A 108703-nucleotide genomic window follows, 5' to 3' on the forward strand; every position below is an offset into this window, starting at 1 on the left:
ACTAAGGACTGGCACAGCATTTGGGGAGTCGATCCTGGATGACACCCCCCGACACGCGACCATCGTCACAAGGGAGTTCAGTGAACTCTTGCGTATAGGACAGATGGAGTTCAAGTCTCTGTGGGAGGTGAGAAGCTCAGTTTGCTGTCGCGTCTTCCTCTTCTCGTGGGGGGGGGTGGGGGGTGTTCATCTGTGGTTGTCCTGCAGGAGCCATGCCTCTTAATCACTCACCTAGCACACACTCACTGTAAATATTTTTCTCACTAGTCACATCTGCGCACACATACATATCCTGCTCCTCTAGTAGACTTTTCCTGACATTTTTCGTGTCTCCTACCAGAAGCCTGCAAGTTGTGTGCTAACACTGACTGCTCATTTTAACTGTTCGTAACTCCCCTCACCGTGTCTAAGGTCCCAGTTCCAGCTGAAGAATAGCAGCCCCAAAGCATAATGTTGCTTTCTTGTAGGTATGGTGTTCTTTAGTGATGAGTAGTGTTGTGTTTGCGCCAAACATACCTTTTGGAATTATGGCTAAAAAAAAATCAACCTTGTTGCTGTTTTTTTTTAAAATAATTTAAAAAAGGTTTTGACCCTAACAAAAAAGAAATGATTATTTCAAAAAATCGTGGGATTTGAACAGGGTGTGTAGAATTTGTATAGCCACTGTACTGGGGGAACACTGTACTTTTCTTTTTTTAGGGCACATTATATCGATTGGAATAGATTTTGGTCCTTAATGACTTCGCATTTGTAGTTCCTATGGATTACTATTTAATGTTGACACACAGCATATACCACAAATGTTTTATTTTTGGACCCACTGAGTTTTCCAAGTGATACAATATATATTTTTTTGTAGATTTGAAATGATGAAAGTGTGAGCAAAGCATCCTTGTTCAAGCCAAAAGTGTGGGTGGTTTATAAAGCAGTTTGTTGACGCCATAATTCAGCCCTTTTACTGTTGTTAACGTTCAAGATTGAGGCTCTGACCACTAGGTGGAAGTAGTGAGCTTTTAGAGAAACAAATCACTTTTGTGTGTCAGATGTTTGTGTGCATAATTCTCAACCAAAACTAGACAGTTAATTCTTCTCTCACAAAACGGGTAGCATGTCATAGGTGAGTGTATACTTTAAATAGTGTGAAGTGTCTGTTGATTCTCTTAGTTGGTTCTTCTGTTCTGAGTAGGTTTCCTGAGTGAGACAGCCCATTTCCTCTGGGACCGAAGGGCATTGGAGCTGTTAAATTAAAGGCTGTGTGTATTTGTGTATGTGATGTGTTGATGAGTCTCGCGTGGAAATAAAGGGCTTCACATCACCTCTGCCACCAGCCAAGCAAGGTTTGTTTCACATGAACATACTTTATACCTGATCATTGTTTTCACATGCTGAGATCTGAGCATGCTAAGATGAAGCTTGGCAAATATTGAGGAACTGCTTTATTTAGAAGTTGTTGCCATGCTTACAATTTAGGCAAGCAATATTCTGTATGCCAGGCTTGACGTCATGCTTATTTTTGTTTGAAACAGAAGTCATTTGAGCCAACAATATTCGCTTTTTTAATTTTTTTTTTTATCTGTTTGCCCTTAACTTCCACAATGAGTCTTGGCCAAAAACCATGACAACCATTTACAGCTTTAGTTTGATTTCGTCTTGTTAGATTTCACACGACTGAAGCGTTACCAACTGGAACTCTGCATAATTTACTTGTTTACAGATCATCATTTGGCTCAGTGTGGGGAGGTTTTTCTGAATAATTCTCTGGCACTTGGTCTTATTAACTCTTTCCAGTCTCACCACAAAAACTAAGAAGTTCTTTTTGTGCCTGATGCTATCAAACTTGAGATGATGCCCACCAGTTCTGATGAAGAACTCCCTCCCAACCCACTCCCTAGGGTGGTTTGCTGGCAGTTATAGCCATTTCATTTACAGATGCCTTAAAGTGTGGCATTATTTTGGTGAACAGAGATATGATAAAAATAAACTAAAAGTAATCAGTAATACTTTTCACACTGCAGTGTAATCCCTTGTATAGCTTCACATTGTCCCACTCTAATTATTACCAGCCACAGCATTAGATACACACGCAAAATCAGTTCTCGGGCATTAAATAGATTGCAAGTGAACTGTTCTGGTTGTCTTAGAAGATGTTTCGCCTTTCATCCGAGCATACGTCTTCAGTTCATGCAACAAAGCTTAGTTAGGACGGACTAGCCTGAAATTTGAAGTTACGATCAAGCTTCAGATACACTGCCTCACGAGTCAAACGATTCTTTAAAAAATTGAGCAATTGAGGTACTGTAATGCCCTCCGCTATCTCGTTTGCATGGATTTCTACTATGCAAAAAAAAGAAATGTTTATATTATTGCTTGAAACCCTCCGATTAAATCACCCTCAATTCATAGTTAATTTTCATAATTCCCATGGAAAGTTTCCAATTTGGAATATTTCCAATATTCCCTAGTGTAACTTCTCATGGAAATGTACCAGAAGTTTCCACCCCATTGCAAACCTAACTGTATTTTTATTATTGTAGGTGTAGTTTGCAGTGGTGTAGCACTGTATTGCATCATGCTGTGAGCTGTTTCCAAAGTTTTGGTTACTTTAATTAGTTACATTTTGGAAATAGCGCTCCAATGTAGTGCAGTTCTACAACACTGCACACTGCAACCACAATAATGATTTTTTATTTATTTTTTATTTTTTTTATAAACAATACCCCTCTGACAGCATTACCTTTTGTAAAGGCTGGTTTGTTTTGTGGAACTCTTGTATTGGATCTCATTAAATTGTCAGAAATAGAATATTTGTGGTCGACTCTATGCCAGAGAAACCACTGCATTGCACTCAAACCTGTGCATTTTTTGTGTACAGCTTTGCAGGTTACAATTGTAAATGCACATTTGCAAAAGCTTATTTTGTTTTCCTGACTCATGCATATTGGACGCATGTTAAGTGCTACTGAACAATTTTAATGTTTGGATTTGTTGCGTTGATGACTGCTTTTACCGCAGTGACAAAGGTTTTTATGCACTTTGGCTTGTGACAGAAGTGCGACTCTTGTCCACTGTGACTGGGCGTGATTGGTCACGTGACCTTTTATCCAACAGAACAAATAGAAGCTGAGCAGTGCGTGCATCAGTTTGCTTCCGACTTTGCTGCTTGCTGCTAAAGTGATTACAACAGGAAAGCCTGGCTTGTAAAGAAGCACGTAGCTGGGCGTAGGAAAATTTGATATTTTTCTTTAAATGTCACGGAATACTCGGCATTACGCATGATTTCAGTGTGTCAGCACATCTTACAGCTGTATACGTTGCTCGTGTGTTTATGCTTCGGGCGTGACTGAGAGAGTGGGTGGAGGATATTGTGTTATATGTCACTGCCATTGGTCCATATATAAGCAGCCAGAAGGGAAAGCTGATGAACAGGAAATGGCAGGGACACAGTGTGCCCTCTCATATCTAAGGATTGAGTGGCTGGTGGGTTTAGGGGTGTAAGAAGTTTGTCACATCCCAGGCCACAGTCCCTCGGAGTGGATGCGGAAAGAACGTGAAGATTATATCTGCATTATTTCCTTATCTCTACGCACTGAGTTGTTACATCATCAAACGACCAAAACTAAGGAAATGACCATCATTACCTTCAAATAATACAAATAGATCAGAAAAAGATCATTTGTACCACACCCACAACAAGACAAACACTTTTAGAGTTGTCTGAAAGTCTGCCACATGAAAAGAATAAATAAATTGAGGCTTGCATTTTGAGAATTTGGGCTGTGTGCTGAGTTGAACCAGTACACAATCTTTGCCATGCTGATGTTCACCATTCTAAAGCAGCCTTGACTTAAAATTGTGCCTGTTCAATCGAAGCCTTGATCCATCAAAATCAGGATCAAATCCAAAATGAAAAGTGATTGTCTGTCTTGTAGTTTTACTGATGCTGGGGCTGCACTGGCAAGTAGGGAGTCTTGCTTTTGAAACCCCCCCCCCAAAAAAACAGAATTGGAACCCCCTTAAAAGGTTCCCATTTGCCTATAGATACTATTGGACGGTGGCAAAGCACCACATGAAACTCCAACATAGTTCCTTGGCACTAAGATGCCACAAGATGGCACCAAAGCACTATATGAAGCCCGTCAACTCACTTAACATAGTTTCTTGGCACCAAGATGACACCAGATGGCACCAAATCAGTACAGTGGTACTTAGAGATACGTCTGTCTTGACTTACAATTTGACTGAGATGTGACCCATCACTTGGCCGATTCTTTCTTTCTTTCTTTCTTTCTTTCTTTTTGTCTTGAGATATGAGCAAAATTTGATATGCTAGTGCGCTCTAGACCCTCACTGTTAGATTGCGGCAGCAAATCCGGCCACCATCAATTCACACTGATTTCCTTGCAGTGCAAGGACAATATCAGTTTCGCAAATACCAACCACCAATAAGACAAACAGAAGAAGAAAAAGATGGGAGGACAATACATTAGTTAGAGTCATGTTTCGTACTCACATTGTCTGTGTTTGTAGGTTAAATGGCGACCAACTGTTATTACTGTGTCTTTAGTATAATACTGTTGGATGTGATTTTTCTTGGCTGGAAAACAATTGTATTTCCCTTGTTTTTAGTAGGGAAAGATGATATGAGGTACACGTGTTTTGAGATACGAGCGTGGTCACGGAACTAATTAAACGTGTATCTCAAGACACCACTGTAAAAAAACAGTTTTACAGTGAATAATGGCCGATAGGTTCCAAAACAAAAAATTGCAAGTGTTGAGCGAAAATGTGCTGTATACACAGCAATTCGTCCTTAGTTCCCCTAGAGGGTTGCGGTAGCTGTCATCCACGGTCATATTGGTAGGTTTTTGTTCCTGGTCAGCACCTTTTTGGATGGAATTTCTTAACAGCAGTTAGCAGTTTGCAAGACCTTTACTGATGTTGAATCAAATAAAATCACTTTATTCATAAAGCACTTTTCATACAATGACATGCAACTCAAAGTGCTTTACATAGTTCAAATCAATCTCCCCTTCCCACTCATTCACTCAGACACATACAGACGCAGGTAAAAATGAAAATGATAATAATTTAATAATGTAATGACCTACGGCTGACCTATGTAGAAGGAATTTGAACACATCATGTCCATGACAACATAATGTGCAATGCCAATTCTCAAACATCCTTGGAAAAACAAGGATCCGTTCTATTTTGAATCATATTTTAACCAAGGTGAGGGAGAAGAGAGCAAGCGAGGGAGAGAGAGAGAGAGAGAGCGAGAGATAGGGAGAGGGATGGGGAGAATGTGTTAAGTCATCACCTAGCAACCGCTGCTCAGAAGGAGTCTACTCGGCTGTTCTCTGAGAATGACAGAGCGAGCTCACTTTGCTCTCTGAGCAACAGAGGTGCCTGATCCTGTTGGACCATGTTGGATGTCACCTATAATCCATAACTACTGTGTCTTGGATTAAGAGGGCGTGTAGGACTTTCCAGTCAATAACAGCACAAAGATAGGTACAGGCAGGTGAGCAACTTTTTTTAATTACTCAAGACTTTTTAAAGTGTAAAAAATTATATTTATACGTGTGTGAATCTTTTGTTTCTAGATTCCCATGGCATGACATTGCCTCAGTGTCTATGTTGAGCATTTTAGCAAAGCGGGAAACTGGGGGTTCCATTCACAGTATTCAGTTCTTCAATCTGAGCCTGTGGATGGGACAAATTTGCACTATGTGAGTTATGCCGTCCGCCCTGGTAGATTATTCCAAATCTAATAGTGCAGCCATGCACGGTGGTGCTCACACTGCAACAATGTGTTCAAACATGAAGACATTGGGGCAGCCTTAAATAAACAGAACAATGCATTGACTTTGCAGCGTAAAGTATGTATCTGCATCAGTTGGACATTCCAAGTTTTACTTAAGGGACTTATTGGGGTAAAATTGATTTAGACACTGTTCATAGATTACAGTCAAGTCATTGTGTTTGAGCAAAAAAACAAGTAAACAGCTGACTTTATTTTGGTGAATATGTTCAAAATATGTTTTTCTCAGAAGAGATTGAAGTGTGGTATGGATGCCTAGGCACAATATACTGTATTTGTATCTATTTTTCTATTTCGAAAACACATTGTCTAAAAAAAACCCTGTAAATAACTGTAAAAATATGAACATACACCACCAGAAAACCGTGTTTACATATATCATATTTGTATGAATAAATGCTGTTTTGTGTGATAAACCAACATACTCTGTTAGAAACACTTTCAGTATGATGCAGTACACACCATATATAAAAAAAAACAAAAAAAAAAACAACATTGTTAAGTCAACATCTCTCAGACAGTATCAATCAAAGCTGCCGATACGAGTGTCATGTATTTAATCATAATTGTAATGGAAAGCTATGCTGTGTGTTGTGACATGCCAGTAATTTGTTTGTGCCATAAAGCGGGTAAGTTTTCTTTTTATTACTGCAGACAAACGGCGACTTTCTGTCAATCAGTAATGTCGTCAAGTGGCAGGTGACATATTGGCAAGCTAATTGGCTGCACAATACAGGGGTGTTTTATGGTGTGCATTGTCATAAATAAATCAAGAAAACATGACAGGCAGTTCTCTATATCTTCATAAACGCACATTTTCTGGAAGGATCATTTTGTCTTTCATTTTGGCACATTTCACAGCAATATGATTTAAGCATAGTCTCTGGTCTTCTGTATTCTTTATATTGCTGGTCTGTCTGGTATACTCGGTCAGGGCTCGGTGCTATGACCAGTCTCAGGGGCAGGTGCATATCAGCCTATGGACTCATGCTAGTGATTTAAAGAAGTGGCTCCGCATTGTGTTTCGCTGTGCTAGCTAGCTATTGCCTTGGTAATTGCCAAGCAGTGGGGAAAGCAGGGAGGATTATGACTGGTAGAGTGGGAATCTCAATTATAAGACAAATGTGACTATAATTTTAAGATGATTGACTGGTGCACATTAATTCTCAGTAAAGCAAATGTCAAATGAATCTAAAATGTTCCTCAGTTGAGTCCAGGCCACATAATCTTAACTTGGCTCCAACTAGGTCCCAAAGTACTACACATGCCTGATTTTCTTTAATTACAAATAATGAGATAATAAAGAAATGTAAAAAAAAAAATAAAAAAAAAAAAAAAAAATTGATTGGTTCTTCCTCACTAATGATCTGGTAATTACTTTTTCAAATTGACTCCTGCAAACAAACTACAACATAAACAGAACCTACTTTATGCACGGAATAATAGCTGCTTTCAATGAATTTCTGAATTAATTACACTTGGCACATTCAAAAGAGTAACTATGCAACATTAATGTACAGATATCAGAGAATGGCACCCTTCAGTTGACCTGGATGCTGTCAAAGTAGGTCTTCATGGATGTTAATGCACTGGATGACGCAGATGTTATTATTAAGAATGGGAGATGAGTGCTTTTTGCGCAACTGACAAATGGCTGTAATCCTCCTTCAAACTAACAAACCCCCAAGGTGGAAAGATTTGAACTCTCAGGGAGGGCGGCTGTATTGGATCAGTGGGTTGAGTTCATTTGTTCATGCGTTGTTCAGTTTTAGTGCACCTCCCTAATCTTAAATCCCTTAATTGTCAGCAAAGACAAACTGGCTTGTCGAAGTGACTGTGCCGTCTTCATTTCCGTTCTATGTGCAATTATTGATTACATTTTAATAATTAAATATATACTGTGATTGCATATGGAACCTTTAACAGCAGATATTTAGTTTATCATCCAATGCCTTCAACCTTATAGGTTGAATGAAATGCTTAATTTGTATATTATAATTATTAATTATTATTAATACTTTTTTATTAATACTGTATGCAGCTTTGGCGGCACGGTGGACGACTGGTTAGCACATCTACCTCACAGTTCTGAGGACCGGGGGTTCAATCCCCGGCCCCGCCTGTGTGGAGTTTGCATGTTCTCCCTGTGGCTGCGTGGGTTTTCTCCGGGCACTCCGGTTTCCTCCCACATCCCAAAAACATGCGTGGTAGGTTGATTGAAGACTCTAAATTGCCCATAGGTGTGAATGATTGTTTGTTTATATGTGCCCTGCGATCGGCTGGCGAACAGTTCAGGGTGTACCCTGCCTCTCGCCCAATGATAGCTGGGATAGGCATGCCCGCAACCCTTAGCGAGGATAAGCGGTACAGAAAATGGATGGACTGATGTATGTATGCAGCCACAACACGTGATTTATGGCTTGTCCAATCAATGAGAGGCATTCAATCATTTTAAATGATGTAAAATCTTATTTCTTTGCCTGCCTTTTACATCAATTTAATCACTAAACCAAGTTTAACAATTACTTCATAATTCATTCTGGTTAATTTTAAGCTGAATTAGTCATGTTGTTTGTATCTCAGGCAGAATACTGACTCTTAAGTTGAAATTTTCATTTGCAGCTCATTTTTATGGCTCATTAACTGTTGTTGGACTCACTGAGGTCGTGCACGGGTTCAACACGATGCTCATTGCATAACATCTGTGATGACTGCAGGGAACAATGATGTGTAAGACTCAGTGCATTTGTACCGTCATGCTCTGATGACTCTCCGCATCGCGAATACCATTAAAGGGCTACGCGCTCACTGAGAGGCCTAATCTAACGATTGCGTAACAAGATGAAAGGAGGACTTGAAAGTGAGTTTCCATAGTGGACCTTTCTCAGGAGATAGGTGGACGTTAAGGATTAACATTGAATTGATGTTTAGGGTTGGAAATGTTACAACGTATATACTTTGTAATATTGTCGCTGCTGGGTGGAAACATCCTATGTCTAAATATAATATGGTCAATTTTATATTTCTTCACAAATTGATATTAATGGTCAGTCCCCATGTACAAATTATTACACAACCTAAAGTGTCGAAAGTAGCTCAGCTCAACTTTCTCAGACAATTCAACTGGGAATTCTGAGAAGTGTCCTATAAATCCACCTCTTCTTGACTCCGCCGGGGGTATTACGTCGCCTTGAAATTAACAAAAATGAATGAAAATAGGTTGGATACATTTGAATAGGCCTGTTTTGTTAAAAATCGATTGCCATAATACTTTTTAGCTGAAGGAAGCCTGTGAGCCGTGAAGCTACAGTCACTTTGCGTGCAGATTAATTCTTTTCTATTACATTGTCGAGTCGTCTTACTGTCTTTTCATCTTATTATTGATACACTTTTGACTCGTTGACCTTTGAAATAGAGTTTGGTAAGATGACATAACCACAGTCATTGGGTGTTACGTTTTAAAGCCTTTTCTCTTGTTGGGAGGCACGGCGTGATCGCAGACGTTAATGGGCATGGCCGGTGGTGGCGACGTGTGCCATGAGAGATCATCAGAGGTGCAGTGGGAAATAATCCAAGTTCACATCTGAAAATTATGCTGCATCGCAGGCCTTGCGGGTTGGGGTGGGGCGTCTGGCTCTCCTGGGGGTGGAGGGGAGGTGGGGTTGCAGTGCGTGTGGGGCGGTGGGTGGGTTAGAGGGGTTGGCTGGGGGGGGGTGGCATTGGGTCCCTGCGGCCCCCACTGGGTGGCCGGTTGTCGGGGCGCCTCGGTGGGGCCAGCGGGCCGCCCTGGGTCCCTCGGTGTGGGACGTGTCCCGCTCTCGGGTGGACCCCTGGGCCTGATCCCGCCTCTCGATTGATTGGGTGGGGTCTTCAGCCGCCACGGTGCGGCCGGAGCAATTACAGGACACTTCTGTCAGTCTTTGTGCATTAAATCGCTTGTGTATCCCCTGACTTATACTCTCATCCTGTAGACTTTTATAATTCACATAATTAATGCCACCACAATTCAGTTGTACAGCCGGGTTCACGACCCTTGTCCTACATGCTTCTTTTCCTGTCCTTGTCCTGTCCTTCCCTCACAGGGTGTAGCACTACGGCCCCATGCAACACTCATATTTAATGTTTCATTGTTGTCAATAATGTAATGATTTACTTCTCTCATCCTGTTTACAATTAGTGCTTTGTCTTTTGTCTTTGTCTCTCTCTCCCTTCTAAAAACGTTTTTCTGTTCGACTGATCAAGTCTGATTCTCAATAAACCTCAATTATAATACCACAGCGGAAGCTTAAAAACTCCACTTTGACACAGTAAAACTGTTCCGGCATAAAAGGGATACAGATTTTCCGTTCGGCTTGACCTAACAGCCGAACAGGACAAAAAAAAAAAAGGAAAATTATGATTCATGATTCATACACTACAATTAATGTAGATTTTTATTTCATCTGTCTATTCCAGCAACATGCAGTAACAGACAGAACAATTAAATGCTCTTTAATTAGGTGACATAAGATAGATAATTAGCTTAAATTTGTGGTGTTGTGTGTTGTGGTGTGAGAGTTTTCTAATATAAAATATGTGCCTTGGATCAATAAAGTTTGGAAAAATTCTGGTCTAAAGGGCAACACACACTATCTACCTATGATTTTTTTATTTTTTTATTTTTTTTGGGGGTGACAACATTGCTTTTGTGGGTTTTCTTTTTTTTTCTTGCTTTTGGTCTTCTCCAAAAATGGGCAGGTATTTTATGTTTTAGATAAGTCATGGGACTTTTATTTTGCAATCATTTTTTTGACACACATTAGCATGAGTTTGAATGCGGTTGTCCCAGCACACATTAAAAGTCATTCATTGCCAGCCTTCCCAGTTAACATGGATATTTGACTTCTAAAGCCGTCAATACCAGTGAAAGTGTATTTAAGATTTAGTAGCCAATAACATTCACAACAATGACTGGTTGGATTGTGCAATTTTAGATCACATCTGATGTTGTAAAAATGTCTTTCTAATGAATAGTTTTTTCTATCATCAACATCATGCACACAAACGTTTTAATGTATTTGTACTTTTGAAAGAGGAACTGGAAATTAAGATGATGAAGGCCAGATTGCTAAAACGGTCATACCCGTAAATGGAACAAATGCGGTACTATGAGGACTATTATGCTATACAATTAGTAGAGAAAGAAAAGCATAAAACGTGATATTTGTCTTAAATTATTGTATAGTACTTTAAAGAAAAAAAGTTGCTTCTACCAAGATATTACACAGCTGTGACCTTGAGCGGCCACAATTTCAAGTGAGACAGTCCATTTTTGTCATGATTGAATCAACTGTTTGACTGCTTAGTTTTGCTGTTTTGATGTATTTATTTTTATAGAAGTATCATCAGTGCATGGCCGGAGTCCTCGTTCCCCCCTATGGTGTGACGGAGGCTGGTGCTGACAGTGAGTAACGGCATTGTTGTTGTCTCTCTTCTCATCACTTTATTCATCACTTTGTCACGGTATTTGTTGAACCTCACGCTGAGGTTTAGTTCATCTGATCTCCTTGAAACGTTGAAATAAATTTTTTAATATCTCGAAGATCTCCAAAACAGGAATTGGCCTTTAACTATGACAGCATTGTGATATTTCGCACACGCAATAACAATAAAAAACTGTGCATAACCAGACCACCTGTCTGCCAGATCTCCTCTATCTACAGTCGGCTACTGGCATTCTGATAAAAGTTGATTCTTTTCTTAAAGCTTTCCTGGTGTAAGTTAACTTAATATTGACTGAGCTTTGCTCAAACAAAGCTCTTGTAGTTGCTTTGTGGTCATGTTCAATAAAAGTAATGAATAGCTGTTATTTCCCCAGGCACATTTTGCATTTTTAGTTTTCTTGCAATATTAAGCTCTCAATGTGGAAATACTTTGTTCATGAGTTAGATTTAGTTTCTAAATGCGTTGTTTATTTTAAAGCCAGCTAACACTGTTACAATAGAATAGAAAGACAGAAAAAAATAAAAATACAGGCACATGTTGATTTGTGTTTTTATTTTGGATAACCTTTGCATCCGATATTTGGAAGAAAGTGTTTTCTTTTCCATGACCCATAAAAAGAGCAAATATTTGCAACATGTTGTCTTTGACTTCATGAAGAACCAAAGTTATTAGGCTAATATTAAAATGTTGTAATTTAGTATACGTTAATATTATGTCACGTTGCGTGTCCCTGTAGGAACCCCACTTTCTACGCTGCACAGTAGAGTACTTCACAGTATGCACTATGCATGAATACATTAAGAAATCCTACAAGAGTCACGCAGTTGGAGGCTGCTGCTCGCTCCTGCACTTCAAGTTCTGTACAATTTTTCTTGTATGTGTGTAAATTAAATATGTTTTCATCTAGAAGCACAGTCGCTGAACTTTTACACAACTTTGAGGATGCCATCATTGATCAATTGACTTGAGTCACACATTCAGTAATACTCAAGCCTTTGCTCATATTCTGTCTAATAATATATTCTTAGCAGTAATTTTGTTGGCTCAAGCAGCGAAAATGCGAGTGAAGCTCCACAAAAGGTTTGGAATTGCCTACAGGTATAGATGCCACAAGATGGTGGCAAAGCACTACTTTCGTCTAAATTAAATCCCTCGATAGCTGGGATAGGCTCCAGCGCTCCCGCGACCCTTGTGACGATAAGCGGCTCAGAAAATGGATGGATAGATTCACGTTGACATAATTCCTTGGCATCAAGATGCCACCAAAATCCATCAGCTATTAAACCAATAACGCACGATAAGTTAAAAAAAGATCAATGAATAGGTGAATTTGCGAATGCTGACCCGAGAACAATAAAATGACTTGACTTCGTTTATTATTGGCTCCATATGTTCACGTTTTGTTAATTTAACACTAAAATATTTTGTTGTTTGTGTTGGAATATCAAAATGCACCCTGTTGAACATTTGAATTAACATCAAAATACTTCATAAAGTCAAGCCTCAAATTGGGATGTTATTTCATGATTGATATATGTATATTCTACCTCCATTTTCTAAACGTATCTATTGCTCTTCCATACAGGAATGGCGGAGAAAGAGAACCTAAGTAACAACTTGTTTGTGTCTCCCTACGAACATCAAAATAAGGTAATTTCTCCTTTCTCTCTTTTGCTACGGAGCATAGTTAGAAGGTAGTGCTTATCTGCTCGGCTTTCATAACTCATCACCTGACAAAACAACATCCTTTACAGTTACAAACATCTCCACCAGAAATAGAAATGTGCCTAGACTGTGGTGTTTGTTTAAAGTTGGTTTAAATATAAACATGATTGCTGTCAAGTCCTGCATCCTGTCCCACCTTTCTGTTGTTCTCCTTTCCTGGCTGCCTGACATAGCATTACGCTCCAGCTGATTGATAGTCTTGCAAATAAAATAGTTCTAGACTACTATGGCGACATGATTATTGAGAAAGAGGAAACTGAAATATTTAGCTGTCACATATAGTCTTAGAGTTACTTCAGTTTATAAACTTATAAACGAAGTAAAGTCGAATAAACGAGGAACCACAAGCTTCTCTGGTTACAAAATTGCATATGAATAAGCAATGACCATCCTTGCACATTAATGCATAGGTATCAGTGCTCACTGAAGCATGCAGAATGGACATGAAATATCAAAGCCCAGAGGCAAAACACATGCCTGATGAAAAATTTACAAAAAAACGGCATCCTCATTGTGGAGAAACACGGGTAATACAGCGAGCCGTATTATAATCGACATATTTTAGTGACAGTTGTTAATTTGCTTAACTGTATTTTGCAGAAGTCATTAATTGACAGCCCAGCGAATGCCCATAGTATACGCATCTCCCAGGTACGAAACCAAACCACCTGATGGGGTGATCCATGACTACTGAATGAAACATACGGTACTGGACTTGTTTCAAACTATGATTTTACACTTTTGAGTTCAGGTGCCGTCTGAAAAGGTCTTGCACGCAGGGAAGATTCTCCGGAACGCCATCCTCTCCAGAGCGCCTCATATGATCCGAGATAGAAAATATCATCTGAAAACATACAGGTGAATTGAACACATTATTTGAGCATGAACCTGACAGTATCTGTGTTTCTAGTAGTTAGCACTTCTGCCCTCACAACTCTCTGAGGTTCTTGGTTTGAATCTCTGCTGCGGTCCTTTACTTGCGGCCAAAAATCTGCGAGACGAGGGCTGAATGGTGGCAGTAAACTCAACTCATTTCATAACAAACAGACAGTGAATAAGAAAGTGAAAAAGAGGCTTCAAGCTGTTTAATATCACTCCCAGTTGAAGATTACTGTCACGCTGAACATAAAACAAAGAGAATTACACTTTGTGTATTTAAAACAACCTCATAGCTTAGCGTTAGTAAAGTCCGTTTCGCTTGATGCTTAGAAACAATGCAAAACTTGATTGAAAGGCTAACGAATAGTGTCTGTGCTGCAGCGTTATAATAAGTAACAGTTATTTGAACGCAAACGGTGGAGCAACACACGTAGACAGATATTTCAAAACCCAAATGCATATACTCGTTTTACTTTCCGAAAAATGACAAATATTACTGAATCAGTTGTGTTACTGTTCTTTGTGTGTGTCTGTCTGTATTACTACCCCCTGGTGGCCAAGTTGCGCACGTCAGAAGGAACAGCGCTTTGTCCATTGAATTTAAGCAAAAAATGTTGCAAAAACTGTTTTTTTTTTTTTACATTATCTTTAATTGTTATGACTGTATATTTGTATGAAGTACAATATTATAGAGTACTATTTTCCTTCATTTTTGTTGGATTTTTTGTGGGGGGGGGATGCTGGGAATGGCATTTCCATTCATTTCAATGGGAAAAGATGATTTGAGATGACTGTTTTGAGTCACGAACTTGGTGAGTGAATTAAAACTCATACATCAATGTACCACTCTATACAATAAAATGACTGTAAAAACGGTGACTTGCGAAAAATTTATATAGCCAGGGTACGACCGATGAACTGTGATATCGTGGGGAGACGCTGCACTTGACATGGTGGTTTGTAGTTAGGTTATTACAGTTCCTTGCAAGGTCTCACATAGCCTTGGTGTGTTTTACCAGGCAATGTTGCGTGGGAACGGAGATGGTCGACTGGCAGATGCAGCACAGTTCCTTTGTGCACTCTCGCCTTCAAGCTGTGGCCATGTGGCAGGTGCTTCTGGAGGAAGGTGTTCTCTGCCATGGTGAGACTCTGTGTGATGCCCGAATCGAACCGCGTCGTCCTCTTAGCACAGTATATTAAGTGTCTCATCATTGTATTTTCATTAAATGTGACCCAGTGGACCAAGAGCCGAACTTCCAGGACAAGTACTTTTTCTACCGCTTCCTGGACGACGAAGTGGAGGAGCCCTCTTTACCCGGCGAGGAGGAGAGGTTGGAGAGGCAAGAGGATCTGCAGGACACTTTGCTGCTCCTCTCGCAGATGGGGCCCGATGCCTACATGAGGATGATTCTCAGAAAACGGTTAGGCTCCCAGGAAATTCATTTGAGTTCATCTGTGTGACGTAATAATAATAATAATAATTATTATTATTATTAATTATTATTATTATTATCCTGTGAGTCACTGTTGGTGAAGTGGTACATTCGCCTGACTTTGGTGCAGGCAGCGTGGGTTCAGTTCCCACTCAGTGACCGTGTGAATGTGAGTCTGAATGGTTGTCTGTCTCTGTATGTGCCCTGCGACTGACTGGCGACAAGTTCAGGGGGTAGTCTGCTTTTCGCCCCAAGTAAGATGAGATAGACTCCAGCGCCCCGTGACCCCGAAATGGACAAGCGGTATAGAGAATGGATGGATGGATGGATGGATAATCTTGTGACATATTCTCTATTCACAGTCCATCTGAGAGAACAGAAGATGATTTAGAAATAATTTATGAGGAACTGCTCCACATCAAGGCTTTAGCGCACCTTTCCACCACTGTGAGTAGACTTCTTCTCCAGTATTAACACTCTACTTTTCATTGTGCAATAAAATGAATTACCGCAGCAGCAGCATTAGAAACAACTACTCAATGTAATGAGGTCCAATACGAGAACTGTACCGCTAATCCTGACTTTACAAAGATAATCATGCTTCAGTTCAATTGTGGCTGTTTTCACGTGCAGTAAAATAAATAAATCAATAAAAATCAAAATCAGAAGACCCAAAAACTAATTATTACAATTACTGCTCAGTGTGATGTAGAGCAGTTTTATACAACTGCAAATGTAAAAAAAAAAAAAAAAAAGAAATGTTACAGACAGTATACAGAGGACCCCCTCATACTTGTGGTTTGGCACCCACGGATTCAGCTAGTTGCATATTTTCTTTCAATTTGCTAAATGTTTTTTTTTTTTTTTTTTTTCAAATTTTATTTTATTTTGTTTTTCTTTTTTGGTGGGGAGCCAGTGCTTATTGGCAGTTCATCCCCACTTATTCAAGAATATTTGGAGTTAAAAAAAGAATTTATATATATATTTTTTTGTATATATAGAACTCAAAGAATTGTAGAACTCAAAGAATAAGTATAATTCAAAAATAAACAATAAAGAATAAAAACAAAATGAAACTTAATTTGACAGTTGCGAAATGAAACTTAATTTTTCAGTTGCAGGATTGTGCAAAAACTAAAATTTTAAAGAATGTCACTCACTTTTTTCACAGTGCTATATCCATGCCACCAAGTAAATACTAAGTAAATATTCATATTTCTCCTACCCATACAGGTCAAGAGAGAACTGATGGGGGTGCTCATATTTGAGTCTCATGCCAAAGCAGGAACAGTGTGTAAGTAATATGATAGAATGAATGGTACTGTTCACTACTAGTTCTAAATAGCTGACCTAGATAAATAATTCCTGAAATTCCTTTCTCCCCCCCCCCCCACCTCCATCAATCTCTCAGTGTTTAGCCAAGGTGAAGAGGGTACATCATGGTACATTATCTTAAAGGGCTCAGTGAACGTGGTCATCTATGGAAAAGTCAGTTTTGGAGAAAATCATCAGTGCTGTTCTGTTGTTGCTGTTGGCTGACTGATGGCTTTATCTTGCCCTGCAGGGTGTTGTCTGCACACTGCATGAAGGAGATGACTTTGGGAAGCTAGCTCTTGTCAATGATGCCCCCCGTGCTGCCTCCATTGTCCTGAAAGAGGACAACTGTCACTTCCTGAGAGTGGACAAGGAGGACTTCAACAGGATTTTGAGAGTTTGTTTCTTTTGGACACACTCCACTAGCTCCTCCCGCACTCCCTTGTACTGATAAGCATTAGTGCCCTCTGTTGGCAAAAACATTGTTCATGTAAATTGACCTTTTGTCAACAGTGATTTCCCTTTACTCAGGATTATAAGAGTACAAACTATTTTATGTATTTTATTTGTATGTATTTTATGCAGTACCTAACTACACGCCATTAGTAGCGAGCAGTAGTGTCAATATCTGAATGTTTGATTCCCAGCGTAACAACTTTTTTTTCAGTTAAGAATACTGTACAAGTACATAGTGCAGTAATACAAACTAATGTATTTATACAAGTGCATAACTTGTGCTTTTTCTTCGCAGGACGTGGAGGCCAACACGGTGCGCCTTAAGGAGCACGGTCAGGACGTCCTGGTTTTAGAGAAGAGTCTCAGTAGTAGTCGATCCTCCAGCCATGGAGCCGCAGCCTCGCATTACAAGTAAATATGAACCTTTTACTCATTATTATTTGTCAATATAAGGAGAGCATTTCAGGGTACTCTAACTATTCCATATTGCTGCTACTTTTTTACATTTAAAATATCCCTGACTCATCCGCTACTTGAATGTATAAAATAATTCCACTGCGCCATACTATTTGCACTGCATGATTTAGTCTGTTTGTAGTATAGTTTTTATAGTGATTATTTATTTTTCGATTCTATTTTAAAGCTTGATAATAGAAACTTGGAATTGGACCCCAATTTTGTTGTATCTGCAACATACATGGCAACAAAGACATTCTATTCTATTCTATTCTATTCTAGAATGGTGCTTTACATGATACATGATATACAGTAATTCTCTGAAATGCAACACAACAGAACTTCCAGATTAAAAGCAGTTTTGAGCTGGTTGCCAGTGTTCTGCATACAAAGAAACTTGTAGGAGCAGACAAACCATTACAAATCCAATACATCCAGATTGGGAAACAGATAAAGCTTATTAAAAATATATGTGTTTCCCAAATATAACCTGCTGTCACACTAAAGACTGGATATGATTACGTTCTTACTATGACACAACAGTTTGAAGATTTTTAGTTCAAGATTGTGACCAAATGTGACAACGAATGTGTACCGACTTGACCTCAGCTCACTCGACCTTTTCATATCAGACCAATGAAAATTAATAGGGTCTTGTTTTGACAATCCTCTATTTGTGACATGAACTGAAACCATTGGAATCTGAAACCTTGCATGCCCTGCTTCTAATAAAAGTGTGCAAACTAGGTATTTGTCAGACACAGAGCAATCAGTCATCATCACTGTGGTCATTAAACTATTTGGAGCGTGTTTTTTTTTTTATTTATTATTATTATTTTTTTGTAGTGTGTGAAGATAAAAGCAAAATAGCACAATACTCAAAGCCCAGAGTAATTCTGTGCGCGATGCCAAAATGAAGCGTTCAAGTGACTTGCTCAGGGTCACCCTTTAATCAACTCCTCTCCACAAATTCAAGAGTGTAGAGGACATAACCCAGCACAGGCAAACCCCTCTTATGTTGTTATGATCGATTAATGACCATAACCGAAGCTGTTGGTGTTGTCTTCTACATCAGCTGAACGTCTTGTGCCACTTACCCCAAGCACTATTTCATCTCCAACAGTTCAAGATGTGTGTGATTGTCACCTGGCTGAAGCAGATGCTTGTTCAAAGTAAAACAAATCAGTGGCAAAGCCAATAGCATAAAATCTATTATGCATTTAAAGCTGCTGTTTGATTACCTTTTTCATGTGTTGCTCCAGGTACAAGGTAATGTCGGGGACTCCAGAGAAAATATTGGAGCACCTACTTGAGATGATGCGAATGGATTCTCAATTTTCAGAGTCAGGTAAAGTCTGTCCAATGGTGTGTTAGTACAACCCCAATGCCAATGAAGTTGGGATGTTGTGTTAAACATAAATAAAAACAGAAGCAATGATTTGCAAGTCATGTTCAACCTATATTTAATTGAATACACTACAAAGACAAAATATTTAATGTTCAAACTGATAAACTTTATTGCTTTTAGCAAATCATCATTAACATAGAATTTTATGGCTACAAAACGTTCTAAAAAAGCTGGGACAGGTGGGAAAAAAGACTGAGAAAGTTGAGGAATGCTCATCAAACACCTGTTTGGAACATCCCACAGGTGAACAGACTAATTGGGAACAGGTGGGTGCCATGATTGGGTATAAAAGGAGTTTCCCTGAATTGCTCACTCATTCACAAGCAAAGATGGGGCGAGGTTCACCTCTTTGTGAACAAGTGCGTGAGAAAATAATCATACAGTTTAAGGACAATGTTCCTCAACGTACAATTACAAGGAATTTAGGGATTTCATCATCTACGGTCCATAATATCGTCAAAAGGTTGAGAGACTGCAGAAATCACTGCATGTAAGCGGCAAGGCCGAAAACCAACATTAAAAAAATATATATATTTTAAAGTTAAGTAAGGCTGTTTCACATGCAAAAAGGAAAAAGGGTGCACTTGCTCACCGTGGAAGTTGACAGAAAGCAAAGCAAGTAGGAATATGTGAAAAAAAGGTGGGTCTAGAATGCTAACTTCAGTCCCACCTGCTCAAGCTGGTGGGTCACTGCCCATAGGTCAAAATCAACCCTCATTATGTCGGTAAAGTATGTTTTTTTCTTACTGCATGTATCATTTTGGCTTGTTTGTAGGAATTTGTTATTGGCCACACGTCATTATTTCTCTTAAACCTGTATTTGATCTGCTCTTTTTTTCATATTTATTTACGACAGATGCAGCCTTAGATGATTTTGTGCTCATGCACTGTGTTTTCATGCCCAACATTCAACTTTGTCCAGTCTTGATGGCTCAATATCCTTTCCGCACTCCTGGAGTGTGTTTAAGATAGATCATCTTCTAGATCCCCAACTTCTCTGCTGAGCTTATCCTTGACCGCCGCCCACCTACCATGCCCAGGCCTCACAGGGCTCTGAACAGGAGAAGCTGGACTATACACTCAACAATAAGCGCCGTGTGATCCGCCTGGTCATACAGTGGACCGCCTTGCATGGAGATCATCTGCAAGAGGAAGATATCTCTGTGGTCTTCCTGGAGGTCAGCTAAGGGTCCATCTAAGCAATGCTATTTCATTTTAATATGCCGGAATACAGTGGTTAAAAGGTCTACACACCCCTGTTCAAATATAAAACCGAAGAAAAAATCATTTCAAAACCTTTTCCACTATTAATGTGACCTATACCCTGTCCAACTCAATTGAATTTTTCGTATCTTTTCAAGAAGGAACTAAAAATAAGTATAATATGGTCGAACAAGTGTGCACACCCTTTTATAAATGGGATGTGGCTTTTCTGTCCATGACCTATGCTTTGAATATTGTTGACAGAAAAGTTACATTTTTGTGTTGGGTTAACTTAATGCATTCAGAATTTATGTATAGAATTAGTGAAAGACACCATATATAAAACAATTGTATGCCTTCAAGAGTAAACATAAATAAATAAACTGTGAGATGACATTGGCTGAGGCTCTGCATTTGATTTATGTTTTTTTTTTTACATTTATATTTGTTTATTATCAAATAGGTCCCACAAATCAATTTACCTTTCTTTTTTTTAACTATACAATTATTGCAGTGGACTGCTTTTATTCACTTTTGCTTGATCACTGTTCACTTTTTGTCGTCATATGCATTGATGTTTGTCTTTTGCAGGACTTTCTTGTGGCTGTATCTAATGACTCTAAAGCACTTCCACCACTCAGTGAGCAACTACCAGAGCTGGAAAAAATTGTAAAGTACAAGTATGTTTTATCATCATAAAACATACCTTTCATTTTATGGTTGTAGGACTTTATCAAAAGTGTCTAATCAAAGCAAATTTGGATTCCGTTGATTTCTTACACCTTCTCCCCCCCCCCCACACACACATTTCAGCACAGATGATGCCAGAACCTCACACAGAAAGGTACATCTCCAAAGTCTTTATTCTGATTCTGATCATACTTTACTGATATGCTCTATTTTGCTTTAATTTGTTTAACATTCACAGCACAAAGTCCTACTGGAGCAGTTCAATAGGGGAGATGACAAACTGCAAAAGTGTCTGCCTGTTAAGAGCAACGATGAAAGTGAGTCTCCACACAGGCATGATTCTGTTCACAGTGCAAGGTCTGGTCCATGGATCCACTAGTCATTTTAAATGAATAAAATAGGAGAAATATCAGACAGTCTCTGAAGTCACAAATGTAGTATAGGGATTGAAATAATTAGTCGACGAGTCGAATTTACTACTTCACATCGATATTTAAAGATTGAAGTCGACGAACCTAAATGGCCAATCGCGTATTTTTGGCATCTCGTCTGAGGAGTTTCGACTCGCCCATCTGCTGCCATCGCCGGACTATAATGCTCTGACGAGCAGCAAACTGTCCGGCCAACAAGGCGACAGTCTTCATACATCTGCCTGAGAGTAGCGGTTAACCTCGCTAGCTTTGGCTATTCCGATTGCCGCTAGTCTTAAAATATTCATAATAGTGGGACCACAGGAGGAACGATGGAGCATACATGGAACAATGCGACTGTAGTGTACTGTACTGTGCTTCATCTTGTTTTGCAAAATTTAGACATATATAAACAGTATTTGCACATTCTGAATGTCTTTAACAATAGTACACGTATGTAGCGTATCTTATAAGTACACACTCCATTCTCTGATTTAATTTACAATAGTGAGAATGTAATATAAAATCTTATGCATCTCAATCGCAAATGGCTGCATTGATTTAATAAGAAATCAAAATGCAATTTGCTTCTGCCCTTGACTGTGTTTACTCTTTTGTCCTCAGTTCTTTTCAAAGTCTTTTGTTATGACCACACCTACATCACAATCCGCGCTCCAGTTTCTGCCTCGGTCAGAGAGGTCCTGGATGCTGTGGCTGACAAGATGGGCTCAGTAGAAGATCTTCTACTTGTCGGTCTCAACTCAGCAGGAGGTGAGAATATTCAGCATATACATATAATGTATGTGTGTGTGTGTATATGTACACATTAAAAAAACATGTCACTGTTTCTAATGTGTTGTGTTTTTTTGAGCAGATAAAGTCGTGTTCAAACCCACTGATGTGTCCGTGTTCTCCACTCTCACCGTCAATGGACGTCTCTTTGCCTGCTATAAGGATCAGCTGGATTCTTTGGTGTGTTTTCAAATGATTCCGCTCTGTTTTGTTGTTATTCGATTTTGACATCACACTGAAAAGATTCTTTTAATTTTTAAATTTAGACCCCCGTACCTGAGCAGGAGGGTCCATCTGCAGGCTCATTGGCGAGTTTTGAGTGGATGAGCACCAAGGGTGTTGCTTACCATTTGACACTATATGACTGGGAGCTTTTCAACTGTGTTCATGAGGTTTGTTGAGAGAGAAAATTATTTAACACTTCTCTTAAATCTGTGTAAAGAACTGAATGAATCCCTTTAGCTTTTGCTGGGGAAGCTAATGAATTGATGAATGTGTTCCACTGCCTACATGGCAATTCACCTATTTGCTGATTTTTAACCTATGCTCCATTACTCACAGAAATAAAATCACAGATTATCTGTTTTGGTGCTCTTTCTGAAATACCCTAAAATGCTACAAGATGGTGCCAAAGCCTTGTCTAGCAGAAAGGTAGTACTTTGGTATCATTTTGTGGCATCTTGATGCCAAGGAACTACACTGAAGTGGACGAGCATCTATAAGACAGGCCAAAGCCCTGTTTTATAGCAAGAAAGTCATTTGTACTTGTCTTTTGTGTCATGACAGCTTGAACTGATCTACCACATCTTTGGGAGGGAAAATGTCAAGAAAAGCACTGTGAACCTGGACCTGTTCCTGAAGAGGTTCAATGAAATTCAGTTTTGGGTGATCACAGAGGTCTGCCTGTGCCCCCAGCTCAGCAAGAGGGTGCAGCTTCTCAAAAAATTCATAAAGATCGCATCCCAGTAAGAACATTCACTTCCAGGTCTCTCACTTATTGAATTGTGTTTGTTTACCTTTTTTTCTTGTGTGCCAAAAGCTGCAAGGAGCACAGGAACTTGAATGCTTTCTTCGCTATTGTCATGGGGCTGAGTAATCCAGCGGTGAGCAGACTGAATCAGACCTGGGAGGTTGGTACTTGTCGGCTTGTCTCACTCTTTTCGTGTCATCGCTCATATCCTAATGACGCAGTGACCACAATCTCCCTTCTGTGTTCCCAGAAACTTCCCAGCAAATTCAAGAAGTTATATGGAGAATTTGAAAACCTGATGGTAAAGTGAGGGAGTCCAGTCATTTCCTCTAGCTAGCTAAGGGGAAATGTAATTGTCACAGCAGTAATAGTCAGACATGTACACTTGCATTAGTAATATAGAAACAACCAAGAAAATAAAAACAAAATACAATAGAATAGAATTTTAGAAATCTAATTGTCGTCCAAATAAGAAAAAAAGAAGAAGTTTAAGATGTTGTATGTTGGTATGTGTTAAATAGAGTATTTGTTTTCTAATTAGTAAAAAGCAGGAAGTATGTTTTTGATAGTGATAGACAGTAATGATGAATTATAATACAGTACAATGTTGCACCTCGATTTATGTATGAGCTGCCCCAACGTTGCTTGGTGCCGTCGGCTGATTTTATTTATTTTTTGCCTTGACTTGCAAGCAATGACTTGAGTTACGACTCAAACATACTTCAGACCCTCCACCTATCCAGTGAATTGAAACAATTGGCGCAATTAAGGTGGACCCTCTTAGTGGAACCTTGTTTCACTAACAAATCAGTATACAAATACTGCTTGGGTTCCTGACATCCACCCGAAATGCTCACTTATGCTTTCTTTCACACAGTGTTGTCATCTGCTTATTTATTTATTTATTTATTTATTTATTTATTTGCTGTAAATTAGTATGGCTCCTAAGAATAGAAAACTGCAAGTGATTGTGCTATGAAGAAGTTTTAAGTTTTTGGAAAGTAACCTCCGATGATGAAAGACATGGCCTGCCTGCTTAAGACATTGACATACATTAAAAGAAATTACGCATAAATGTTCAAATCATAGTCACTTTCTAAAGTCACATCTGAACAATAAGTGAAATCTGAGAGATATGAATATTGATAACGCTGTTTAACAGTGTTTAGTTTGTATGTTAATATGCATTATATAGATTGTGCAGATGTTGTTATGGATCCGTTTTAACACAGCGACTCTTTGGACAGGACCCATCCAGGAACCATCGAGTGTACCGACTGATGGTTGCCAAACTAGCACCTCCCATCATCCCTTTCATGCCGCTGCTGATCAAAGGTCAGCACGTGTTGTTGTCACAGCAGTTCAACTTGTTTGGACTCGAACTCTGCTTTTTCCTCTTCCTCTAGATATGACATTCACTCAAGAGGGCAACAAGACGTTTATTGAAAATTTGGTCAATTTTGAGAAAATGGTAAGGTTTTAGCTGATTATTTTCAATGTAATTTTTGTTGATTATAGTTATTAATTTGTACATTTCTTCACCTAGCGGATGATAGCAAATACAGTGAAGATCGTGAGATATTGTAGGAGCCAGACGTTCAGTAAGTCATACAGCTAAATTTGTACAATTTAATAAGAATCCTGCATTAGAGCTGTATCAGAATTATTACCTTTACAAAAATAATGACAAATCCATGATTGTGGACAAGCATAATGTCCTGTGTCTCACTGGCCATGCTTCAATCTACTGTATATACGTAATCTCAAAGTCGTTCAAATAAACAAAGTTCAAATAGACAGCGGCCAAGTGTTTTGTTTATTTAATTATGCCATGACTGTATGTTTATACAAGAGGAAGTACAATATTATAGAGTGCTATTTTGATGATTAAAAACACATTACAAAAAATATTTTTGGTGGGAGGCTGGAACGGATTAATTGCTTTTCTTTCCATTAATTTCAGTTGTTTTGAGGTATGAGGGTGGTCATGGGACAAATTAAACTCATCTCAAGCAACCACTGTATATTATTATACATGGCTTTGACCTGAGCACAAAAATTTCTTATTAGCTTGTGTAGATGTACCGTATTATTTCTGCAATGTGTATATCAGTGGACAAGAACATTTACTTTTCTTTTTTTATTGCCACGTTTCATTCTTTTCACTGTTTTCCCTACAGGTCCAGTGTCACCACTGGTTAAGAAGAAACATCCTGATGTTTGGCACTATGTGCGTCACTTGAGTGTGATCGACAACCAAAGAACGCTGACCCAGCTCTCTCATGAGCTAGAACCTCGCAGATCTTGATACCAATGAGTAAAAGCCGCCTAACGTGCAGCATCACTACTCGTACTGCTTTAACTCCAACACAGACAATAACTTGGAGGACATGATTACAGTTAATGTGGTGCTGTTTCCAAAAATTGAGGTTTTTATTGCTGTAACTTTGCACCACAGCAACAGGTAAAATTGTTCATAGAAACGATGAATTCAGGAAAGCAGGTAAACATTTCTCTGGGACCTTATATTGTTATGTCATATTTCAGGTATAAACAGTATATGACGTGTTAAATGTCTCAGTAGTCTTGATATGATCTTTTTGTATCAAACATTATTTATAAATATTTGTGAGATTGTTTTGTGCTGTAAATTATACATAAATATTTTTGTCATTAGCATGCAGAGGAATTTGTTTGACTCGTTTTTTTCTGGAAGCCGCCTACTTCTTTAACATTAATGGAAAAACCATCTCAATCACATGATCTAAATATCTGTATCTAAATATTTCTGTATTCCCCCCCCCCCCCCCCATTAATATACTGAACAACACATTTCAGTCTTAGTCATATTACTTTTGTCATTCTTAACACCTTTGAAGTACTTGACTTTCTCTGACCAATCAGATTGTGCAGATGTCATTACTACAGAGGCTCTATCTATCTATCTATCTATCTATCTATCTATCTATCTATCTATCTATCTATCTATCTATCTATCTCTCTATCTATCTCTCTATCATGGCATAAAAGTTTTTTTCAAACGGAAATTTCAGTGGAACATGACAATATGCTAGCTGCGTTAGTGTAGGTTAGGTCTAAAATGTCGACTTGCGTACATATTAACGTTAGGTCAGCACGGTTGGAACGGAACTCCGTCGTAAAGCGAGGACAGTCTGAACTTCCATGAAAGCAGGAAGACGTCATTGCTGCTTACGCCCAGTAGAGGACGCTGTTGTCATGACAATTCAGGGTCCAAAGAGACCAGTCCTAGTCCTTCATCTTAAATCAAGAAGTTGTGTAACTAGTAAAACCACCGTAGGTAGAGCATGGGAAAATATGAAAAGGCGAGTATAACCGAGTTTCCGGGAACACTTTGGAGTTTTTCATTTTCAGTTTGTGTTCCCTGAACGACGATCTGCTTGACGCCGCTCCAGAAAGTTGATGTATGCGGTACGTATGTCGAATGAACATTTGTGGACGCTATTGCTTCGTTTTTGCGTGGCTATATGGTCCGACGGCGTCCTCGTTTACGTTAGTTTGCTACTATGAGCTCTCGATCAAAGCCTGTTGTTTACGTTGTGCTACGGATTTGCACAGTGTCACGTTTGCGGTTCCTACTACGACCACTACTGCTATTACACTCTTATTTACACTTTGTATGAGCATGTCCCTCAATTTGATGCATAGGTTTAAGTTTTATTTTCAAAGCCTCCTTTTCGTCACCATAGTACACTGGTTCTTACTTTGCTGTCCAAGTACCACCGTCATGACCAACAGTACCGTACAAGAACTAGGTTTATCCCTAAAAAGTATATTATATTATGATTGTAAGCCACTGTAACATAATGCATTTTGAACATTCGCACTGTGCTTAAATAAAGTCAAACGAACTAAATAGATGTTTACAAAGAGTTCTTAAAGATTAAATGCAAGCATTTAACTTAAAGACCCTAGGCTGTAAGATGAATTCAGAGATTTGTTTCTATATACATTATCCAGCACGTTTGGAGATAATTGCTGAAAACGTACAAAAACTGAGAAGTATGTAGTTCTGAATCGTGAAAAACTGTTTTTCCCCATTTCAGTTTTCCTGATTTTCTGGGTGTGGCTAAAATGGCACCCAGTGACGCATTTCGGCATAAATCCCACCTCTCACACAATATGAGAACTTGACCGCTTTCGTTCAAACCAATGGTTATCCATTTATTGTCACGTGACAGGGACTTAAAAAGTTAAATACGACTGAAGTGTACAGTGATTCTTTCGAGTGCCACAAGAGTCAGAACTGTCTTGAGGGTGTTGGCTTCATCGAGTTGCTGGAAGTAATCCTTCAGAGATTTTTGGTTCCGATGACCCCGTTCATGATTACTACTTGAATTCCGTTGGCACATATGATGACCTACTGCATCCATAAGTTCTTCTGGATGGAGCACACTAAAGTCTTTGTCTGTGACCTTTTGAAACAACGACCCCATTGGTGTCATGTAGGTTGATCGGACCATGCCAAGAAAATATCAAGTTACTAGGCAGGATGAATCTAAGCAGTAAGCTTGTTCATGCCAAATGTTCACTCCCCAATCCAAATGAGTCAGCAGAAATCAAGTCATCAACTACCAAATCCAGTTATACATGTATCCTCAATTTCCCCTTTTCAGCTGGCATGAATGGGCTAAATATGGTAACCTAATTATGAACGCCTCTCGGTATGACGCGGTCCAATTGTGCACCACTGCGAACTACAACAGCAGCACTGAAACAGCTCATCTATTGGATGACCTTAGATTGTGCAGGTGCATAATGAAGTAGCCTGTGACTGTATGCGAGGACACGTCATCCGGCTTTATGCGTGACGCGGCTTTCACGCTTGCAGCCCTGTTTGCCGTTAAGTGAGAAACGTCGGGAATGAGTGGCGCAATGTCACCGGTCCCCCGTGACCCAGCTTGAGCGGACACACAATACAGTGGGCCGGCCCGCAGAGCAGCTTCCTGCGAGGCTCTGAGTGTAGCATGAATACGCGTTAATGGTCACAAAGCAACGGCTCCCCTCTGCGACAATTGAGGCCCATCCATCCATGGACAGCAATCCCAATGAAGAACAAGGTAACAGCCTTTGAAAAGCGCTAATGGCTCAGCTGCAAATTGGGAAACGTCGGAAGAATAACAGCTGTACTTTGCTTTAATGATAGAATTGTTGTTGTTTTTTTATTTTATTTTTTAAATTATTTATATATATTGTTTTACTCTGTGCGGTTATCTACAAACAAAGGGATACAATCCTCAATCTTTCTCGCGTTGGGTTGTTTTATGTTCCTCTAGCTTTGTTTTTTAGCTATATTCCCTTCAAGCAAAAATATTTTTCAGTTTGGGACAGTATGAAATGTTTTGCTGTGAATGATACCAAAATTACCGTAGTGGAGAATGCTTTGGCACCCTTTCTTGAGGGTACCAATCCACAGTGGTTCGGTGCTTAACCCGTTCACTGGCCAGTCGTTTTCATAGCACAGTCCCCCATATTGGCAGTGGTTTTAGAGCATTTTTTCGGAAAACTGTGTTTTGTGACAACTTAAGCACCAAACCTACTCAAAGAAAGAGTCGACTCTTCTTTCACCAGAAAAAGTTTGTTTGTAGCTTTTTCTGTTCTTTAGTAATCAGCAGTAGAACATCGGCTGGTTTCATCAAAAACACTGGTTTCTGAACATGAAGAGGAGAAAACAAGTTTTTTGTTGTTTGCTTAGTTTTTTTGTTTTACAAGCAAAACAGTGACCTTGGTTTTTTGACACCTTAAACTATAAAACAACAAAACCAAAATTGAGAAAGAGCTTTTGACGGAAAACTTTTTTTTTTTTTTTTTTTTTTTTTTTTACAGATGTACAACTATGAAATGCCCCATGAGCAGCACAGACTCACGCATGGCTCAAATCGAACATTAATGGCTTTTTTTTTTTTTTTTACACGGGGTTTCTCATTCACTCCACGAACTGCGTCATCTTTTCTCACGATTTTTACACATACACTCTTTATACCATACATAGACCTACTCTGTTCAATAGTGAGGTGGCTAAACTTGTCTGACTTTCAGCGTTTTGGCATTTCTCCCCCTCAAAAGCGACGTGACAAGCCGATATTCACCCCCTAATCTTTTTCTACTCAAAACCTCCAAATCCAAAGCGATGCAACACCGCCATTTACAGGGACGAGCTGCTCTTTGTGGACAGCGAGGCCCAGAGGATAACCTGAGATTCGTACCCCCCGCCCGATGCATGTCGTTGTTGTGTCCCTGGGGAAGACACTTAAGACACATTGCCTATGAATTAATGAATGTGGTTGGATGTTTAGTGGTGGTTGGGGAGGCCGTAGGCGAAGCTTCCGTCAGACTGCCCCAGGGCAGCTGTGGCAACACAACACAAGTAGCTTACCACCGCCAGGGTGTGATGTGACTGAGGAGTGAATGAATAATACGTGAAATTGTAAAGAGTCTTTGAGGACCTAGAAAAGCACTATATAAGTGCAAAGCTGCATCCATCCATCCATCCATCCATTTTCTGAGCCACTTCTCCTCACAAGGTTCGCAGGAGTGCTGGAGCCCATCCCAGCTGTCATTGGGCAGGAGGCGGGGTACACCCTGAACTGGTTGCCAGCCAATCGCAGGGCACACATAAACAAACAACCATTCGCACCTAGGGGCAATTTAGAGACTTCAATTAAGCTACCATGCATGTTTTGGGGATGTGGGAGGAAACTGGAGTGCCCGGAGAAAACCCACGCAGGCACGGGGAGAACATGCAAAGTCCACACAGGCGGGGCCGGGGATTGAACCCCGGTCCTCAGAGCTGTGAGGCAGACGCTCTAACCAGTCGGCCACCGTGCCCCGTGGCTACATAAGTAGCTTAGATGTCTAGAACAGGGGTCACCAACCTCTTTGAAAGAAACTGCTAATTGGGTACTAATTATTGGAAAGGGCTACCATTTTGGTACACACTTCTGAAAAAACTAATTTGCTTAAAATCCTTTGAATCATTATTATTATCAATAATCATTGAGCCAGTATTTTAGTAATTTTTTTCCCCCTACAGTTAACTGCAGTGTTAATGTTCAAACTGTGCATAATGTTACAGTGGCTTATAAAAAGTGTTAAGTATACTTTTTAAGAATGAAACATCTTCTTCTTCTTTTGGATGAATACTACGCTATACTGTATTTCAATGTTGGTCATGATGGTGGTACTTGGAGAGCCAAGTATTTTGAGAGGTGGTACTTGGTGTAAAAGCTTTGAGAACCTCTGTGCTACAACATTCCCCCACTATTCACGTGGGATAGCGACCGAGCCTTGCAGCGAATTGCGAAAATCAGTGAGGAATTGACGATTGCCTATAGATGCCACAAGATGGCAGCAAAGCACTTTGTTCTATTGGACAAAGCTATGGCCTGACTAAATGAAGGTCATCTCCTCACTTCCACATAGATGGCACCAAAGAAATATTTTTTTCAGCACAAAAACAACAAATAATGGAGGATAGGTCACCAAAAATCTGCGAATAGGAGAATTAGTGAGAGTGGAACACTGTCCCTTTATTTCTACTGTATTACCACGTATTGTTAGCTAATAGCAAAAGTACAAGTCATTTTTAACTTACTGTCACAATATCAAAATGTTTTCTTCATGTCTATGTAGATTCTAAGTAATCTGCAAAGGTTGCTTCAAGGCAAACGCACGCTTCGTGTTTCTTGAATTTGTTGTTTTTTCTTGTTTCCCGAAAACATGTAAAAACGACTTAGGCAATAATGTTATTCGACGAACGATTTTCTTTTCATGACCAAACTACGCTAAACGGATGCACAGACATGCACTTCCATGTGAACTGAGGACCTTTTGTCCTCGTGATTTTCCAGAAGCGGTGTTGGCACCAAGTGTCAGAATGAGATGTCGTCTCATAGCGGCTCCTTTGTGCAAATCAAGTTCGATGACATCCACTTCTTCGAGAACTGTGGCGGCGGCAGCTTCGGAAGTGTGTACCGGGCCAGATGGATCTCCCAGGACAAAGAGGTGGCGGTGAAAAAGCTGCTCAAGATTGAGAACGAGGTGGGAGTCATAATTACCCTGGGCTTTTCATGTACACTTTGTATTTTTTAATTGTCACTTTAGTAATCATTTTAATTGCTACCCCATTTAGTGGGATGTGATGACTTGTGAACGCATCATTCATGGTCATTATACTCCCCCACTATGAGAATGGTGTTGCAAAAGAAACGTTATTGTCAAATCCTATTTGACACAGTTACAACACAGGGTACCCCTGATTCAAAGCACAGGCCCATTGTCTTAAAGACAAAAAAATGAATCATCTTTGAAAAAGGTACATTTGTTGGCCTCTGACAGCATATTTTGAGTATCTTTTATGAAACTCTAGTAAAAGCTCACAGAGTGAACTTCATTTAGTGCGGCAGGAATCAACGCTGGTAAAATAAAAAATGTCTTCTTTTAAGCAAGGGAACAATTGTTTACTTAATTACAGTGTTTTGCTACAATTACTTTTGAGTGCTTTTGTCAGGTTTTCGTTCATTCTGCTGTCTATGCTATAGTATGCTACACAACTATAATACAGCACATATTGTGTTATAACTTACACAAACCGAAAGCCATTAATTTATCAATTTTGCTCATCTTATTCAATATATTAGAGGCGACAAACAAGTATTAATGGCATGATGCACCTGGCCTCTTGCCAGAGTCAGCGTTCGAAAATGGAAGTGCCCAATGAGTGAATATATCGATAGACTTTCTTCTCCACCCTCAATAAAAGCTACTTGTCCTTTTTGTGTCCACCACCCAGGCTGAAATCCTCAGCGTCCTCAGCCACCGTAACATCATCCAGTTTTATGGCGCCGTCGTTGAGGCTCCTAACTATGGAATTGTCACTGGTATGTGACGTAAATGTTTTTTGTGCTGCACACGCTAACAGTTAAAAGATGACTTTTACGTGTTGACGTGGCTAACAAGTTAAAATGACAAACACATGTTTTTTTTTTATATTTCAAATCAAGTCCTTAATGCCCAATGTCCTGCCGAATAAACTCATTCACTGTCAGCAGGTAACATAATATTTGACTTCTAAATCCATCAATGGCAGTGAATGAGTCTATGCACCGAAACCATCCATCCATCCATCCATCCATTTCCTATACCTTATCCTCACTAGGGTCGCGGGGGTGCTGGAGTCTATCCCAGCTTTCTTCAGGAGGGAGGCGGGATACACCCTGAACCGGTCGCCGGCCAATCGCAGGGCACACGAAACAAACAACCATTCTCATTCACAATCACACCTACGGGCAATTTAGAGTCCCCAATCAACCTATCACGCATATTTTTGGGATGTGGGAGGAAACCGGAGTGCCCGGAGAAAACCCACCCAGGCACGGGGAGAACATGCAAACTCCACACAGGGATTTGAACCCCGGTCCCCAGAACTGTGAGGCGGACGTGCTAACCAGTCGTTCACCGTGCCGGCTTACGCACAGAAACCACGTTTATTTATACCGAGTACAAGTACTTGCATTTGAATGCTTGCCAATACCAAGTACCGCTACTCAATAGTGTCATTACGTCTTGCAATTATGATGAAAATGTGTTTTTTTGTTTTGATCAAATATTTTTCAAAAACACAAAACAAACATTTTTTTTTTTTAGCAGTCTTGCCACTGATTTCACTTAAATGCAGCCTGTAAAACAAGGCGTTTCAGTTACGTGGTGGCTCAGTCTGATCACTAGGGGCACTAAGGGGAGTATGTAGATGAAGAAAAACAAAGTCTGGTGGATAGTAGGAATATGAATAGCATAATACTTCTGTGTTAACTGCAAAATAAATTGTGTAAAAGAAATACCTGATTGCTTCTCGAGAATTTAAGAACAGTAATAATAGAACAGGACAACTGATGCTGTATCACATTATCGCTTACTTCTCTTTACTCGATGTGCCACGCCGGAGCTTGTCGTCCACCACGGCTTCGTGATAGAGCTTACCGATGTGGAGTAGGCAGTGTTCATCATCCATTTTGCAGAGCATAATTTGCAGTCCGCTAACAAAGTGTTGTCAGTCGTGTTAACCTTAAGGTACTTCCATATGTTGGCTGTTGCTTCTATTCCACTTGCCTGGAAGCTATGTGTCAGGCTGCCAAAATGGTATTTGTGTGGTAGTATCATAGTTTTTTTGTAGTCTGAGTACGAGTACAGACATACAGTATCGGCATCCCTACTTAAAACTCATTAGAGATCGTCTTTGCGCTGATAAAAACGGTCAAAATAAATAAAAATAGGGAAATGAGTCATTAGTGCAGACTCAATAAGGGACAGTGTACGCTGAATGCAAAAAGTGAGCAAACTAAAGACAGAGAATGGACTTGTCGTAACATAGCTTGTGGGTGTCTGCTTATTCAAGGGTGAATCATATTACCAGCAGAAACAGGAAAATGTCTATTGATTATCCTTAGTAATTTCCTGTGTTGACACAGTGCTCCAAGAGCCAATATGTGCATGTGTTTCAATATACATGCATACAACTGTTATTACTGCCGCTCAGATGCCACATACAGCTAAAGAATATTGACTAGTAGTTAAGAGGGGGCAAATGAGTTTTAAGTGTGATGTCTGAGACTAGAAAATCAAACAAGAAGATATTGAATGGTACTGAAAGGCAGCCATAGTTCATCTGTGTGCATCAGAACCAAGACATCCCGGTCAGATGATCTTTGGAATGTGAACACGACATACAGGTACGAAAGTGCAAAGTGCAGATGCAGACAGACATTGACTTGTTACCGCAGGTTGTTGGCGTTGGTGTTTTGTCTCGTTAATGTCTGATAATTAAAGTTTTTAACCAACGTACTGTTTAACATGTTAAACTAGATAAACAGCAGTGATTAGTGCCTGGCTGTATGTTATCTTTATAGCGGTGGAATAGAATTTTGCAGAAGTACGCTTACCTGCCACATACTCTGGCACTTCACACCATCTGTATGTTGATAATACAAAAGCTTGATTGTCCAACATAGTTATCACTTACAAATACTTTATTCCAGTCAAATCCTTCAATGATGCATTGTAGTAAATGGTCGACAGCAACTGCTTAGGCTGACAATGGAGATTCTAGATCATTTGAATAGTAATGTATTTATAAATGCACTTTACATCAAATGAAAATATCTCTAAGTGCTACAATATAGAAGTCAATATGAAAGCATAGCTACAGATGAGGACCCAAGAGTGAAGAGGAGACCGTTGGCAAGGAGTAAAATTGGTGTTTTAATGAACAAAAGGGGAAACAAGCGACCAGGGTCCGAGACCTTGCAAGGCTGGCAGCGAGTCGGTGAGTTCCTGGGGAAGCTGGGAAGCAGTCAACGAGGTAGAGGGTTAGTCCAGTGGATCCGTAGGGGCTGAGAGGCTCGTGGAGGCACGCGGAGCAAGGCTGGGCAAGTGGCACAGCAGCAAGCAGATGGGAGGCACAGGCAAGAAGACACAGGGAACTAAACAGGGAAAACACAAGAGGGCTTTGCATGGCCAAACTCGAAAGAACAAAACTAAGCACACTTAATACGGCCGATATACCACTCGTCGATGGGGGAATCAGCAAGCGCACGCTCGCAGATCAAGGGAGATCTTAAACTGAGCAGATCATTACAGATCAGCTGCAGGTTCGTGAGAGTCAGTAAGTGTCCTCCGGAAACCGCCTTGCCCAGCCTGAAACAAGAAATCAACTGACAACAAGTAACATGCCAAAAATAAAAGTAAATAGTAACAATCTTGAAAAGGTCAGTAACAAAAATAAGAAGAGCCAGTACATAAACATCACAGCAACTTCACTATCATGGTACTCTACTGGTCACAGTTATCAAACAGATCAAGTTTGACAAATAAAAACTCCACTTAATCTGCCATCGAAGCAAGAATGCCAATAATTTTGAGTTTTACCCAATACAAGATGGCCAAGGCAGCTGCAATCCCGAGTCAGATTAGTCCATGTTTCTTGCAGTCACAATGTTCTTTTTTCGTTCGTTTCAAAGCAAGAACTCTATTAATCGGTGTATTATGTATTAATCGTCAATCACATTATATTAGGTCTGAATCATATCCAAAAGAAGTTGGCAATGTCAGCTGGACTCCAAGATTAAAATCACATTCCTAATTCTGTAACCTTTACAGTCATTGAGAATGGCATTCATGGTTTACAGCATATCGCATATTTTAAATGTCATTTTCACAAGAAGAAAATACATTTTTTGTCAATTAACCATCTGAGAATATACAGTAAAACACACTCATCTTTAGACAAACGCAATGTCATTCATTTGGTTCTGTTTCTTGGACCTGCCCGAGAGTGTTTATTTCTGTATTTTCCTGTTTGTCGGGTAGAATATGCCAGTGGCGGATCGCTGTATGACTACCTTTCCTGCGATGAGAGTGAAGAAATGGACATGGGGCACATTATGACATGGGCTACAGAAATCGCCAGAGGTTAGTTACGTGAAATATCTAATAGGCAACATGCATTACACAAGTTACATTTTGTTTAAAAGTTTGTTTACATGGTTACCTAACCTAAACCTCTCAAACCTTTCACATCAGGTAGCACCTTCAAAAATATTTAGCTCTTCAAAACCACCATAATGACCAACATTAAAATACAGTGACCTAGCAGGTTTAAGTGTTTATCAAAAACAACGCAGAGGTTTTATTTCTAAAAAGTACATTTCATATTATTGTAAGCCACTGCAACATTATGCACAGTTTGATCATTAACACTGGGCTTACATTACATTACCTTATATATATTACTCTATAATATTGTCCATCCAGCCATCAATTTTCTGTACCGCTTATCCTCATTAGGGTCGCAGGTGTGCTGGAGCCTATCCCAGCTATCTTCGGGCGAGAGGCAGAGTACACCCTGAACTGGTCGCCAGCCAATCACAGGGCACATATAAACAATCAACCATTCGCACTCACATTCACACCTAGGGGCAATTTAGAGTCTTCAATTAACCAACCATGCATGTTTTTGGGATGTGGTAGGGAACCGGGGCGCCCGAAGAAAACCCACGCAGGCACGGTGAGAACATGCAAACTCCACACAGGCGAGGCCGGATTATAACCCGGGTCCTCAGAACTGTGAGGCAGAAGTATGTGCTAACCAATCACCCACTGTGCTTAAATAAATAAACCAAATTATATACCCGAATGATTTACTTAAAATGCATCACGCATAAAAGTAAAACTATACACATTTATAGATACTGTATGACTTAACTGTAACTCAAAAAATGAACCGTACTTAAAAGTCAATCATTTATTGTACTGGATTGAAAAAAGTTTAAACACTGTATGCATAGTTACAAGCTTTTTAGATTTTATTCGTAGTAATTTAGTGATGTTTTTTTAGATACCAGAAAAGGAAGACTGTGTACCACTAGTTGGCATGAGGCTGAGTCATTCATGCTATAGAAAAAAAATTAACTGGATTTTTAAGGCTCATATTTCACTCTTCCTTTTATTTCCCCCTCAGGAATCCACTATTTACACTCAGAGGCCCCTGTAAAGGTGATCCACAGAGACCTGAAATCAAGGAACGGTAACAATGCCATTAAATGTGTCTCAAATGCCCCCAGCGGCCACAACATTACTTACACCTGCGTAATCTGATTAGCCCCAACACAAGAATTCTGATTTACATGACATTGCTTAGTTTCGCCAAAGAGATATTTCTGCAGGTATACCTACTGTTATATCTGGTATATTAATATTTCATGGATGCTTTGTCATTTTTATCACAAAGAAAGTATGATTTGTCTTTCAGTTGTTATAACATCAGATAAAGTCCTCAAGGTAGGTGTATTTTTGGCTCAGATGTATAACTGTATTTACATATAATATATATATATATATATATATATATATATATATATATTATACTGTTATTCATGTATGGCACATATAAACAATGAGGCAGTGACTAACTAAATGTTGTGCAGGTTAAATATCATTTAAATATAGTTAAAGTTAACTAGAGTTGACTTAATGATTGGAATCTGATTGTGTTGTTGAACAACTTTTATGGAAGATATACATACACAGTATCATAAATAATTGTAGGATGCCTGGTGGGATACACTGAAATAATGTATCCATCCATCCATTCTCAATACCGCTTATTCTGTTCAGGGTCACGGTGAGGTCATTTACAACAACAAAAAGATTATGCTCCACAAATTGCACAACTAGCTGAGCATAATAATAAAAAAAAAAATCTAAGCAATTCAATTGATATATGCTTCTGCATCTCCTACATAGTTAACGTTATTTCAGTTGTGAAGTTTTTTTGTTGTTTATTTATTTTTTTTCAGATTTGTGATTTTGGGGCCTCCAAGTTTCTGACCCACACGACACATATGTCTTTGGTGGGCACCTTTCCATGGATGGCGCCTGAGGTTATCCAGAGTCTGCCAGTGTCTGAGACCTGTGACACCTTCTCTTATGCTGTGGTGAGTACCAATAACCACAGGTGCAGAAAGCTATAAAAATTGCATGTGTGTGTGTGTGTATGCGTGTGTGCTAGACTGTAATGAAACAATTCTAAGTTGTCGAAGGCTTGAAGAAAGTTGGGAGTGTTGAAACCGTTTCGTCGGGAAAAGTGGGGTTGTAGCAACACCTCATCCTCCATGGGTGCGACGCCCATGGCAATGACCACAGTTGGGGAAGTCACATGATCATGAGTCAACTTGTGCTTTTGGGTGATCTGCACATGCAGCAGATTTAAGTTTAAATCCATGAGTGTAACAACATATGAAGCAGTTGGTTGCATAAGACTACATTTTCACAGTAGCACATCTAATATTATAACTACGAGTGATTCGACTAACATTGTTTTCGAGATACCAACCGTTTTTTTGCATTGACTTGTGAGTGCAGACTTGAGATACGAGTGCTGTATGGTGGCAGTGACTCAACTCACGTCGCAACAAGCAGAATCTTGGCAGATACTAATAGTGAACGAATCTTCGAAAAAGAGGCTTCAAGCTGTTTATTGCTACTCATAGTTGATGTTTACAGTCAAACTAAACATGAAAAAAAGAGAATGACACTTTGTGTAGTTAAAACAACTCCATAGTTTAGCTGTTCAGTCTGCCAGCTTAATGCTAACGCTAAATAGCATCCATGTTGCCTTGCTTGAACTCTTTAAGCAACGGATTGAGCACACACCGCAGAGCAACACATGTAGACAGACAATATAACGGTACTCACATTAATTAATCCCCTGTGTAGAATGTCTAATATGAGTGCCGTACTGATGAGTTGAAGAGAGGAGTTAAACCTCTCAATGAACGGTGTAGCCATCTGTCTTATCCTGCCCCCTGGTGGTCTAGGCGGGCATACCAGAATGAGCAGCACAATGGCCATTTAATTGATCCAGTGTGACAAAAACGGTTTAAATATTTTGTATTCAATTTCATGATCTCATTTGATTGGCTGGCAAAACGTTCAGAGTGTACAGCACCTGTCGCCCAGAGTCAGCTGGGATAGGCTCCAGCACGCCCGGAACCCTAGTGAGGATAAGCCAAACTCAAATTCACGGTGGGCCAAAAGTAGAAATTGGGACAACGTCACTGCGATATGCATGTTTCCCTTCTCTGCAGAAATGTAGCGTTAAAGTTTATCATAGTTTATCAAACTTACATTTTGCTTCAACACTGAATCTGGAATAAACAAACTTTTCGATAAAAGACATCAGTGTTATTTGTTTGTTGGTTTGTATTTAAATAGATAACATGAATTCTGTCTCTCTAGCTTCTATTGATCTATCTCCAACTACCTTTCTTTTTGATGTAAATATTTTTCAAAGGCCAACAACAAAACAACCCAAAAAAATAAGAATGTCATTCAATAAAAAGCCAAACTTCAAACTACTAACAGACCCCGCCTAGGATTTGATAAAGGGCAAAAAAGACAAAACATTTGTTATATTCTTTGTTACAGCCACGTTGCTCCGCACACGACAAACAGGTCTGTCTTTTACTTCAGTGAACAGATCATCTGCGTCCCACCTGTCTTGGAAATGAACTGTTTTCCATCTTTCGTTTGGCCATTTTTGGGAAGGGGACGAGAGAAGAGAGAAAGAGAGAATCATCTTTTATTGTCATGAACATGCATGCATGCATGCATGCATGCACATGAAATTTGTTCTCTGCATTTAACCCATCACAGTGAACACATGCACACGTTAGTGGAACACACTGGAGCAGGGGGCAGCTGAAGCGCCCGGGGAGCATTTCTGGGTATCAGTGTCTTGCTCAAGGACACCACAGCCGTGAGTCCGGGGGATGTTGGCGGATGGTCCAGTAGCATAGATGCTAGCGACAGCAACAGAAAGGAAAGGGGCGCTTGCCGGTCTAGACTGATGGGCCATCACACTAGCAAAGCATTCTGGGATTTGTAATACTAGTGGCACATGTGCTATATACTGGCGGGCCAGCTCTAAGACACATTTGATATGGTTTGGCGGGCCAAATATAATTACATCTTGGGCCAGATTTGCTCCCCAGGCCTGAGTTTGACATAGATGCGATGAGCGGTACGAATGGATTAATGGATGGATGTTTTTATGAAATACAATATGGAGTCCTATTCTTCTCATATGCATTACAACAATTTTTGTTGCTTTTTTGAAGGGAAACGCTAGAATGGATCAATGTCATTTCCATTCATTTCAATGGGAAAAGATGATTTGGGATATTAGGGTTTTTAGTGACGAGTTTAGTCATGGAACAAATTAAACTTGTATCTCAAGGCACCACTGCATACTAGAAAATCTCCTTTGGGTTTGTTTACGCAAAGGTTTAGTTTGAATTTGAACGTCAATATTTTGCAGAGAGGTTCCCTATCTATAAAAAAATCTAAAAATGCATGTTAATTTTGAGGCAAATTTAAAAAAAGCTATTTCAAACAGTCACATTGCAGTTTTCGTGGCGATAGAATGCATAGCATTAATTACCATACCCATTATTATAGCCAATGTTTTTTTTAAAGGTGTTTTTAAATGTCCATTGTCATAAATGTTTTAATGTTAATGTTTGTGTCAGTATGTTAATGTGTCACTATTTCAACGTGGCTTGTGTTACAGGTGCTTTGGGAAATGCTGACGCGCGAGATACCCTTCAAAGGCCTGGAAGGCTTACAGGTGGCTTGGCTTGTAGTGGAAAAAGAGGAGGTATTTCGTCACCCAATTGCACATACGTAGCATTCATGTACAAAGAGAACTCAAGTCTTGAAGGACTGCTATAGATTCATTCATTTGGCACGGTGGACGACTGGTTAAGAGCGTCTGCCTCACACTTCTGAGGACCGGGGTTCAATCCCCGGCCCCTCCTGTGTGGAGTTTGCATGTTCTCCCCGTGCCTGTGTGGGTTTTCTCCAGGCACTTCGGTTTCCTCCAACATCCCCAAAACATGCATGGTAGGTTAATTGAAGTCTCTAAATTGGCCGTAGGTGTGAATGTGAGTGCGAATGGTTGTTTGTTTATGTGTGCCCTGTGATTGGCTGGCAACCAGTTCAGGGTGTACCCCGCCTCCTGCCCGATGATGATAGCTGGGATAGGCTCCAGCACTCCCGCGACCCTTGTGAGGATAAGCGGCTCAGCAAATGGATGGATGGATGGAACTTTGACTCTGTATGCTATGGTTTGAAGTTTTGATACAGCTCTCTTATTAAATCTCATTAGATTTAGTATCTAGCGAAGTGAAATTTCAAAACTTCTAAAGACTTGATCTATTTTTATTTTAAACCTCGGTGCAGCATTATGGTCAAATTGGCTTTAAATGACTTTTTTTTTTTTACATTCTCCAGATGAAAGTATGATTTTATAATATGTCACAATTCTACACCGAGGTATAACATTTGCCAGTCAACGGGATGGCACGTGTGTATTTGTGTTTCAGAGGTTGACTGTCCCCAGTGGCTGTCCTGCCAGCTTTGCAGAGCTGATGAGGGACTGCTGGATGACAGATCCAAAAGTGAGTGCTGCAACTACTTCAAGTCGGCATTGACAACAACAACATGTCCGCATGGCACGCAACTAAAGTTGTTCCCTCCATTCAGACGAGGCCAACGTTCAAGCAGATCCTCTCTACTTTGGAGGCCATGGCGAACGACAGCCAACTCCCTCAACAGTGCAACTCTTTCCTCCACAACAAGTCTGAATGGAGGTAATGTAATGAGCCATTTTTCAGGCCAACTAAATGTATTGAGAACTCAATATGCACTCAGCCTAAAGGAAATTGCAAAGAATGACATGGAAATGTGGCTGACGGGGGTCGGGAAATACAAAAAAAGAAGTGGAGATGGTTCATATAGATCTTTAATGACTTGACTGATGTCGACAGAAAGGCATAAAAACCTCGAACGAATCCTCCATCTGGATATATTTCCTCTCTTTACCCATAAGGCCCTAAAAATAATCACTGTCTTTTTCAAGTAGAAGTGTTTAATTGGGCTGTACGAGCAGCTGGAGGTTCAGTTGATGTTCAACACAGCCTGAGTCTCAGCTGCTACTTTATTCCGCCTCAGCCCTCGGCAGGGATGGCGCCGTGTGGCTTCTTCTTCACAAAGTCGTGCTGGCGCCATAGCGTCCGCGCAGGTGAGGCGGGCTCCAAACAGCGGGCAGGTCATGTGTGCCTTGTACAATCTCAGTAAACTCCAAGTGGCATAAGAGGTGTATGTGCTTCTATTCGAAGTTCCTGGTATATAAAGAGCGTTGTGTTGGAGTTTGTTGTCAGAAATAGAATGTTCAACATTTGGAAGTTCAGATTTTTCCTTTGCGTTTACAGCTGTGGTGTGCAGAGAGTAAAAAACATTGTTGTCTTTTTTTTGTCATTACGTTCAAGACAACACCACAAAATGTTCATTTTCCTCTGTCTGTAAACAGGATGAACAGCAGCCGTTCATTTGAAATGTGCTTTAAACAAAATTGGGCACTACTGTAATGTAGTAAAATTGCCCATAGGTGTGAATGTGAAGATGAATGGTTGTTTGTCTATACGTGGCTGGCAATTGGCTGGTGACCAGGCCAGTGTGTATCCGCCCTCTAGCTCAAAGTCGTCTTTCTTCATAGGGCAGATTCATCCATCCATTTTATGTACTGTTGTCCTGATGAGGGTTGCAGGGCGCTGGAGCCTATCCCAGCTGACTTTGGGCGAAAGGCAGACCAAAGCCTGGGCTGGTTGCCATCCAATATCCCAAGGCACTTATTGAGACAGAGACAACCATTCTCATTCTCACTCTCACCGTCACTGAAACCAGGTTGAGTGAACCACTACACTGTCAGTGATCAGAATGGATTCGCTTCAGTTCTATTTAGAAAGCAGCAATTCAGAACAAACGTGACAGGAAAACTCTCTGTGTAAGCATTTGCCTCGACGACACAAGTTTAGTTTGTCTTTAATCCAAACCACACGCATCACGTGTCCAAGTATTTTTGAGACTTTGGAGACTTTTTTTGTGGTGCTGCAGGTACGAGATCGAAGCCACACTCGACAGGCTGAAGAAGCTCGAGAGAGACCTGAGTAGCAAAGAGCAGGAACTGAAGGAGAGAGAGCGACGTCTGAAGATGTGGGAGCGCAAACTCATCGAACAGTCTAACAGCCCGGTAAGTTGCTCGGTAGCACTTCTTCACCTTGTAACAACGTTGGTGTAAAGTGGCCTCAGCAGCGCCTCCTCACTGCCGTTGAACGAAATACAGAAACTTGTTTTTCCCCCAATAGGTGAAGTGTATGAGGCGATCCACTGACCAGTATTTGGGCGTCGGAATGTTAGAATTGTAATCACGCGATCACAGCTTGCATGACATCACTCTCGTTTCAGTAGCTGAAGTTTGAATGTAAACAAACGATTGCAGCTTTCCAACAGCAGTCTGTCTGTTGGCGAGTAACACACATTCAGAAGGCATCTTCTGTCCCATTTAGACCTCGCTCCCTCTCGCTTCACTTTACTTCAATTTTCATCACCAGCTCTTGTCCTTTGTCCTCCGGCATTCATTCCTCGCCTATTGGACGCTGGACGGCCACATGTTGGGGCGAAGATCCTTGCGGTTTTAGCATCATAAACAAAGGGTATTCTCTTTTTAAAAATTCATTTAAAAAACGATATCTTGGCTAAAATGCTGTAATAGGGCAAACGGTTTGGCCGCGACACAAAGGGAATAAGAGGGTGAAAGGTAAAGGTACCAATAAAAGAGGCAACGGGGCTGTTTTAAATGGGTCCGCTGATTCACAGGGGCACACGAGAGCACTGAAAAATGGCACGTCCAAAACGCTGTAAATAACTGAAAATAGAGAGAAATGAATACTAAATGGTGAAAAAAGGGTGGCAAATTACAAATTAAAGAGAAAGTTAGCTGAGCTGTTGTAACGGGATGCTGACTCACAGGCCACTTTTTGAAGTTCATCCAAAAATAGGAAAATAAAAAAACTTAATGATTCCAATCAAAAGGTATTTTGCAAAAAAGTTAAATAAAGATTGTACCTAAATGAATGTGTGAAAATAAATAGTTCTACAAGATTAAATGTAAATGTATTGAACCTCAAAGTTAAATACAACTGAAATATACTTGACAAATGTGCTGTACTAGATTATATCCATCACATCTCATTAGAATTGCACGTGACAAATTTGTAGAAACACTGCACAGTCCTACTGAGCTACTAAGAACTACAATACAAGAGGCGTCCAGGCTGGACTACCAATAATATAAACCACTGATCCTGGTTTGCCATGGCAGCCAATGCTATGCACTGTGCAGTTCTGTACTGTGCAAGCCACTGGACCGATAACAGGATTTAGAATCTGTTGCTTGAAAGTCAATTTCATAAGTAGTTTTGCTGTAACCTAATAGTTTGGAAATGATTTTTTTCGTTTTATTTTCTGAGGTGTGTTACATTATGTATGTCTTTACTTTATATTGTTCCTTTTCTACCTCACCGATAAGCAAATTAGATCTGCCGCACAGTGCTGCCGTATCCGTCAGTCACTAGGATTTCAACTAATGGAGGATTGGTGTTGTGGAAGAACTCGTTTCCAGATTAATTAATTGTAAACCATTAACTATAATTACACACCATTAGAACCTTATTTTTGCGTGCTTCTTGTGCGTTTTATGCATTTAGCCTGTCATTCTGAAAAAAGAGCCATTTGACAGAGAAACAAATTCTCCATTGAGTCCTCACCCTGTGGACATTATGGAAGTCATTTTCTGTATGCTTGATGCGCTTGATATAGAGTGCCATGCTGGGAAGAAAGAAGCCACAAGCGTTGGCTCCTTTAAGAAGGCCAATCTTTTTATGTTGAAGTGACATTTTGCTGACATTAAGATTGGCCAATTTGTTCTGAATGTGGTGGAGTGCAGTTGTTGGAGCAGTCTTTCACTTACTTAGATGTCTCGGGCCCTTGTATGAAGTACTTAGTCATAAGGCCAAAAATAATTTGCCGTATTAACAATTATAATGCTTCTGCAGATTTGCCCAAAAAATACTTCTTATATGCACACATTATTCTATTATATGCTGTTCAAATCAAAGCATTGTTCACATTGGAGCCTGACAGATTGCATTCCAGGGAACCACCACATATTCCCAGATATTTGGTGGGGAATTTATCCTGTTATTCTCCGGAAATCTTAGCTATTCCCTGTTTTAATGCTCAGGCCAAACAAATTAAAATATTACTCTGGCACCATCTGGTAGAATCCTGGTGTTGTTGTTAGGTTTAGTTCACTGATACCGTTTATTTTGTATTTTTTTGGTCTGCATTTGAGATGTCCTATCCTGGTTTGTAGTCGGTCCTTGAATGCACTTCATTCACAGTCAAAAGTGAAACTGAAAGTAGGCTATGTTTCTGCTTCTCTTCCAAAGCAGCTATATTAATTGCCCGTGTAGTCTACTTTGTCCGTACAATTTGCCTGCATTCCGTAATATTTATCATTGTGTGTAAATGCCCAAAGTGGAGTTTGATGACTTTCTACTGTTTTTTTTTTAAGTGCTAGTGCGCATATTTGTTTGCCCTGTCATGCGTGTTGTCACGCTGTTTTTGCTAGTGAGTGATGTAGGCTAGTATGCTAGCTGACGCTATTGATGAACCTCACATGAAGATGGTTTCTTTGTGTTGACTAATTTAACTACTGAATACCGTTGTTTAGTAATATGGTGTCTTTTGCTTGTCCATGTGGGAAGCATGGCGTTGATGCTTTATGATCCTCTCAATTTTACGTGATTCGCTGCCACCATCTTGTGGCATCTAGACATAATTACAAACTCCTTTTGGAGGGGTGCGTCAATTATTCGGGGATTTTCGCTCTTCGTGGCGGGGCTCGGTCCCTATCCTTCCTGAAGAGTCGAGGTTCACTGTACTGTTATTAGCTTCATATTGTGGAAACGGCTCCTTTGACTTTGCCCTTTTTCTCATTTGTCTTATGATACAGTATTCCACAAAAATATATTTAAAGCATTTCTATTGCTCTGCCATCCGGTGACATGTCCTAAACATCCAATTAACACAGAAATAGCAGCTTCAGAGTATGAATGCTGAGGGACATGTATTTACACTAATGTTATGAAATACTAATGACGAAAGACCTTTTGTCAACATACAGTGGAACGTCTTAAGGACGAGCAAAAGCCATTCTGTGATGTTTCGTGCCTCCAATCCGGTACAGGCTTTCACATTTGACAATGTTACAAATACAATTTTAACATTTCTCACTTTCATGCAAGCATAGACACTAAATAAAATTAAACTAAAACAAAACTACTCACCATATGATGACACGTAACGGACATGTAGCCTAGGAAAGTGGAGAGGGAGGGCAGTCAACTTCATACATCATGCTTTTTCACATTCTTAACTGGCATAATAATCTAAAATCTCTATAATAATACTTACCGATCAAATGTCTACTCACCATGAACCTTATTCACCTTGTGACAAAACGGTCAAAGGGATTTTTTTTACTTACTGTTGTTTTAGTCAAATAGTACTGAGCAGCCAGGAAAGATACTGTATGCATTGTTTCTACCACTTACTCTACATTACCACTACTGAATAATAAGTTACAATTTTGGTTCTATAGTCACCATCATGTTGTCTCTATGCTAGTGCTCCCCAAACTTTTTTCCACTAAGTATCACCTAAAAACAAAATCACGTGGGTCGCCAAATGCTATCATCATGATCAATGTTAAAACATAGTGGCGCAGAAGTCTTAAGTCTAATTCCAAATTGTCTCTGAGCACAATTTCATTCGTTTCCATACGTGGTGATGAAAATGACATGTGACAATCATAGGTGTTTATAAATCCACTTACAACATGTTTCTGGTTGGTCAGAGAGAAGAAGAAGATAGATAATTACCATATACACCTTGCTCTACGAAAAGCCTTCATGTGTCTGATTACCCAGCATGCGTTTCGTCCCCGTTTCGTCCCCGTGCGATTAAAAAAGCAAACTGTGCAGATTCCGCACAAAAGCAAGTCACAAGTTTGAAGAAAGGAAGCGAGCAGTCCATGTGTTGAAAAGTGCTGGACAAAATAGGACTCCGAATGGGTTTACATGCAAAGCGGAGCATGGAGGAGGTGGGAAATGCTCGCGAGCCACTGTTTATTGAGCTCTTAATCTGAAGGAGACGTTGAAATGAGATTAATCCCTCAGTTAGTCATCTTTCCTGCAATTTTACATGGCACTTTTTCTGTCGCTATTCCGCCGATCACAATGATGGAGTCTTTATTTTGGCTGTTAACTTTCTGCATGATTACATTTATTGAGCAATACATGATTTGTCATTCAAATAGATGGTGTTAGATCAGTCGGATGGACATTCAAGTCTGATGAGGACCATTAGAGGCTTAGTGCAAAAAAGATACTTGATTGAAAATGTGGCTATTTTCCATTTTACCATCTGGCATATCTATCCAAACTCTGTTGTTCGAACTTGTGTTTGTCTTTTGTGTCCATGCAGCTGCTTCCCACCCTCGACATCTACACGTGGACAGAGGAACATGTGGTCAGTGTCGTGACTACACCATATACCTGTTTTATTGTTATTTACAGCTAACATGCGACCATTGTGCTACACAGTATTTCTGGATGCAGCAAATATTTGGTGAAGGTTTGTACACATTTTTCCGATTATTGAAAAATTCACTGCGAGAATGAGCTGACGTTGTCATTCTCTCTCTTAGAGGGGAGTGCATATGGCATGCACCTGTATGCTGATCTGTTTCGAGACAATCACATAACTGGAAAAAGGCTCTTATTGCTGTCAGAGCACGACATGCGGGACATGGGCATCAAGTCCAAAGGTCACGTCATGCACCTGAAGGCAAGGCGAGGCTAAATGTTGACCATAGTCATATACCGTGTGACATTTCCATGATGCATTGGCACGACTTGTTCTGATTTATGTCACGTTTCCTCTGTTGCAGAGTGAAATTGAAAAGCTGACCAATGATTACCTCGGGCTCGTCCACTTTCCACCACTGCTTAAGGTAGAACGTGTGAAGTTTTCTCTCTAACCTGTTTGGTTGTGTACAAGTTGTTTTCAAGAGTGATATTTTAAACCACAGGTGTGAAATTGAAGGCCCGGGGGCCAAATCCGGCCCGCCACGTAATTTTATGTGGCCTGCAAAAGCAAATCATGTGCATCGACTTCCTATTTCTTGTTAAAATACCAAAATTGCAAATTGTCTACTGTTATTAATGTTGAGATATTGTAAGCATTTATTATTAGTTTTTTTTTTTTTTACCAGTCCCCCTTTTAAAATAAATGGAACGGTTGAACAATTTTTTTACTGGCTTCTGATTTCAAAACTACTTAGTTATCAATTAATTTGTTGTGCACATGTAATAATATGTGGCGATCATACATTTATATAGCCTTACAGTCATGATTGCACCCCAAGTGAAACCATAACTACCATGTGGCCCGCTACAAAACTGATTTTGTCACCTCTGTTGTAAACTACGGTGAACCTTGTTCTAGACCAGCTCTGATGGTAACTTTCTCAAAAATACACCTGCAAAAATCCAATACAACAACTGTATTAAAAAGATTAAGATAATAATAGATTATTAAAGATAATCATACTCAGTTTTCATTGACACTGCCAGATAAGTTAAGTGGAGCCTTCAACGTCAAACACAATCCACTTGTCAAATTTCTTCTAATTTCATGGCCTAATTCTCCATTGAGAGGGTTAGAATTTGATTAACTGCAAAGGCAACGTGTTAAGTATTGTTTTCATGTTATTAATATTTCATACAAGTGTAAGGAGATGCGACCAGTGCAAGCTGTAGTGTGCCTTTTTTTCCCCAAAGTCAGCTGGGATAGGCTTCAGCTCCCCGTGACCTGGAACAGGATAAGTTTTAGAACATTGATAGATGGATGGTATCAGGAGATGTCAATGGCTTTAATATTAATCTGTCAGCAAACAGCTCCAGCGGTAAAGGGAACAAAGAACACACAAAATAGAAAAGTTAGCCAAAAAAAACTCCCATCCATCCATCTGTTATAGCACTTATCCTCACGGGGGTCGGGGGTGAGCTGAAACCTATACCAGCTAACTTCTGGCGCATGGCGGGTGGGCTACACCCTGGACTAGGTACCCGCCAATCGCAATTCCTGGACCACAGCAACACTTCTGCTCCTGCCATTCTCTTGGGTACCGGCTGTCAAGTCCTCGCTCAAAGTCGGATCATCTCCTTGTGTTGTGGTTGTAGTTTGCAGTGGTCTTAAACTACCTTTTAATATCGTTCCTACTTCTCACTAAAATCGGAGCACAAAGGTTGCGACAGCTCTCGCATTAGATGGTACAGGTGTTCCTAATGGTGTGCCCACTGAGTGTAACTGTTGTTGAGCAGAATTATTATTTCTTTATACCTTTGTGCCTTCTCTTTTCAGGAGGAGCTTGAAAATGAGGTGGAAAGTAGTAAAAGTGTTCATCTGGAGCTCGTCTTTGGGTACCACTGGAAGCCAGGCACTGGAAAATCTGTAAGTTTGTTACTTGACTGTACTTAAAGGCCCTGCAAAGGGAATTCAGAGATTCGTTTTGAAGTACGTTATATGTGTTTGAAGATAATTGCTGAAAATGTGCAAAGACTGAGAACTGAGAATGTATTACTCAATTGGAGTGATATAATGTTATACTGTTTTTTACCTTTTCAGTTTCTCAGATTTTTTTGAGCGCGCCTAAAACGGGGCCCAGTAATGCTCTTGGGCCCTGACATGAGTCCCCGCTCCCCCACTGTATATGAACCTTCGTTCACATCAGTGGTTATCCGGCGCAATTGCAGTTATCTAGCTAGCAATGCCTACACCCCGGAAATGCATTTTCCCTTCGGCTCGTCCACTGGCCTGGCCGCCTTTGAGTACCTCGTTGTCATTTTGACTGTGGCTTCGCACTTGCGTGGCTGCTTGAGAGTGACTCGTTGTCCGTTGTGAGTGCGCGCATGTCATGTTGAGCAAGATGGAAGCGCCAGGAGGGGGGAAAATTCTATTTTACAAAGTCAGACTTGACAGCCAGCATGTGGACAGGGGCTTGCGGTGGTGTGCCCGCTTTAGAATGCCTCGTTGTTGCGGCGCTGAAAAGCCTCACAATGACCCACTGGGATATGTTCCAGCCTCCGGAGGCTTTAAGCAGATATATTTTCACGGCTCAAACATGTAGGTATTTTCTAGACGCAAGAGCGATGCTAAACTAAGGAGCATCCATTTTTCCAGTTCGTAGTAGAGGTATTTGATTGATAGTTTAGCTGGACGTAATTTAATTGCATTCATTGGACACGCCAAAGCGTTTGAGAGCGAAGACAGCGGCTTGATTTTTCATGAATTTGAAGCCTCATTTTATTTACTTATATAATCATTAAAAAGGTCACTGATGGCGTAGTGGTGGGATCAGTTCCCACTCAGTGAATGTGAGCGCGAATGCTTGTCCGTGTCTATATGTGCCGTGCGACTGACTGGCGACCACTTCAGGGTGTAGTCCGCCCTTTGCCCGAAGTCAGCTGGGATAGGCTCCAGCACCCCGCGACCCTAATCAGGACAAGCGGTGTTGACAATGGATGGATGGATGGATGGATAATCATTGAAAATTTGGCACGGTTATTACCAACACTCTTTTCTGTGGTGTGTCCAATTCAGAAGAGCATATTCGACTGGGTAGCACATCTGCCTCACAGTTCTGAGGACCGGGGTTCAAATCCCCGGCCCCGCCTTTGTGGAGTTTGCATGTTCTCCCCGTGCCTGGGTGGGTTTTCTCCGGGTACTCCGGTTTCCTCCCACATCCCGAAAACATGCGTGGTAGGTTGATTGAGGACTCTAAATTGCCCTTAGGTGTGAATGTGTGCGCGAATGGTTCTTTGTTCATATGTGTCTTGCGATTGGCTGGCGACCAGTTCAGGGTGTACCCCGCCTCTCGCCTGAAGATAGCTGGGATAGGCTCCAGCACGCCCACGACCCTAGTGAGGATAATGAATGAATGAACAGATTGTAAGGCTGGTGTAATTGATCAAAATCCAATCAGCACGCAAACTGTAGCAAAAGATAATCATGCTTTCTTTTATACATAATAGCAAGGGGATTTTCTCACATGTTTCCCCTCTGGATGCTAAATAAAGTAAGTAATCAAGCTGAGCATTATCATATTTGAAAAGGTACAATACTGTCTTGTATTGCAGCTTACTAGATGTACGTAGGTGCAGGTGTACCTAATAAAGTGGTCAGTGAGTTTAAATGTACATAAAGAATGTGTTCAATCAATGACAACTGTTTTGTGACTGTTGAATCATTGATGTGCTGAGGCGTTTTGCACAAAGGATCCCTAATGATAGCTGTTACATTGACCATTAGAGGCATCACTATACAGGTAGAAAAGCAGACAAATAAACATGTCATTCCCTCCTCCATGTACCACATCCAGCGCCACTCACTCGCAGCCCTTTGTGAGCGGAGAAAGGCTGGCTCTTCACTTGCTGTTCGAATTTAATCAAAAATAGCCCATTTAGCCAGAAGTCGTTTTCTTTCTAAAATGAAAATGTTATTTAATCTTTCAGCTGTTCATTGTCCCATCATAAATAGCCCTCTTTCAGTGTGTTCGGCAGGGCTGAAACGAGCCTGCTAATTGCCTCCCATTTCTTCTGACATGTGGTGGTTTAGTGGGTCGAAAACACAGCGGGGAGAAGGAAACAGGAGGTTGAGAAAATGAGAGCTAATTATTTTCCCCTGCCTGGTGTCAGGTTCCATGTCAGCCTTGTTTTTACAAACTGGAAGTTTTTTTTTTTTGTGCACAAAATAAAACAAACCCACACTGCATTTTTCCCCTCCTCTTCGCCCCTCTTTGCTGGCGATGTCATGGAAGCAGCTGCACTTCTCAAAGACAAAATGAGGGCCTTGCGATTGAGCGGCCACCATCTGACAGCCACTGAGGGTTCCCTGCTAATGAGGATATCACCGTGCAGCCAAGTGAAAGGTGCTGAATTATGTATGAGTTGTCATTATATGCACTCGGGTCCAAGGCATCATTACGCGACATTGTTTCTGCCGGAGTGATTAGACTCGCGCCGACGTGGGAGCCCCAGTGCGACCATCCCGAGGCCAACGCGGGTGCCACTAGTGTGTTTCCGAAACAGCCAGCATCCCTTTTCAGATGTTCCCCCACACCCCCCGAGGAGCGTGCGGGAGAGGGCGAAGGCTCCTCAGACGAGTGTGTCGGCACCACTCCTCTGATGTCCTTCCCTCTGATCACGGCACAATGGATTGACCCGTGCCCTGAAGCCTGTGTGGTTAAGCGGTGACCTGTGGCTTCGCGGCGGACGTTTTAGGGATCGGCGGAATCATTACTGCTTCGTCAGCATGGCAGTATGCAGGAGAAAAGGGGCTGCAGAATTGTTCTTATTTTGGGTCTCGGTGTGGATGTGATATCAGGAAGAAAACAACCTCAACCAGTTTGATGGATGAACTTTCAGATACAACTTGTGCTATTGGGTTAATATTCCTATAATGTGCCTTTGGTGTCCTCATCGGACTCACTCAGTCGTCATGAAAACGTAGCAGAATAATGAAACTCTCGGGTCTTATTAGTGACCAAACATGTGCACACTTACCATAAGGCTCTTAAAATGTGTTGCTTTCACTTTGTACCATTTCTTCCCCATTCAATTTATATGATTTTAGCATGTCCCACACACTGCTCTGCTAACTAGTGGTTAAATGATACAAATGAAAAAAATGGACATACTTTTATTGTCCAAGTTATTTTAATCATGTGTATTCTATTTTCGTAATTAGAGCGAATGTTTTGCATGTTGTCATCCTGTCATCATGGGGTACCTGTGCCTTTAAGAAACCCTCAAATGTTTTCAGTGACATTACGACCAGCATTTTGTCTTTCTTCAATCAATTCTTAAACAGTGGAGTTACAGAGTAATTACAGTAAATATTTACACCTATGTTTAATTTTCATCATCTTACGTCTAGTTGGATTTTGTCAAGTTTAACGTGTTCACTCGGTTGGAGTAAAATATCAAAAACTTTTCAGAACTTGGAAATGTATTTGTTAAACAGTACACAGTCAGATTGCTAACTGAATTGTGTTGCTAAGTGAAGGTCCACCATGTGCTCATTAAATGCTAACATTAGCCAGAAATGTCCACCCTGTCAACAAGCTCACATATTGCTGTTTGCATGTGTATTGTTTGTTTGTATCTACTCAATACAATGATTATAAAGTTCAATTGAAAATCTAAACGTTTTGGGGGGAAATCCAGAAGTCTCAAAATCTTACGTTGATACTGACTCTGTTACTCTTTTTGAGTAGTGCCACGTTTCCCCAAGTATTATTGGAAGTGTTCCCTTTTTATTGAACATTTCCAAAGCAACGTCACTGAACTCCCTCTAGGTTGTGCTGCTGCTTCACATAGAGAATTTCTCATAAAAAAGTGGAATGCTCATTCATTTTGATTTCAGGGTCGCAATCAGGCGTTATTGCTGAGTGCACTATACTGCCTGCATTGTCTTACAATGAACTATTTCCCTGTTAAGGACTGCAAGTGGAAAATGTTCCTTGAACTTGACGGAGACGACGTGGCTTTAACTTACATTAAGGATGTCATCTTCAGCCCCAATCGGCAGGATGTCGAGCCCATGCGAATGACTAAGGTTTCATGTTTTATGAACACGCTACAAAGAGTGCTGACTTATTTTATGTGATCCCCCACAATCTTTTTTGTGTTACGCAGCTGCCGTTTGTGATGGACAAATGGATCGTCGGAATACAACCTAACCAGAAGGTGGACTACGTAGTCAGCTATAAGGTGAACGATGACACCTGTCAATCACTTGTTGTTTCTACTAAACACTAACACACGGTTCAGTTCGGTACTGGGACTCAAGTTTCTTGTGTTGTCATTGTCAAAAGGTGGAAGGAAACCAAAAGAACTGATCCAATCAGTTTTGGCACTCATCTTCTTGATTAGTTGACATAAATGTGAAATGTGGGGAATATAAGATGTATCACTTTTAGTGGATCTAAGTGGATTTAATACAGTGGATACTCCAAGGTTGAACACCTTGAACTGGGAAGCTGGTCGACATATTGCTCAGATTTTCCATAGTAAATAATAGAAATACCATACAGTGGTCCCCTAAATATTTGCAAATTCAACTATTAGCAGATTTTTTTTAACCTAGCCTCCATTACTTGGTCAAATTCATTTATTTGCATTTTTTTTTGTGCTCAGGCCAAAGCCCTGTCTACTATAAAAGTATTGATATGTTGTCATCTTGATGCCAAGGGACTGTATTGAAGTGAGGTGGAGGGGGGGCTTCTTTTAGCGGGGCCATAGCCCTGTCTTGTAGAAACGGCACATCGAACTTTCTTTGGCCACATGGTTGTTTATTCAGCAGTGGCACTCAAAAAAAAAAAAAAAAAAAACTTTGGAAATGCTTCTGATGAAGGCGTGAGGTGACGCTCAGTTTTTCAGACTCATGTTGGGAGGTGCAGCAAGAAAACACTCACTTGTGCATGGGCATGGGATCCTTTGTGTCGGGGCTTAATTCCCAAAAATGAGGGCCTGAGTCATGTGGGTAGGTGGATGGGTGAGTTTGTCGCAGACCATTTTCACCTTTATGAAAACCAAGCAAATGTACAAAAACGGGGCAAAAAAAAAAATGTCAAAAACTGAAGCTTAGCAAAACTGGGTCATACTAAAACTGAGGTTCCACTGCATGCATGTTTTTGGAATGTGTGGGGAAGCCGGCGTACCGTACAAGAATACAGAATAGTACAGGCCACAAGTTGGGAGAAAAGAACTACATGAAGCTCCTCAACTCACTTTAACATAGTTCCCTGGCACCAGAAAAAAAAAGAAATCTGTGAATATGTGAATAACAAACTGTGAATAAGCAAGGGGCTTCACTGTATTGCTGAAAATTTGGGTCGAATTCTGAATTGTTCATTGAACGTTTGACGTTTCCACGACAGAAAAGTCTTTCCTGTGTCATTTTCCTAAGCCAGAAGCGAACGCAACTGAAACGTGTGGTGGAACTAGGTTTTAATTGTCCTTTCTAATGCGTCAATACAGAGTAATGTCAGGCTACCAAAGTCAACTAGACACACCTGTCCCATGACGTGGTGTCAGACTGGTGGACAGGATGAGATCAAAACAGTGGAGCTTGTCATCGAATCAACGCCAGCTCACTTCGACTTGAGCCCCACGAGCAGGTCGAACTCTGGTGAGATGTTAAGATATTTCAGTGGTGTCTTGAGATACGTGTGTAATTTATTCTGTGACCATGCTCGTAACTCAAAACAATTGTATCACAAATCGTCTTTCCCCATTGAAATGAATGGAAATGCCATTAATCCGTTCCAGCCTCCCCCTAATATATATATATATATATATATATATATATATATATATATATATATATATATATATATATATATATATATATATATATATATATATATATATATATATATATATATATATATATATATATATAAAAAACTCTATAATATTGTCCATCCAGCCATCAATTTTCTGTACCGCTTATCCTCATTAGGGTCGCAGGTGTGCTGGAGCCTATCCCAGCTGACTCTGGGCGAGAGGCAGGGTAAACCCTGAACCTTTTGCCAGCCAATCGCAGGGCAAATATAAACAAACAACTAGTCACACTCACATTCACACCTACGGGCAATTGAGAGTCTTCAATCAACCTACCATGCATGTTCTTGGAATGTGGGAGCAAACCGGAGTACCCAGAGAAAACCCACTCAGGCACCGGGAGAATATGCAAACTCCACACAGGAGAGGCCGGATTTTAACCTGGGTCCTCAGAACTGTGAGGCTGATGTGCTAACCAGTCGGCCTCTGTGTCGTCCCTCAATAGCAACCTTTTTGCCCCAAGATCTACTTTTCAAGCAGCCAACCCCCCGCTATCTACCTCTTTTTTGGGGGTCGGGGGCCGTGACTATGTCTCCGGTTTGAGAGCGCAGAGCGCTACCAGTGAGCTAAAATTCTGGGCTGCCGACACAGCTTCGCACCAATGTATGTTGACGTACCTTGCATCACCGCATGAGCCAATCTTGCACAACACAACATAATTAACAATGTAAATTTTTTGTCATTACCTGAGTTTACTCTGATGACTTGCACTGAAGTGAATCAGCCAGGGATGCATAGTCCGGACAGTAGCTGCTGACAGCCAGCCTCAAGCACAGTTCCAAATGTTCATCAGTTAGGGTGGAACGGTACTTGGACTTAATGATCTTCATGTGGGAAAAGGCTGACTTGCATAAATAAGTGGAGCCGAATAATGCAGTCAAAAAGGTTGCACATTTCCTCATGTAGGGGTACTTTAGCTCTGTGAGTAAGTTCCAAAACTGTCCGTGAGCTCTGGACTTGCGCTCAATGTCGCCTTATCGTGTCAAAATCTCATCTTCCACTCCAGAAGAGTTCAGGTGAAAGCTTTGGCCACCAGGAGGCAGTATAATGTCATGCAGACTCAAACTAGGAAGAATAGACTTCTACTACTACTACTATAAGTAGCTCGGTAAGATATTGTAATATTGGTAATTTTTCATATAGGATAAAAAATATATCTTTGAGTGTTTCTATACTATCTGGCTACATGTGTTGCTCCACTGTTTTTGTAAAAATATCCGTTGCTTCTAAAACTGCGACTATCGATGCTAACCATTAGCCTGCCAATGGCATTGCCTGTTATATGTTAGCAGTGAGCTGGCGGGCCATTCTTAAGGCAATGTTATTTGGTTGTTTTAAATAACACAATGTGTAATTCTCTTTGTTTTACGATTAGTTTGACAGTAAACTTGCAGTGGCATTAAACAGCTTGAAGCCTCTTTTTTTGATGATTTGCTCACTCATCCGTTCTTTTTTTTTTTTTTGTCCTGTTCGGCTGTTTGGTCAAGCAGAATGGAAAATCTGTATGCCGAAACAGTTTTACTGTCTCACAGTGTCACTCATCCATTCATTCATCTTCCATTGCACTTATCCTCACTAGGGTCGCGGGCGTGCTGAAGCCCATCCCAGCTATCTTCGGGCGAGAGGCGGGGTACACCCTAAACTAGGGGCCAGCCAATCGCAGGGCACATACAAACACCCATTCACACTGAGATTCACACCTACGGGTAATTTAGAGTTGTCAATTAACCTACCATGCATGTTTTAGGGACGTGGGAGGAAACCGGAGTACCCGGAGAGACCCCACGCAGGCACGGGGAGAATATGCAAACTCCACACAGGCGGGCCGGGATCTGAACCCCGGTCCTCAGAACTGCGAGGCGGATGTGCCAACCAGTCGTTCACCGTGCTGCCGATTTGCTCACTATTTGTCTATTTTTATTATTATTAGTAGTAGCATTGTTATTATGTTACTCTTTATGCTGCTGCTTGTTGTGAAGTGAGCTGAGTTGACTGCCACCATATAGCGTTCGTAGCTGCAAATCAGTCAAACAACGGGTTTGTATCTCTTGTAAAACCCGTTAAGTCGGGTCAGTCGTATCTCGAGGCACTGCTATATTTATATTGATCTCCCTGTCACAATACAATTTGTGTCATTTGTTTTAGATATCGATCAGGCTTGGATGCGCAGTGTGAGGCTGCGGCAGATTGTCAGGCAGAAAACGCAGAAGCCCACTGCCGCCCTCCCCACCTTCACCAGCGCTGGAGCGTGCACTCTTACTCAGTTCCTGTCTGTGCACGAAAGCCAAGCGTCGTCCTACGCGGCAGCAGCGCGGCGCTCGCCCATCCGCGCCCACGTCAATCCCTGGAATGACTCTCGCAGCTCCTCGCCGACCGGCGGCCTGTCGCCCAAACTGTCGACGCTCTATTTGGGGTCAAAGGGCAGCAGCCCGTCCAGCACGACGTCAGAGGGCATGTCTGAGCGAGAGCGGCCCCTCAGCGCGGGTGTAGTGCACGAGTATAGAAGACAGGGCTTTTTCGGCAGCACGGCGGGTCAAGGGAGGGGCAATACGAGAGGAGGCCAAAGCGGCAATAAAAGTAACAAAAGCCCCCAACAGCCAGGGAGGCCGCGGTCCAACAGTTATAGCGCCACACCGCAGTACCGCCAACGCGTGATACCCGGTATAATGTCAATGGCCGAAAACCCCAATGAGGAAGGGGAGGAGACCAAAACCAGCAGCGACGGTGCCTGGATCAAAGTCGAGCGCCACAAAAGATTACCGCGACAGGACAATAAAGCGGTCAGAGGTCGGTCGAGGAGAGGAGGCCGAGGAGGGCGGGGTGCTGGGGGCAGGACTTAATACAGCGGACACCATACATGTCATCACCTGAATGTGTTCACCATGTAAATACTATTTTCTTACATGCTCTAAAAGGGAGTTGCACAAAATGTGTTTGAATAAATAGTTGTTGTTTTTTTAAACTGGCTGTTGTATAGGTTATATAAATAATGCTCAGCATGTATTTATTAAAGTTAAAACATGCCTATAATCCGTTGCTGTTCACTTTTTACTCACTGTTTTGCTAATTAAACATCTTTTTTTGCTTATAAGCATATAACATAAAACATTTTTTTTTGTCCTGTTCGGCTGTTTGGTGTTTGGTCAAGCAGAATGGAAAATCTGTATGCCGAAACAGTTTTACTGTCTCACAGTGTCACTCATCCATTCATTCATCTTCCATTGCACTTATCCTCACTAGGGTCGCGGGCGTGCTGGAGCCCATCCCAGCTATCTTCGGGCGAGAGGCGGGGTACACCCTAAACTAGTGGCCAGCCAATCGCAGGGCACATACAAACAACCATTCACACTGAGATTCACACCTACGGGTAATTTAGAGTTGTCAATTAACCTACCATGCTTGTTTTAGTGTGCTGGGGGCAGGACAAGCATATAACATAAATCTTAAAAACATGATTATCTGAAAAACAAAAAAATGTAATGTCTTGTGTTTCGAAAAAAAATAAATCAATGCAATTTGGAGATATAATGTATGCTTTATGTTGGACAGCTGGAAGATGCTAATGGGAGTAGAAGGAACATTTGAGATGTTTTGGTCCAGGTTTCCTGCATTTATTATCTTACAATTTGTTTACCACTTTAAGTATCATGAACTGCTACATATTCATATCATTAAACAAAAAGCTTAATTTCCATGAAACTTTGGAGGAGTAGGTCATTGAAGGAAGCACAATTGATTCAATTGTGGTGCACATGCAGCAATTTCATTTACCTACCCACCATATTTAATGTTATTCTTGTGAAAGATGAACTAAATTACATATTTTTCAGTCAAGTAATCCCTTGGGGACAAAATCATCCACTCAGTTAAGCCTCCACGGCAGATTTTGGAGGTTTAAAACAGGAATCAAAGTTGGGGGTAAACCCACCTTGTATGCAAATGTAAAAGTAAAAAAATTCGCGCCACGCAAAATGACTTGGAAGATACATAGATTTTTGTATCAAGAAGGAAATATTTTGTGGGTTATATAGTTCAGATAACGACATAAATATATATTTTTATCACCATTGACGTTAATACTAAACGGTATGTCCGTCATACACTGCGAAATGTGAACGTTTTGACCTTGAAACGATTAATTTGCTGTAGTCAGCTTCCAGGACTTTCCAGTGGCGCGGGAACCGAACGCGAATAGCGCGCGCTCCCGGCGACTCAAGGCGCCTTTTCCTCATTGTTCGCTGCACAACTCGAGAGCTCAGCAACACCGTCCGTGTCTGCTTTCTGTCTGCGTGGGGAAAAAGACAAGAAGAGAAAAATGCCTTTCACACGCTCCAAGGTAACCCAAAATATTTGCGTGTTTGTTCCTTGCTTCATTGTGTGCCACCGTATAATGCTTGTTTTACACGAGGGACGTTTTTCCCTCAACGTTTACTGGCAGCAAATCTAAAGCTGATTTTTTTTTTCATTCGAAACTGCTACGAGAATCTTAAAAGTGTCGAACTTTGGGAAAAAGCCCACTGGTATTTAACTAATAAGCTAATCAAACTTCACCACGTAAGCAAGGCACACCGGTAACTTTTGACGAATGCAATGCTGTCTTGTATTTGAACGAAGTGGCTCGTGTATTGCAGTTCAATGCAGTATACGTTTATGATTTAAAAAATGTGGTTTTATTACTAAATCAAAATAAAATTTCTGGGGTGGTTTTAACCAAGTTGCTGCTCAAATATTTTTGGGTGTGGCATCCCAATTTCAGATCAAACATTCAATCTTTTCATAATTTGGCTTAATTCAGGCAATCTGTAATAATTGTGATTTAATTTTCATGTATGCTACCCGTTTTTTATTTTTATTTTTTTATTTATAAAACCATATTACCTATGTCTAGACTTGTTCTTTATCTTTCAAAAAAATTGCTTTTCTTTATAACATAAATACATTTCTAAGTGACCCAAAACTCTTGAATGCTTGTGCTTACATTTCTATATCTATACAGTCGTGCTCATAAATTTATGTAACCTAGCAGAATTTGTGGAATATTGGCAGTTGTTTTGGAATATATGACAGGTGACTGAATAGGGACCATGTCATTATTTTTTTATTGCTATGTTTTGTTTAATTATTATGCTATTCTGAAATGCCTCGTTTAATTTGAATCCCATTAAAAAGAAAATGTTTTGCGTTATCACTCATATTTTCTTGAAAGAATTGTACACATCTTAAAAATTCTGCCGGGGTATGTAAGCACAACTATATGCACTAGCACTTTTCTGTTGAAAAGTAAGGACGCTTCTATGACCCTAAACTTTCCAACAGTAGTGTGTTTATTATTGTATTGTTTTCTGACTCCTGTACTTTACCATCAGAGTGCAACATCCCAGCCTCCCTCCACCAGGATGAGTTTGAGGAGCTTCCGCTGCGTCCCCCTGGTTACCATGGAGACATCCTCCTCTTCCTCCGACGACAGCTGCGACAGTTTTGGGTCCGATGGGGGCTTCGCAAACACGGTAATAACATTTGTTGTTATCAGCTGGTGATTGAGGTAAAGTCTCTGAATTATCGCGCTAACAATGGCGTTCTGGATTTTAGAGGAGCAGCTCCCGACTGTCGAGGCGGACGGTTGACAAGCCGAACGTTCTGGAGACAACTGCAAAGGAAGATGTGTGCACTGGGTTTGAGGAGGAGCTCATAAACACTCGGATGAAAGCGATGGTGAACTAGAAAGCACTGGTGAAAATGTTTCAGGATTTTTGGAGAAAATCATTTTTAACAAAAAAAACAAAACTTTGTTCCTCCCAGAAAGTAGATCCTGATTCTGAGCCTGCGAGACGCGGCCGCAGGTCCAGCCTCCTGAAGGTGGCCATGGTCTTCCCCACCAGGAAGGCGGGCTCTAAAAGGCCTGCGTCCGAACCCCTCCCTCAACCTCAAGTACTGGACTCTGATGAGGAAGAGGAGAACTTCATGGCCAAGAGAGCCCTGAATATTAAAGAGAACAAAGAAATGGTAACAAAGATTGAGTTTATTCCAAATAAACTAAACAGACTGGTTTCATGTGATCACTAATCTTTTTTTGGTTGATAGCTCGCAAATCTGATGGCAGAGCTCAACAAACTACCAGGACTCTTCCCCAAACGAGGGACTGCTGCACCCGCAACGGTAAAATAACCACCCTTACCCATCCCCTTTGAAACAGGACTTCTGTCACCTGCGACAGGTGAAAATCTGTCACATAGACCATAAAACCGTTTTTTTTTTTTTTTTTTTTTTTAAATATAGTTTTATCCCTCCCGCGTGCCTTAAACACACTTAAATGTTTAAAAACATGTTTTAAAGTATTCCTGGGCATCTGTTCTCACTCTTTCGCTGTCAAAAAATGGGAGACCACCGCATGACATCATCATCAGAAAGGAAAAGACTTGAACGCAGAAACGTTCTCCAATTAAGAGGCGAAGCGTGCTTGCTTCAAGTTTACTGCATTGACACTGCATAATCTCTACTTCGACGCACAGAACAGCAACAAAAGCTCATTAAACTTTGTGTATTTAACCACCAAACTTGAACCGAACAATATAATTTCGTCCAACCGAAGTCTGCTAGTTTAATGGTAACACAATACAAAACGCCATAGACCTGTGATTGTCAAACTGTCCAAGTACCACCATCATTACCAACATTAAAATCCAGTAGTATAGGCCAAAGATTTGGTTTTATTCAAAGCAAGTATAGTTAATATTATTGCAAGCCGCTATAACACAGTTTGAACATTAAAATGTGCGTGAAAGTTACATAAAATTTGTTCCTAAATAAAAGTTTGAAAACAAACAGTTCTTAAAGATTACCTGCAAATATATTGTACTTAAAAGTTAAATACAACTGAACTGGCCAGCGTAGCGCACCTTGACAACCACTGCCATCGACAAACGGCAATTGTTCTTAATTACACTGTTTCTCTCTCAGTAGACCTCAGCGATGCCTGACATGTTGCGCCACAACATCGTACTACACTGGAGACGCACCAGACAAACTTTGGACTTTCCTGTATTCTGTAAAAACCCATTAAATGATGGCTGAAAAATTATTGGGATAGTAAGTGTGATGTAGCATGAGGTGGTACCAGCACGGCACCATATTTTGTCATCTGACGTTTGCGCATATCTGGTTCAAAATCATTCCCGATTTTCAAAAACAAGCTCGCTGCAGTCCTCGATCATTTGAGCAAAACCTTGTGGTGCTGAGCGTAAGCGCAAACATTTTAATGTCAGCTTCCTGACTACCAGCTCAGAATATTATATGATACTGTACTTCTTTATCCTTGTGCAGACCAGACGTGCGCCTCGGCGCTCAATGCTCGAACCTTTGAGGAGGAACTCTGAGCGTCTGTGTCGCCCTCACACTCGCTCCCGCACGCTAGTGCACGGCCCGCCCAGCTCGACGGCCGAGGAGGAGGCGCCGGAGGACAAGTTCGGCCTGGTGCGACGAAGTCGTTACTGCGAGGAAGTGGACGAGCCGGTAAGCTGCGATTTGGTCCGTGCGGTTCTGTTGCGGACGCTAGTATTAAGGCTAACGGCTAATCTTATTTGGCGCACAGGTCCGCCGGCGCTCATGCAATGGCACCAAGGCCCTCCCTCACGTGGTGCGACCTGTGGAGGAGGTCACCGAGGAGGAGCTGGAGTGCGTTTGCCTCAACGCGAGGGAGAAGGTGTACCACAGCGTCAATGTGAGTCCAGCGAGACCGCAGCGTCTACTTTCGTTTGTAGACTAGTGATTCCAAGAAATTCTATGCTTCTGAGAAATAGCTATGCTAGCGACGTATGGTGACAGGCGAAACAATAAAATGCTCTTCCACTAGCTGGGTTAATTGTGCCTTCTGCTATCTATTAAGTTTCCTGTACAGTGTTTTCCACCGCTAGCGACCGGAGCCTTGCCGCTAATAGCGAAAATCTGTGAGTAGTTGACACCCCAAAAAGGTTTTTAATTGCCAAGAGATGCTACAAGGTGGCAGCAAAGCACTATTTTTGTCTAAATGAAGCTCCTCTATTCACTTCAATATAATTCATTGAGCCCAAGATGCTGCAAGATGGCAGCAAAGCCCTACTTTTTTTTTTTTTAAATGAAGCTCCTCAACTCCAACATAGTTCCTTCCTCCAAGATGCTACATTATGGCGGCAAAGCTCTATTTGTAGAAACGAAGCCCCGCAACTCAATTCAACATATTCCTTGACCTCAAGATGGTGGCAAAGCACTATTGTCTAATTTAAGATCCACAACTCACTTCAACATACCTTAGCCTCAAGTTGGTGGCAAAGCACTACTTTTGTCTCGCTGAAGCTCCTTTACTCACTTCGGCGTAGTTTCTTGGCATCAAGATGCCACAAGATAGTGGCAGAACCCTACTTTTGTCTGAATGGAGCTCCCCAACTCCAACATAGTTCCTTGGCACACAGATGCTACACTTCAACATGCTTGAAACGTGGGAAGGGCAAAACTCTAAAATGTTTTTATATGGTGTCTCTATTGCCGATGTTCGCCTAGTGTGGCTGGATCTGGAACCTATCCCTGCAATAAATGAGGTTCACAGCACAGGGGAACCTCAATATAATGCACTAATAGGGGTGGGGGTCGGCTGATGTAGCCGTTTGGCCGTTACGTAGATTTTTTTTGGCCGTTTTCACTTATTTATTTTGAGGCCATATACACCCATATTACTGTAAAGTACAAAATTCTTTTGTAGTTTTTTCGGTGACCAAAAACGCCCAGTACAGTACAAAGTTCATTCATTTTCTGTACCGCTTATCCTCACTAGGGTTGCGGCCGTGCTGGGGCATATCCCAGCTACCTTTTGGGGGCGAGAGGCGGGGTACACCCTGAACTGGTCGCCAGTCAATCGCAGGGCCCATATAAACAAATAACCATTTGCACCCACATTCACACCTACGGGCAATTTAGAGTCTTCAATTAACCTACAATGCATGTTTTTGGGATGTGGGAGGAAACTGGCGCACCCGGCGAAAACCCTTGCAGGTACGGGGTGGGGGGGGGGCATGAAAACTCTGCACAGGGGGAGGCCGGATTTGAACTGTGAAGCAGATGTGCTAACCAGTTATCCACTGTGCCAACAGTACAAAATTATTGTAAATAAATATTGAAAAAGCTTAAATGTTCGAAAAATTTCACATTTTATCCAAACTTACCATGCCGGTGTGCTTAGTCGTGGTGGCATTGTTGATGTACAGTCGTACTCATCATAGGTAAGTCGCTTTCATGAGCCGTGAGGAATTGCCAAATCCGTTGCCAAACTTGACAAAAAAGAACTGTTACTGTACCCAAAATAACATGTTCGATACTCCAAAGACTTGTTTCGTAGTCCGCAGAGTTAACGTCGCAGCCATGCTGCTCTCTCTCTGCCAGTTCGCTATGCACAGTAGACAATAGATACTGTATCAACATTATGACATGTCGCTCCGTCGATGTTCCACATTCAACATGCCCGGCACGTCTTTTGGAACTGGAGCTAGTCATATTTTATATCTGTGACCCGGAAATACATCAGTCCCATTCTCTGCCTATATTGCGCCACAGTGCCAGTAAACAATGGCGGCCAATTCTGGAACTAACAGACTTTGTCAGCGGCATTTTAAATGACAAATGTAAACTCTTTTAGGACACATTGTTCACTCCTGGACAGTCCGTTTCATCAGATATCCGTTATATCGGGCTTCGTTTTATCGAGGTTCCACTGTATGCCCCCACCCCACACACGCACATTTAAAACCAAAACAATGTTTAAGCCTTTTCTGCCTCTCTCTCTTACAGGGGAGCACTTGTCACCAATGCCGGCAGAAAACAGTCGACACCAAAACCAACTGCCGCAATCCAGAGTGCGTCGGCGTCCGGGGTCAATTCTGTGGCCCGTGCCTTCGCAACCGCTACGGGGAAGAAGCGCGAGACGCTCTGCTGGACGCGGTGAGTTCCCAAAAGATTGCGTGCGTGCGCATTCGCCGTCTCGTCCTGTGGACGTCGTTCGAGTCTCGCGTGCGCCTCGTTGTCCCCGACAGGAGTGGCGCTGCCCGCCGTGCCGGGGCATCTGCAACTGCAGCTTCTGTCGAGCTCGACAAGGCCGCCGCGCCACTGGAGTCCTGGTCTACCTGGCCAAATATCACGGCTTTGACAATGTCCACGCCTACCTGAGAAGGTGACTGATGCGTTATTGGCAAACAATAGTTTTTCTTCGAGTCATATCTTGTTAATGTATCATTAATTTTTGTTATTGTCTGTGCAGCTTGAAGAAGGAGCTAGAAGGGATGAGCGAGTGATGAGCAGCCAATGGAGATGCTCGACTGCAAACTTTGACCCTTAAGTGCTCACAGATGATCAGGTTTTCAACTCTTGGATGTTCATTTGCAATGAATACCAGAGTTGATCATATGGGATACCGAGCAAGTTTTGATGAACTGCTATTTTATGCATGCTTCATGGCATTGCTTTGGATTGAAGTCATGCTTTTTTTTTTTTTTTTTTTTTTACTGTTCAAATTGCGACTACATGTTTTGCTTCCTATTTTACATTTCAATGGCAGCCTGTTAAGGCAACACTTGTTAGGTGTATGTTCACACTGCAGGTCAATTCTGATCTCCCCCCACTGCCTGTCCCCCCTTTTTTTTTTTTTTCTTTCTCTTCTTTCATGTCAATGTGAACATGTAACTGACATGAGTGCAGTATGAACGCGCAGGTTGCACTCATCCCGCCAATGTAATTAAAAGGCAACAAAAGTCACAAACGGGAACAGGCGGCTGAAGCACTGGAAAACAGTCAGTGGTGAAAAGATGCTTTACAACTGATAAACTTAAGAAAATGTTGACTCTGGTTGCACAAAAACCTTGAAATTGCAACCATAATTGAGCCAATTATAGCAAGTAAAATTGGATAATTTCCCGTGGAATGCCTGGTAGCGAATCGCTGCTTTAAGCCACTAAGATGTGTGTCCATTTTATAGTTAGAACGGCTGTCTTGTACATTGTTTTAAATGTCGATTTCACACACATGTGGTCTGTGGATGTGCCTTATTTTCATTCTAGTTTCCTGTAAGTGGGTTCACTTGCTAAAAGAGTGAGACCTGTTAGCTTTCCCGGGGGTGTCCTGTGGAAGGGCACAGGCCCGGGTGCACCGCTCGCCACGCGGTGATGGCGAGGAGCTCGGCGTGATGTACTGTACCGCTCATATCGCCTTCATTAGATAACCGTCGCTAATGGTGTGGAAACAATTAGCGCGCGCTAATGGGACTCTTGTACCTGTAAATCATTTCATCCTGTGCTCTGGCTCATTTTGTGCTCATCCTTGTGATTCTGGACACGAGATGACTGGAATTTCACCTTTTGTATGACTGCTTTGAGCCATAATTCAGCTCGGGTTGGGTCATTTTGGTTATATTCCACGGCTTGTAATGTGCTTTCTGAACTGTAAATTTTTTAAAATTAAAATGTACAATCTGCAGAAACAAAGTGTCACTTGAGCATCAATTGCTGTTATTGAAATGTTTATAGCCTGTTTTATACAAGACAAAATGCTAATTGAAATGGTACCTTCCTTTCAAAAGTCGCTGTGTAAATATTCAGTGGTTATTACAAGTCTACTCACCCCGGATCAAATGCAAGGCTTTTGTTATCTAAAAATACGAGACAAAGATAAATGGTTTCAAAACTTTTTCTGCCATACTGACCTATAATCTGTACAAAGGAATTTAATAAAACAAATAATGTGGTTGCACAAAAGTCCTTAAAACTGCGTAGCTGTGATCAAATTACCTAATCACATTCAAACCCTTGTCAAATGGGAGTCGGCACAACTGTCACTGCTTAAAGTGCCTCTAATCGACCCCAAATAAAGTTCAGTTGTAGAAGGCTTCTCCTGACTTTTTGCCTTTTGGACACCGGGGAAAGACGCATTTTCCCTGTGGTACGATGAGCTTTTTCAACAGGGATTTTAAGAAAATACACATACAATTTTGTATTGTGACCTGTTAGACTGGTTAGAGCGTCAGCCTCACAGTTCTGAGGACCCGGGTTCAATCCCCGGCCACGCCTGTGTGGAGTTTGCATGTTCTCCCCGTGCCTGCGTGGGATTTCTCCGGGCACTCCGGTTTCTTCCCACGTCCCTGAAACATGCATTGATTGGAGAGTCTAAATTTCCCGTAGGTGTGACTGAGTGCGAATGGTGGTTTCTTTGTATGTGCCCTGTAATTGGCTGGCAACCAGTTCAGGGTGTACCCCGCCTCCTGCCCGGTGATTGCTGGGATAGGCTCCAGCATGCCCGCGATCCTAGTGAGGAGAAGCGGCTCAGAAAATGGATGGATGGATGGATGGACCTGTTAGTGTAAATAAAGCTAAATTATAATATACTGTGCAAATGCAAGGTGTGAGGTTGGATTTACAGTAGATACATTAATGAGAATCAGAATCATCTTTTATTTTGCCAAGTATGTCCAAGAAACACACAAGGAATTTGTGTCCGGTAGTTGGAGCCGTTCTAGTACGACAAAAGAACACTTTAGAGACATGAAGACATCGAGAAAAACACTGAGAAATAAAAGGTTGCTAGCAATCTGGTAATGCCGGTCCATTATGTATTTATTTTTTGACAATTGTGCAAAAAGATGCATAGTCCTCAATTAGAATGGTTTGAATGACATGATATAGCAATAATCCGGTGCAATGACCATTGTGCAAAGGGCGCCGAGACTTCAAGGAGTGTATGCAGTTTAAAATGACGAGTAGCGCGATAATCTGGGACAATGTTGATTGTGCAAATGTTGCAGATACTCCTCAATCAGTGTGCAAGTGGTGCAGATGCTACTCTGGCATGAGTGGCCAGTATTGGTCAACAACAGATGTGCAGATAGTGCAGCGTGGCGAGACTACTACAGTGAGTGCATGAGTAATGTATCATTGGCCTGACAGAAATGTGACAACAAACTCAAGACAAAAAAATTGGCAGGATGTTGCAATGGAATTGTAAGTTAGCTTTTTAAGAAGTTGATGGCAAGAGGGAAGAAGCTGTTGGAATGTCTGCTAGTTCTAGTTTGCATTGATCGGTAGCGCTTACCTGAGGGAAGGAGCTGGAAGAGCTGGTGACCGGGATGTGGAGGGTCCGAGAGGATTTTGCACGCCCTTGTCTTAGTTCTGGCAATGTGCAAATCCTCAAGGGTGTGTAGGGGGGTACCGATAATCTTTTCAGCAGTTTTGATTGTCCGTTGCAGTCGAAGTTTGTCCTTTTTTGTAGCAGCACCAAACCAGACTGTGATGGAAGAACACAGGACCGATTCGATGACCGCTGTGTAGAACTGTCTCAGCAGCTCCGGTGGCAGGCCGTGCTTCCTCAGAAGCCGCAGGAAGTACATCCTCTGCTGGGCCTGTTTGAGGACGGAGTTGATGTTGATCGCCCACTTCAGGTCCTGAGAGATTGTAATTCCCAGGAACTTGAAGGTCTCGACGGTTGAGACAAGGCAGTTGGAGAACGTGAGGGGCAGCTGTGGCGAAGGATGCCTCCTGAAGTCCACGATCATCTCTACAGATCTCCAACATTTAACATTCACTGCAAGGATTTGCGAGTCACAAAAGACCACGGAACCGCAATCAAGAAATGTCCAGAGACTGTTTGGTGGCCCGTGAAAAAAATGTTGACCTTGGATTAAAAAAGAAAAAAGAAAATTACCTATAGCGTATGACCTTATGCACATTCTATCGAGATCCAATACAAGAACTGCATCTGCTCGTCACATGATCCAACATAAAAATTATTCCTGCAATCTACTATCGATTTAATGGGATGTCCAAACTGTCCCCTGAGGGGGAGGCAGGCCCATTAAGCTTTATTTTTTTCCCCAAAATGAAAACATGCTAAAAACAATTCTGTATATATGTTAAACTGTTTAAGGAAACTGGGCAACAATAAAATGTAAAAGTATTTGCAATTTTAAACAAAAGAAAAACCAAAAAAAAGGCAGGTGCGAAATTGGCAAAAAACATTTGTCATTGCATTTTTGATGCAGGCTGGGTTTAACTAACTATTAAAATATGCGATGTAAAAATGTGCAGCGGGCCCACAAACCAGATTTGGACACCTTGGATTAAAAACATTGGATAGGCATGTAATAACAAAGGATAGGAATAATTTTGCACATGAAATTTTGGGCTTAAGTGTATCTATCAATATTAAATTTGAATAGTTGACTATGATAGACAGTAGAATTGCATCTAAAAACATACAAACATAACTGTGAAACTGTAACATTTGGAAATCTGTGATTGGTATATTAACGATGCACTTGAGAATCCGGCTCCTGTATTAAATACCAATGATCTTCCACTTTGGGGTGATGAATATTTGCCCAAGTAATTGTTTACAACAGTTCAGCATTGCTCTGATCTGCTAATCACGCTATGAAATACAATATTTATTCATTAGAGCAGATTTAATGAGGCCTTGCGGTGCTAATTATGAAAACCAGCGTAGCAGCAAATGAGCAGTGTGTGACGCCGGGCTGCGGGGTACCACTAACCGAGGGACGGGGGTGTCAGAGTTGTGCAGTAGGGAGGGAGCGAGGGGAGGGTTGGAGGATGCTTGAAGTGGCCTCGGTGTCATGGCACACACGCAGCTGTACATCACATGACAGGTCACAGATGCTTCTCTTTCGTCTCTTGTCCCTGTGAAAGTCTCCCTCTTGTGGGTCACCACAGTGGCCTGATTCGTGACCATTATTGCAATGGTAGAGAGGGGAATCAAAGTTCATATGACTGTATGGAATCATTACAATCAGTGTAGTATAATGATTCGGTTACAAGATCAGAATCATCTTTATTTGCCAAGTATGTCAAAAACACACAAGGAATTTGTCTCCGGTAGTTGGAGCCGCTCTAGTATGACAAGAGACAGTCAATTGACATAAAGACATTGACAAAAACAGTCACTGAGCAATAAATATTAAAAATATACAATATTGATTGTCCGTTGCAGTCGGAGTTTGTCCTTTTTTGTAGCAGCGCCAAACCAGACTGTGATGGAAGAACACAGGACCGATTCGATGACCGCTGTGTAGAACCGTCTCAGCAGCTCCTGTGGCAGGCCGTGCTTCCACAGAATCCTCAGGAAGTACATCCTCTGCTGGGCCTTTTTGAGGATGGAGTTGATGTTGAACTCCCTCTTCAGTAATTCCCAGGAACCTGAAGGTCTTGACAGTTGACACAAGGCAGTTGGACAGCGTGAGGGGCAGCTGTGGCGAAGGATGCCTCCTGAAGTCCACGATCATCTCTCCAGTCTTGCGCGTGTTCAGCTCCAGCTTGTGTCGGCCGCACCACAGCTCCAGCCGCTCCGCTTCCTGTCGATACGCAGACTCGTCACCGTCTTTGATGAGACCGATGACCGTGGTGTCATCTGCAAACTTCAGGAGTTTGACAGCCAGGTGCGTTGAGGTGCAATCGTTTGTGTAGAGAGAGAAGAGCAGCGGAGAGAGGACAAAACCTTGGGGCGCACCAGTGCTGATGCTGCCTGCGGATGAGATGGTCTCCCCCAGCCTCACCTGCTGTGTCCTGCCCGTTAGGAAGCTATAAATCCACTGGCAGATGGCAGACAAGACGCTGAGCTGGAGAAGCTTGGAGGAGAGGAGTTCGGCGATGATGGTGTTGAACGCAGAGTGATCTCCACGAACACGATCCTCGCGTAGGTCTCCGCGACGTCGAGGTGTTCTAGGATGAAGTGCAGTCCCACGTTGACTGCATCATCCGCAGACCTGTTTGCTCAGTAGGCAAACTGCAGGGGATCCAGCAGGGGACCTGTGACCCTCTTGAGGTGGTCCACCCGAGACGTTCAAAGGACTTCGTGACCACAGATGTCAAAGCGACAGGCCTGTCATTCAGACCCGAGATTGCAGGTTTCTTGGGGACTGGGATGATGGCGGAGCGTTTGAAACAGGATGGTACTTCGCACAGTTCCAGAGATCTATTGAAGATCTGTGTGACGACTGGAGCGAGCTGGTCCGCGCAGACTTTGAGGCAGGATGGGGACACATGGTCCGGGCCTGCCGCTTTGTTAATCTTCTGTTGTTTGAAGATGCGTCTCACATCCTGTTCGTGGATGGTTAACGCAGAAGTCAGAGGTGCGGTTGTGGTCGCGGGTGCGGCCGGGTGGGTGTGTGGAGTGAAAGTGTCCTTCTCAAATCTGCAGTAGAAGGTATTCAAATCGTTGGTTAGTCTACTATCGTTCTCAACTTGGGGGGGGGGGGGGGGGGGGGGGGGGGGGGGATCGTCGCTTGTAATTGGTTCAGCATTTGTATGAATATCCACGTTCACTCTGTAAAACATGCAACTTGGTGGGGGCGGGTCCACAAGGGGGTTTAAAGTCCCCTTGCAAAAGCCACATAGCAATCTCCCCCCCCCCCCCCCCCCCCCCCAGCAATGCCTGACTGTGTGCGCGCACATATTGCACATTCCAGAACCCGCAACACACACACACACACACACACACACACACACATACCGGTATAGTTTGACCCGGAGCAGTCCTCAGTGTTCACAAACTTTGTAGCACCTGTAAAAAAGAAAGCATTTTTAAAAAAAATATTGAAATTTACTTATATTTTGGGTCACTTTACGAAAGGTGATAAAATTTCAGTGAGCGAATGACATTTAGGGAATTTTAATTGAAGTCAATACTCAAAACAGATCAAATTTGACACAAACAGTATGTAAGGGTTAAAGCCACTTCAAATGATATCGTGTTAAACAGGTTTTCAGCACTGCAAGCTTCTGATATTTGTATGCACTTGTGGAGAAAAGCGTTGGTTTCACAGCATTATCAAAATTTTGATTGACTGATATATTCATTATGGCTGCAGAGTAATGTGAAGACTGCTGATTTGCCTCAGAGACCTGCAGGTCCATGCCGATTTTAGCGAAATGGAAGTCGCAGGGCACAATCACAATCTTGGGGTCAAAATCAACTGATTAATTATAATTTAGTTGACCAGGCCTCGATATTTAACACATTTCTCAGTTAGTGCTTTAAAAAGGTGTGTAATTTATTTCATTTTTGTCTTTTGTTAAAACCTGTTCAGATTATATAAGTGATATGAACTAAAATAAACAAATCAGCATTTATAGACCACAAAATGAGGAACACACGCACAATCTATCCATCTATTGATTTCGATAGAGCTTGTCCTCATTTGGCTCATCCCAGCTGACTTTGGGTGAGAGGCGGAGTACACGGCAGACTGGTTGCCAGCCAATCCCACACTGCACTTCGCCAAACAACCATTGGCGCTCACATTTACACCTATGGACAATTTAAAGTCTTCGAACCTGCATGTTTTGGGGATGTGGGAGGAATCGTGCATCATCCAACACAAGAGCTGTCTGTATCAAACATTCTGCCTTTACAAAGACAATAATGCTCCGCTTTGAAGGGTATTGATTTACCAAAATAGTTTTTGTGCGCCACACTTAGACCCGTTGCATTGGATCATTCGAATTGGGTAGCATAGTGACACTCTTGTGTTAAGACGGTCAGCGCGGCTTAACAAAGGACTAAAACTAACTAAACAAACTCAAAATAGTCAACTAGTTACAAACGCCCCCCCCCCCCTAAAAAAATATTTTGTACTAACTTTCAAGCCATGTTACAGGATACTTTGCTCATGTTAAACAATAATGTCATTTGAAGATAGCTGGGATGGGCTCCAGCAGCCCGCGACCCGAGTGAGGATAAGCGGTAAAGAAAATGGATGGATGGATACTCATGATGTGTGTTGTTATTGTTGTTAAGTGTTGAAGCAATATATAATAAATTGACCATAAAATAACAGCTTGATAATCACGATGATGGTACACTGACTAAAGAGGATAGCAACTCTGTCATTGCCATGGCAACCCCTGATCGCCTACTGTTTTAATTTTTGTTATTTTTTTTAATTAATTGACACGATGTTTGTCATTTATCCGCATTGCATACTGCATTTTTGGCCAGGTGAAGCACTTTGCGAGTCCTCTTTATGAGAAGTAATATATAAAATATACGTACGTACTTGATTGGTCTGTAATATTGATGGATCAGCCAGGACACCTGTGATATTCAACATTACACACTTGTGTTTGTTTATGTGTGTATGAACTTTGCCTTCCACAAAATAATGACCCATATAGGAAAAAAAAATGTCAAATGTATTGCACGTTAAAGTTAAAGATTTGTACCGGAATACATTTTTAAAACCAGTGATTAAATATTAATTACAAAAGTATTTTCCTAGAAAGTTAAATACAACTGAACTGTTCTGTTGACATGCTCCAAACATTGAAATGCACATGTCCAACTCTTCCTAGTTTCAGTACTTTTGGGCAAAACTTGCTCTTCTCCAACAAGGAGCTGACAGCCAAATTCAGATATTTGATCGAGGAAAATTTCAAAAGACTATTGTTCAACTTTATGCGTCGTCCTGGTCTCATGATGTCAAAATGTGAACAGCACGACGAAGATGACTGTTTATACAGTAGACCTGCGCAAATTGAACCAGGAAATGCATTTGGTCGATTCATGGATCAAACACATTCTTTTTAATTTTACCCTTCGGCTCTTGTTAGACAATAGTAAAAAGTATAGAAACATTGAAGATATGCATTCAAAAGTTCAGAAAATTCAATTAGAAATGAAGTTCATTTGACGTTGTAGGTTCATCCTGAAATTGCACTGAAGGCCAAGATCCCTAACTTTTTGTGCGTAGTGTAGTGTATATGTATATGGGGAGCACAAACAAGCTGTCTGTCAAGCCACAAGAGGATGGAAAAACAATGTGAAAACACTCCGATGTTCATGTTAGTGATGCAGCTGTCCACAAAGCAAACCTCCAGCGGCCCGCTGTGCACGTCGTGAGAGGAGGTCCATGCATAGGCAGCGCCTGAGAGTGGCAGAAGGCTCCTTCCTCTCCTCCAGACTGCAATGTAATGGAAACAGCACTCTGGTAACTTGTGACATCTCTGTGACACATATCAAAAGCAAAGGGCTTGTCTGCAGTTGCTCCATCTCACGGGAAATTGCCAAGTCCCCCTAACAAAGGGAAAGCACAAGTGCACTTACTGCTGCTTTAATAAGCAAAGTGCGATTAGGTGAAATATGCACTTGGTCGTGGGAGGTGCGGATGGTGGGGGACAGTTGTGTTTTGCACTTGGTTGGCTTCTCAATACATATGGATCTATACAGTCATGACAATCTTTTACTGGTTATTATGGCTAAAGTGATGGTCATGCATTATGTGCACGTCCAACACAAGATGGGATTTTCCATTTTGTTTTAATTAGATGCTAATAGATTTGTCTACAATTTTTAAAGCTAAAATAAAATATTTACTGTAAACATAAGAATAGTCATCCGAAGGGACAATCAATCAAGTTTTATACAGTGAATAATAAACTAAGTTTTCAACAAATAAAACGAGACATTGATAACAAGCACAGAAAAAAAGTACACAAACGGTCAAATATTTTACCAACCAACCAATCAAATACATGTATATTTGAATAAACAAATAGATCAATAATGATAGGATCTGACCAAAAGTGACTTTCTTGCATGTTGGGCATGTCCAACATGAGACGCAAATTTCCTCACATAGTCGATTAGATGAGGAATGTCATTTATGGAATTGTCAAGCACACATACAGTACCTGACTCCATTTTATGCATTAAGAAAAAATGTCCACATATTTCTGATTGATAATGTGGAGATTTAGAACTGTCGTTCTCGCTGTTACCTAACGGGGGAGCTCTAATACAGGCAACCCAATCGGTCAAACTTTCAATTGGCTTTGTCATTAAATTTGCCATCGGTAGACAATCTATACATTTGTAATTTCACTGGTGTGAAGGCTAAACATTGTTGTGAAAGTTGAGATTTCCAGCATGAACACTGCAGGACTGAGAAGCTTGGGGGGCGGGCGCCTAATTATGACCTGGGGAACGCTGGGCCGTAATCTGTAAATCTATTCTTACCTCCGGTGAGAACTGGTACATTAGATCGATTTTTATTGAGATCATACATTATAAATGGGGCATGGAGGAGCTTACGGCCTTGATATGGTGCTGCTCACGAGCTTCATTAATTTTTACTTCATTAAGTCCTTCAGACCCTTTGTCACACTATTCGCCGCCGTGCTCGTGAATCCGGGATACAGGACACAGGGAGGGCTTTTACAGGAGTGGATACATATTGTCCAAACAAATCTGTAAAATTGGACAGAACACCACATGACTCCCATGCACAAGGTCACATAATGACCAATGGGTCACACAGTAAAAACACATACATACATTCTAACAACAACAACAACACTGGAAAAAGTTACATTGAGTGGCACTGACTTCATCTAAGCGGACAAGTGCATGCTGGGAAAGCACATGCTGGAATGCTTGGAGATTTACCGAACCAGTGTTGATTTCAGTAAAGGTGAAGTAAAAGTTGTTCAAAGGCGCCGATAACGGAGTGACTAAACTAAACAATTCTGTTTGTTGTCGAATACTCCATATTTCCATGACATCTCTCTGTGGTAATAACAATACCATTAAGAGAGAAAAAATAATCGATGTACATTAGTGCCTTGAGATACGAGTGACCAGACTTACAAGTTTTTCGAGATATGAGCCATCGTGCCAAGGATTTTTTGCTTTGACTTTGAGATACGACCACTGCATAGTGGCAGAGAACGCAATTCGACTCACGTCACAACAAATGGCAGAAGGTGAAAGAATTTTCCCAAAAAAGACTCCCAGTTGAAGTTTAGTGTCACGTTGTATACGTTGTGTATTTAAAACAATCACATAGCTTTGCATAAGATAAGTCTGTTTAGCTTAATGCTAACAAACAATGCAAAACGCCCGACCCGGGCTAATGACTAGCATCAGTGTCGCAATGTCATTTAAGCAATGGCTATTTGAACACGAGCTGCGGAGCAAAATATCCAGCCATATAATATAACAATACACACAGGCATTTATTCTTTATCCTCTGCGAAGAACGACTTATATTACTTTGAAACGGTTTCATGGCATTTTCATTCATTTCAATGGGGGAAGATGATTGGAGTGTTTTAAGTTATGAGTGTGGTCACGGAACAAATTAAACTCGTATCTCAAAAGACCACTGTATATAAAACTCATAATTCCTTCAAAAGATTCACCCTGTATTTAATCACGTTGTCATTTACCACACTGGCCAAGTGAAGCGCTCCAAATAACGCACAGATCGCTCTCCCGTCATTGCGCCTCACTTAAAGGGAATGAATGAATTAAGCCGCTTTGATTGGCGGCGAATAAAGTCGACTGTGTTTACACCCACCGGCGCAGAAAGCCCCTTTTGTTGAACAAGGCGACTGGCCTTATGCGAGATTACGACAACCCGGTGTAACCCGCCCCCTCGCAGTTATGCCGCGCCGGATTTGTGACAGTCAGGAAAAATAGAGTCCACTATGTGTAACTCCTTTTGTTTTGGGAGTATCAATAAACAGCAAGAATTGGTCACAAGCCGCCCAACTGGTGCTTGTTGTTAAGTTTGCTGCCACCATCTAGCGCATGTACCAACACTTTTTGCTCACACGTCAAGACCCCCCCCCCCAAAAAAAATGGCCGAGCAAGGGTTTGTGTCACGAAAAACTCATCACTTGCAAATCGAGGTACCACTGTACAGCCTGATACAGGACTTCTTCCATGCAGAATCCTTTACAACAAAAGGACACATCAGATAATAATGCTCAGTTTTGATTGACACTATTCTTGATTATTTAGGTTGTACTTTTCAGTGGGGTGGCCATCGTACCGAGACGTACGATATTAGGATCACCTGTCAGCATGATGCTACACACCGAGGGTGTAGCCTGCCTCTCGCCAAAAGTCAGCTGGGGTAGACTCCTCATGCAAGCAGACCCTGCTGAGGACAAGCACCATAGAAAGTGGATGGATGAGACTTTGGAATACATTACAACAAGTTCGTGAGTTAAAGCTGTGAAGCTGTTCACGCTGCACTTGTTAAACTCTCACTGAGCATGAGAAACATCATACGTGAGTGAGCAGCCACTAAGTGAGACGGCATGGACTCCCTAATATTTCAAATCTGTTTTGACTGCTGTCCCGAGAGGGGGGGGGGGGGGGGGAAAATGGGGTGAAATTTGTCTGCTTGAAAGGACCGTTCCATCAACCACATTTGCTAACAATATGTCTCATGACAAAATCTATTTTGGGGCTGGCTACCTCTTAAAAACAATACACAGTAAGTAAGAAAGAAAGAAAAAGAAAGAGCGAGAGAGAGAGAGAGAGAGAGAGACAGAGATCAGATATAATTAGTGCCAGACACCACTTCATAATCTTGGGGATTATTTCCACCACTTAAAAGCAGCATACATTGTTTTCACTGTGGCCGGGGACCGTGAACAACACTTGAGGACATGAGATCTCCCCCCCCCCCCCACTTGACTCCAGCTGGAAAATGTTGCGTGTGTGTGCCATCTTCCCAGTACCAACATTTTTGAGAATATTGTTTCGTCACCAAAAAAGGTCAACTGCTATCATGTTATCTTATTTAACTAGTTAAGCACAAACATATGCATGTTGAGTCATAATCAATCCAATGGCGTGATCCTTTAAAGATTTATAATCTTACATTACACTGTAATTTCTCTGTAATAGTCATTTTTATTTAGTTGTAAACTCCTGTTATACTAGAACCATAAAGTATCACAATATAAAGGCTGTTGTGAAAAAATTGACTTCATTTCTTATCCTAATAACAGCCAATTCTCACTCAAATGAGCTCAAATTTAAGCAAGTGTAAAAATTGATTAAAGTGAGACTTTAATCTTCTTTTTTATGTTAGCTTATTTTCCACTGTGAAGAATGACATTCACTAGCAATAAAAAAAAGTCACATTCAATATACATAATGGTAAGCAGATTCAGAAAAAAAAATTGGTTCAAAAAAATCAATAGTTTGAATATTTTGTTGGAATGTTGATTTAAAAAAAATCTTTTAGAACATACCGTATGTTAGTTTAATCAAGTATCATAATTTTAAAATGATTAAATATATAGTAATATAAAAACCTGAGTGAACAAATAAAGTCCTACTACCAAATAAACACCCTACCCCTAATATACGCTTTCTTCTCTCCACAGTTAAATAAATATCAGAAAAATCACAACTTTCCATTCTTTTGACTGACAATCTGAAGGCCTGGGGGCCAAATTGGGCCTGCCACATCATTTCATGCCGCCCACTAAAGCAAATCATGTGCGTCAACGTCAAGGTTTCTTGCAAAAATCCGGACCAAAATTGCAAATTGTCGACTTCTAAATTGCAAGCATTTCAAACTATGGGCTGAAAAATGCGCCACCAGAAACTAAATTTGAATCATTTATATTTGAATCTATGGTGCCACACATTTCAGCGTAGAGATAAAACTAGTTTTGAAATCAGAGGTCCAAGAAAATTGTTTATTCAACTACTGCATTGTTCAATTGGTTTCAAGAAGGGGTTTGGTATGGGCTGAAACATGTGCTACCAAAAACTGATTCAGAATTATTTAGATTTGAATTTCAATTCCTAAACTGGAAAAACTGCTAAAAAAAAAATCCATTTTTATTGTTCAATTTCAGATGATACTATTCAGATTCAGTTTTTCAATGCAATTATTCAAGTTTGACATTGAAATTCAAATATAAATAGTTTGGATGGAGTTTCTGGAGGCACCTATTTTAGCCGATACGTATCCCTCAATTTGTTGTCTATATGTAATCATGCGACGAGGTGAATATACATTTATATGGCTTCACAGTCATAATGGCTCTCTGAGGCAAAGCACAACTACAACGTGACCCGTGACAAAAGTGAGTTTGACACCTCTGATTGTAGACGTCAGTAATAAAGAGACATGACCTCAAAACAATTTATTCTCCTTGTATGAAATGATGAGTTAGAATAGAGTGAAATTAATCTCTAAATTCATTTTTTTCTGCAGATCCCCTCAGGCGCTCAGAGGGGCTCCCCAGATTTCACTTTTGGGGCATCTATTTAACAAAATAATCCCAAAGCTATTTTCATTTAAATAACACTTTGTATTTTGTGGGAAATCTTCCGATAAATATAATTGGCTAAATGTAAAATGTGACCCTGGGGCTGGTTGCTTGGGCCACGGTGCTTTGGCTCCTTGGGCTCAGTCACAGAGGACACGTCTGGCACACAGATTGAATTTGTTCTCTCTCATGTCAAAGGCAGGAAAACAATTAACTGCACATCGGAGTGTGTACCACTTGACACACTTTCTCACCTCACTGGGGCAATTGTCTGCGGAGAGAATGTCATTACCCGCAGAGTTTCACAAAGATGGCATTGTTATTTTTCTGATTTTCAGAACATTTCAATTAGGCAGCTGATGGAAATAACAATAAATGACGATCTGCCAACGTCTTTTCTTCGACGTGGAGCCTTCGTTGGAGAACACAGTGAAGCTGTGCAAAGTTTGTCGTCAGAGATGATCAAACAGTCCCGTCGCTAATGGCGGCGGGTGACATGACTGGTGAATACAGATCAGCTTTAATTGTGGTGCCTCTCGCTGCCACTGTCTGCCAATGCAGGCCTTTGAATCAGTGACAATTTGCTCTGTTCCGGCTCTTAAATGGTGTTTCCAATTAAACGCTTTACAATTCACGATCTTCACTCAAGGTTAAATGAAAGCCGTTATTCCTGTCAGGGAGGTGATTAAAGGCTGCCCACATCCGGCACTTTCTGTGTGGAAAAAAAAATTAAACTTGGGATCTTTATTCATTATATGCAGTCCTTTGACATAAATGTCCAGCACAGCAGCTCTGAATCACCTTGTTCGCTTTAAATCTTACTTTAGGCCTCTAGTAGGAAGCATGGTAAATTACAATATTTTACATATTCAAATTTGATGGCTAAGGCAAACACTGGATGTAATTTAAAAATATCTTTTTTTTCTTCAGTATTTTCTTTGAGTAAAAAGTAGCTCTGAGTCAATATTCCTATCAAATGTCTTTGAGACTTTCCTCATTTCACCCCCAATTTTTTTTCATTGAACTTCATATTCATTTTATTATATAGATGTTATTCTCGTAAAAACACATATTGGAAAAGCTCCCATACTTTTTTTTTTTTTTAAATAAATAAACTGCAGGCAGTTGACAGGGTGGACAATGACAGGGTGGACATTCAATGAGCTTATGGTGGACCTTACTCAGCGACATGATTCAATTCGTAGGTTGACTGTGTACGGTTTAGCAAATATATTTCGAATTTCAGAAAGGTTTTTCTATCAACTGATATGTCACTATGGCAGAGTGGATACGTTAAGCATGACAACATCCAACTGCACGCATAATATGATGAAAACTATGAGGCACAAATATGAACTTTCATTCTGCAAGTATCCACTGTTTCAGCCTCCAATGAAGAAAGACAAAATGCTGGTTGTAATGTCACTGAAAACATCAGAGAGTTTCAAAGGGGCGGTTACCCCATAATGACAGGGTGGACAGCAATTTCAGGGACACAAGCAAAATGTTCAATCTGATTATGAAAATTTAATATACATGATCAAAGTGACTTGTTTTTATCAAATAACTGGTTGCGGACAATGAAAGCATTTTGTACCATTTAACCTTTTATGACACACACACTGTGGTTAGCAGATCAGTGTGTAGGACATAAATCCAAAAATCATGTACATCCCAAGGAAAAAAAAAAATGTATAAAATGAAAACAATCATTGTACTGGTATGTGCACAAATGTTTAGCTACTTATAATAAGACCTCAGCGTTTCATTATTCTGCTAGTTTCATAACTGAGTGATTCGGATGAGGAAGTCAAATGCACTTTATAGTGCTATTGATGTGCTCTAGTACTTTTTCTCCCTGGATTCTGTTTATTAAAATTCAAGCCTTTCCCCCTGAAAAACAGTAAATAGACAATTTTGTGTTTATGTTTTGCCACCTCCAGCCGCAGCAAGATGAATGTCACACCATATTATTAATGAGCAAGTAATGTGGTTGTAAAAGTGGCTTTCAGGCGTCTCAGTGATGAATGCGACAACAGAGGTGAAGAGCATGTTGACTAATGAGTATTGTCCAGGGATGTCAACCCACTGCCCTCTGAAGTAGAAAGCCACCATCTGCATTTCTCACTTCACATGACGTTCATAATGTACCATATCTAGCAGTCGTGCTGGTTGCTTAAGAAAACATTCGCTCGTTTTGTTTGATAATAAACACAAAGAATATGTTCCATCCATACCATTTCTTCCGCTTATCCAGGGCCTGTTTTGAAATATGAGCGTGATGAGTATTTATATACACAGGAGCTGGTTGAAAGTAGACTTGTGGTCAGAGCCAACATGTTTGTAGGGAGGTTGCGAACAGAGATTTCGTGGCTGAAATTATTTGTCGAGGGGTCGGACAGCCGGGGCCCCCCCGAACTGTTAGGACTCCTTGACAGCGTCAAGTCCCCCCCCCCCCCCCCCCCCCCACCCCACCCCCGTTTGACGCCCCTGCTTTCTGCTAAATGTGTCCAAAAACATCCCGGTTCAAAAGGTACTTACTTATACTTGGTCGGCCGCAGGCTCAACTGTGCGGCTCTCACGTGCGCCGCCCCGCAGAGTGACTCTCGAGGATCCACTGGTCTTGTGTTGCTTTTTTTATTGCTAGGAATGCTGAAGGTCTTATCGCTGCCGTACCATTAGTACAACCAGCTGCCACACTATAAAACATCGTGAAATTGCAAAATACTGAACAACAATGTGTATACGTGTAGGTGTGTGTGTGTGCGCGCTAACGCAGATCGAACAGAGAGCGTATCATTTTTTACGTTACATCCGAAAATAGTCAACGGACTCGATTTAAAATACAGACAAAACATTCTGAATTACATTTATCAATTAACCTGCTGTATAGCTGCTACATAATCACCTCAAAATGGCACTTCTGTTTTGTAAAGGGGTTCTAGGTGTATCAAGAAAATCTTTGCACTCTGACCTTTAAGTACACCACACACCATAAAAGCCCCAAGCACACACTTGCTGATGGTTTTGTCATGGTGGGCTCTGTAACCTTAAAAGATTGGTCTGATTGCACCTGGCTTACAATAAATGGCTCCAACTGTATGGGTCAGTTACGATTCAGGCCGATGAACTCTGCCTCATAACAAAGGGATCTATAGCATCTAAACGTACCGGCATTAATACAGTCAACACCAATCCAATTCCAGATATTATATCAATAGAATGTCATCATTCTTGATGTCAGTGGCCATTGCAATGTGTGGGGCTCGTTGTTGTTTATGACGGCCACTTTGTCATTGTACCACGGCATCCAAATTTCTCTATTCTTTGTCAACTTTTTGGCCGCAGCACACGCCTACCTAAATTGGAAAATTTATAAAATAGCTGATATTTAAGGAAGAGAAGAACAACCTATCAGAAACAGAAGGCGTCACCGACGAGGTGTCAATTATTTGCCGTGCACTCCCTGACACACTCTAGTTAGCGGCACCCCCCCCGCAGCCTCGTGCTGACCTGATAGCTTGGGCTTCAGGAGCTTTGCGGACTATTTTGGAAGAGCCATCTCTATAATAAAAATGCCCGTGCCTCATTTGCTAACAACTGGGCAAGACTAGCACAAGGAAGATGAGCGAAGGGACCTCAGCAGCTGAGAAGATTCAGAAGCGGAGCGGAATTCGCACCGTTTGTGCTCGACAGGCACGTTTAACATCTCTTTTTGTTTTTTAATTGGTTGTAAATTAAAAAAAAAAAAGTTCTAACCAATGAATTTTGCGTTATAACAACACTCCGTTACGGATAAGTCATGCTACCAACGTAGCAGCCGTGTCTAACATTGGCTTGTTTAGTGTTAATGCTGACTTAATATTGCTAACGCTCCTGAAAAATATTCATTATCACCTACGACCGAATCGCAACCATGATGTGATACAGTAGAACATCACTCCCTGTCGTGTGACACAGCTTATGTCAATGTAAAAAAATAATGCAATAGGAGAACAAAAGGTTCCTGTGCATTGCTTTTGATACCGTAGACACAAACTGGCACAAAAGATGCACATTTGCAGCTCAGGGAGGGGTTCCTTATGAATAAATAACTCTCTGTGTTTACATTAAAACTCTCAAAGCAGCAATCCTGCACAGCATTCCCAGCTTAGAGACCATTTCAACTCTAGAAGGGGGCCAAACATCAGCAGTTGGTCTCCTTTAAACAAGTCTGAGCAAAGGAGAAAAACAAATAAAGCCCCTGGCACTTGGCTGTAATGTATTCAATTAACTCGGGGTCCCTCTGGAGAACATTTGGATAAAGAGACAGCATATTGCCTGGAGATGAATACGCTCAGTGCGCTCATTCTGACGAGCGTGATTGGAAACGTTCCTCAACAGGTTCTTACTTAATTAAACTTTCCGTCATCTCACTTTCGAGGGAAAATTGGGAGAGACACATTGAAAGGCGGTGAAAGTTTTGCTGCGTATTGACATGTTGTTTACTGTTGAAGTCACAGACGGGTCTTATTAGACCTCCAACATGCCTGTGGAAAGTAACCTCGCCTTAAAGAACATAGAATTATCTCTGATTCAATCACAGAAAATGATGTTTTGAAATGAGAGAAATCCAGCAGTCGTGTCAGAGTGGGGGGGCTAATTATGTGGTAGTCATTAGCGTTCCTATAATAGCACTGGGAGACAATGTGCTGTATGAACATACTGCACTTGTTGGAAAAAATAACGTATGGGGAAAATAGTGAGACTGGCTATTTTTGAAGCACAAAGATCAATCCCAACACTCAAACACCCTCCCATCCCGAAAGCGGAGAATCCTTCATCATGTCCTCAGGTGAAAGACGTGCGTTAGTGTCGACTTCATCTAATTATCTTCGTCAAGTACGTCTCGGGAGAATCCGCTCAGAATCCCTTTGTAGCCGCTTTTCAGCACCATGCTGCCGCCAAGCCCAACCAGAATTGACTGTCTGTTAAAATCAAGTCTCTCATGACATTATCCACGCACAGTTCATTTACCCTTTATTTTATGTGAGAATCAACTTAATCAAGCTCATTAGGGTCCCCATTAGCTGTTTATTATTACCGATTCCTGATACCTGGACCCTTGTCAAAGAAACACAATGGTCCACAATGCTCGCATTTGCAACATTCACAACTCAGGAATTATCAATAAAAATGACAAGAGTGAAGAATAAAAGTTCATTTGTTATATTACACTAGTAGCGTGAACCTGTTTATCGCAAGCTCACAACTGGCAAAAATCTGACCATATTAAAAAAAAACTTGATATATATATATATATATATATTATATGAAATAAAGTGAGATGTGACGTGATATGAGAAGAAGATGGGATAAAGAGAGATAAGGAGATGAGCTGTAAAATAAAATGTGACAATGGAGATTATAAAAACTGTTCTCCTGTCTGTTTGTACGCCACTTGACTTCTAACAACTATGACTGTGTAGAAAATGAGCGTGAAAGGAGGTGCCCTAAATCCTCCTTTTGTGTTTAAGCGTGGCCTTAAAGCCGTGGCCGCTCCTTAATGCGGCGTGGCAAATGTGCTTCCGCAGCCGTCTGCGTGATGGACAAAGAGTCGGCATCGGAACCGCAGTGATGGCTCCAAACTGTGTGTTGTGGTGCCGGGCAAAGTCGGTCTCGTGCAGGAGTTCTTCGGTTTGCGGATATACTTGGTTGCACCAGTGCTCCCTCGCCCCGCCCCCATTCGAGATGCTAATCTGGTCAAGGCTGACTGATGACACAGTTTCCTGCCCCTCATAGAACGAAGCCTCGACTTTATCAATGGACCCAAACTGCTTGCTAATTAGACTCATTTCCTCCTGCATGCATTATTTATTCCAATTGTAAATGATGAGCGGCAACTGGAGCACATCAGGCCAAAATATTAGGTACAGCCAAACAATCTAAGAGCAGGTAGAGAGATTCGTCTTGGATTAACACTGTCATGTATTGTATTGTAACGATTATTACTACAGCTGGGAGGGATACTGTTACTAATTCTAAATTAGGTTATTATTTTTAGATTTTTATACTATATTTCTCTTTAGTCTGCCATGAACTAAACCTAACAAATAGCACAAGTTGGTACCATGAACGGTCAAAAGTTTCAGAATGGCAAGTTTTGTGTGTTTTTTTTTTAAGTTTAGTTTTTTTCAACCTTTCAATTTATCTTGATTTGTACCATTTCAAGCTATTCATTGGACTTGTAATTTTGTATAGAAAAAAACAACAACAACACTGCACTTAATTGCATTCCTATCTGAAAAAAAAAAAAAAAAAAAAATTGCAATGTAATGGAATTGCTAATTAGCATGATATTCTTTTTGCATTACCAATCAGTATGTTTTGCTTTGCAAAGAATGAAGGCGAAGGAGACGGGGGGACGTGGAGAAAAACAGTGTAGATAAAAGACTGGTGGGAAAGTTTGGAGTAATTTTGCGGTACTTGCTCCTCTGAGGCACTTATGGTATGCCACGTTCACCTGAGGTGGCGGCTGTCTCACGCACAGCTCTCAGAACACAATACGCACTGATGAGGTCAATGAAAACAGCCGAATGATTACACCTAGACGAGACGTGTCACACGATTCTCAGCGGAGGCTCAACGGACAATGAGGATTCGTTTCATTTGCACTTTGAAAGTTTATGGGGGGGGGGGGGGGAAACAAAAAACAAACATGTACGACAACACTCTTTTGCATTGCCATTTTCTCATGAACAATAGCAAATTACGTCGGTGTAAGAACAAGAAAATCTTTTCTAATGAACAATACATGTAGTGATTGCAAATAATTGTCTCTAGGGGCTTATTCGCCTGGGGTCGAGCATGGCGACTCCTTTATAGCTAATAGGAGGACGTGAACCCTCGCCCTCACTGATGAGGCCTATTCACAGCGCAGTGCCCTGTGCCCCCGTAACGCTCCTTACGTTGCAGGCTGATGAGGAGTCTGCTGTTTCAGTTTCACTACAATGGTGCTTTTACGTCCATGTGTTAGCAAAGCAGGGAAATAACAGAACAGTATTGCTTCACTTCTCCGTAGAGCTGGTACTACTACTACTACTACTATTGCTTTGCTACTACTATACACAATGCACGTGCAAGACAATCCACAATTTTTGCAATATGGATTTTTTTTTCCCCCCCATGACCAAAAGAAGATTACAATATTTTCCTCATACGTATACAATCACAGAGAGTACCAGGTAGCTATCAAATGTAACATCAAGTGGAGGCCAATATTTGTTCAAATGCTTTTTGTATTGTTTTGGAGTGAGACAAAATAAATTAGAAATATATTTTAAATCGAATTAATAGTTTGAACATTTTGACTCAGTTCTATCATGCTTCTGTCTTATGCTGCCACCAGGTGGCCATGGCGCACACACCAGAAGAATGAGCACAATGTCCATTGAATTGAAGCAATTTTTAAATTCTTGTATTTTTACATTCAATTTAAAATATGTCATTATACGTATGAGTGCTCTTTTTCCTTATTAAAAACACATTTCAAAATTTATTTTTGGGGTGGCCGGAACGGATTAGTGGCCTTTCCATTCATTTCAAATGGCGAAAGATGATTTGCAATATGAGTGAGATCACAGAACAAATTAAACTCCTATCTCAAAGTGCCACTTTATTCCAGTATTTGTGATAAAACAAAGCTTTGCTTGAGCTTCGTGCCACGTTTCAGTAATCAAGCCATCTTTCTAATTAATTATGACACAAACACATACTGTATGTAACTTTGTTTTAGCGCCATAAAAATCCCATCAAAGTTGATTTGTTGTGTAACTGTGGACTCTGCTCATTTTGCTGCCTTCTGTTCTGCATCTTTTAGGGATAAAGAGGGCTTTGTGGAATATTGGATATTAGTGAATATACAAATATTTGTGCACATTGTCTTCCATTTGTAAAGCAATACCGAGGGAAATCATCAACAAAACAAAAAACAACAAAAATCCAGGACGCTACAATAATTGCACGAGGGTATCCAGGGCTCTCTCATGGAAGATATCAGTGTCCACCATGTCTGCTTTGACTGTATCTCAAGTAAACACGGCAACGAAGGAAACTCCCATTCTGGTCAGCGAGAAGGCCCCTTGATAGGACGTGCGCGCATGAAGTGACCACTTGGACTCAAGCCACGTTGACATATCAACAATTTTTTTTTCATGCTGGTTTTCTCAGAAATATTGAACAAATGCACCCATTGGTCACAACATTAAGTACACGAGATTATGATGAGCTTTAGCAAAAGAGGAACATTCTGTCACTAAAGCTGACTTGGGGAGTTTTTCAGCATTAATGGAGCTTCGATGAGGATATTTTTCTTTTTTCAAAATTATTGAAAGATTCCCACCCCACACCACATCCCAGACAGATGAAGAAGATGGCAGACTGCTGTCACATGTACTAAACAGCCAGTACTTGCAAGAAATTACTGCGGCGCCTTCATTGTTGTTGTTGCCCTCTTGGAATCCTCCCTGACTAGTTTTCATCTTTTCTTTTCATCAACTTTGGAGGTGCGTCCAGTTCTTGGGAATATCACTGTTGTGTCATATTTTCTCCACTTGAGGATGAATGTCCTGTGTTGCATGGTAAAGTCAATGCCCTGGAAATTATTTTGCACCCTTCTCTGGACTGATAACTTTGAACAATGAGGTCCCTACGATGTTCTGGAAGCTCTCTGTGGGTCATGGCATTGTGCTGTAAGATGTGACTATAAAAATGACAGGAAAAGCCTACTAGAACATCTTAACTTGATTTGGGGTTAATCCGAGGGACTTTAAATGGTGGCAGGTGTGCTGACTCCCATATAACATGAGTTTGAATGTGATTGGTTAATTCTGAACACAGCCACATCCCCAGTTATAAGAGTGTGTGCACACTTGTGCAACCACATGATCTCAATTGTTGATTTTAACTTTTTCAATTGAGTTGTAAGGGTAATAATAGGTCACAATAATGGCGGGAAAAGTTTTTGAAATGATATATCTTGGTCTCATTTTTTGTTTATATTATATATATATATATATATATATATATATATAGGACACCACCAGTGACCCAAATAAAGTACATCTCTTTAATAATACCTGAATGCATACGCTGCATGTTATACAGTATTTAGGGCACACAATCTGTGGAATAGTATTTCTCTCAATTTCCCGCACAGTAATTCTGAACACTGTGCAATCACCAGAAGTATCAAGTCGGGGTCAAACCTGTGAAAGGAATGATTTCATCTGTAATTTGACGCAAATCTATTACAAAGTGACTTGTGTGATGATGACTGCAATAATGAGCAGAGAGGGAGCAGCGAGGTGGAAACGTTCTGCAGCTTGCACGTTCACTTGACGGAGTCACCATAGGAGCCGGCACTTAGCCTAATAAGACGAGTAGCCCAGCAACACGCAATTAAACGTCTCCGTTTAAAATGAGCTCTCAGGTCATGTTTAATGGGCAGAGAGCTCATCAAGGTTGGGCTGAGCAGGAGAGGAACATTGCGAAGGAATTTATGTGGGAAATATGCCTCTAAACTGGTTACAAAAACATCCTTATAGTGTATGGTGTAGATTGAATTGAGACGACCAACACAGTACATCACACAGATAACCATAACGCCATCAACAATCACGAGTCTCCTCCCCCAAACCAGAAGTCTGGCATAGTACCAAGAATGACCTGTGAGAGGCAGCGTTAGTAGAAGAAGAAATACAAGAAGCTTTGCTAAAAGTTTGCTTATCTGACAAACATCTTGTCATTCTTATTGTGATCGTTATCGATATGATAGGACTTCAGGTTCAGTTTTTTAAGAATTAATATATCATAATACAAAAGGATGTGGAAAGTCCAGTTTTATTGATGGGAACTCACTGCCAGTCACATAAGGGACTTTACTGCACAATGTCCCCAAAAGACTCATGGCTGTAAAAGGGTGCTTCTACTTAATACTGAGCATAGGGTCTGAATACTTATGGCTGTGTGATATTTCAGTTTTTCTTTCCGTACCCACTATATATATATATATATATATGAAGTGTGTAGAGAAAGTATTCAGACACCGTTGTTCACAATGTTCACTCTTTGTGTTCTTTCCCCCCCCTCATTAATGTACATACAGCACCCCATATTGACAGATTTATTAAAAAAGAAAAACTGAAATATCACACAGCCATAAGTATTCAGACCGTTTGCTCAGTAATTTTATTTATTTAATTTAAGGGTGTCTGAAAACTTTCCGTACCCACTGCATATATACACGTATATGTGTGTGTGTGTTGCTTAAAGGGTCAAAGCACTGCAACATTGATGCTATTTAGCATTACACTAGCAGACCGAAAGACTCAGCTGTTTTTTTTGTCATTCATTTTTGCTTTATGTTTAGTTTGACAGTAAACTTCAACTAAGAGTGGTATTAACAAAGCCTCTTCTTTGAAGAATTAGTCACTATTTGCATGTATCTGTCCAACTACCACTTGCGGTGAAGTGTGTTGAGTCACTGCCACCATTCAGCGCTCGTATCGTAAGTCTGCACTCGCAAGTCAGATCAGTCCGAGTCACTACTTTCTCAAGACACCATTGTATATATGTATTATTAAGAGTTGTGAGTCAAGTTATTTGTTGATGGAGCAACTCTTATAATATGAGCTCTTTCTGTGATATGGGAAGCAAAAGACACGTGATAGGAACCTTTGTGTCAGTACTTTGCTTTTCGGAGAGAGATGAAAATATTAATGTTTTCGTTAGCCACATACATTGATTTTAGGAGCTTGGAAGGTCGGCACAACACCACATATCATGACCATTTGTGTACCGGTATCTAATCTGTCCAGACAATAATAAGAATGAAGGGACAACCAGGAGTTATGAATATTAAAGCTGAGTCGCACACAACACTCGAGCCGTCTGGCACGACAACGTGAGGTGAACTGGAATAAATGCTCCCGGTAAATGTTATTCCAAACAATATGCCGCCAAGAGCGTAGAGTGACCGTTCAACCGAGCGTTTGTCAGCTTCAAATGCTATTTCATGCATTAATAGTCCACAAACTGAACACGCTGACGACAATGCCCCGCGATTTATGATTACTAGTCAACTAAGCAGCAGCCTGTGGCCTCCGTCTTCCCACCGATGCGCCACTTCCTTTCGCTTCCCTCACTCGGGGTCCCCGCTGGCCCCTGCAAACGGGGTTGTCAGGATAATGTGATCAAGGTTGATGCAGGCCGAGAGGAGCTAAATCGTGGCTGCAAGGATGACACTTTGATTTTTAACCATTACGGAGTTTTCATAGAGCTGCAGTCAATTTATTTTATTTATTCTAATGAAGAGCATTAGGAGGGCCATGGTGTGCTGCACTGCACATTGATCGCCTCGTTAATCACACTTTGCAGACATTCGCAAATCAACTTCTAACAGCAAGCACTGAATCAAGAGCAATGAAGCGTAAGCTCCTTCACAATTTATGATCTTTCAAATTGCATCTTTTCAACCATTAAATTGCAAGATACCATAAATTTTTATCCCTTTTCTTCATTCCCGGTATTGATTCTGTCGTGTGAAAAATAGAGGAGTTGTAAATTCTGGCAGTTAGACCGAGCTTAAGCTCCAGGAAGGTTATTAATTTACTGATGAGAACAAATATCAGGAGTGGTCAACTTTTAAAAGTCGAGCAGGGGCCTCACAGGAGGACTCGGATTAGTTTAAACTATTTCATTACCTCCTAAAATGCCGGTGCAGCTCGAGGGTCTTTCACTTGCCATTTCTTTGGATCAGTGATGAAGAATCAGCGTAAAAGTCCTTTCTGTGTGCGATAATGATGATTTTCAAGAGTAAAACTGCAGTACTTCTGCTGGAGACAAAATATGAAAAGAAAAAGAAAAAGAAAAAAATCAAGGGAGTAAAACAAATCAAAGGGCCTAAAATAAAAACCCAACGTCAACACTTCTTACCTGAGAACAATTTCAATCAGGTTGGAGAGTAATATACTGTACCTTACCCTTTGAAAATCTGCACCTTTCAACAGTCCATACTGTTTCCAGTAAATGGCATAATTGTTCTTAGATTGCATTGTACTCTCGCCAAACTGTAAGGGACCCTTGTCCAACAATACAGACAAATTAGTTCTTTATGATTGGGCTTGTTAAGCAATCCACTCAGCACTTTATTTATCTGGGGAAAAAGAATGAGCGGTGCCATAAAAGTGCCTGATTTCCCGTGAGTAGAAGCTAAAAAAGCTTCTACGTGCAAAAAGAATGGTTAACCTCTCCACATCTGTGCAGGGATAAACTCTTTAGCTAAGATTGGAAACAGCACCTGCTGTTATGTGACACATGGAAAGAGCAATGCTGTGTTCACAGTACAAAAAAATATTCCGTGTCCAACACTTTATTTTACTCTCTTGTGCCACTTTTTTCATTGGAATTTCAAGATACATTTTCACTGAACGCCTGAGAACTTAGGGTGCATTTATTGACATCAAAAAAGGGGTACGCAAATGACAAATGTTCTCATATATTGCTCAGTGAGACTCCAGTTTTGGAAAGAATTGATGCAATAGAATTGGTGACACAGACCTTCCCCAGGGAAGAGGAATCAGCAGAGGAAAAAGCATGAAAAGAAAACAAACCATAATAAAGGGCATTGGCGCTCACAAACATTGGATTGATCAGACAATTACAATCAATCTGGCGTGTTAAACCCAATCTGCTAACACACGCAGGTTGGCAGTCTGCCTTTCTGCAGCTGGAATGTTTCCAGATGCTGCTTCACTGTGTGCACATCGGACATGTGTTCTCCTTTCTATTGTCACTCCTCTTTTTTGTTACTACATTTTACCATTTCCAAGATTATTCTTACTTTTTTTTTTTTTAATTAATTGAACTTGGATTAACGGCACGGTGGGCGACTGGTTAGGACATCTTCATCACAGTTCTGAGGACCTGGGTTCAAATACGGCCCTCGCCTGTGTGGGTTTTCTCCAAGTACTCCGGTATGCTCCCAGCTCCCAAAAACATGCGTATAAAGAAGCCGTGGCCCAATGGTTAATATCATCGCCTGCCACCGTGAGGGACCTAGGTTCAAGACCCCGACTGGACCATCCGCCAACATCCCGCGGACTCACGGCTGTGGTGTCCTTGAGCAAGACACCGATACCCAGAAATGCTCCCTGGGCACTTCAGCTGCCCTCTGCTCCAGTGTGTTCCACTAACATGTGTATGTGTTCACTGTGATTGGTTAAATGCAGAGAAATTTCGTGTGCATGCATGCATGGTCATGACATAAAAAGTGATTCTTCTTCTTCTTAAGGAGTAATCCTCCTGCAGTTCCCATGTCTTTGCCACCTGTCAACAATGTTACACTAAAAGTAAGTGAACATTTGATAGTTTTTTTTAACAACTTCTTTTTACACATGGGTATAATTTTTACATTCCATGTCTACATTTGAACAACCTAAAACATTGCTTGTGCACGTTAGGTTTTTATAAGGGCTTTTAGGTTGTACTCTGGAATGGATTAAGTATTTTTTCATTAAATCTTATGGGAAACGTGAATTTAAACAATACAAACAAATCAGAGGTCGACTGTGTATAGGAAACAAACATGTTCCGAAGTCATCCTTGGGGATAGCAGAGGTTTAAAAATGATTTCAACCTTGATTGCATGAGTGTCACTTCAGTTTTGTCGAAGAGACCTTGTTGTCAGACGAGGGATTACCAATTAACATATTGCAGTAGTAGCAAACGAGGCAGCGTATTTAGATTTAATTTGCAAGTGGGCATTCCCAGATGAAACATCCTTTTGCTCTTAAGGTTGCGTGAATAACTACGTGAACCAAAACACTGTGTGCCTCTATCAGCTAGCGCATATCAACAAGAGCACAAGATTTCACTGAGAGACTCTTTCGCCAGCCCAACAAAGGGAGATGCGCTGGGCTATGACAACTTTTTGAGAGTGACAAAAACGCTCCCTGACAAGCATTCACGGGATGGTTGAGCACTGGCAGATTACACAGATCTTTATCTTTTCATAAAACAGAGTGCAGCGTTTAAGTGCCGCTGACTGCGAATACAATCTGAATTGTAAAGAGTGTCACAGCCATTACATGGAGATGTTGGGCCCGTAATGGTGGGAGTAATTGTGTGATGACAGTTTCACTGCGCAAGTGACATTCTCTCGGGCATTTTCACCACCCCAGCCAGGTAATACTGGTCCACTGCGAATGGGCTGTCTTACAGTTGGACTCTCCTTCCCAATAAACACCCATCTAGTCCCCCATAGCCATTGTTACTTACAGCTGTGTCAAACCCACCAAGTCACAGTATAGCTGCAGGTCTAAGTGAGGTAATTAGATGTTAATGTGCAATAATGGCATCATGGCGGACTGTTATGTAGGGAACAATGCGGACGTCGGTGTGATCTCCGACTGAGGAGAACAAATGCTTGAAAATCAAAACATGCTGTCAGTGGCTCACCTAAGCAGCAGCAAATGCCCTGACTTTGGAATACATTACAGTGGTAATTGTTCTGTCAAAATTACCTTGTCTAAGATGAGCTCAGCTAGACATGCAAAATGTGCATGTCGATCGGCTCAATTTCCTGATTGCTGGAAGGCTAAAAACCCACTTTTATGCGTAAAAAAAAAAAAAAAAAAAATCTACAGGGACCTGACACAAACATACATGGAATATGTTGAAAAAAATAGATTTTTTAGGCATAATTTAATTTTAGGAGGTAAATAACTTCAAAATGTAGCGGTAAAATAAGTTACAGTACAGTCACTCCAGGGCTGCTCAACTCAATGTTATGTATTACTTTAAAAACAACTGCAGCTGAAACAAACTGCTGTACATCAATAAAAATTTAACATGAAAAAGATGCCAATTAAAAATCATTTAAAAACAAGGCAAATAAATTACACTTTAAAAAAATACAAATAAGACACGAAAGAGTTTTACGCTGTCTTGAAAGTCAAGGAATAAAAACGGGGTTTTTAAGGTAATATATATATTTAAATCAACAGTGAAGAGGCTTGTCTACTGTTCGCCAGAAGGTCATTCCATAGTTTGGGATCAGCGATAGAAAAAAGTAAAACATTTACCTCCAGGGGCAGCTGGTCAGCCGACCGGAGGCAAAGCGGAATGCAGAATGGTAAGGCAGGGGCGACACCATTTAGAGATTTGAAAACAAATGGCAGAATCTTAAAATCAACTCTAAAATACACAGGCAACTGGTGGAGGGAGGCCAGAACAGGAGTTATGTGCTCCCTCTTTCGTGTAAGAGACGAGCAGCAGCATTTGGAAATGAACTACATTCTTACATTTTAAAGTAAGTTTTATGAATAACACAGGTCAAAATGAGTCTGTATTTAAGTACGACATCTATGCAGTTTGTCAATAGAATGCAATATCCTTTGAACACCAACCTGGCTTGCAAACCACAGGATTTTAAATTGCGGTGGTTGTGACGTACTGTAGGTTTGACAATTAATATTTAAGTACCTGCCCACTTTGTGGTTGGTACCCACCCACTCAACACAGTTTAACAGCAACAGCGAGTCTCAGCCATATAAATAAGGTTTATAGGTATACATACAGTATGCTGTGTTTTACAACAAAACAACTATATTTTTAATTTCTAAGGTAACTGTAGATGAAATAGCGAAGCTTGCGTTCATTGTCGCCAGCGATGATCTTTGTGACAGGTTCAATTCAAATAAATGGGAGAGGATGATGAGCATAAACTCAAAATATTTCTCTTGCTTTTATTTTCACCCATGTCCCCTTTCAGATCACATTCCCTATTAGTGGGCCAACAATTCACGCTTGGTGAATTGTGCTTGACTATGATAGAAAGATATTGAGGGACGTGATGTCACTATGAATCCTTGGCTGCCACAAGCTTCTGTTCACTAGTAGATGCCGTAGTATGGACCAATCAGAGCCAAGCTGCTCTGCATATTTAAATTTGTGAAGATGAGCGATCCAATCAAAGCAAAGCTTATTTATATGTCGTATATTAATGAGAACTCCAGCTGTTTCAACTGCCAGGTGTAAAAGACCACCTAGAATAGCTTAAATAGGGACATTCATTTCCAACCCAAATTATCGAGCAAATCTAAAAGGACAAAAAAAAAAAAAAAAAATTATGATGGAAGAGGCACAACCGCAGGCATCTCTGACATCTCTGTGCGGATGAGGACAATACATAATCACAGCGATCCGTGCGTGAGTGGAGCATTGTCACTGCTCTGTGTGGCAACAGATAATGTAAGCGTTATCGAATAAAGAAGGAGCTGGTGATAACCGCTTGCGATTTAAAAATGTCCACGGACCTCAGTATCCGTTTGCCTGTGCTCTGATCCAATTCACTAAAATCACGTTAGACCTGCTGCGCCTGCAATTAGGCGTGGTCTTAGCAGGTGTAAGTTTAGACCGACTTTTTGCCACCAAATTGTCACCCCGCCGGGTGCATATCCAAGGACACACCCTCTCTGCGCCAGAATGCACATCTTGGTGCAAACTGGTCTGCAAAATTGGTAAACACACAGAGAGTCTTGCGCTTGCATGAAAATCAAGATATGCCAGCATTTGCACTGTCTATGAAAATAGAGCCCTTAATCTAGAATCATGTGAGACATTTTGTCAGTTATAACTATTGCACGAGAAGTGACCTGGCTGGTCCGCCAATATTGCAGACCCATAAACTGGGTGATCTCGGGCCCTTTAAAAAAAAAAAAGACAGCAGACCACAGCAAATAATTTGAAGTTATTTTAGGCTACAATTTTTACACATTGCTTCAAAATGCTTAAAAAAACAAAACGTGAAATTACTGACAAAAGGGGGGGGGGGATAAATAAATAAATAATAAAAATAAAAAAATCACTAAAGGTACAGTCAAATGTTTTCAATTGTAAAATGTTGCTGTAAAGCCTTTCTCCAGAGCTGTTAGTTAAACCAGTGATGCTGTATCTCTCCGGACAAAAGGGCTGAACGACTGCCAAGACTGAGGAAACTGTTCTAATAGACAAAAGCAGACTTCAGCTTTGATTATAAGTTGTGCTTCTGTGCAGTGGGCGCTCATATAAGCAAAGGGGCAGTAACAATCCCCCTTGTGTCTGCGATCCGATGACGATCACCTTCACCCATTTGAAAGGTGATTTCTGAGCAAAATTGTTTTTCCTAACACATCTGCCGGAGGCGAGAGCACGTTTTCCCAGCATGTTAACAAACATGTAATTTCCATAAACATCTCTGGTAATTGACAGCTTGATTTGGGCTGTGCCAGTAAGCTGACAGGCTGCTCTTGGCTTGCTTTAATGTAAGCGGAGCCGGCTTAAGGCCTCACCAGTCTCTAATGAGCCTCTCAGGGCTTTGTCTGGATTAAGACTCCGACAAGAGGAGAAGTCTCACACAAATCCCATCCAACATTCTTTATCTTGTTAGACGACATCAATTACTGTCATCAATGATCTTAATAAACAACTGAAGTCAGTAACAATTAGCATTTCAACTGAATTTACGTGCTCCCTTTTTGTTGACAAATCATGGATACATCTTTAATCCCCTGTTACAAACAGTATTGAGTAAGCACAATGTATGTGATTTTACATTCAAACTAATGTATCCATCCATTTCGATACAAATGTTAAGTTCCAATTTAGCAGCTCCAAGTGGCCTGTGCACTCACTGAGCACAAGAGTCATTCTGTGTGATTTTATTGAATGTTTAAATGTTGTAAATTTGATTTGCATTTAATTCAGTGATTCGTTTGCGTGCCACTAGAGAGCCTGCATACCACTAGGGCTCGTGCCACACTTTGACAATGACTGATTTAAGTCAAAGTGACGTTTTGGTAACATAGCGCTTTACTACATTACCGTCATTCATATAACACTTTTAAATTGTTAATGTTGACAAAACTTTGAAATTGTTTTTGACCAATGTTTTCAAGTGACTGCTGCGACAAAAACTGTTTATGTTGGCATGTCTGTGTGCATGTAGCTGCAAAGCATCGGTCACATGGAAGACACGACGAAGCTTGCAGTCAAGATCTTGCAGCCTGAACATTCTGGTTTATTCTTGTTCGTCAAAGACGGCGGCATCACCGAGACGTCGGCGAGCACAAGAGGAAAAATAGACTCGGGTAAATCTGTATTGAGCTGAGCGTGAAGGCTGTTAATACATATTAATGGTGACAGGAGTATTTGCAAGTGAATACATGGGCAAAGGGGATTAAACATAAGTCACCATAGAGGGGGAGGTATCATCACTCCCATTCTGGCGTGGGACTGGCCTCTATCAGATTCATCCACATGCATATTGCCAGCAAACACTGAGCCCTTATCTCCTCCCTGGGCTTCTCCGGAGAGTTTACAATTTCTCGCTTCACTGGAGCCTGAGCTCAGCTTGTTATGGGTACAAAGGCTGCGAGGTGGCCTGCTCGAGAGCACAAAGCTCAGCCCTCACCTCTGGACACACACGTTTCCCCCAGATAACGCCCAACATGTTGGGCAGCGGCGCAACGGCGACCCTTCACATTCGTGAAAACAGCACACAAGTTGTCCTCAAAGTTAGAATTAAATATAGGCACTTTCCAACTTGCGACATGGTTTCCTTGTAGGATACCCTACTATTAATGAGCTGACCTGAAGCCAGCTGATGTGGCTCGGTCCCCGGGAGACATTTTGATGGTGCATGTGACGACGAGGGTACTCAACGTCACAGTGAGCGTCCTTTTGCTTCTACGCTCGTCACATTAAATCCCAGGGGAATTGAATTTCAAGGCAACAGCCGGCATGAACACAACATATGGACATTTACATTAAAACATACACGAGGTAAACCTGCACAATCTGACATCTAAGAAATCTGTGCAAATAAATTAAACAAAATTGTGATTGACACTGTTAGAGTCATTATAATAATTTTTATTATAGAGCTTGCTGTAGTGAAGAATTTTTTTTTAAAACGTGGATAACTTTTATGATACAAACATTAGAAAAAAGCTCTCAGTATGATGTAGTGCAGTTTTAATTCAAAAGGGTGTTCTATATCCCTGCAAACACAATATGACATATTGTTAGATTAAAACATTTCTCAGTGCGCCAATCAAAAATGTTTGGAATGGCATCTATGAATATCTTTTCTAGGCAATGTATCTTAAGAAAAATGTCCTGCACATTGATCTGTTTGTACATTTATGATATAAAAAAGTAATATAACTACCTTGAACACAGGAAAAATAGCATTTGTTGCCTGCCTACGCTTCCTAAAATGAGTCTTTACCATGAAATAATTTAAATCCTTAAGAAATGTGTGTTTTTTTTTATATATGATTGTGTTACTTCTCAGCTATACTTCAAGTTTATTGGAAAAAAAAAGAAGACTATTTAGTGTAATTTCAGTCTTTAGTCATGTCCCTGGGTTATTGCTCAGTCCTGTTACCCTAAATCATTACCACTCTGAAAAATTGTGAGTCACATGGTCCAAAAGAAGCTTCATCATTCAGATTTGCTGCAAGCCATGGGATGGCCAAAAGTAAGTTCACTCATTTAGTTTTCTGTATAATGGATGATATTTCAACTGTGACTTGGGGGGTTTAATTTAGGCACATCTGTTACAGAAAAATATTTTTGGATGAAATTGGTTTATTTTTAAAACAATGTTTTTGTTAAATTATTGTAATGTGCATCGTGAAAACATGCTATTGGCTATATTTCACAAATTTGCTAATTCTATGCTTAAAACTCACTCCTGTTACTCAAAATGGAGTTGTAGTCCAAAAACAATGACATTGAAAAATGATTCCATATGATTCCAACTGCAAATGTGACCTGTAAAGATCTTTGATCTTAGACAATACAAGTTAGAATGTGCTCTTTTGTTAAAAAAACAAAACAAAACAAAAAATAGATGGGTTAATGTAGTGGCAGGAGATACTTTCAGTTTTTGATGTCAGCACATTCAGGATGCACAGTACAGACAGCATAAACAATGGTTGGACTATACATTTATACAGTGTATAAAAAAAGATCAATGTCCTTCCATGCCGGATTGCAGCTCGTCTTACACGAGGCCTCCTGGTCGTTACATTGTCAGCAGACGTGGTGCACAGACAGCGCCGTCGTTGTTTCCACGGGACACAATGTAATTCTATTTTCGGTTTTACTCGGTGCAGTAATTATCTGCATTGTTGCTTGAGAATAAAGAAAATAAAGTGCATGAATGTGTGCCGGTCAATTGGATTCTGTCACTTCAAGCAGAATCGGGTACACAAGCGAGCGCCTTGCCAGCTCGTAATAACGATGGCGTTTGCGTGGAACAATTTGCCCTCTAAAACAGCTCATCAACACAAGAGAGTCTGTCACCGCGGGGACGGAATGACAAGTCTTGTGCATCTCTGTCTGTTATTAGCATGTCTCTGGCGACAAGCTCAATTATCTGACACTGCCCGTAATTTCCATTTCCTTTTTCTGGCACAATGTAAACTTTCCCTCTCCGTCGTTTTCAAAAGCCGATATTTTCAAATGCTGATATAAGAAGAAATGTGTGGGAGGAGAAAGCGAAAAACATCCGTGTGTCACGAGGAGGCTGCCACAGTCGCTATGACGAGGCCTTGATGGTGCCTCTACTCTAGTGCTTGTGCTCAGATGAGTCCGTCACGAGGAAGAACATGGCAGAAACACTTCTAAGTCCAATAATGAGTGGAGCTACAATTATTTAAAGGAGGATTAAATTACTATTATGAAATCTTTTTAGTCTTGCAGCTATTGTCAAACAAGTCTTCTTGTGAAGATGAAACCAGCAACATCTAAAAGTTTCATAGTCGTCTCAGAAGTCATTTTGACTTTTTTTTTTTTATTTTATTTTTTTTAAATAGGACAGGAATTAGGTAAGTGGCATGGTGAAGGAAGAAACTGTTCCAATTTGGTGAGGATAGGAGGATACGGTAATATTTTTCCAACGTTTGAGTGACTATGGTAACAATGGAACATTCCACCCCTTAAAATCATAATGACACTGCTCATTTGTTCATCCTCTTCCATGAACCGAGAAGTAGACTACAACAAACATATGAAAAATAAAATTTAAACCCTGCAAATTGAATTCAGAAATATGTTTCTACTCCAAATACATGTTTGAAGATAATTGCTGTAACACTTGCAAAGACTGAGAACTATGTAGAATTTAATTGCGGAGATATATTAGCCTTAGAAGGTTTTTCACCATTTCAGTTTTCCATATTTTTGTGTGTGTGTGTGTGTGGGGGGGGGGGGGGGTCAGTGTCATTATATATATTCCCAACTGTACTGTGCTACTGTAATATGTTGCAAAGCATGTGCGCAAATGTCCGTCATGTACTGAGACCCACAGGCCGAATGACGTGATGTCGTGTTTAATTAATAATTGACTTGCACTGAAGTGTCTCAGTTATGTGGAACTACACACCGACACAATACGATCGAGGAGGTGACACCACAGATGAGCGAGCCTCCGGAAGCCTGTTACCTCGCGAGCTAACTGGTTGCTTGCGCCTCTTGTTGGTTCATAGAAAGCCCTGCTATGATCCGGTGGATATATTCCAGTCACCGGAGGCTTTAAGCGGATAGATTTTCAGGGCTCAAATATGTAGGAATGTGTAGGCATAAGAAAGATGCAGAATGCAGCGGTACTTGATTTCCATTTGACAGTTAAGCAGTGCGCGGTTTTAGCACATTCAGTGGACATGCCCACAACGTTTGAGAGCGGAGACAACGGATTGATTTTTTTATTTTATTTTTTTCCACAATTTTGAGGCCTCACGTTATATACTCGTTTTTTTTGTGTCATTCAAATTTAGCAGGGTTGTCAACAACCTCTGGTGTGTCAAATTTACAAGACATTTATTTTCACTTCACGAGGACTTTCAACATATGACACTCCCTGAATTTACAGTCAGCTGTGAAAACAAGCCAAACTTCATTCATCATGATAGATTATGTAGGTGTTATAAAATGATATTTTTTTGACAATAAATACGTCATGTTTGACAGTATGCAGTGAAGATCCTACCCCACGTCTGAAAGTCGCATTAAGGCAAAAGAAAAACAACAAACAAACAAAAACGTTTTCTTCTTCAAGGGTGCCCCCTACAGTTAGTTTTAAACCATTGTAGTAATGCAGGTGTACATTTCTAAATTAACAAAGACATTACATGCATGTGCTAAACCTAGTCTGTTATAATGCCATGTCCTGGAATAAACAAATTATTTAAGTGTAAAGCAACATTTGTACAGACACTGCATACAATGTGCTAAACATGAACAATTACAACAAGACAGACAAAACTGTCTTAAATGCTAAAAAGAACATATTTCATAAATATATCATTATTGTTGTGGCTACTGATATTGATCTACAACACTTTGCTATGCAAAAAATGCTATTGTAAAAAAAACGCTTTGTGACAACAATCTAGCTCAATGATTTTAAGTGTGAAATATTGTCTTTCAAAGAAATCAGGATAAACATGATTCCTAATTTGACAGGTCTATTGCAATATTAATGTTGAGACCCGTTCCTACTGAGACTGTTTGGCTTTCAGTTGGACTGCAGACACGCACAACAAGAGCTGAAAATGTTCGTCGGCAGTGAGCCATCGCTGAGAGTGTGAGTGTCTGCCTTGCGTGTGGGGCAAACGTTAGAGGAAGTGGTAATGATGACAGCTCTAACTCAGTACAGGTGCACTAAAGCATGGCAGGCTGTTCAATTGCCCAGAACCCATTACCGCTCCTCCGAGAGCAACCTTGTAATGTGCGAGGTACCTTCTGTAGAGCACTGACCTATTGTCAACATAGAAATCTCTCCCACTTCTACATGAAGACACATTGCAAAGGTTAATTCTGCTTGGTGAGATTTCCTTTCTGAGTGGGATAAAAGTGGATCAATGTGCACCTAAATGTGCATATACAAAAATGTGGCTGGTTGGTATTGGAATTTGATACTTTCTTCACAAACGTTTGTGTTCCCACAATACAAAGGGAGTAAACTGTTCCATTCTCAAATCTCACTGTGAGCAACATCAGTCAGGCGTCAGTAACATTTAAGCATTATTCGCTGAAAAATTGTGGAGAATTTCTAAATTTGAACTTTTTTATTTGTGAAAAACCCAGCACAATCTGTTCTAGAACAGAGGTCAACCTCTAATTTGTTCAGACAGAAGACCTTTCCTCATAGGAAATAATGGATTTAGAAATACTGTGGCTCATCATATAAGTGCCCCAATTTAAGAGCTTTTCGAGATACAAGCTTTCGTTCGACCGATTTTTTGCCTTGACTTGCGAGTAATGACTAGAGTTAGTGCAATCAGACCAGGCCAGCTATATATATATATTTTTTTTGCTGTAACTAAACCCCTCAGCATCGCTCCCAAGAAAGTCAGAAATCCAAGTGATTGTGCCATTAAGAAGCTGAAATTTTGGGAACGCAACCTCTGTGCAGACCTGCACGGGAGAGAGCAGAGTGAGCTACAAGGAGAGCGACTGCACTCTCTTGGCCACACCATTCAAAAACACAACCCAAGAATCTACTGAAGTGTTTATGTGACATTACACGTCACAAAACCAGTATTTCTAGACTGTAGTTATACTTGTGATCAATATGCCATTTTTAAGACAACATATCTAACATTTTCACATAGTAACGCATCTGGGATGCTCCCCCGAAACAGTGCCATTTGGTTCCTGTAACTCTCCCTCTCTCTCTCTAAAAAAATAAATAAAATAAAAAATAAAAACACATACACTCAAAATGTGTATTTGGCTATTCCAGGCAAGTTTATTATAGCGGTCATTGTTTTATTGTACTGAAAACTCCTAATTTGAGAAGCATGACTTTAAACTAACGAGTGAGTTTTTAAGCATTGAATTAGCAAATACATGAAAGCCACATTGCAGTTATGCTAGCCTGCTGACACTGAGCACATTACAGTGACTCAACAACAACAGCAAAAAAAACAAACCAAAACAAACATTTGGTTCAATGTTATTTCCATTGAAAAAAAATAATTACGTTACCAGACTGTGGTGGGATTTTAATCCCCCCAGTCATAGTTGAAATATTATCAAATACGCAGCCTGCAGAAGATCTAAATGATGCAACTTCCTCTGGACCGTGTGACTTGTGGATTATTCAATATTTTTCAAAACGATAATGTATTGAGGTAACAGGACTGAGTAAAAACCCAGGGACACGGCAGAAGTGTTAATTTAAATTAGATTTATTTTCTTTTTAAATAAAGTAACCTCAAAGTATAGTTGGGATAAAGAGTAACAAACGTGCAAAATATGTTTTGATAGGATTTAAATTTGTATATTTAATGGTAAAGTCTAATTTTAGGAAGCGGGGACAGGCAACAAATGCTATTTTTCCAGTGTTCATGGTTGTTTAAATTAATCTTCTCAATTGCATTTTAAAAAAAAATGCAATCAGATCAACGTGCAGGACATATTGATTTTAAAAAAAGTACTCTACTCTTGATTTCCTTGTGCATTTACACATTTTATTTACTGCCGCAAATGGCTCCAATTCGGTGGAATGGCCCATAAGGACTTTAGTTTGTGAATTAGATATTCAAAGAAAATGTGAACAAAAAGATTTTCATGTAGCTTTTATTCAACAGTCTTTACGTGGCAGTAAGGAATAAATAGGGTTTTTTGCTCTAGAGCTCCCTCTACAGTTGAAAGTTTAATTTTCACTAAGCCAAGGATTTGAGACTGTACAAAAAATGGAAATGGGTTGACCTTGTGTTCTGTTCACGTCTCTATTCTAGTGTCATCGTCGAGATTGCCACTGTTTGATGACCGTCTGCCAGATGCATTCCATCTGACATTCGTTACAAAGGTATAAATGGGACCAAAATTGAGCTCACCTTCGAAGCAGACTTGAGTCCTCTTGAAGGTTGAAAAGCCTGGGATGAGCCCAGTGCTGGCAGTCCCTGTTTTGCTCCCTGAGACGTGTAATCAGAGCCAAAGTCCAGCACAGATTACAGTCTTCAATCAGTCAGGGAGGAAAATGATATGTACATTATTGTCTCTGCAGCACATCAGCACCACTGTCACCCTACATGCATATTACCTGTGTCAAAGCTGCCACAGAGCCATCACACGTCGGTGTAGATTCTCGCCAGCTCGCACTCACCGCAGGGGGACTCTGCCGTGACCTCAGAGGATGTTGTTGACACCATTTAATGTACATTTCCAGAGACACAAACGTCTCCCGTCATATCTGAAATTGTCTTCCAACAGGATGAATAACGCTAAAGGCCTGCTCTTGTCACCAAAGGCAACATCGAGAGCACACTGCTCAGTTCTGACTCAATTCAAGGAAGTTGAAACACGGCTGTCAGGTTTGACCTTGAGGTGAGCAATGAAGGAGAGTTATTTTGCATAGCAGAGGAAACTATATGGTCGCTTCTCGACATCATCTTATGCAATTGTCTCGTCAGTAAAATTAGACAGACACAATGGACATGTGGACTATGTGAGGGAGGCGGCCACATTGTTGTCGATTCAATTTTCACAGCTGGATGCAGATAACAGTAAATTCAAAACAGCGGGGAAGAAATTCCTACAATAAAGAGTGATCCGATTTGAATTCCATCCCTGGAAATGGAGTAGTCCGGGACATAATTCCCCCGGCTGCAACGAGTGTTTAATTTGAAGCTGAATGGCACCTTGCCACGTAACAGAATGATGGGAAATGATTTGTAACCACAGCAATTCAAACATCCACACCCGGACATGCATGTATGGCGGTAACCGAAGACTGGAAATACATGAAAAATGTAATCTGCAAGCATGCTGGATATCGAGTTTGCATAATAGCACCCCCCAATCCCTCCTTGTCGCACACCAGGTATCACCTTGAGAAATTCAGACCTAAACACACCGTCACATCACAAGCACTTTTGCTTGTGCTACAATTGTGTTTCGTCTCCTTTGGACCTGTCAGTGCTTAGGTGGGAGGTCACCAAATTGTTTGAGATTTAAAAAGAGAGCGAAAGGTGCTGACCTGGTGCTAAATTGTCCACATTGAGTAGACGGAGAATATCAGGTTATTGAGCTGATCCATGCTGAGCTTCCTTGCCGGGGGAAAATGATCAGTGCTATTGTCTGCTTCGTGTAGTTGATCAAGGGCAAGAGTGTGATGGGAATGCGGCACCAAAAAGGACATCCTCCAATCCTGGAGAAAGAAATAAAAAAACACCAGTAAACTAAATACTAAGCAGTGTGGCACTTAGGAGGATACGTTCAGTCTATATGCAAGAATTCTGTAGCCTCTTAATCTTAGGTGCTTTAAACAAAAAAGATTTACATGAATGCAGCTGTGTGACACCAACAATCCATTGTGCTGTACTTGTTCCTTGAGAAAGGAAAATAATAGACATTTGGCAAAATTGCAGGCTTAGCTTGCCACAACTGGGGGAAAACTGCGAAAGCTGGACCCAAATGCAGATGAAGCTGCCTTCATCCCTCAAGTGTTTTATATATGAGGGACAGTAGAAATGAAATATGTCATTCGCACAGAAAAGGTTACAAATCGTAATCTTGAATTCTATATTGTTGGAAATGTTATTGCATGATTACAGCAATCTCCTGTCGATGCTAGTGGTCAATTTCAATGCATTTTCAGTTTGGAGAAATTATGAGCACAATCACTCCCAGTCCCTGCAAAGTGAAAATAAATGTCTTCTAAATCTGACAACACAGAAGAGTGTTGTTAACAACCCTGCCCAATTTGAACGATTTAAATAAATAAATAAAATATATATTTTATATATAATATATATATATAAATATACAAAATGTTTCAGCGTTGTAAAAAATTAAGCCGTTTTGTCCACTCTCACATGCCCTCGGCGTGTCCGCTGAATGCGCTGAAAACACACCTCGCTCAACTGTCAACTTTCAATCAAATAACACTACTATGACCTGGAAAAATTTATGTTACTTCATCTAGCATTTTTCTTGTGCCTACACATCCCTACATTTGAGCCGGGACAATATATCCTCTTAAAGCCTACGGTGACTTGAATATATCCCACAGGGTTGTTACAGGGCTTTCCACACAGCGACGAGAGGCAATAGTGACCAGTTAGCTCGCGAGCTAACAGGCTTGGATCAGTAGTAACAACTAAATAACTCGCAATTGCACCGGATAACCACTAACCCAAATAAGGGTGCTCAAGTTCTTATATAGTGGGGGAAGGGGAAATTATGCCCGAGCCGAAACGGGTCACTGGGTGCCATTTTAGCCATGCCCCCCCCCCCAAAAAAATCAGGAAGTACAACATAGTTCTCAGTCTTTGCGTGTTTCCAGCAATTATCTTCAAACGAATAATGTATTTAGAAACAAGTGTCTGAAATCATTTTACAGGATCTTTCAGGAAAAAATAAAAGAGGGTTTACTTTCCGTATCAGTAGCACTTTTCAGTGTGGTCTTAAGTTCTTCAGCAGTGTATTATGACTGTAAGATCTCCATTCATTTGTCATTGTCTTGCAAGTACTTAAAAGAGAGCGTTCAAACAGAAAAGAAAATATGAAATCATGCAGCATAAGAATGATGTCAAGAAGTTCTCCATCCCTCACTGTGATTTCTGGCATGGCAAACCTAATAATGCTCAAACTAATAATATCAGAAATAATAAGAGATCAAAGGAGCTCACATTTGTCAAATGTGCCTCCAGTTGAAGCAGAGAAGGCATGATGCGTCACGCAGATTGTCCCAAAGGTGTGTGCCGTGTAGATTTCATTCCTGCAGGGGAACAAAGATTATTACAATATTCAGATTACAGCGCAAAGGAAATTAATTGGACTAATTAACATACAAGTAAATGATGATACCGTTAACACATTTCATTAACTCAAACTGTCATTCTATGTTCTTACTGCACTTGGTATTGCATTACAATGACTTGGATTCATTAAATTATGCAAATGAAAGTAGGGGAAAGTGGACGAGGCCTCTTTAACAAGCGACACAATTTGACTTGCTTTTTATTTTCGCACAAAAAAAAAAAAATATCGCACTGATTTACCCCATAAAGCTTTTCATAGACTTAATTATGCTCATACATATATTAAAATGTAGTGGCCATTCATAAATGTTTAATTCACTTGTGCTCCTTTTACGGAATATTTAAAAGAAAGAAATAGCAATAAGGTCGAATAGGTAAAGTATCCCATTCCAGTACTAGCTACTTTATTAATCAGATGTACAATGTACTGCAAAATTTGTTCGCTTTATTGAACCTGAAGAAGAAAGGGTCACCATTGTGAACCTAACCAAATCCAGCTCTTGTCTCAGCACGGTGGTTCAATGAAGCTGATTGGAAATTAACCTTACGTTTTGAATTGTGGAGGAAACCACCGCAGGCATGGGGTGGACCTTCGTACTCTGCACAGAAAGGTCCCAAAATGCAGGTGCTAAGAGCAGCCCATGTTGCAATAGGAACTCGGGAACCTCTCGCTGTGAGAAAGCAATCACGCTTCCACCCCATATAGTGCAGTGACACCCAACCACTGTGCCATGGGAAATTATCCAATTCCACTTAATTGGTCCGAACACCAATTACCACATATAATCTATTTTTGTTCATCTATCTATGCCAGTGACTTATCGTGACAGGCAGAACAATTAAATGCAACTCCACCAAATAGCAAAAAGTACAATTAACCCGTGTATCCACCTGTTGGCATTCATACAACAGAATAAGGCATGCTCACACAGAGGTCCATAATTTGTAAAAACAACAGGTGACTGACCAATAGTGTTGATTTGTGAAAAAAAATATTAAATTGGACTACTTTGGACATAGGAGGTTATCGGCCTGATGCCAGCGATATACACCTTGACTCTGTAAAAGGGTTGGAAACACTACGTATCGTGAACAGGGCACAAAGTTACAGTCACACCGCAGAATATACCATCAAGTTATCGCATAGGTGTCAAATTCCAGACCCGGTCAGTCACATCACTTTTTTGCGGCCCTCTCAATGAAATAAAGCGAATCTACTTCATGTTTCTTGCTAAATTGATTTGTCATTGTCATTTTGGAACAAAATGTGAATTAGTTTTACACTTCATAGATATTACAAGCCCCCCCCGCAACACACCCACACCAAATCCCTATTTTACATACATTTAACAATAGTTTTATACTTAAGTATTTGGCGGTCACTATTTTACATGACTTCGGATTTCAAATTAAATTTGTTGTTAGTATCTATAATGACAATGAAATGCAGGTACAATTGTCTATAAGACAGACCTATGTAAAATCTGCCTTTACAAAAATAAGACTGTGGCTTGGAATGGCACCACCCTGAGAGGGTCAAAATATTACAAAAAGCACAGTATGATGCAGTTCAGTTCTACACAACTAACTCCAACCCCCAAAATAAACAGATTACAGGAATAAATTCGACTCACCTGACATTTCAACTAGTGAGGAATGGGGCCTATCCACACA

General features: G+C 40.8%; 3 protein-coding genes across 9 annotated transcripts; all 3 read left to right on the forward strand.

Moving 5' to 3' along the window:
* Positions 1-1119: 1119 nt before the first annotated feature.
* rapgef4a (Rap guanine nucleotide exchange factor 4a) lies at positions 1120-25719 on the forward strand. 4 transcript variants are annotated; one of them, XM_061691787.1, is made up of 29 exons: positions 5327-5524; positions 5607-5732; positions 11201-11267; positions 12894-12958; positions 13634-13684; positions 13785-13891; positions 14932-15053; positions 15150-15333; positions 15708-15792; positions 16579-16639; positions 16757-16833; positions 16910-17056; positions 17411-17526; positions 18834-18919; positions 19836-19914; positions 20007-20157; positions 20774-20862; positions 20996-21026; positions 21111-21189; positions 21907-22053; positions 22157-22254; positions 22341-22466; positions 22861-23039; positions 23114-23204; positions 23295-23345; positions 24292-24379; positions 24451-24515; positions 24591-24645; positions 25225-25719. In XM_061691787.1, exons 3-29 carry the CDS (start codon positions 11216-11218, stop codon positions 25350-25352), a joined length of 2610 nt encoding a protein of 869 aa, XP_061547771.1. In that variant the 5' UTR covers positions 5327-5524; positions 5607-5732; positions 11201-11215; the 3' UTR covers positions 25353-25719. The 4 variants fall into 4 exon arrangements, with proteins under 4 accessions (XP_061547769.1, XP_061547771.1, XP_061547770.1 ...); XM_061691785.1 differs by lacking the exons at positions 5327-5524; positions 5607-5732 and adding an exon at positions 1120-1337; XM_061691786.1 differs by lacking the exon at positions 5607-5732.
* Positions 25720-26329: 610 nt separating this feature from the next.
* On the forward strand, positions 26330-58548 carry map3k20a (mitogen-activated protein kinase kinase kinase 20a). 4 transcript variants are annotated; one of them, XM_061692453.1, is made up of 20 exons: positions 26330-26494; positions 30934-31123; positions 31875-31962; positions 35447-35548; positions 36597-36662; positions 36888-36916; positions 37435-37572; positions 40209-40295; positions 41023-41097; positions 41183-41289; positions 42593-42728; positions 47087-47131; positions 47206-47236; positions 47310-47449; positions 47553-47615; positions 49028-49117; positions 53165-53281; positions 53362-53436; positions 54706-54856; positions 57217-58548. In XM_061692453.1, the coding sequence occupies exons 1-20, from the start codon at positions 26490-26492 to the stop codon at positions 57909-57911; spliced, it is 2430 nt and encodes an 809-aa protein (XP_061548437.1). In that variant the 5' UTR covers positions 26330-26489; the 3' UTR covers positions 57912-58548. The 4 variants fall into 4 exon arrangements, with proteins under 4 accessions (XP_061548437.1, XP_061548438.1, XP_061548439.1 ...); XM_061692454.1 differs by lacking the exons at positions 53165-53281; positions 53362-53436; positions 54706-54856; positions 57217-58548 and adding an exon at positions 51483-51590; XM_061692455.1 differs by lacking the exons at positions 53165-53281; positions 53362-53436; positions 54706-54856; positions 57217-58548 and adding an exon at positions 51486-51590.
* Positions 58549-59310: 762 nt separating this feature from the next.
* On the forward strand, positions 59311-66554 carry cdca7a (cell division cycle associated 7a). The gene is made up of 10 exons (XM_061692196.1): positions 59311-59407; positions 60438-60578; positions 60661-60783; positions 60871-61074; positions 61153-61227; positions 62392-62580; positions 62660-62788; positions 64885-65034; positions 65127-65263; positions 65351-66554. Exons 1-10 carry the CDS (start codon positions 59387-59389, stop codon positions 65382-65384), a joined length of 1203 nt encoding a protein of 400 aa, XP_061548180.1. The 5' UTR covers positions 59311-59386; the 3' UTR covers positions 65385-66554.
* Positions 66555-108703: the final 42149 nt, after the last annotated feature.

The sequence above is a fragment of the Phycodurus eques genome, chromosome 12 (genome assembly GCF_024500275.1).
Source record: "Phycodurus eques isolate BA_2022a chromosome 12, UOR_Pequ_1.1, whole genome shotgun sequence".
Classification (NCBI taxonomy): domain Eukaryota; kingdom Metazoa; phylum Chordata; class Actinopteri; order Syngnathiformes; family Syngnathidae; genus Phycodurus; species Phycodurus eques.

Coding starts and splice junctions, on each gene's coding strand:
- rapgef4a (XM_061691789.1), top strand. CDS start 11,216: ATGGCCGGAGTCCTCGTTCCCCCCTATGGTGTGACGGAGGCTGGTGCT. Junction 12,959..13,633: donor CCTACGAACATCAAAATAAG/GTAATTTCTCCT, acceptor TGTATTTTGCAG/AAGTCATTAATTGACAGCCC. Junction 22,467..22,860: donor TTTTCAACTGTGTTCATGAG/GTTTGTTGAGAG, acceptor GTGTCATGACAG/CTTGAACTGATCTACCACAT.
- map3k20a (XM_061692453.1), top strand. Junction 40,296..41,022: donor TTGTAGTGGAAAAAGAGGAG/GTATTTCGTCAC, acceptor TTTGTGTTTCAG/AGGTTGACTGTCCCCAGTGG. Junction 42,729..47,086: donor TCGAACAGTCTAACAGCCCG/GTAAGTTGCTCG, acceptor GTGTCCATGCAG/CTGCTTCCCACCCTCGACAT.
- cdca7a (XM_061692196.1), top strand. CDS start 59,387: ATGCCTTTCACACGCTCCAAG. Junction 61,075..61,152: donor TTAAAGAGAACAAAGAAATG/GTAACAAAGATT, acceptor TTTGGTTGATAG/CTCGCAAATCTGATGGCAGA. Junction 61,228..62,391: donor GGACTGCTGCACCCGCAACG/GTAAAATAACCA, acceptor ATCCTTGTGCAG/ACCAGACGTGCGCCTCGGCG.